General features: G+C 51.9%; 6 protein-coding genes and 2 long non-coding RNA genes across 16 annotated transcripts in view; 4 read left to right on the forward strand and 4 right to left on the reverse strand.

The window, feature by feature from the left end:
- Positions 1 to 12,657: 12,657 nt before the first annotated feature.
- Positions 12,658 to 14,313, reverse strand: LOC139826659 (uncharacterized). Its single transcript, XR_011736792.1, has 3 exons — positions 14,196 to 14,313; positions 13,559 to 13,643; positions 12,658 to 12,771 (listed from the first exon to the last, which is right to left on the reverse strand). It is a non-coding gene; the product is annotated as an uncharacterized lncRNA (long non-coding RNA).
- Positions 14,314 to 22,110: 7,797 nt separating this feature from the next.
- On the forward strand, positions 22,111 to 80,297 carry LOC139826612 (ribosome maturation protein SBDS-like). Of its 8 annotated transcripts, none has more exons than XM_071802951.1 (6): positions 22,111 to 24,770; positions 25,326 to 25,490; positions 28,398 to 28,557; positions 28,954 to 29,050; positions 29,700 to 29,868; positions 31,974 to 33,438. In XM_071802951.1, the coding sequence occupies exons 3-5, from the start codon at positions 28,399 to 28,401 to the stop codon at positions 29,825 to 29,827; spliced, it is 384 nt and encodes a 127-aa protein (XP_071659052.1). In that variant the 5' UTR covers positions 22,111 to 24,770; positions 25,326 to 25,490; position 28,398; the 3' UTR covers positions 29,828 to 29,868; positions 31,974 to 33,438. The 8 variants fall into 8 exon arrangements, 7 of the variants coding, with proteins under 7 accessions (XP_071659052.1, XP_071659053.1, XP_071659054.1 ...); XM_071802952.1 differs by having other exon boundaries at positions 32,175 to 33,438; XM_071802953.1 differs by having other exon boundaries at positions 33,273 to 33,438.
- On the forward strand, positions 32,234 to 37,035 carry LOC139826658 (coiled-coil domain-containing protein 81-like). The gene is made up of 5 exons (XM_071803006.1): positions 32,234 to 32,348; positions 34,877 to 35,101; positions 35,659 to 35,915; positions 36,320 to 36,405; positions 36,870 to 37,035. Exons 1-5 carry the CDS (start codon positions 32,234 to 32,236, stop codon positions 37,021 to 37,023), a joined length of 837 nt encoding a protein of 278 aa, XP_071659107.1. The 3' UTR covers positions 37,024 to 37,035.
- LOC139826617 (uncharacterized) lies at positions 37,213 to 41,071 on the forward strand. Its single transcript, XM_071802969.1, has 5 exons — positions 37,213 to 37,496; positions 38,233 to 38,353; positions 38,816 to 39,025; positions 39,348 to 39,554; positions 41,003 to 41,071. Exons 1-5 carry the CDS (start codon positions 37,213 to 37,215, stop codon positions 41,069 to 41,071), a joined length of 891 nt encoding a protein of 296 aa, XP_071659070.1.
- On the reverse strand, positions 52,489 to 64,050 carry LOC139826613 (F-box/WD repeat-containing protein 10-like). Its single transcript, XM_071802955.1, has 12 exons — positions 63,805 to 64,050; positions 63,586 to 63,713; positions 62,499 to 62,615; positions 61,863 to 61,990; positions 60,757 to 60,957; positions 59,686 to 59,807; positions 59,191 to 59,339; positions 58,121 to 58,263; positions 57,265 to 57,423; positions 56,092 to 56,285; positions 54,473 to 54,664; positions 52,489 to 53,500 (listed from the first exon to the last, which is right to left on the reverse strand). The coding sequence occupies exons 1-12, from the start codon at positions 63,947 to 63,949 to the stop codon at positions 52,641 to 52,643; spliced, it is 2,538 nt and encodes an 845-aa protein (XP_071659056.1). The 5' UTR covers positions 63,950 to 64,050; the 3' UTR covers positions 52,489 to 52,640.
- Positions 80,298 to 89,775: 9,478 nt separating the features above from the next.
- On the reverse strand, positions 89,776 to 101,800 carry LOC139826640 (uncharacterized). 2 transcript variants are annotated; one of them, XR_011736785.1, is made up of 3 exons: positions 101,683 to 101,800; positions 101,046 to 101,130; positions 89,776 to 90,943 (listed from the first exon to the last, which is right to left on the reverse strand). It is a non-coding gene; the product is annotated as an uncharacterized lncRNA (long non-coding RNA). The 2 variants fall into 2 exon arrangements; XR_011736786.1 differs by lacking the exon at positions 89,776 to 90,943 and adding an exon at positions 100,031 to 100,267.
- Positions 101,801 to 119,162: 17,362 nt separating this feature from the next.
- LOC139826620 (coiled-coil domain-containing protein 81-like) lies at positions 119,163 to 122,850 on the forward strand. The gene is made up of 5 exons (XM_071802972.1): positions 119,163 to 119,370; positions 120,041 to 120,102; positions 120,602 to 120,758; positions 121,621 to 121,877; positions 122,839 to 122,850. Exons 1-5 carry the CDS (start codon positions 119,307 to 119,309, stop codon positions 122,848 to 122,850), a joined length of 552 nt encoding a protein of 183 aa, XP_071659073.1. The 5' UTR covers positions 119,163 to 119,306.
- Positions 122,851 to 137,137: 14,287 nt separating this feature from the next.
- Positions 137,138 to 139,913, reverse strand: part of LOC139826657 (S-adenosyl-L-methionine-dependent tRNA 4-demethylwyosine synthase TYW1-like) — a 3,130-nt gene continuing 354 nt past the window's right edge. Inside the window, exons 2-4 of the mRNA XM_071803005.1 lie at positions 139,509 to 139,593; positions 138,527 to 138,721; positions 137,138 to 137,372 (exon numbers count right to left, since the gene is read on the reverse strand). Of these exons, the coding sequence (XP_071659106.1) occupies positions 137,313 to 137,372; positions 138,527 to 138,721; positions 139,509 to 139,593 (340 nt within the window). The 3' untranslated portion in view covers positions 137,138 to 137,312. The remainder of the gene's footprint in view (positions 137,373 to 138,526; positions 138,722 to 139,508; positions 139,594 to 139,913) is intronic.

Consider the following 139,913-nt stretch of genomic DNA (forward strand, 5'->3'; position numbering starts at 1 on the left):
GGGCGGTGGGGCGTGAGCCGGTGGTGGTGGGTACGGGGAGCCAAACCCTGAGCCACGGGGCTGCACAGGACGCCCCGGGATTTCTGCAGCCACGGGAACGGGCTGGGTTAGACCCCACAGCAGGGGCCAAAGCAGGTGTGGGGCTGAGTGTGGGAAGAGGCAGGACGGTCCCAGCTGCAGAGTCAGGGAGACTTTGTCCTTGCTGTTGCAGGAGCCTTTCCCCACGGACAGACCGGGCCCTGCGGGAGGTGGTGACCTGCATCCTGGGGCAGGTGGCCCGCAAGAGAAGAGGGGAGAGGGATGAGCAGCTGGATCTGCAGGATAAGCTCCAGTGGTAAATCTCTCCGGCCACGGGCAGTGCTTCCTCTCCCGCAGTCCCTTCCTCCTGCTCCCCGCAGCCCCGCGGGAGAGAGCCGCTTCTCCTGGCACCGGCCTCTCGGCAGAGCCGCTCCTGCGGCCGCGGCTGGCGCCCAGCTGGGAGCCCGGCTGGAGCGCTCTCCTGTGCTCACACCACCTCTTCCCGCTGTGTGTCTGCAGCGAGCTGGCAGTGCTGCGGTGGGAACGGTCGGGGAAAGAGGCAGGCAGCAGCCAACACCTGCGGGAAGCTGCACCCCAAGCTGCACCCCCTGCCAAGGCGGGGAAGAGGAGGGCAGGACCGGTACGTCCCCAAGGCTTGATGTGGTGGCGTTTGTAATGGCGACGGCGCAACGGTGCGGCCAGGCTGGTCTGGGACAGCAAGCAGCCGGGTTGCTTTCAGCCCCGCGCTCCCTTGGCTCAGGGGTCGTTGCAGAAAGGCTCTGCAGTCAGGACCGTGAGCAAAGCAGGGCTGATGGAGAGGCTGAAAAGAAGGGGCAGGAGGGAGGGGGAGCGCTGAAATCCCCCCAGCCCTTGCCAGGGACACTAACACTGCCTGCTGCTGCATTGCCGTGGTCCTGCAGGCGCAGCCCCGCGTGTGCACGGAGGAGGAAACACGCAAGCTCTGGGAGTCCTTGTGCAGCAAGATAGAGCAGAAGCGCAGCAGTGGCACCGCCAAAGGCCTGGAAAAAAGAGCCAGAGCAATGGGAGGCCCAGGTACCGCAGGCAGTGAAAAACAACTGGGGAAAGAGCATTCCCAGTTGAGTGTTTGCCTTTTGGAGTGCTCGCCTCTGAAAAAGGGGGTGTGGGCCAGCTTCAGGCCAGAGCTGGGCAAAGAGGGTGTTTTCCTGACAGCCCTGGGGGCACGGAGAGCAGCAGGGTGGGACTGCATCCCAGGGACCTGGACCTGCTCTCTCCAGACAGCAGCAGATCCCACCACATGTGTCCTGACCAGACTTGTTGCTCTGCACCTCTCTGTGCATACAAGACTACAGAGCTTTGTATTCAACTCCTCAGTTCTGGAGAACAGATCTACTCCACGTCGGCCAGTGCCAGGAGACCGTCTCAGGCGCTGAGGCTCGCGAGAGACACGTCCAGCAAGAGCCTCCTCCGGCGTGACGAGCGCCAGTGCCGGCCAGCCAGGCTGCTGACACCAGCTCTCCCTTCTGTTCAGTAAAGCCCCACCTGCAAACCGCTGGGTCTGACACTGTGGGTGTTTCCTTGGTGGCTGTGGAAGCTGCGCTGGGCAGTGGCGCAGGGAAAGGCCACTGCAGGGAAGAGGGCTGGAGCCTCAGCCTCAGCCCTGCTCCAAGGGCAGCCCTCCCCAAGGCTCTGCTGTACCGGCTCGGCTGCGGCCCTGCTCTTTGTGCCCCTGCACCCCGCGTCCCTGGCACGGAGCCTGCCGCAGCTGCACATCCCGGACAGGAGCGGGAGGAGAAGGAGGAGGAGGAGGAAGAGGAGGAGGAGGAAGAGCCTGGGCACCCTGGGGAGCCGAGCTGCAGGGGAAAGCATCCGGGGGCTCGCCCAGCCAGGGCACTGCGGGGCGCCCAGAGCTGTGCAGGAACCACCGTGTGCCACAGGGACAATGGCACCCCAGGCAGGAGCCGTGCCTGGGGAGAGGAAAGCCATGGCGGGCAGCTGGACTCTGCCAAAGCTCTGCTGGGGCTCCCGACCCTTTTGTTCCACAGCCCCTGGCAGGAAAGGCAGGCTGGAGCCGAGGTGGGATGGGGACACCTCCGAAAGCTCCTCTGCGGAGCCCTGGGTTGGCATAAAGCGTGTCACAGGGGCCTGAGAGCGGCTGTGTGGCAGGAGGGAAGGAAGTTCGAAACTGCTGGCTGTTGGGCACCCTCACCCTGCCCGTGCTCTGTGGGGACTCCACGCAGCGGGTGTCAGCGATGCTGGCAGAGCCCAGGCAGGCTTAACCGCGCTACGAGAGATCGGGCCCATTTCTCAGACCTCTGTGGGATATTTTTTCCTGAAAAGCCCTGATTTTTGGGCATCCTGACTTTGCCTCCATAGCAGTAATTCCTACTGCCATTTACACTCTAAACAGCTGTGCCTTTCTCATGGCACCACGCGTGAGGTTGGCCAACGGTCAACAAGAATGGCTTGCCTCTTCTTAGGTGAATCTAAGCAGCTAAGGAATATATGGATATATATATGTATATATGAAGACTTATGTAGATAGGTGCCATGCAAACACCTGCCCCTGAGTTACCTACCTGCTTCCCCTCCTGCTCTAGTAGGCAGAAACGGGATTTCTTCCATATGATGCCAGTGACTTCAGACACCCACTTTGCTTTATCTTGACGTGCCGCACACAGGATCACCTTTCTTTGCACTGGAAGAGAGTCTGGATCACTGAGAGACAGAAACCTGCAGTCGTTGCTACTCTGTAAATCAGGTCTTTTGCAGTCTTCAAGATGGATATAAAATGTAGCGAGAAGTCACTTGCAGAAATCATAGTCCTGTTTCTCCTGTAGTGTTCCTGCGCTTGCCCAAGGCGGGGGCTGGAGAAAGCGTAGGACAAGCTGAGGCACCATATGGAAGTACAAGAAAGTACAACTTTCACCCTTTGGCAAACAAGATTTGAGCAAATCAGATTGCAGTCTGGGTAATTCAGTGAGAAGGGAAACTGTGCGTGAATTTGGGGGTGGGAGGGGCTGTTTCTGTGAATAAAATGTCACACAGATGTGTTTGACATTCAAGAAGTTAACAGCAATCACTATCCTAAAAAATATAAACACCCCTTCCTTCCCCAAAGCGTTAGAGGCCTTCAGACAATACACACAGACTCACGGAGATTCCTAGATCCAAATCAGTTCACATTCCAGCAACTTTTAAATACAACCTCATACAATATCAAGTTCCCATCCATCATAGCATTTCGGGTTTGTTTTGGTTTTGGTTTTGTGGGGGGTTTTTGTGGATTTTTTTCCCCCCCCAATCGGAATCAGAGCTTAACAATTTAAATTCTTTCCTGGTCTAAAAATTATTAGATAACAATAAGAGTAAATTAACTTAGAGTACCATACTTCATCCCATTTTTTCCAAAGTTCTGCAGAACAACATTAATTGCAATACAGCACTAAAACCCAGAATTCCACATTTAAGCCACATTCGAGTACAGTATCGTTTCAAGTTTCTTTTATCAGAATATTTCCCCAAAAGTTACTCTAATGCGTAAGGATGCATCCTAAGGGGGAGCAAGGTGGTATTTTAGCAGCGGAACCGGTTCCCATTTCGTAATTATCTCCCCAAACAAAATTCTTTTGGTACGAAATACATATATATATATATATATATATGCCAACTAAAATACTGAGCTCAGATATGACAACTAAGTACCAAGTTCAAATATGCAGTTGGATCACAGTTACTTATTCAAGACAATATCTCCATTTTAGCACTGCACCTCAAAATTATTTTAGCATTGATCTCAAAATTATTTGATAACAATAAGAGTAATATTTCCTTTTGGGGTCTTCTGGCTTCTCACTGGGTCTTTTCACTGATATCACGTGTGCCTTTGTTTAGTTCAGCTGTAGACACTGTTTATGGTCCATAGCCTTCCGGGTACTGTTTGTGTGAATAAATCCTTTTCTTCTCAGCAAAGTGCCAAACAGGCCCCGTTCTGCAGACGTCTGTGATGCCTCCACGTTAGCCTTGCATTGTTATTTTTTTCCCCAGTCAGTTCCGTTCTTCCCAGCAAAGTGTGAACCAGACCTTATCTTGCAAGTCTTCAGTGTAGTTTGTAGGTGCTTTTGGTAAATATGAGCAGAACTTTACAGCTCCAGATTTTAGCAAAGATTAGTTACAAAGTTTTCTTTTACAGCAAAGATTTTAGCTTCCTAAGTAACATGAAGCAGCAAGTATATTAAAAATCATGCAACCTTATACTTCCAGATAATTCGTTATTTCTAGTATGCATTTGCTTAAGCTAAACGATTGCTATGAAACATAAATTGGGCTCATCCACTGAGCTGTGAGCAGTAAAACCATGGCCATACGGCTGGTTATTCAGCAGAGCGAGCTCAAAGTAGGCTCATCCAGGCTGTCATATTTATAAAATAAAGTTGTTGGCTCATAGTCAAATTGCAGACAGTGGGAAAGGTCTGCACAAGACCCCCTGCACCCACAACCCATTGGTGTTCAGCTGCTGTTCTGCTTCCCTGTGGGTCTCCTGGAAGGAGCTCTTGGCCTGGCTGCAGCCCAGGCCTTTCCCTCCTCTGGAGTCTGAACCAAACTGCCGCTGGGCTGGCTGGAGGGGGTCAAGTGCATCCACCACACCTGGGAACCTGTATCGTTCCTCCTCGTGCACCACAGCTGCCCCGGTCCCTTCCCTGGAGCCAGCCCCAGGATGGACTCCATCCACCCCAGCAGCCTGATCACCACGTGGTCCTCTTGGGAGTCACAGAATCAGAGTGGTTGGGCTGCAGGAGCTCTGCAGATCCCCAGCCCAGCCCTGCTCACACAGGGTCACAGAGCAGATCACACAGGTGGGTCCAGGCGGCTTTGGATGTCTCAGAGAAGGAGACTCCACACCCGCTCTGGGCAGCCTGGGCCAGGCTCTGGCACCTCCCAGCAAACAAGTTTCTGCTCATGTTCACATGGAGCCTCCTGTGTCACGGTTGAGACGGACAAATGGCATAGACCAAGTTCTCTGAGGATAAAAGCAGCAGATGCCATTTATTGCCACAAGTGCATTTTTATACAGTTTTACCAATTCAAGTGTCTCTTCACTATTGGTTACAAGTTACAGCAGTAACATCTCTTTGGCTATTTTTGCTGTCATCAATGTTACTCTTTTACTCCCTTCTCCCTCCCGGGTACATCCTTAACATCTCCGGATACTCCATCACTCCCATCTTTCTCATGGGTAGGCCTTCATATCTTCAAGGCTAATTTTTGTTCCCATGCCCTCCGTCGGGGAATCCACAGACCCATCATAGTCCCACATAACTGTGCACAATATTCCTGCCCTTCCAAAAATAAGCAAAAAATCTCACTCAAAACCCCCCACACCAGAAAGATTTTTATTAGAGAAGTCTCACGATCGTAAGCCCGTATTTTATTAGAGACTTGTCCCAGCTGCCCGCAGAATATTTCATTTTTAGTAGAGATGCAGTGCATCCCCCTCCCTACTCCCCTGGGTATTATTTTTATCAGCTTTTGCTTTATCCCCTCCTATAATGGTTGCTCTGTTCCTTGAGCAATGCTTAGTGCTGTGGAGTCTTGGAAGAAACTTTGAGGGAAAATGCAGCACAGGTATAAAGTATCATTGACTCCAGTGATGTAGTGATTGACGTGGATACCTGCTGGGGACCAAGAAGGTGGGGAGATGCTGGTGGTGGTGACCACGAAAGGAGAAGAAGAACAATGAACATGAAAACTCAAGAAATGAGACTTCCCTGAACCACAGGTGAGATCCCAGAGGAGGAGAGTTGAAGGGCAAAGGAGTTCAGGACAACTGGCAGTTTTTCAAACCCTATTCAGTGCAAACGGTGCCAATAATAAAGCGAAGATCGCAAGCGTAACAAGAAACCAATCTGGCAGAATCACAGGCTCTTCTGCACCCTTGTGATCCTCCAGCTGAAAATAAAAGGAAAAGCACAAGAAGACAGGGTCATAATCAGAAAGGTCAAGGCAGAAAATCAGATAAAACTAACAAAGGACATCCAAAAGGGCTAACAAGGAAGAGCCCAGACAGGAGTAGGGAGAGGACAGGTCAGAGATATTTAATCTAAATGCAATGTTTTCACTTGGATGGTTAAACCCACACACATACACACCCGGCTGAGCCGCTCACCAGGGTCCGCACCCATCTCACCCCACCGACCACCTTCACATTTCCTCCTAGAAAAGCCTCAGGTTGTTACAGTGCTGGCAGAGCAGCACAGAAAGGCACCAAGACTTCATTTTTACCATTCACAGGGGCATGAATTAGGTGTATTCTCTCATGTCCTGTCCCTCACCCCATCTAGAGGGTTATTTCAAGAGCTCCTGGAAGACAGGCAGGCCCAAAGGTCAAGAAACCAGCAAATAATCTAATCGGAAGGAAACAAGGAAGCTTGGGTCACAATGTATTAATTCTGGAAACAAAAAATAAGCAGATTGAAACACTGGGAGAAGAGATTATTAACTCAGCAGAACAAGGACTGGTGGCTGGAGATGGACAGAGACTCTGAACTTTCAGGCTCAGGTCCTGAGTTTCACAAACCTGCAGTGTCCACTCCTTTAATATCATAAAATTTATATTTCCCTGAAGAATTTAGGCCCTTGAGTCAAGTTACTTAATGAGAAGAAACTTTTGTTTTAATCTATGTTTTCAGTTTCTTCTTAATTTTTTTTTAAAAGACCTCTTTAATTAGCCCTCCTGTTACTCATCTCTTCATTTTGCAGGGCTTACTGTGATTGCTGGCTTTTGGCCACACACTTATTCAGCTCATCCGAACAGAACTTCAGCTGTTGCCTGTAAGTTAGAGCTGAACATCCAAGTACAGGTATAAACACCAGAAAGTTACAGAAGAAGAAATATGAACCAATTTCTTTACAGGATATCTCACTCTGTCTGGTTTGCCGCCTCCTCAGACGCAAAAATAATAAACCCTATTAATTTAAGTCTTATTTAGCTGTTCCATCTCTCTGCAATAATTGATTGGGCTTTAGACACTCAGCCAGAAAACACAATCAAATCAGGTTTGCCTGGTGACTGCGCCATAGCAGTGCCAGAAACCCCCAGTCCCCACACTTGCTCTAATTGATTAAAACATTTGGTCACTCGCACATTTCTATATAGACAATTAAGCTAAAGAGACACTACAAACGCAGCAAGACCAGCTGAGAGCAATAATGGATCTTTTCAGTCTATTTTTCTAGGGAGAATTACGACTTAGCGATGTTGCAGTAACTAAAGCGGGTTTTGTCTCCCCTTTGCTCCCGATGCAGCAGCCTCAGGAGCTCAACGCTGCACAATCGCTGCCTTGCAGGGAACCACACCAACGAATTATCTGCTTTTCCTGCCCTCCAAAAAAGCTGCCACGTGCTAAATCTGCATCTGTTTGGCATCTATCAGGGCTGTAGCACTTCCAGGAATGAGGGGGAAGGGCTCCAGTGCAGAGTCAAGCCACATTTTTTACAAATACCCCCAATTTTCTGAGTCTGTTTGGATGCTGGCTCCGCACGTGCCGGCTGGCACGGGGCCAAAATGTGTCAGTCACAACCAGGCAAACACAACGATACCCAGTTCCCAGGAAAGTGGCTGAACTGCAGCATTTCTTGCCAAAGTGATGCACAGAGAACAAACAGGCTCCTCGGACTCTTCCTCAGAGATCTTGGGGGAGCTGCAGCGGTCGGAAACATTGGCAGAATCTACAAGTGTCAAAAGCCTAAAAGAAGAGGTCCAGAAAAAGAAAAAGAATTGCAGCCGCCTTATCTGCAACTTTGTGCACATGAGACAAGAACGGTGAGGCATGACATTTGTATTAAAAACATTTTGCCAACAGTAGATCCAGACTATCACTTCATACGTCTCCAATGGCACAGGTGGTACCTGCTAATAGAAGGTAACGTTTATCCTACCCAGTCACTGGTCCCTGCAGTTCTACATTCAGTCTTGCGTGACTAAGAATCTGCAAACGTGGTTTAAAGCAGAAAGCGTACAGCTAGTCCTGGCTGGAGGATTAGTAAGCTGTGCTGACATGCAACCAGTAGAGAGGAGCGTGGGTATGGAATTCCTGTCTCCCTGCACCAAATCAAATGACCAGCACAGCTCACAGCCACACAGAGGCTGTAACACCCCAGCCACAGGGTCTAAAAAAGAAAAAACAAGCAGAGAAAGCTTCAGTTCTGCTTTACATCAAGCTTAAGGTGTGCATGATGTGAGACTTGAGATGAGTGTCAAAATTAACCTTTAAGTCTTCCTCCTCAGTAGAGATCTGAGAAGACAGGCAGCTGCAGTGCATATGGAAAATCCAGCAGCTGAAAACCCATTTCACCTGCAGCAGGTCAATAGTCATAGAATCATTTTGGTTGGAAAAGCCCCTCAAGATCAGGGAGTCCAACCATAACCCACGCCTGGCACTGCCCCATGTCCCTGAGAACCTCATTTAAACACCTTTTAAACCCCTCCAGGGATGGTGACTCCAGCACTGCCCTGGGCAGCCTGCTCCAATGCCCCACAGCCCTTTGGGGAAGAAATTGTTCCCCACATCCAACCTCAGCCTCCCCGGTGCAACTTGAGGCCGTTTCCTCTGCTCCTGGCGCTTGTTCCTGGGGAGCAGAGCCCGACCCCCCTGGCTCCAAGCTCCTTTCAGGCAGTTCAGAGATCAGAAGGTCTCCCCTCAGCTCCTGTTCTCCAGCTGAACCCCCAGGTCCCTCGTGAAGTGGTTTGGGATGGAAGGGACCTTAAAAATCACCTAGTGTCCACCCCCCAGCCATGGGCAGGGACACCTTCCACTGGACCAGGTTGCTGAGCATCCCAACATGGCAAAAAGTCCAGAAGAAAACCCAAAGACACCTTCCGGCACAGATCTCTACACCACCAAAAACTCATTGCAAGAAAAGGCTTGGAAAGCATACACAAAAAGGCATAATTACAAAGGAATGAAGTAGAGCAGTGGTTGAAAAATGCCCAGAAGTCACAAGAAAGACTCAGCCATCCTCCTCCAAAAATGCAGCCACCATGAGCTCGGTTATAGCCCATCTGATGTCACATTGTGCTTCACAAACTCCTCAACGACCTCCAGAGGGCTTTTCTTCTGAGGAGAGAAATACACAGCTGGCAAATCAGTGTGGGTCTACCAAGCAACCTCCACAAAAGCCCTGGGGTTGGAAGCAATGATTGTCTGTTAAAGCTGAAACATTTCGGTGCAGAAAAGGGAGCTTCACAGCAGGAGATCTTTACAGGGGGAAAAAACGTCCCAGTTTCCTGCTGTTTTACAGGAGTGTGCCGGAGCTGAAGGTCAGACACAGCGGCAAATCCATCACCACCGACTTCAGGAGCATTGGCTGGAACACAATTGCTGCACTTGAGCCACCACCCAAAAGAATGTTCTGACTAAAGCGAGAAAATGTCACTGTTGGTGAAAGGAACCTGTTCAAATTATTTCAGCTTTTTATACCAGAATAGAAGTGGAATCCGGGCAGCGGAATTTTTCAGTTTGCCCAAGTGCGACAGGAGAAAACTCCAGTTTCATTCCTAGGGCTGCTCAGTCTTTGAGAAACCCTTGAAAGGCCACCAAGAGCTATTCTTTAGGCTTCCTCTTTCCCTTAAAAGAAAAGAAAGCGCTGTTGAAAAGTATAAAAGGCTTGAGATTTGTGGAAGGGTTTGCTTCCGTGAACTGAAAGCAGGAGTGAGAACATGAGAGGGGATATTACAGGGCTCTACTTGACACGCAAAAATACTGCAGTCGCAAAATGGATGGAAAGCTTGGTCTTTCCGTGATGCTGCTTCAGATCCTTCTCGTCATACAGGAAACTAAGAACACCTTGGACATTTTTAACACGTAGTAAAAGCCTGCTAAGGTCAGTGAAAAACGCAGCTGCTTCAGCAGGCAAGCCAAGCCGAACCTGGTGTCAAGAAAACGGGACTGGCAGAGTTCAGGGCTGGGAATGCCAGGAGCTGTAAGAAATACCAACCTCACCAGCTGAGCAGAAAAGAGCTAACAAATTGTTAGGATCTGGCTTTTTGCCTAAACCCAGATGCCCATTTTAATCCAAGAGCCCCTTCTGCTTTGCAGCAGGGGACAACAGGAATAACAAAAATTTCCAATACATAAGCGCATAATTTCTTGTCAAACTAAGCCTATGATGGGGTGTCGAACATTTTCACCGGAGGCCACAGCAGCCCCGCAGTTGCATTCAAAGGGCCGAATGTAATTTGAGGATTTGGCCCACAGGGCTTGTGTTTGTTATGTGCATCGTGCTCCTGTATCGCCGACTCTGTCTCGTAACACAAAAGACATACTGGCTTTTCCTCCCTGAAACACAAACACGTATTTGCTTTCCCATCTATCAATAAATCGCCTTCCTTCCGCATCAATCTTCCTCTTACTGGACATTTTGGGATTCAAATTGCTCCACCAAAGACGGTAAGATGTGTCACCTAAGTAAAAGATCTAGATGATACTTTCACCTCCATCAACTAGTACTGAAGAAAAACCAAAATCCTGGACCTTTCACAATAAGCCCCGTGGTAAGTCAGAACGCTTGCTGAGCCTGTCGCAAAACATCTGCCATGAAGATCTCACATTGGTGACCTCCACTAGTGGCAACCACGGCAAACCGTGTCTTATGGAAGTGAGGCCATGGGTATCGACCACACGGCAGCTCATCCCATTTCAATCCCTCCCCCAAATCTACCTGCAAGTTCTTGAGAGCTCCTCTCACCCAGGTGAGATGGAGAAGAGACATCCGTCCCTCAGCCCAAGTAGATTCACTAATTCCTACATTGGCTTCGCCATCCCAGGCTGCTCCCTTCAATTCTTGAATTAGATTCTGGAGGAACTGTTACTCTTTTAGCAACTAATTTGAATGAAAAAAACCTATTGCTATAATAAAAGCATTCTGAAACTAATAGACACTGGCAGATCATCTTCTCAGGCCATTTTGTCCATTAACAGCAGCTGTGTCACGCACCTGTGCTGTTAGATTGCCCACAGAAGAATTCAGAAGACCTATGAAGATGTCACATATTTCCTTATTTGGAGAACAGAATCTACAATGATTATTGAAGTGTATCACCACTATCCATATAAAATAAATGAGAGATACTCCATAGATAGTGTGAGGACATCACTATCATCTGTATCACACTTGACTGATGAGTTCTCTGCCCTTACCTGAAGTTTGAGGCCAAACTTTTGCCAAGAGATTTTAGATTTAAAACCCATCACCATCCGCCAGAACAATCCTAAGAAAACAGAACTAACCAGCCACCTCCAAAAACCATCTTCCAACTGCTCTTGGACACTGCACCCAAGAAAAAGACCAGCAAGACAAAATCCCCTCAAAGGGTCCCCACGGGGAGGTTGGGAAGACACAAGAGCGCACGCAGTTCACGTTTGGGCTGCAAAGCAAGCAGAAAAGAAAAATCCAAATAAAACCACAGGATGGGACTCGAGAACAGGTTGTGTCACAGAAGAACCAGTTTCCCGGTCCCAGCTCCCCTGCCAGGGCCAGAGCAACGGGACCCTGGGCTTTCCCCTCACACCCATCTACTCTCCCCACGAAAGGACATCTGGGTTCCTCCAGCGCCCACCACAGCCCAGCCTCATATCCAGCTATCGCTCCCAATAAATCATTTGGCAAATCAAGGAGCGGTTAAAACTAACGATGGTGAACAACCCACCAGAGCACAGGTCTGTGCTGACTTTACAGCAGCAGGGAAGTCTAAAAGACAATCAATATTTTTGCACCCATAAAATAAGAGGACACTGAAGGAATATCTGTGGAGTCACACTGGGGGTTTGTTTGGGGTTTTTGCTGCTCTTGTTTTTAGTTTGGGTTTTTTTTTTGGTTGTTTTGTTTGTTTGGGCCCATTTTGGTTTTGGTTGAGTGCCTTTTTTTCCCCCAGTCATCTTTCCTATGAGAACAGCAGCTTGAGCCTCCCTCTAAGGCTGAAGAAAGATTTAAATGTACTTCCTGGGAAAAAGAAAACCACACAAAAAACCCACCACCCAAACTTTGAGCCCAGCAGGAACTGTTTCAAGCAGCTACAAGCAACTGCAGAAACAAATAAGAACGTGTTAGGCTGTACCTACTAATCACCACAGGAGACACTAATATGAAAAGTGCTTCTATCTGCATTTTAGTTCCTGACACCTACCTGAACAGATTAAATTACTAAAGCGTTCACACAGCAAAATGGAAGCACTGCAAATAGAACCCAGCCAAATACCTGAACCATCAGCCTCTCTCCAGCTCTGTGTTGCTTGCAGGCACTTAGTTTGTGCTGTATTTGTATTTTTATGCAAGACTGAACACTGATGGAAAGGGAATCAGCATTTTCTCAGGCTGCAAGATTGGCTAACAACCTCCTTTCCCATTTCAAGGGGCAGCACACTTGCTTCAAAACTGCACTGCCTGTGCCCTAAACCCAGTCCACACAAAGGCTGCAAATCTCACACAAGCTACCAGTTATCATTCAGTTTTGGAGCATTTTGGGAAGCTCAGCCTTTCAGCGGAGCAGCAACTTCAGAAAGGTGCAGAGCAGATACTTACAGTGTTGTAATGATCGACATAAACCGCATTTCCCAAGCCAAACACAGCGTATCTCAGGCCTTTCAGATACGTTTTGCCAAAGCGAAAGTCACGCGCTGCCTCTTCTAACCCCTTGCAGAACCACGCTGCACTCTCGGTTGGCTGCCCGTCAGTGTACGTAGCTACCAAGAACACACAAACGTTCCTGCCGGTTGTCTAATAATATCAAGAGAATAGAAGAGATCGGTGCATTTCTCAGAACGCTTCCCATTAGTAAGACAACTGGAACACATGGGGAGTTGGAAGAAGTTAAAAGATGAGGTTTTTTCTAAGTGGGATTTTGGTGTGGGATGCTGCAGGTGATAACCCCAACAGTGGCGAACGGCCATCCCCCCTGCAGAGACGCCTTAAATTAGCCAGGAGAGATCAAACTGTCTGTCTGCTGCTTCACAGAGGTGGTACAAGAGAACAGAACATCTCCCTTCCCCACCCCAATCAACAGCTTCTTGAGCAGACTCTTGCAGCAATCAAGTTTCTCACTGATTCAAAAAAACAACTATCAATATTCACAGAAGAAAAATGCCTCAAGGATTACTCCATCTAAATATGACCAGCAAGGAGTTTTTAGCTTATGAGCCTGTGAAGGCTGCAAATTGTCACCATCTGCTTGTTCTGGCTTTGAACCCTTCCCTGGGGATACAGAGACAGAACAGAGGGACCTGGTGCAACCGCTCTCACTGAACTCACACCTGAGTTACAGAACCAGCTCATACCAAGTCACTGTCACCATCAAAATACTCTAGGCAATCCTCTCCTAGGAATATTCAAAATTTAGGTGTTTTCTGCTGAGGGTTGATGGGCTACACTTATACAGAAGGGAAGCGACTTTTAACACACAGCATTGGGAATTTCCAGAATAATAGGAGAGAAATACAAGGGGAAAAGAGCCTTCGCAACACAAGGAAAAGCTTTTCTTTATTAGTCATATTTATAAGGTACTTACCTCCTCTGGATCATAATCTCCCATGCTGATGACTTCCACAGGCAAACAAAGTGAAATAACGGCTTCAGCCAGACCTCTGGCAAACCTCCAAAAAAAAAAAAAAAATAGGAATTTATCAATTGCTTCAACCCAAGCATGGTAGCGACCAAACAACCCCCACACGCCCAGTCACAAGACACCTCCCACAACAGAAAGAACAAAGACATCCGAGAACTGGACACTGGACCTAGAATTCCTCATGTTAAGAAAAAAAAAAATCAAGTATATTGGCTGCAAGAAGAGAGTGACATGAATTTTAATGACTAATGATTTCACATTTACACACACCATTTTTTTCAAAAGCACCTAAACCAGTACTTGTCTCTGAGAAGACCCGCTCGCAACTACGGGTACGGCAAGAGTAAACTTTAAACTTCATCATCAATGTCTCTACTGCATGCGCCATTTAAAGCAAGTAGAAAAAAATGTTATTTTTACATAATTTTACGTTATCTTTCATGTTGGGCAATGACTTCTCATGAGCTAATGAACTTTCTGATGTTTACACTGTGCAATACTTCTAAGGCAAGCAACAGACTTGAGTCTCAATATTTCAAATTACTTCATGTAGGTGGGGAAAAAAAAAAGTAACTGATACCTTTGCTGTGCCAGTCTGAGACCCATAGAAAATCTTTACTTTGCCTCCAGGGTGGCTGATCCATTTACGAGTTTGTCTTCTATTCCTTCAGAAGAAGCTGGATTCCCATTGGATTTTTCACCCTAAGAAACAAGCACCACTTCTCATTCAATCCCTTTTCAAAGTGATGTTAACCCCATTCTCCCAAAACCACTTAAAACACCTATCCTGTGAACAGACTCTCAGCACTAATTAAATGAGGCTATCAAAGCATTTTAGCTTCTCACACCCAGAGAAAGACACAACCACGTCTCTGAACTAGGCCACGCTCCAATAAACTCAGGTCACACGCAGCCGGATCCAGCTGAACGCAGGAACCTCCCAACTCGCGCAGCAGAACTTTGCTCACCTGCGCAAGGAGCTTTTACCATCCTGAACAGCCTAATCCCACTCCCGTCCTAAAACCAGCCCAACCTCATCAGTAACATCAATGGAAAGAGGAACCCGAGAACTCCAGCACAAGTAGAGTGATTGATTTGCAGTGACAGAGCAACCCAGGCTGACACGATCTCTCAGTAACGACGGGAGAAGCGTTCAGCAGAGAGCTGCTCCAACATCAGAGCAACGAGGGCACCGAGTCACCCACAAACATGAGACCGTCCAGGCTGCGGATTATAACCCTCAGGTGCACTGAACTGTAAGGAACGTTCAAGGAAGAAACGTTGTTTTCACAAAACTGGGGAGCTGGCACCTGACCCCAGCGAGGGAAGGGACCGAGACACATCAGACTGTGAATCCTGAATGTAAAACAAAATCTCTTCAAACTAATCCCAGAATGCAAACTGACACCTGTATTTACAAGTTAATCTAGAGGGAAGGACGGCCAAAGAGCCAGGAACCCATTTTTAAATAGATCAATAAGGGAAAGGGTGTTGTTCGGATTAGATGAATGAAATACGTAAACTGAGGCAGGTGTCGGGTGCTCTGTAAACCCTGAAGAACCGACCAGTGGGCAACAGGGGAGGGAAATTGCACCCAGGGTTTGGGGGGATATAAACGGGGGCTTTTTGCCCTATTATGCGTGCCTGCCTTTAGGGAGAACACCCGGTCTTGCAAAATCATTAACAAAATGTGCTTTGCTGAGAGATCCTGCCTGGGCCTGTTCTATTGGCAAGGTGATCGTTTCCTACACGACCACACCTGGGCTCCGCAGTGACCCACGGGGGGGCCCACAGTGGGGCAGCACGTGTCACTGCACCAGTGGGGACCGTCACCCGGCAGCCACTCGCCTCCACACGCAGATTTCGGGGCCTTCTTGGACAAAAGCACTTCCATCTTCCCTTGCCTTCTTTCTGGTTTTGGTGGTGAGGAACTGAACGATGATCCAAATGCTGATCCCAATGATACAGGGAATTGACCTTCTCCCCTGGAGAAGTTGTAGAAACTGAGGGCAACAGAAAGTAGAAATTTGGAAAGGTTGTTAGATGAAGCTTGGAGAGTATTCAGTAACAGGGACAAGGAAGATTCTTGAAAGGATAAGTAAGTATGGAACTGAAGAGGTTGGAAGGCTTTGAAAGCCTTTAGAGACAGGTCAGTATATATGTTGGGAAAATGAACGTTGGGGAAGGTACAGAGGAAGTAGGCAGAGAGAGAAACAGACAGTAGCAAGTTTTGAAAAAGACTGATGGGAACCTGGAATGAACAGAAACAAGTGGAATTTTTGGTGGATTGACAACAAGTAACAATTACATAGTAGGTAAAGGGAGTCACTGGCCAAAGTGAACGGGCGTATTTTTGTGAACCTTTGAAATACAAATTGGGTAAACAAGTAGGTATTGATAAATTTCTATATATGTCCAATTCCTTCCAACCTTTCTGGGAGAAGGAATTTGGCCAGTAATAGAGAAATTAATACAAGTCAGGTTATAAACAGAATAATAAAGGACCTCTACCCAGTGGCAGCAAACACCTTTCTGACTGTATTAACTCTAATTTGATTTGGCTTACTGTTTTAGATTTGAAAGATGCCTTTTTGCCTCTCTCTCCGTGAAGCCAGCCAGACAATATTTATGTAAAACCCAGCTCACCTGGATGGTGTTGCCACAAGGATTTAAAAACAGCCCAACAGTACTAGGAAATCAGCTCGCTAAAGATCTTGAATCTTGGGAAGCCCCATCTGATGAAGGACAGATGCAACAATATGTGGATGATCGCTACCAGGACACAGAAGACATGCATAACCTGAACTGTAAGCTTATTGAACTTTGGGGGCTCCAAGGATACCAGGTATCACAGAAGACAGCCCAGATGATACAGCAACTCATGAGTAACTCATTTGGGCTATGAAATCAGCGTAGGGCAGAGGACCCTGGGCCAGGCTCGAAAGGAGGCCGTATGCCAAACATCAAAGCCTCAAACTGTAAAAGAATTACGGACCCTTCTTGGGCATGACAGAGTGGTGCCGGTTGTGGATTTATAATTATGGATTGTTTGTCAAGCCACTGTATGTGGCAGCAGCCACAGATCAGGAACACCTGCAATGGAATAAAGGAGCTACACGAGCCTTTGAAGAACTTGGTAAGGCTTTGACAGCGCCTGCTCTAGGACTCCCAGGTGTGAGTAAACCATTTTTTCTATTCTCTCACGAGAAGCAGGGAATAGCCTTGGGTACACTGGCACAGGATCTTGGCCCGTACCGACGAGCAGCGGCCTATTTCTCCAGACAATCAGATGCAACTGCAAAAGGGTGGCCGGGATGCCCGCGGGCAGTTGCTGCAGCGGTACTGAACATACAGGAGGCCCGGAAATTTACCACGGGTCAGAAAATGGTTGTGCTGGTATCCCACACGGTGCCTACAGTTCTAAATGAAAAAGGGGGACGTTGGCTTTCCCCACAAAGATTTCTCAAATATCAAGCTAAATCATCCTCACTAACACTGTCAAGCCAGCTTCTTTCCTCAGTGACAACACTGGAAAAACAGTTCATCATAATTGCCTGGAAACCATTGAAACAACATAATCCAGCCAAGCAGATCTAAAGGACATAGGATTATGGAGAACACTGAGAACTGCCTTACGGACGAAAGCAGCAATATCCTGAACGGTGAAAGGCACGCTGGTTATGCTATAACTACTAGCCATGAAGTGATGGAATCTGGGCCTCTGTCTGAAAGTACTTCAGCACAAAAGGCTGAAGTATATACTATATATACTATATATATATATATATATAATGTAGTATATACTACATAATCGCCCTTACTTGTGCTCTGGAACTAGCCGAAGGTAAAACTGTGAACGTTTATATGGACTCTAAGTATGCTTTCAGGGTCGTGCACGGAACAATTTGGAAAGAAGAAGGACTCTTGAACTCTCAAGGCACACATATCAAACGTGCAGGAGAAATATCGGCAGCTCAACTTCCTAAGAAGGTGGCAATCATGCATATCCAGGCGCACCAGAAAGCGAGCTCGGAATTGGAAAAAAGGAAATGAGCTGGTGGACAGGGAGGCAAAACTGGTGCCTAAGCAAAAGGTAAAAGTGTAAAGTGCCCTAGTCCCCGACGGGCAGGTTATTTTAGAAGGTAAGCCAGAATATACTAAGGAAGACCAGAAACTTAGTATAGATTTAGAGGAATCATATCATGAGGAAGGGTGGGCTCACGCCCCACAAGAGAAAACTTATTGTTACCTCCTATTTAGTTTGCCCTTTAGTAGCAGAAACATTATACGAACATTTGATCAAAAATAGTAACTACAAATTGGTATACTACTGTAAGACAGGTGACACAGCAACGCGCTCTTTGCCTCCAGACTAATCCTAAGAATATACCTAAGCTAGAAATGGGTCAAATTGGGAAAGGAAACGGACCTGGGCAATAATGGTAAATTGATTTTTCGGAACTCCCAAGAAAAGGGGGGTGCTGATATTGGTTGGTACTAACTGATACCTTTTCAGGTTGGCCAGAAGCACTCCCTACCAGAACAGCAAAAGCTCGGGAGGTAACTAAAACATGAGCACAAGAAACAATACCAAGGCTTGGTGTTCCAGCTGATATATCCTCTGATAAAGGGCCACATTTTAAATCAAAAATTGTACAGCAAATCAGTCAGCACTTGAGAATAGACTGGCAACTACATACACCTTATCATTCTTCCTCCAGTGGCCAGGTAGAAAGAAAAAAAAAAAGATGAAGTGAGTCATCTAATTGAACAACAAATTGTAAATCTGGGGCAGGAGGCAAATTTGGCTTGGTCTCAATCTTCACCTTTGTCCCTCTTGCATATGAACAAGGACAAGGGCAAAGAAGGGTTAAATCCTTTTGAAATCCTGGATGGGAGACCCTATAGTGTACAGAAGGGGATGTCTGCACAAGAAGGGGATGAAATTATGACTTTTTATATGGTTATATTGCGTAAACAACTTAACAAAATTGGGAAGAGTGTTTGCAACTTGGAGTAGGGGTCTGGATGGGCCAGTACATAACATCCAATTGGGCGATTATGTGTCTGTGAAGTCTCTTGCAGAAAAGGACTTTGGAATCACAACAGGAAGCCCATTTCAAGTCCTCCTGGCATCCTTCACTGCTACCAAGATTAAAGAACGGAATGCCCGAATCCATCATTCTAGAGTGAAGAAAGTCTGCAAAGCACCACGAAGGGTAACCCAGGCGCAACCTGGAAAATGCCGTTTCTTACGGTCACAACCCTAGCACACGGATGGGACGAAAATTGCCATGAGCAAGATCTGAATAAAACCATGGGGGAACGCTTTAAATTGGTGCTTTGGAATCAAAACCATCAGAGTGTATATATTACATTGCCCACTTCCGCAGAAGAAAGCTTTACATTTGTAGTAATTAACCAAAACCTTTCTGAAATTCTATCAAAGAAATTAGGTTATGTCCACCCTGACATGTTTTGGTCCTTCTGGACCTTCTGGGTAACCTTTTGGTCCCTTTGGTCCTTCTGGGTGACCAACCCAAACGGCACTTCCTACCTCAGCAAGAAGAAACCCGAAAGAGAAGACAAATGCTACAGCTGCAGTGAGCGGGGTCACCACGCCAAAGAACGCAAGCTCCCGTCGCAGCCCAGAAGATGCCATTCCTGCCGGAGCACCAGCCACATGGCTGTCAGCTGCCCCCAAAGAGCTCAGCAGCGCAGAAGACAAACACCAGGAGCCTGACTTTTGCATTAACATTAAAAATCTGTTGAAGGATAGAGATGGGTTTTCTCAGGTAGAAGTAGCCTTCTTACCTGCGGCCAGAGAAAACATAGACAATCATCACATTAGTAAAAGAATTTACTAACCTCTTAGCAAAGGGGGGAATGATACAGGGAACTGACAATTAACTAATTAACACTTGACACTTAAGGAACTAACCCTACCCCACATCACTAAAGACACTTAGAGAGCTAACCCTTTAACCCACATCACTATTGCCTAGCCTTGCTTAACTCTGTGTAACTTATTGTACAAAAAACAGGACTTCACTGACGCCTTGCAAAGATCACAATCCTCGGGTGCATCCTTGGGTGAACTAGATTACAGAAACTTGGACACAGTTTTAACCAACTCAGCAGTCTGAGACCCAACCAACTCATCACACTGGACCAAAGGTGATCGGGTACAGAGAAGAGGACCCGGGGTCACGATCACTGCGCAGCTGCAACCAGGAGGAGCCGGAGACTCTGGAAATGGTCTCCTGAACTCATTGCAATAAGAACCGCCTTCTCGGGGACAGGTTATGAATATGTACAGGTGTTCCTAAAACTTCCGTGAATATGTAACGCTTTACTGCATTTAACCAAGCTCACAGCTACTGTAATTTTACACACGTATTAGGTGAAATGATTCCCCGTGTGTCCGGCATCGTACCTAAATACATACCTTCCTTATAACCTCAAGGGTTGTAAGGTCATTCCACGCCTCACCAACAGCAACAACAGAATCAACGTAAAGTCTGTGCAGCCATAAGGACACCAGGGAAGTATAGAAGAAGTTCCACGTATCCATTGAGACATCTAGATCTGGAATAAATAACAGATTTAGCAAAAGCAGATTCCTACAGGATGAATTCAGTGTAAGCACACAAGAAAAATAATCATACAGGTTCTGTTCTAAGGAAAGGCAGAAAATACTTTTGTGCTGTGCAAGTGCCTGAAAGTAAAGAGTCCTTGCAAAACGTTCGCTGGCCTTAGTTTTGCGCGGACCTGACACAGGCAGATCTCTGGAGCTAAAAAGCTCCATGTCAGGGGAGAAATCACTGCCACAGAGGCTGCTGCCGAACACAGCCCTTGCTTGTGTACATGAGACACCACACTGGTTACAACAACAGCTTCGACCCAGACTTTCAAGGCCAGACTAAAACCTGGAAACCTTCAAAATACTTTTTCAGAATTCTATCATGTGGGTGACGGTTGGTTCAGAACAACCCACACTGTTCTGAACCAACTTAAAAATTCAGGGTACATAACGCTGCAGCCAGGAGTGCACCTGTGCAGTCACCGACACTACCTAGCTCAAAAAAAAAAAAAAAAGCATTTAAGAGTTTAAATAAGGTTTGTTTGCAACACTGATGGACTGAGGAACGCAGATGACACCCTCCTGCTGTTATCCACAGTCCTCTTGGATCTTGTTTCTGCAGACGTGAGACGAGCTCAGAAACCGAGCATTTCCAAGAGGCTGGAAGCTTTGCTAACTTATTTTTCCCCTGGGCTGTTACTAATGCTAAAAAAGCTTCTTTCCCCCTCACCCCTCCACAATTAATACTGAACCCCAAAAAAGAAAAGAGCCGAGGGGCTCCCAGGCCCGTTCAGCAGCTCATCCTGTGCCTCCAGCATGACTGGTTTATGTGGGCAGCCCACAGGGGTGGGTTTTACCCCTCCAGGGGGCTCCAGAAACCTGCAGCAGCCCAAGTACCCCACACCCTGTGCCCACCCCAGCACGCGCCATCCTGCACCCCCAGCCCATCCCTCCCGTGTTCACCCACCCCTCTAACCCCCCATACAAACCCCTCACACTGACCCCCACATCCCACACCCCAGTAACTGCCTCAGAACCACCCCCCCCAGTTATTACCCCTTCACATACCCCCAGATATCACCCCCCCCCCCCCACACACACACATTTTCCCGCCCCGTGGTTATTACCCTTCCCCCCTCACACACACACACTCCCAGTTATTACCCCCCCACACACACACTCTCCCCACCTCAACATCATTACACCCCCAGTTATCACCCCCCACCCTACAGCTATCACCCACCCCCCCATGGCTATTATTCACACACACAGTTATTGCCCCCTCCATAGTTATTACCCACACCCACCCCTCACAGCCCCCCCAGTTATTACCCCCACACACTTCTCCCCTCCCCACAATTATTGCCCCCAAGGGTTATTACTCTTCCCTCCCTCACACCCCCCGCCCCCCAGCCCAGTTATTACCTTCACGCACAGTTATTACCCCACACACACCCCCCCGGGGTTATCACTCACACACACACAGTCATCACCAACACCGTTATTGTCCCTCTCACAGTTACTACCCCTCGCATCCCCCCAGTTATTACCCCCACATGCACAACTATTACCCCCACACACACCCATGCACTCCCCCCTCAGGGTTATTGCTTCGCCCCGTTATTACCCCCACACACCCTACGGTTCCCACTCACACCTCCCCAAGTCATTACCCCCGACCCCGCCGCTATCAACCCCCCACACCCACCCTCCTCTCATGGTCATTACTCCGCCCCGTTATTACCACTGGCCCTCAGAGTTATTTAGCCCAAACCCTACGGTCACCCCCCACAGTCCTCACAGGTTCACGTCCCTCACGGTTATTCCTCCCCCCATACACCGCAAGCTCCCCAGACCCCCGCCCCTTCCGGCCACCGTTTCCCTCCGGACGGTTCTTGCTGGCGCTCCTGGGGGCGGCGGCCACCAATGGGAAGGCAGCGTGAGGCGGCCCCTCGGCCGTGGCGCAGCGGCGGCCGCCGCCGTGTCCGTCTTCACCCCCACCAACCAGAGGGAAAGCGCCGGGAGGCGCTTCGGGATCGCCTGTTACCGCAACAAGGCCATGGGATGGCGCAGCGGAGCGTGAGTGCCGGCCCGGGGCCTGCCCGAGGGCGGGAGGGAGGCGTGTGGGGCGCAGGCCCGTGTGGGGCGCAGGCCCGTGTGGGGCCCGGCTGGGGGGGGCTTGTGTGGACCTCCCTTGGACACTCTGAAGAGCAGAGGGGCCCTGCAGAGGGACCGGGACAAATTGCAGAGCTGGGCAATCACCAAGCACATGAAGTTCAACAAAAGCAAGTGCCGGATCCTGCACCTGAGCCAACCCCGGCTGTACAGGCAGACTGGGGGACGAGCTGCTGGAGAGCAGCTCCATGGAGAGGGATCGGGGGTTCTGGTGGACGGCAAGTTGAACGTGAGCCACCGGTGTCCCTGGAGCCAAGAGGGCCCCGTGTCCTGGTGCACCCAGCACAGCACGGCCAGGCGGGCAGGGGGGGATTGTCCCGCTCTACTCTGCGCTGGGGCGGCCTCACCTGGAGCATCCACTGTGTGCAAGGCTGGGGACACAGGAGAAAAGGAGACAAAGCTACTGCAGCGTGTCCAGAGGAGGCTGCTAAGCTGGTGAAGGTTTGGAGGGGAAGCCGGCTGAGCAGCAGCTGAAGTCCCTGGGTTTGTTCAGCTGGAGCAGAGCAGACTGAGGGCAGAGCTCATGGGCTGCAGGTTCCTCAGCAGGAGCAGGAGGGGCAGGGCTGAGCTCTTCTCTGTGACAGTGACAGAGCCCGGGGAATGGCAGAAGATGTGCCAGGGAGGGTCAGTGGGACATGAGGAAAAGGTTCTTCACCCAGAGGTGCTGGACACTGAACAGGCTCCCAGGGAGGTGTCACGGCCCCAAGCCTGGCAGTGTTCAAGGAGAGACTGGACAATGTCCTCAGGCACACGAGGTGACCTGTGGGGTGTCCTGTGCAGGGACGGGAGTTGGACTCCGTGATCCTGGTGGCATTGGGGGAGCTGGGAAGGCCCCTTTCAAGCCAAACTATTCTGTGATCCATGTAGGTGCCTTCCAAGTCAGCACATTCTGTGATTCTATGACCCAGTTTTGTGGGGCAGCCCCGTGTGGGCACCCAGCTGTGGCAGGGGAGAGGCCCAGGTGGGGCCTGGCTGTGGAGCTGGGGAGCTTTTGTGGTACGCGGCTCTCCAGCCCAGGAAGGTGGTGGGATCTGTGTGAATCCGGGTACGCGGAGCGCCCTTGGGCACAGGGCAGTGCCCTGCGCTTTCCTGGGGAGTTACATCTCAGGAGTAGAAGTTTCCAGGCTCGTTGGCAGCACAGGTTGTTCCTCCTTGCTAAAAACTCATGTTCTTTTTTATATTGTTGACTTCACAAATTTTCTAACCGTGCCCTAATCTCTAGGGAGAAAGATTTTGATGAGGTCCTGCAGACACACAGAGTGTTTGTCAACATTTTCAAAGGCCAGGTGGCAAAGAAAGATGATCTTGTTAAAGCATTTGTGACGGATGACCAAACAGAAATCTGTAAGATGGTAGGTTTCAACCACTTCGCGGTTAGCAGCTTTATAAAAGCTTGGAGAAGACTTTCCCCTCCAGGGCTGGTGACTCCAGCACTGCCCTGGGCAGCCTGTTCCAATGCCCCACAGCCCTTTGGGGAAGAAATTGTTCCAAGATCCAACCTCAGCCTCCCCTGGGGCAACTTGAGGCCGTTTCCTCTGCTCCTGGCGCTTGTTCCTGGGGAGCAGAGCCCGACCCCCCCTGGCTCCAAGCTCCTTTCAGGCAGTTCAGAGATCAGAAGGTCTCCCCTCAGCTCCTGTTCTCCAGCTGAACCCCCCAGGTCCCTCAGCTGCTCCCATCACACTTGTGCTCCAAGTCTTGAATATTTTATATGTATTTAGCTGAAAAGAGTTCTGAATACTCTGTAGAATATACAGCTTTTATACACTGATGTCTGTGGACACAGAAAAAAAAAAGAATTACCAGTGCTGAAGAGTTTCTCACCTAAGGTATATTTTTAAGGATGCAGGGGATGCAAAGGGGACAGTTGCTCACTTGGGGAAGTCCAATGAAATGTTAAGAACAGATCTAATTTCTTAGTCCTTCTTGGTAGGATATGAACTGTGGGCTTGTTGTGAATTCAAGGAAATCTGCGCATCTTTTTTTGTAGTTTTTCTGTGGTGAGTTTTTTCTTTGAAATCTCTCCGTGCTGTCTGTCATAATGACGTACATTATTAATACTGTTATTTTTTTATCCACTTCACATCTGACCAAACCATTCAAGCAATTGTTAAATTTAACAGAGTTACTAGATTTTTCACTCTGTAGTCAAACCCATGACATTTATTAACTGGGTTTTTTTAGTTATTTACTGTCCAGATTTTAACAGAAGGAGAGCTGCAGGTATCGGACAAAGAACGGCACACGCAGCTGGAGTAGATGTTTAGAGACATCGCGACCATTGTCGCTGACAAATGCGTGAATCCCAAAACAAAGAGGCCGTACACAGTGATCGTCATAGAAAGAGCCGTGAAGGACATTCACTACTCCGTCAAACCAAACAAGAGCACGAAGCAGCAGGTCTGTTTTCTTGCAAAATCGGTTTCAGGTCAGAGGTGGTGGCTTCAAGTGTAATTTCTCTGTTTGCAGCCACAGAGGGATCAGCAAAGCCCTGGGGGCTGAATTCTGCAGAGTGATTCTTCATCCAGCCGGTGGTTGAATGCTGGATGAAAACAGCTGCTGAAACTCGTGCAGTTTGTTTTCTAACAATTCAGGGAAGGGAGAAAGAAAGAAAGAAACTAATTAAAGCAGCAACAGTGATACGCCTGGAACAGAAAGAAAAGTTTTGTCCTTTAGTTTGATTGAGGTAATAGATCGGGCCTTGCATCTGAGCCACATGTTGGTTTGCAGTATAAGTGCTATTTAAGATTTCAGAGGGGTTTTTTAAGCGTTGGAGGGATCACGAATAACAAGAACTCTGCCTTTCCTTGTTAATCTACCAAAGCATTGTTCGAGCAAACTCCCTGCAGCGCTGACAAAAGTGTCAGAAGCTGATGCGAAGGATTTGAGGTTTTGGTCTGTGTGATGGTTTTCAAGCAGGTGTGTAAATGCTCTTTGTTTTTAACACCTTTGTAGGCACTGGAAGTGATCAGACAGTTAAAGGAGACCATGCAGATCAAACGTGCTCACATGAGGCTGCGATTTATTCTTCCAGCAAGGGAGGGGAAGAAACTGAAAGAGAAGCTCAAGGTGCTGATTAAAGTGATTGAGAATGAAGATTTCCACCAACAGTTAGAAATTGTAAGCGATAAATCCTGGCAACTGTGTGGGAGTGTTATTTTTCTCTGCTAAAGTGGCTGAAGCATTTCAAAGGGTTTCCCCAGCTGTGCTTGGCAGAGAGCTAAAGCCAGATGCCTTTCTCTGATGTCTGCATCACCCAAGACACTTCACATTTGGTTTTCCACCAAGCTGAGTGGTGCAGTCGAGGCACTGGAGGGAAGGGGTGACATCCAGAGGGACCTGGACAGGCTGGGGGGTCCATGTGAATCTTGTGAAATTCATCCAGGCCAAGTGCGAGGTCCTGCACCTGGGTCAGGGCAATACCCAGTACCAGCACAGACTGGGCGAGGGAGGGAGGGTCAGACGGATGGGCAGCAACCCTGTGGAGAAGGGCTGGTGGGTAACAAAAGGGCCATAAGCTGGCAGTGTGCTCTTGCAGCCCAGAAAGCCAAGTGTGTCCTGGGCCACATCACCAGCAGGTGGAGGGAGGGGATGCTTCCCCCTCTGCTCTGCTCTCCTGGGGCCCCCCAGAGAACTGAGTCCAGCTCTGGGGTCCCCAGCGCAAGACAGACATGGACCCCAGGGGGTCTGTCCCTCTGTCACCAGTGCTGCCTCAGGCCCTCCAGCATTTTAGAACGATGCTAAAACCCAACCTGTGGCTGGCAATGCCAACGCAGGCGATGTGATGGTGAGTTTTGACCCACACATATATTAACCCTCCTAAAACCAACATGGAAATGGCAGATGTTTGTGCCTCCTTGTGTGGAAGCAGCTCTGTCTGCCTCGTCCCACATCCCACCCTTGCAGCTCCAGGACAGACCCCACACTGGTGGCCCTGCCTGCATCTCCCGTCCCAGAACAGCCAAAGGAGCTGCTTGTTTTGGCCTCCAGCTGGCTGATTTAGCCTGGTTCCCTTTCTCCATGAGCGATAAAACCTGATGCTGAGGCTCCAGTGTCAGTCCCAGCCTGTGCCTATCCTTCGTTGTGTGTCATTTCATGTGATTTTGATCACATCCTTGAAAACAAAAACAAACCTCCAACGCACTCAACCTCAGCCCTCCCAGGGCAGAGATATTTCCGCGTGGTGAACGCTCCCGTGCAAATTCTCCCATGTCCTATTTTAGGTTTCTCACCGGCAGCGGCTGCAGACAACTGCGCTGGAGCTCCTGTCAAGCCTTTGGCAGTGGTTGTTGTGGAAGGAATAAGGGTCTCTCAGGGCAGAAGAGGAAATCTCTCCTTTCCTTCCCTGGGCTGTGTCACCCCCCCACCTGCCACCTAATGAAACCCCAATGGCATCAGCCCTTTCCCTCCCCTGCATTTCTTAATTTATTCCTTACATTATTAATTTTCCTATATTGGAGGGCACCGTGCAACCTTTCTTTTTCCAGTGTTTGGGAATGTGTGTGCTCCCCTGCGCACTGGTGGCGTCACCATCATTGGAGGGGTTGGACAGATGCAGAGATGAGGTTCTCAGGGACATGGGTTAGTGCTAGGGGTGGGTTATGGTTGGATTCCATGATCCTGAGGGTCTCTTCCAGCCAAAATAATTCAATGATTTTATGACCTCCATCTTGGGGACGCCCCGACATGGGCTCTACTGCCCCATGGCCCCCATGGGGTGGGGACAGTGCCCTACTGTGCCCCATGCAGCTCCCCTGCCCAGTGCAGGCAGGCTGTCCCAGGCAGGGCTGTCCTGTGTGGCTCAGGGGTCACTTTGGCAGAGGGATGCTCCTGAGCCTGCCACTGCCTTCCTGGTTGGTTGTATTTTGGTGTTTTCTTACTCTAGAAACCCAGGCATTGCCTCTGGTGTCTTCCCACTCGCTCCTGTACCTTTTTGCCACTTGTCACATCCATTTCCACGGCCTCCTCTCCCGGGCCAGGCTAAGACAGCGGCAGTCAGTCCGATTGCACCCAGTGTTGTCTCCCGGGCAGGAGCTCGCTGGTGGGGTGACGTCTTCTCCTCGCCTCACAGACATGGTGAGGAGTTGGGATGCGGTGTCTGAACACATTCAGGGAATGCTCATGATAAAGCAGTGGGCCTTTATCTTCTGCTCACAACTTAACAGTTTCAGGAGACCTGAAATTCCTGTGTTGCTGCGTGTCGTTGCTCTTCCCCTCCTTTCAAGGCAGCTAAAGCATCTCAGTGTTCCCTTGCATCTGGCAAACAGGCCACAGACCGGATTCTCCAAAAACTGAGATGGAAAAATGGAGTCCAGCTTTGTCAGAGAGAAGTCTTCAACACGTTTTGTGGCTTCTCTGTTGGCCAGAGTGCAAAGACCAGACCAAGACCCTGAAACAACTGGCACCAGGGGAGGTTTTAGGTGGGATATAGGGGACAATTTCTTCCTGAAAAGGGCTGTCGGGCATTGGAACAGGCTGCCCATGGCAGTGGTGGAGTCACCATCCCTGTATGTCCCTTGGGACAGCCATGTCATAGAATCACAGACTCATTTTGGTTGGGAAAGACCCTCAAGATCATTGAGTCCAACCGTTAACCCAGCCCTGGCACTGCCCCATGTCCCTGAGAACCTCATCTCCGTCTGTCCAACCCTCCAGGGATGGTGACCCCACCACTGCCCTGGGCAGCCTGTTCCAATGCCTGACAGCCCTTTGGGGAAGAAATTGTTCCCCAGATCCAACCTCAACTTCCCCCGGCGCAACTTGAGGCCATTTCTGTTTGTCTTATCGCTTGTTACGCTTAGGGTGGTGAGAGCCTGGCCCAGGTTGGCCAGAGAGGTGGTGGATGCCCCGTCCCTGGAGACATCCCAGGCCAGGCTGGACGGGGCTCTGAGCAACCTCAGCTGGTGACGATGTCCCTACTCAGGGCAGGGGGTGTGGTGGGTTGCAACTTGGGCAGCTTTTGCAACGGATTTGTGGTGTCTCTGCACCCCTGTGCAGTTGTATGGATGTGACTGTGCTTGGCTGCAGGATGCTGGAGGAGGAGCTGAGGGCAAAACTGCAGTCCGAAGAGGCCCGGCGAGACCGGTCGCGAGCCCAGCTGCTGAAGAACGAGGAGCTTCTCCTTGAATTTGAAAACAGAATCGACCGCCTCCTATTCCATCTGCACGGCATCACCGTGCCTGGCCAGGTATTCACCCAGCGCTGGGTGGCGCAGTGACACAGCGCGGTGACACTTGACGCAGCCACCATCACCCCAGGTGGCTCATTTTGCCCACCAAGGTGGTTCTCTCCGTCTCCAGAATGACTCTCTCCTGTCCCGGGGGGTGGAGGAGAAGCTCCAGTACCTGGGCCAGAAGCTGCAGTACCTGGCACAGCGGGCGGCCCACCTGCCCCCTGAGTGCAAGATCCTGGATAAGAGCAACGAGATACGTGGGATGTCCATCCCTGCTGGGGTCTTCGGGGACCCGCAGCAGGCTCCTCCTGATGGCCCATCCCAAGTGTCCCCCAGGGGGACATCAAGGGCATCCCTTGGGTTGTAACACCCACCTCCCCTTCAACAATTAACCCAGGGTGTCTTTCACAGATTTTTGTGAAGGCCAGGGATTTTCTGGAGAAAAAAATGTCGAGTGATCCTCAGAACGTGGTGGTTTCCTTTGAGGAGAGAGACAGCAGCGATGACGGTAGGAGAGCTTAGCGGGGACGTGTCCCACGGCGACTGTCCCTGCCCCTGCCTGTTGGGATTTGTGACCATCCTCGCCTGTCTCTCCCTGTCCCAGCAGAGCCCAGCCCATGAGTTCTCTCCAGACCTTGGGGCTGTCTCCAAGGCTTTGAGCATGGGTGGTGCTTTTAGGTGGGGATGTGGGAGCATGAAGGCAGCTGGCGGGGTGGTGAGCATCGAACCACAGAAGGAACAAGAAAAGATGCTGTGGGGCAAGGAGGGAGAGCCTTGTCTTCGAAATCACCTGGTTGTGAAGAACAACCAGTGCTGGGGTCTGTCTGTGGCCTCTTCCCATTGGATACTCTTGGAGGAGCCACTGAGTTTCTGAGCTTGCCACCTGTTTTGAATGAAGCTGGAGCTGCGTCCAGCACCACGTGGCTCCAGACCTTTCTGGGAAGCCCCAGCAGCTGGGGATGGACCACAGCAGCGGCACTGCCAGGCCCTGCAGGTCAGCCTGGGATGCTGGGCAGGAAGAGCCAGGGCTTGGCAGGAAAGCTCCCTGTGATGTCACCAGCCCTCCAAAACGTGCTGGCTCTCCCTGGTGACATGGGCACAGCAGAAGTGGCCCTGCAGACCCTCCCCAGCCCGTTTCTCTCTGTTCCCTCCTCCAGAATCCTCTAAATCTGATGACGAAGATGACGAGCACGTCCCCACCTGGGAAGACATCAAGAGGGAGGGGCAGCTGCTGATCCAAAGCAAGAAGAAAGCCAGCGTGTCACGGAATGCACCCCGAGATTAGTTTAAGGGACAAGAGGGTCCAAAACAACTTTTATTAAACCGGTGAGAAACAGGGTTTTAGCACTCCAAAAGTGACTTAAATATAGGTTCGGGTATCAGTTGAGGAAAATTATGAAGGGGCAGCAACTAGTACAACAGGAGGTCCACAGTGTGCATGCACGTGGCTTCACCCAAAACAATGCCGGAACCGCCCCTGAGGCCCAGAGGAGTACACGCTTGCCTGAACACGGTGCGGGATTATTCTTAAAGGGATATAGGTACTCGTAGTGAGTACGGAAAGTGTACGCTCGCGATTCCGCGAGGGTAAATTTATAATACACTCGCAATCCTGCGAGGGTTAATTTACTTACACGTGCAAATGTGCACGGAATACTACACGTGCTTATATGGAAGCACGGGAGGAAAATACACTCGCGATTATGCGAGGAAATAATTTTATACGTGTGCAAATGTGCACAGAAGGTTACTCATGCATATGTGCACGGAAAGTATAAATACACTCGCGATTATGCGAGCAAATAATTTTATACGTGCTTATATTAAGCACGGGAAGTTACAGGTGCAAATGTGCACGGAAAGTATAAATATACTCGCAATCCTGCGAGCCGTTTTACTCACACCCGTGGCGGCAAGGCAAGCGGAGTCTCCATCCCGGGGAGGAGGGCTCTCGGCGGCAGCATCTCGCTCGTGCTCCGAGAGACCCGCGACAATGGGCGGAGTCTCGACGAGAGTCCCGTTTTTTATAGGCTGATCAGACCTGACTCTAGGCATTCTAGAAGCTTCTCTGCACCCCCACACCGGTTGTGGGGTGCCCCTGAAGCCTCCAAACATCCCCCACACTGGCCGCGGGCACCCAGCGGCTCACTGGCGCCTCGGCACTCCCGTCTCCTAATGACCCTGAGCCCTTCTCTCTGTCAGCCTCTTCCGAATGTTCTGCAGGGTACGCTAAATTAGGCTTTTACACATATCTGTGGAACAGTTTTTTTTCTACAAAGACTACATACAGGTTGCATTGTTTAATGGCAGCATGTACTAATATTATATGCTCAGGTTTCACAGCCACTGATAACATATCCATTTAGACCAGTTTGATTAACAAATATATCGTTAAGTCTATTACAGTCTCTAACCCCAGGAAAAATACACCCACATGTTTAGTGAGAAATTATATTACGGATATACGCTTGCCTGAATCTGGCAAGGAATTATTCAAGAAAATCCACGGGTTTATAATGAGGAAAACACCCGCCCAAGCGGCGAGGAATTATTTAATACACTCGCTGATCTGGTGAGGAAATAGCTCAGTTCTACCTAGTAAGTTATCGCTCACCCCAGCGAGGCGACGAGGCTGACCCAATCCCGGGAGGCTACTTTAGGTGGCGATCCTGCCTAAGGGGAGGCTTCAGGCAGACAGACCCGCAGCTCCGAGAAGACCACAAACGGCCATTCAACGGGACCCCGTTTATATCCGTGTCAGATCTGACTGTGGGCGGTCTAGAAGCTTCACGGCTTCTCTGCACACCCCTACTGTGGCTATGTGCGCCCCCTCCTCCCTACTAATGACCCTGGCCTCGGTCTCACAATAAGAACCATTAGCTTGCCCCATTGCAGGAGAGGGGGGTGGTGCTGGAGAAGGGGATGTGGGGGGTGCACACATGCAGCTGCCACATCAGTTCTCAGCGGAGGCGGGGCAGGGGGTAGGGGGAGAGTGTACTGCCACACTCCTCATGTACACCTGGATCCTCTCTGGACCCGTCTCCAAGACCCTCCCTGGGTTTCCGTGCCCCCTGCTCTGCTCCAAGTTCCTCCGCGGCCACCCAGACCCCTCTGCCCCTTCCTCTGCTGCCCGTGCAGCAGAGCTGCCTGCGAGCTCGGGCAGAATGTGCCCCTCATATCTCTCATGGATGGGACCCTGCCCCACAGTCTCAGAGCGTAGAGAGCCTGGAAAGAGGCTTTGCTTTCAGCCGCTCTGGGTCGCCCATGGCATGGCTGGGCTGGGACAAGCACCAGCCGCCTCCTTCCGCAGGGGAGCTGGAGTTGGTCACATCGTTGTGCAGGTTTTGGCAGTTGTTCTCCTTGCTGATGTTCTTCAGATGACCTGAATCCCAGAGCACAAAATCTTTCCCATTGATATTTCTCCCAAACAGGCACGGGTGTCAGAGCCAGCGAGCTCCAGAGTGAGAGCTGTGCTGTCCCCGTGCTGTCCTTTGTCCCTGTGTGAGCAGTGAAAGCCTGGCAACTGTGTGGGGGTGTTATTTTTCTCCGCTAAAGTGGCCGAAGCATTTCAAGGGGTTTCCTCAGAATTCTTTCCCAGGGCAGTCAGGGTGACTGAGAGCTTCTGTAAACAGTGAGACTGCTGCCAGCAGATCGAGGGAGGTCATCGTTCCCCCATCCTCAGCACTGGTGAATGAAGCCACTCCTGAAGCACTGCGGCCAGTTCTGGGCTACCCTGTACAAGAGAGACATTGACACACTAGAGAGAGTTCACCAGACGGTCACAACGAAGATGAAGGGCCTGGAGCGTCTGTCCAACGGGGACGGGCTGGGAGAGCTGGGGCTGCTCAGCCTGGAGAAGAGAAGGCTCCCGGGGGATCTCATCAATGTGCATCAATACCTGAAGGGAAGGTGCCAAGAGGATGGAGCCAGGCTCTTTCCAGAGGCGCCCAGTGACAGGACCAGAGGCAATGAGCACAAACTGCAACACAGGAGGTTCCCTCAGAGCATCAGGACACAGTTTGTTATTACTGCCTGGGTGACTGAGCCCTGGCAGAGGTTGCCCAGGGAGGTTGGGGAGTCGTCAGCTCTGGAGATACTCAAGAGCCGTCTGGACATGGTCCTGGGCAACCAGCTCCGGGAGTCCCTGACTGAGCAGGGGGCTGGACCAGACAACCTCCAGAGGCCCCTGCCAACCTCAACCATTCTGCGACTCTGTTATCTGTGAGTGCAGACATCATCAAGTAGTGTTTGTCCCCTCTGCTGCTCAGCTTAGAAATCTCTGGAAACCTCTAAAGGGAGCTGCAGCGGGACCCGTGTGGGAGCAGGTCCGGTGCTGCCGGAGCCAGTGGGAGACGGTTGCAGCCAGCTCCAAAGCCGGTGTGAGCAGCCATCGCCTGCCAAAGCTGCGCCAGGCAGGGCAGCCGCGCTCCCCGCTGCAGACACGTTGGGTGAGAGAGGCAGGAAGAAGCGGGGAAGGGTGGAAGGAAGCCCATTGGCGCTTGCAGCCCTGTGTCCCCATGTGGGGACATGGCAGGGGCGGCCTGGGGAAACCCCTCCCGCTCAGGAGACAGTGGGGTGGGGGCAGCTCCCAGAAACCCCTGCCCACTGCAGAGCCCCTGGCAGGGCCTGGGGGGCAGGTGTGTGCAGCCCCTCTGTGACACGGTCCGAGGTCACAGTGGGACAGCCAGACGTCACAGTGGTGACAGCCCCCCTTTCCCTGTCGTGACCAGCATCTGCCCCACTCACCCCGGTGAGGCCGAGTCGACTCCAAGTGCTGAGAGCTGCTCTCGCCACCGCTCTGCTCTGGAGTAGCTGCTCTGCAGTGAGGAGGAGAAGGCGGAGAGAGGGAGCACGACAGCACCAAGGAGTGTGAAAGGTGGAGAAGGAGAAGGAGAAGGAGGAGGAGGAGGAGAAGGAGAAGGAGGAGGAGAAGGAGAAGGAGGAGGAGGAGGAGAAGAGAAAAAGAAGGAGGAGGAGGAGGAGAAGAGAAAAAGAAGGAGGAGCAGAAGGAGAAGGAGGAGGAGAAGGGGGAGGACAAGGAGAAGCAGTAAAGCCATTGTCCAGCCACTTGCTGCAGTTGTTGACTTGAAGCAGCAGTGGAACTAAGATGGCAAGACAGCTCTTCTTGCAGCCTCACCTGAGCCCAACTATTGAGAAGCTGGAGCGTTATGGTAAGGCCTTCAGGCCCAATTTCACATGTGTGTCTGGGTCAAGGACATCTCTGAAATCAGGATGGAAACCCGAGGACTGTGGGGGGTGGTTGCTGAGGAGTGGTGACTGCAAGGAGGGACCTGCTTGACCATCCCAAAGGGCTGAGGGGCTGATGTGGCAGCCAGGGCTCCTGGTTCCCTTCCTGACGTGGCCCCTGCCTTCCTGGGGCAGCCCAGGCAGAAACCCCTGACCCCAAAGGGCTGCCCTTGCCTGGCGCTGGGCATTGCCCACGCTGAGCTCATGTCTGAATGGAAGAGCTGAAGGTGCTCGTGGGCCACGTGGGCTCTGTGTGTTCAGAGATGTGACCCGGCAAAACTGGCCCCTGCTGGGGAGACACCAGGGCCTGCCCTGAGCCTCCGAGAGCCGCGTGGAGCACAGCCCCGTGCCCCCGCAGGCATGGCAAAGCACTGCCGGCTTCCCGTGGGAGTGGGTCACACCCTGGAGAGCTGCACCTGCAAGGAAAGGAGCCCCTTGGAGGCAGCATGAGGTGTCCTTTGGTTCTTGCCGGGCTGGAGAGAGACCACCTGAAATGCCTGAGTGAAAGATGCATCGCTCCTTGGACAGGAGTGGGCCGAATGGTCTTGAGCTTGCTGCCTCAGAGCATGACAGGTCTTTCCCTTGTTTTTCCAGAGTTCGCTAAGATTTGGGCCAGCATATCGTATCACCTCAGCCTGCAGCTGGCTCTCCACCAGGTGGGCCTTACCTCCTTCTCCCCTCACACCCTGATGAACGCTGATCAAGTCCTGACAGCCCTTTGCCATGGGGTGCAGCTGTTCTTCCCCTGCGTTGAAAGCAGGAGCAACGCCCCAGCACGACACTGCAATGCACACAGTGACATGGACACCTTCTCTGTCCATTCAGATGTACAAGAAGTTCCCCCCGTCAGAGTTGCATGTGAAAACCTGGAAGCCTGGGACACATCTGGATTTATTCCAAGCGTGGGAACCCCCTGCCTTCTATCTGATTGAGCCAGAGGGTGTTTGTCAGCTTTCCCTCACCTATTTGGTTCTTCGTAGCTGAAGGGGGGTGAGAGGGAAAAGCGCAGCCCCTGTTTGTGTTCTCCCAAGGAGCCCATCTTGCTCCTTTGTGCCTCAGGCCAGGGCAGGGCACTAAACGCCATCAGCCTCCTCTGACAAGTCACCCGTCTGCCCCTCCAAGACTTCTTCCCATCCGCCATCTCCTCTGTTCCAGGCTGTCCGCATTCCCGGAATCGGGACTTTTGCGGTTGTCAGAAAGCGAGTAGCCCTCAGCGAGCAGGATCTGGTGATTGTGGAGAGACCCGTGTTTCGACCTGAAAAGGCTGTTGTGCAGGACCATGAGCTCCGCTATGGTTGCAAAGACTTCCCTGGTAAGCAGCGTGAAAGCGGCGCTGGCCCTTGAGCAGGGTGGGGAGGGGTGCTCTGCTCCCCAGAGGTGACTGAGGGGAGTACCAACCACCCACCGCGGTCCTGCCAAGAGCTTCACTCGACAAAACCAGCCGGCTGTGAAAGGACCCTGCCTAGCTGTTTGTTTTAAAGAATCACCAGAGGACAATACAGCTAAGAGCGCACTCTCTTTGTCCTGCTTCAACAACAGGTTCCCTCACAGCTTCCTTGGTGTGGTGTCTTCTGGTTCCGTGATGCTTCAACTCTTGCTCCCCCTTTCCGCTGCACTAGACCTCCTCCAGGCAAATGCCTAAGACTCTTTGTTTCCCTTTCTGTATCAGAGAAGCCACAGCTGTCTGCTCCGCACCTCACTGTCCACTTTAAGAGGAAGGGACAAGCCGAGCGTCTCCTCAGAGGCGCTGGCCCAGCCAGACAGCCCAGTACCAAAGTGTTGCCCGAGGGCCTGGAGGCTGCAGACCTTTGATTGTAGCCTGCCCAGCAGGTCTGCAAGCTCATGTGTTCCTCTTCTCTTGTCTTTCAGGCCATCAAGATTTCGAACAACTGCCGTATGCTGAGATAGCCTCAGAGAACGCTGTCTCTGAGGGCACCGTGCAGCTCTACATGGAAAGGACCACGCACCTTTTCCATGCCTGCGTAGAGAACGGGCAGAACGTTGCCATCATCTGGAGGGACGTGGGCATGCTGATTGTCCAGGGAAAAGACATGAAAATGAGATTTTACTTACACTTTTTGGAAAGGCTGAATGGCACTGGCAAGATGCTGCAAGCTCTTCTCGAGGTAGGATTTTCACTTTCCCAGCCCCACTCCTGCTGCTTCTGAAATGCTTTCTGGGGGCTGCTTTCCCCTGGCCGACCATGCCTTGTTCAGTCACCTGGGCTCCTGGAGCTCTAGAGCACAGCAGGCTCTCTGCAGAGCACCTCCCTGGCATGCAATGGCCTGGCTTTGCAAGAGCCACCCCCAGAGGAGCTGCACTTTGCGAGAAAAGGCCGGCGGTGATGGCGGGGAGCGCTGCGTGCCCCACTCTGGGGGCCGGGAGCAGAGGCACAGGCAGAGCAAGGCTTGCTGAGCCCAGAGCCCTTGGGCGGCTCTGGCTCTTTGCTGGCGCTGGGCTGAGGCGGAGCGAGCAGCCGGCCCTTCCCAGTGTCCGCTCCTCCCGTCATCCGTCTCTGTTCTCGTTGCAGATGCCGGAGATGAGGGACTCAGTCATCTCACGCCATGACACCGCTGCTTCCCAGACCTCTTCTGGACGTGTTATCGTCCTGCCATGGTATGTTTGACTTCACTTGGAGGAACGTGGGACAGTGGCACGGCTTATGCATCTGTCCTACTGTGGAGCTAGAGATGCATTTAGGCAACATTTCCCACTACGTTTCTCCTGCTCCTTTTCTTTCCTCTGTGGGAGAGACTGCTCTTAGGTCCGGAAACGTTAATCTGCAAGGCTCTACAAGGAACTTGGAGGGCAAGATCAGAATTCGAAAGGGTGTTAGAAAATCAGAGCACTAGATAACATTCTGCTCTCCATGTGCACTATGAGCAGAATCATTTCCCCAGAAGCAGCAAGGGGGTTTTGTGGGAGGACGGCCATTCTCACGGGAAGGATGGAAAAACACGGGCACAGGCTGACGGGGCCTCTCCAGGCACTGGAGCTTCTACTGCGTCCCTCCGGGTTGGGCTGCCTTGGTAAACAACGTGGTGTCCTTTCTTCAGCCTGCTGCCTTCTTCCTCTTCCAGGTACCAACTTGAGACCGTGCCGAAAATGCCAGCGCTGATAGACCTGAAAGGATGTGTGAAGGGAAAAGGTGATGGCCTGTGGTGTGAACCTGCCCCAGCAGCAAATCTGTGTGCACGGGACCAATGCAGAAACCCCAGAGCCGGATTCCCTTGAGATAAATGATTCCCCTCCCCAGAATGACTCCTGGACAGCACGAGTATCTCCCATGGAACCCCCCGTTTCAGCACACGGATGAGAGAAAGCCATGCAAACAGTCTTCCCCAGGGAATAACGGTGCACTGTAGGCATGGGGCGTTGGATGTTAAAACAGTGTCAGAAAAGGCCTAAGACCTCCCAGGAAACATGGCTTTCCCCCAAAGGGATGAAAAGGACCACCTTCCCCAGTGTTACCACAGCCCTGAGCAGACCCGCACGTCACTCTCCTTGGAACTGGCACACAAGTGGCACCCGGTTCCCAGAACAACACCGAGATGCTGTTCTGAAGAACCGTCTCCTTTCCCCTTTCTAGAGGATGCTGCCGAGAAGCGCCTCCTCCGTCGAGCAAGGCTTCCTCCAAATCGGTTACCTGCCCTGACTGTGAAGCCGGAGCAGGGTCAGAAAGCTGAGGGGAGTGAGCCTCGCGCCAGGTGAGACACTCACATAAATGGGTGAGCGTGACCCCCTGCTCCGGCCTCTGTGGGAGCGAGACGTTTCTCCTGGAAACACCCCAAGTGCGCTTTTCCCACGTCCCACTAACTCATGGTTTCTTGCTCATGGCAGTGTCTTGTAGCTTCTTGGCAGACTCTGCTGGCACCACTATTTCTTTCTTCCCTTCCGATGTGCAGATCTCTTGAGTAGCCAAGTGCAAAGGCTCGTTCCAGGAGCAGAAGGTCATTTTGGCTTTCCCTTCAGGTTGAAATGAGCCTGGCCTTTCTGTTTGCTGAGAACAGAGTTCTGCAGTTAGTTACTGCAGAGGATTGCCCTGAGCAACCAGGAGCCTCTTCTACGCTGACGCCTGTCTTACGGAGAGCCCAGTGGCAGGATGGCCCTTCTCGTGGGGTCATGTCCTCCCCCCTTTGACACTGTGTCCCCAGTGCCCAACCTGCCCATACAGGGCATAGCGCTGTCTCCGGGCACAGGACCCTGTTCCTCTGGTTGCTCCAGCAAGAGAGGGCCGAGACCTGGGCATCCTGGGTTGCAGGGGGGGCTGTTGGGCCCATCCGAGGCTGACAGCTTGGGGTCTTCTCTGTGTCTGGGGACTTGATCACAAGGATGTGAGCAGAGCACGTTCTGCTGCAGAAGCAGGTGCGCCACCTGGAAGCACAGGATGCAGAACCAGCTCCTCCTGCGCTCCTGCCAACACGCCCTGTTGTGTCTTTGCAGGCAGCTACCGGTCATCCAGAGGAGCTGCTTGAAGGAAAAGGAGGAGAAAGGAAAGCTACCGCCTCTGGTTGCACCCAGAGAAGTGGACTTCATAGCCAGAGCCATTGAGAGGAGAGAAAAGGTACCCGACACCGGATGCTGCCGGAGCACATCCTACTGGACTGTAGAGCAGCGTTGCTCCACACGTGCCAGTGCTCACAAGATTCTTCACTGGGTGTTCACGGGACCACTGACCAGTTGCTTTGGTGTTTGCTTGAAGGGAGGCAGGTCACTGTCAGTTGAGAATATACTTGTCACTTCCAGTAGCCTGGAAACACCCCCAGAGCCCTCACTTGAGGCCGTTTCTGTCAGCCAGGTGACTGCAGGGCTTGTCTGGGCTCGCCAGCTGCCGGCTGGTTTGTAGCCCGGTGGTGGCTTATCTCCCTGGTCATTCCAGACGGGCTCCTCGGTGGAGCCTGCGGGAACCTGGGAGCAAACCAGCGTGGACAGCAAGGCAGAAGAGAAGGGAGGGAGGGAGGAAAACAGCTCAGCCGTGGCAGGACAGACTAATGCTGCCTGCTATTGCATTTCATTCGGCCTCCAGAATAAACGGGAGAAGAAGAAAGAGGAGCAGCTTCCAAAGCATATCCGGAAATTCCTGGAAGGAGAGGAAAAGAAGGAAAAAGAGGCGGCGGTACGGGAAGAAAGTAAACGGCAGTCAGCCAGAGCAATGAAAGCAAAGTCCAAGGCAGAAAAGGAGAGACCCGGTGTGAAAGGAAAGGGAGAAAATCCAAAGGAGATGCAGAGGAGCCAGGTACTTGGGATTCCTGCAGAAAAAGAGCACTTTCTCCCGTGGGGCGGCTGAGACTGCAAAGTACCCTGGCACCCAAGCCGTCATAGCAGCCTTGCTGCAGCAGAACCGGGCGGGTGATGCTGCCCTTCCTGAGCAAGAAGGGGGACGCAAAGTTGCAGTGAAACCCTGGTGACACTCAGAGGTCACCCCAGGGCCTGCTGAGCTCCTTCTCCCAGCTCTCCCCGTCCCGTGTGGTCCAGCCAGAAGTGTTCTGGGGTCTGCGTGCTGGGAAGCAGCACCCTCCGGGTGCAGGGCTGTTGTATGAGAGTCTCCTCCTGTGCAGGAATCCAGCTCCCCCGAGTGCTCCTCAGACAGCTCCTCGAGCAGCGTGGAGTCAGACGAGTCCAGCTGTGACCTGCTGGAGATTAGGACGATTATGGAGGACTGGGAAGAGGCCGGAGAAGAGCCCCCCACAGTCCCTGAGGACAACAGCATCCCCCCAAAGCGGTACGAGTGTGCCCGCTCCAGCCGAGCCCTGGGGCCGTGGGGCGTGAGCCGGTGGTGGTGGGTACAGGGAGCCAACCCCCGAGCCACGGGGCTGCACAGGGCGCCCGGGGATTTCTGCAGCCGTGGGAGCGGGCTGGGTTAGACCCCACGGCAGGGGCCAGAGCAGGGGCTTGAAACCCCTCCTGCCTCCGGGGGGTTGTGGGGCAGAATGGGGCCACATAGCTGTGGGGCTGAGTGTGGGAAGAGGCAGGACGGTCCCAGCTGCAGAGTCAGGGAGACTTTGTCCTTGCTGTTGCAGGAGCCTTTCCCCACGGACAGACCGGGCCCTGCGGGAGGTGGTGACCTGCATCCTGGGGCAGGTGGCCCGCAAGAGAAGAGGGGAGAGGGATGAGCAGCTGGATCTGCAGGACAAGCTCCAGTGGTAAATCTCTCCGGACACGGGCAGCGCTTCCTCTCCCGCAGTCCCTTCCTCCTGCTCCCCGCAGCCCCGCGGGAGAGAGCCGCTTCTCCTGGCACCGGCCTCTCGGCAGAGCCGCTCCTGCGGCCGCGGCTGGCGCCCAGCTGGGAGCCCGGCTGGAGCGCTCTCCTGTGCTCACACCACCTCTTCCCGCTGTGTGTCTGCAGCGAGCTGGCAGTGCTGCGGTGGGAACGGTCGGGGAAAGAGGCAGGCAGCAGCCAACACCTGCGGGAAGCTGCACCCCAAGCTGCACCCCCTGCCAAGGCGGGGAAGAGGAGGGCAGGACCGGTACGTCCCCAAGGCTTGATGTGGTGGCGTTTGTAATGGCGACGGCGCAACGGTGCGGCCAGGCTGGTCTGGGACAGCAAGCAGCCGGGTTGCTTTCAGCCCCGCGCTCCCTTGGCTCAGGGGTTGTTGCAGAAAGGCTCTGCAGTCAGGACCGTGAGCAAAGCAGGGCTGATGGAGAGGCTGAAAAGAAGGGGCAGGAGGGAGGGGGGGCGCTGAAATCCCCCCAGCCCTTGCCAGGGACACTAACACTGCCTGCTGCTGCATTGCCGTGGTCCTGCAGGCGCAGCCCCGCGTGTGCACGGAGGAGGAAACACGCAAGCTCTGGGAGTCCTTGTGCAGCAAGATAGAGCAGAAGCGCAGCAGTGGCACCGCCAAAGGCCTGGAAAAAAGAGCCAGAGCAATGGGAGGCCCAGGTACCGCAGGCAGTGAAAAACAATTGGGGAAAGAGCATTCCCAGTTGAGTGTTTGCCTTTTGGAGTGCTCGCCTCTGAAAAAGGGGGTGTGGGCCAGCTTCAGGCCAGAGCTGGGCAAAGAGGGTGTTTTCCTGACAGCCCTGGGGGCACGGAGAGCAGCAGGGTGGGACTGCATCCCAGGGACCTGGACCTGCTCTCTCCAGACAGAAGCAGGTCCCACCACATGTGTCCTGACCAGACTTGTTGCTCTGCACCTCTCTGTGCATACAAGACTACAGAGCTTTGTATTCAACTCCTCAGTTCTGGAGAACAGATCTACTCCACGTCGGCCAGTGCCAGGAGACCGTCTCAGGCACTGAGGCTCGCGGGAGAGACATCCAGCAAGAGCCTCCTCCGGCGTGACGAGCGCCAGTGCCGGCCAGCCAGGCTGCTGACACCAGCTCTCCCTTCTGTTCAGTAAAGACCCACCTGCAAACCGCTGGGTCTGACAGCTGCTGATCCAAAGCCAGAAAAAAGCCATCAAAAAGTAGCAGTTGCTCCACAAGAGCTTTGGACGCCCCAGACCACCCCTTGTTCTTTGGGTGCCCCCGCTACCCCATGTGTTTTGGATGGCCCAGACCATCCATTTGACTGTGTATTCCCCTGCCACCCCTTGTACTCTTTCTCCAGTGGGTTTAATAAAGCAGATCTTTTTTGGTTCCTCCCAAACCTGTGGTCAAGCTGCAATGGGGGCCTGGTGAGGTGTGTCCTGGCCCTGAGCAGGCACCACTGCTCAAAACTTGGCAACGCTGGCTTCCTGCTGGATGGGGCTTCGTTTCCCTCTTAGCCCTCAACGGTTCTGCACGTGAGTAGCTGGGGGTTGTGACCGAAATACGTCTTTAACGGTAAAATTGGCTTTGCTTATGGGCCTTCTTGAATACCAGAACTGGACAAGGAAACCATCATGGGTCATCTAATGCCATCTCCTGTGAACGTGCAGTTATCCTCAGTGTCTTTTTTGAGTCCTTTGGATCAGACTGGCTTTGAACATCATGAGGCATTTGGTTCATTTTAATGGAAAACAGCACCTCCTGGTGTGCAGGAGCTGCCAGTTTTCCTCCCCGCACCTCCAAGTCCACTGTCAAATTCCAAAACCCTGGGGCCCCGTCACCTCCTGGGGCTCCCGGCTCAGGAGCGGTGGTGCTGGCCCAGCCGCCGGTGCCCGCGGGGGGCTGGTGGCCATGACAGGCTGGTGGGGTAGGCCTTAGCCCCAGGCCCAGCCGAGCCCAAGCCCACTGTTCAGGCCCAGGGGCCCCGGGTCAGGGTCTTTGTGTGTGGATGACAGCGGGGGGTGTCTCCCCACAGGCCCTGGGGCCTTGTCACCCTTGTCACAGTGCAGGGCTTTACACAGACATGCTGCAGGGCTGGACACAGACGCGCTGCAGGGCTGGACACAGACACGCTGCAGGGCTGGACACAGACACGCTGCAGGGCTTCACACAGACACGCTGCAGGGCTGAACACAGACACGCCGCAGGGCTGGACGCAGACACGCCGCAGGGCTGGACGCAGACGCGCCGCAGGGCTGGACGCAGACGCGCCGCAGGGCTGGACACAGACGCGCCGCAGGGCTGCACGCAGACGCGCCGCAGGGCTGGACACAGACACGCTGCAGGGCTGGACACAGACGCGCTGCAGGGCTGCACGCAGACGCGCTGCAGGGCTGGACGCAGATACGCCACGGGGCTGGACACAGATACGCCGTGGGGCTGCATACAGAGATGCTGCAGGGCTGCGTGCAGACACGCTGCAGGGATGCACACGGACACGGTGCAGGGCTGCAGGCAGACACACTGTAGGGCTGCATGCAGACACGCTGCACGGTTGCACACAGACACTCTGCAGGGCTGGACACAGACGCGCTGCAGGGCTGAACACAGGGTTCAGGGCTGGACGCAGAAACACTGCAGGGCTGCACGCAGACACGCTGCAGGGCTGGAGACAGACAGTCTGCAGGGCTGGACTAAGAGTACAGGGCTTTACACAGACAGGCTGCAAGGCTGGACATTCATGCTGCAGGGCTGCACGCAGACTGGGTGCAGGGCTTGACACAGACACACCACACGGCACAGGCAGACACGCCGCAGGGATGCAGAAAGACAGGTTGCAGGGCTGGAGGCAGACACACCACAGGGCTGGAGACAGACACGCTGCAGGACACCACGCGGACAGGTTGCAGGGCTGGACACAGACACGCCACAGGGCTGCACGCAGACACGCTGCAGGGATGCACACAGACACGCCGCAGGGATGCACACAGACACGCCGCAGGGCTGCAGGCAGACACGCTGCAGGGATGCACACAGACACGCCGCAGGGCTGCACGCAGACACGCTGCAGGGCTCAATGCAGACAGGCCACAGGGCTGGATACAGATGCTGCAGGGCGATACGCAGACATGCTGCACAGCTGCACGCAGTCACTCTGCAGGGCTGGACGCAGACAGTGTGCGGGGCTGCAGGCAGACACGCTGCAAGGCTGCAGGCAGACACGCCGCAGGGTGGCACACAGACACCCCGCAGGGCTGGAGGCAGACACGCCACAGGGCTGGAGGCAGATGCTGCAGGGCTGCACGCAGACACGCCTCAAAGCTGCACGCAGACACTCTGCAGGGCTGGACACAGACAGGGTACATGGCTGGATGCAGATGCACTGCAGGGCTGTACGCAGAAACGCCGCAGGGCTGGAGAGAGACACACTGCAGGGCTGCACGCAGACACTCTGCAGGGCTGTAGGCAGACACGCTGCAGGGCTGTGTGCAGACGCGGTGCAGCGCTGGACGCAGACACAGTACAGGGCTGGACGCAGAAACCCCACAGAGCTGGAGACAGACACGCTGCAGGGCTGTACGCAGAGACGCTGCAGAGCTGGAGAAAGAAACGCCGCAGGGCTGCAGGCAGACACGCCGCAGGGATTGATAGAGACACGCTGCAGGGCTGCACGCAGATACACTGCGTTGCCCCATGCAGATAAGCTGCAGGGCTGCACGCAGACACGCTGCAGGGCTGGACGTAGACACGCCGCAGGGCTAGACTCAAACACAGTGCAGGGCTTTACACAGACAGGGTGCAGGGCTGGACACAGACACGCTGCAGGTCTGGAGACAGACACGTTGCAAGGCTCCAGACGGACTGGTTGCAGGGCTGGACACAGAGACACCACAGGACTGCACGCAGACAGGCTGCAGGCCTGGATGCAGACACGCTGCAGGGCTCTAAACAGACACGTTGCAGGGCTGCAGGCAGACATGCTGCAGGACACCACGCAGACACACAGCATGGCTGCTGCCAGACACGCAGCAGGGCTGCAGGCAGACACGCTGCACGGTTGCAAACAGACATGTTGCAGGGCTGCAGGCAGACACGCTGCACGGTTGCAAACAGACATGTTGCAGGGCTCCACGCAGACACGCTGCATGGCTATACACAGACACGCTGCATGGCTATACACAGACACGCTGCAGGGCTGGACGCAGACACGCCGCAGGGTTGCAGGCAGACACGCCGCAGGGCTCCACACAGACACACTGCAAGGCTCCACGCAGATACATTCGAGCACTCCACGCAGGCACGCTGCAGGGCTGCAGGCAGACACGCTGCAGGGCTGCAAACACATATGCTGCAGGGCTTCAGGCAGACACAATCCATGGCTGCAGGCAGACACGGTGCAAGGCTGGACACAGACACGCCGCAGGGCTGCAGGCACACATGCTGCAGGGCTGCACGCAGACACGCTGCAGGATGACATGCTGCAGGTCTGCACAGAGACACACTGCAGGGCTCCATGCAGACACGCTGCAGGGCTCCACACAGACATGTTGCAGGGCTGCAGGCAGACACACCACGGGGCTGCACGCAGACACGCCGCAGGGCTGGACCCAGACGCGCTGCAGGGCTGGACTAGATGCACTACAGGAGTGTACGCAGAAAAGCCACAGGGCTGGAGGCAGAAACGCTACAGGGCTGCACGCAGACGCACTGCAGGGCTGGACTCAGACACGCTGCAGGGCTGCAGGCACACACGCCACAGGGCTCAATGCAGACACGCCACAGGGCTGGATACAGATGCTGCAGGGCTATATGCAGACACGCTGCAGGGCTACAGGCAGATACACTGCAGGGCTGGAGACAGACACACTGCAGGGCTGGAGACAGACACACTGCAGGGCTGCAAGCAGACACACCGCAGGGCTGGACTGAGACACAGTGCAGGGCTTGACACACACAGGCTGCAGAGCTGGACACAGACACGCTGCAGGGTTGCGGGCAGACATGCTGCAGGGCTCAACACAGACACGCTGCAAAGCTCCACGCAGATACACTGGAAAGCTCCACGCAGACACGCCTCAGGGCTTCACGCGGACAAACTGCAAGGCTCCACGCAGATACACTGGAGGGCTCCATGCAGACACGCTGCAGGGCTCCACGCAGACACGCCATGCCCGACTACTCTCCCTAGCCCCCTCGCAAATCCTGCTGTGAACCAGCAGGCCCCAGTACAGCCCAGCACCGCTGTGCCTGCCCAGGGGGTGGCAGCCAGTGGGGGGTGCCCAAGAGTGGGTGCTGGCAGTTTGGGGGAGCACCCACCCGGCCCCAGCGCAGGGCAGCGTGTTGGGGTGATCCTGGGTCCCCACACCATGACACCCAGCAACAGCCACTACGTGTGTGTCACAGGGCTGTGCTTGTCCCCCTGTCCCCTGCAGGGCTGGACACAGACACACACACACAGACACACACACACACAGACACACAGACACACACACAGACACACACACACACACAGACACACAGACACACACACACACACACACAGACACACACACACACACACACACAGACACACACACAGACACACACACACACAGACACACACACAGACACACAGACACACACACAGACACACACACACAGACACACACACAGACACACAGACACACACACAGACACACACACAGACACACACACAGACACACACACAGACACACACACACACACAGACACACACACAGACACACACACAGACACACAGACACACAGACACAGACACACAGACACAGACACACAGACACAGACACACACACAGACACACACACAGACACACACACAGACACACACACAGACACACACACAGACACACACAGACACACACACAGACACACACACAGACACACACACAGACACACACACACACACACAGACACACACACACACACACACACACACACACACACACACACACACACACACACACACACACACACACACACACACACACATCCCCAGGCACCTCAAAGTCCCCACCACCCTCTCCCACGGGCATCCCCACCCTGATGCTTTCATCACCCTCAGCATCCTCACCTGTATCCCCCTGCTCCTGGACACCAATTTAAGCCCAGCAGCCCCAGTGCTGGGATGTGTTGTGCTCAGTCCTGTTCTCTGTGCCCACTGTGGGGGTTTCTTGCTTTACCTGCCCCCACTCAGGTGTTTTATTTCCCCCAATGGGTGCTGGATGTGTGGTGAGACCTGCTGCTGCCATGGTTCCCCCTTTGCTGTCTGGGGTGGGGGTGATGGGACCACCTGCAGCCCCAGCTTGTTTGCTGTGCTGAGCACCCCCCAGATAGGAAGCCTGTGTGTTGGGGGGGTGATGACTGGCAAACCAGCCTTCCCCCCACCCACCACGGGGACACCCATTCTGCCCCCCTCTCTGTGCACTGTAGGTTCTCCCCATCCCTCTTCCCCTCTGCATCCTCTCTCCAGTTCCTCTGATCCCAAATATCACAGCTCCTGTGCTTCCCCCTGCTGGTACTCACACCCCCCACCCCCCAGATTCTTTCCTGGTTCTCCCCCATTCCTCTTTACCCCTCCAAATCCCCTCCAGCTCCGTTGCCCTCTGCAGGACTTTGCTCCTGTCCCCTGCTCAATCACCGCTATCCCCACCGAGCACCTTCAGCTCGGCTCTGGTCCCCTGCATGCTCACTCCCACCCTGTGTGACACTCCCTGCACCCTCCCATCCCTTTCCCCCTCCCCATGTACACCTGGATCCTCTCTGGACCCATCTCCAAGACCCTCCCTGGGTTTCTGTGCCCCCTGCTCTGCTCCAAGCTCCTCTGGGGCCACCCAGAACCCTCTGTCCCTTCCTCTACTGCCCGTGAGCTTGAGCAGGATGTTCCCCCCATGTACCCCCTGGATGGGACCCTGCCCCACAGTCTCACAGCGAAGAGAGCCTGGAAAGAGGCTTTGCTCTCAGCCGCTCTGGGTCGCCCATGGCATGGCTGGGCTGGGACAAGCACCAGCCGCCTCCTTCCCCAGGGGAGCTGGAGTTGGTCACATCGTTGTGCAGGTTTTGGCAGTCGTTCTCCTTGCTGGTGTTCTTCAGATGACCTGAATCCCAGAGCACAAAATCTTTCCCATTGATATTTGTCCCAAACAGGCACGGGTGTCAGAGCCAGCGAGCTCCGGAGTGAGAGCTGTGCTGTCCCCGTGCTGTCCTTTGTCCCTGCGTGAGCAGTGAAAGCCTGGCAACTGTGTGGGGGTGTTATTTTTCTCCGCTGAAGTGGCTGAAGCATTTCAAGGGGTTTCCCCAGATGTGCTTGGCAGAGAGCTAAAGCCAGGTGTGTTTCCCTGGTCTCTGCATCTCCCAAGACACTCCCAAGACAGTTTTGGTTTTCCACCAAACCGAATGGTGCAGCTGATGCGCTGGAGGGAAGGGGTGACATCCAGAGGGACCTGGACAGGCTGGGGGGTCCATGTGAACCTCATGAAATTCAACCAGGCCAAGTGCGAGGTCCTGCACCTGGGTCAGGGCAATACCCAGTACCAGCACAGACTAGGGGAGGGAGGAAGAGGTGGATGGATGGATGGATGGATGGATGGATGGATGGATGGATGGATGGATGGATAGCAACCCTGTGGAGAAGGTTCTCAGCTGGTTCTCAGCTCTCCTGTGGGCCTGGAGCCCCCAGAGCCCCTCTTGTGTGGGCAAGGATGGAGCTGTGTTTCTCCATGCCTTGAGCCTGCGGTGGTCCCTGGTGCAGAAACCCCCCTGAGGCCACGGGCCAGCTCCTGCACCCTGCATGAGCACTGTGGGCTGAGTTCTCGTGCTGTCCCCTGGTTAGGACATCCCCAGCAAGATCCTGGCACAGGAGTCATCCTTGGAGGCCCTGGAGAAGTACATCAAGGAGCAGGAAGAGCTGCAGGAGGAGCTGGAGAAAAAACTGAGGGATCTGGAGCTGAAGAAGGCTTTGCTCCTGTTTCACCAGGCCCCCAACAAAACCAGGTGCTGCTGGCCTCGGGACAGCCGTGTCATAGAATCACAGACTCGCTTTGGTTGGAAAAGACTCTCAAGATCATTGAGTCCAACCATCAACCCACCCCTGACACTGCCCCATGTCCCTGACAACCTCATGTCCGTCTGTCCAACCCTCCAGGGATGGTGACTCCAGCACTGCCCTGGGCAGCCTGTTCCAATGCCCCACAGCCCTTTGGGGAAGAAACTGTGCCCCAGATCCAACCTCAACGTCCCTTGGCGCAACTTGAGGCCATTTCTGTTTGTCCTATCACTTGTTACGATTCGGGTGGTGAGAGCCTGGCCCATGTTGGCCAGAGAGGTGGATGAACCATCCCTGGAGACATCCCAGGCCAGGCTGGATGGGGCTCTGAGCAACCTGAGCTGGTGAAGATGTCCCTACTCATGGCAGGGGGGGGTGGGTTGCAACCTGAGCAGCTTTTGCAACGGATTTGTGGTGTCTCTGCACCCCTGTGCAGTTGTATGGATGTGGCTGTGGTTGGCTGCAGGATGCTGGAGGAGGAGCTGAGGGCGAAACTGCAGGAGCAAGAGGCCGGGCGGGACCGGTCGCGAGCCCAGATGCTGAAGAACGAGGAGCTCCTCTTTGAGATTGAGAACAGAATCGACCACCTCCTCTTCCATCTGCACGGCATCACCGTGCCTGGCCAGGTAGCCCCCCAGCGCTGGGTGGCGCAGTGACACAGCGCGGTGACACTTGGTGCAGCCACCGTCACCCCAGGTGGCTCATTTTGCCCACCAAGGTTGTTCTCTCCGTCTCCAGGATGACTCTCTCCTGTCCCGGGGGGTGGAGGGGAAGCTCCAGTACCTGGCCCAGAAGTGGCAGTACCTGGAGCAGCGGGCGGCCCACCTGCCCCCTGAGTGCAAGATCCTGGACGAGAGCAGCGAGGTACGTGGGGTGTCCATCCCTGCTGGGGTCTTCGGGGACCCGCGCCAGGAGGCTCCTCCTGATGGCCCGTCCCAAGTGAGGAGAATGGCGGTGGCCCCATGGAGCAGCTCAGCTCCAGGTGGCAGTGGGCACTGCAGGGTGCTGTTCCCAGGGGATCATCAAGGGCATCCCTCGGGTTGTAACACCCACCTCCCCTTCAACAATTAACCCAGGGTGTCTTTCACAGATTTTCGTGAAGGCCAGGGATTTTCTGGAGAAGAAAATGTCAAGCGATCCTCGGAACGTGATGGTTTCCTTTGAGGAGAGAGACAGCAGCGATGACGGTAGGAGAGCTTAGCGGGGACGTGTCCCACGGCGACTGGAGTCAGCTGATCGGAGCCAGCGCAGCGAGAGCCAGAGCCGGCGAGGTTCAGTCGACTACGAGGTTTAGCCGAGATTAGAAAGCCCAGAGGGAAACGTACAGGGACAGCGCGACTCCCGGCGGTCCCGATCCCCCCGAAGCCCCGGTAGCCATTGCGAGAGAGCGGCTGACGTGGCGGGGGGCGTTCCCACGGTGACGGCGACCACACCTCCTCCCCTTGCCTTGAAAAAACCTTTGGGAGGGCACCGACTAGCCGCTGACCACCAGGTGCAGAGAGGAGCAACTAGCGAGCGCAGCGGGTGTGGCAGCTGGCGCAGCGGGTGTGGCAGCTGGCGCAGCGGGGTGCAGAGAGCACTTGTTGTTTGTCATTCCCACCGACTTATTGCCAGCGTCCCAGACCGCTGATGACCATGGTCGCCTCCAGAAGGAGAGAGCATGTCTCAAAAAGACTGTGGCAACGCAGACTGAAGTTCTGTCCCAAACGGTGGCTGTTCAGGTCTCCGGCTGCAAGGAGTGCCAGAGCCTGCTGCTGCCGGAGGAGGGAGGCCAGCACTCTGCTTGTGTGAGGTGTGAGCAGGTGCAAGATCTGCTCGACATGGTTGTGAAGCTTAAGGAGGAGGTTGAGACGCTGAGGTCCATCAGGGAGTGCGAAAGGGACATCGACTGGTGGAGTAACACCCTTACGTGCCGGTCGGAAAGGCCCCAGGGAGGTACCCCCGAAAAGGAGATGGACCTCCTGCCCTCCCGGACAGAGGCGGAGGTCCTGAGACAGCCCCACCCTTGTCGCTGTCGGGCAGAGGTAAATGACCTAAAAGAAGATGAGGGTTGGAAGCTTATTCCAGTTCGGCATCACAGGCAGCCCCCCTCCCTGCCTGATTTGCCTCCCCAGGTGCCCCTCCGTAATAGGTTTGAGGCCCTGGATCTTGAAGAAGAGGTAGGTGAGGAGGTGGTGCCAAACCTGCCTACAAGATCACATAGGAAGAGGCGGTTGACTACACAACTGAAGACTACCTCTGATAAGAAAGATAGAAGGGTGATTGTAATAGGAAATTCCGTTCTGAAAGGAACAGAGGGCCCAATATGCAGGGTTGACCCTCATCTTAGGGAAGTCTGTAGTCTACCTGGAGCCCGGATCAAGGACATTGCTAGAGAGCTCCCCAGACTGGTGCACCCGACAGACTACTACCCACTGCTGGTCTTCCAGACAGATGGGGAGGAAGTTGCTTCCCGTAGTCTGAGGGGAATGAAGAATGACTTCAAGGTCTTGGGAAGGATGGTGAAAGATTCAGGGGCTCAAGTGATCTTCTCTTCACTCCTTCCCTCTTCAAGTGACGATGTGGGGTGGAATGGGAAAATTCAATCTCTAAATGGTTGGCTCCAAGACTGGTGCTACAGGCAGGGCTTTGGTTTTTTTGATAATGGCTGGTTTTATAAGACTCCAGTCCGGACAGTGTTATGCAGGAAAGGCTTATCTCGCAGAGGCAAAAGGATGCTGGGGCAGGAATTAGCTGGGCTCATTTGGAGAGCTTTAAACTAGGCTCGAAGGGGGATGGGGTTGTAGTTGGGCTTGCCCCAGTGGGGCAGCATTCTAAAACAGATGAGGACCGGGTGGCCTCCTGTGCCCCTAGGGAGAAATTGGTGTGCTCTGCTCGCTCCCTGAAATGCCTGTACACCAATGCGCGCAGCATGGGGAATAAGCAGGAGGAGTTAGAATCCTATGTTCGGTCGGGAGATTATGATCTGGTGGCAATTACAGAAACGTGGTGGGACAGTTCACATGACTGGAATGTGGTCATGGATGGCTACGCCCTTTTCAGGGGTTTGAATGATGCAGAGATGAGGTTCTCAGGACATGTGGCAGTGCCAGGGGTGGGTTATGGTTGGACTCAATCTTGAAATGATTCTATCATTATTGAATCAGGGTTATATTACCTGCACTTTATGGATGACACAAGTACAACACAAGTGGCACCTGTTTACAGCAGAACTCCACCAAAACTCTCTTGCCAGCTCTCCGGTTTCATCTCCGTGTGTGTGGTCGCATCATGCCCTGCACACACCAGTGTCCCTCTGTCACCTCTGCTCACCCACGGACTGGGTGCACGGAAAGGTCAATTGAATTCAGAAATTAATTGCAAAGATAGTAAAACAAGCTCCTTATAGTTACCTTCATAAGTGATTTCACATACCATGTATGACATCTTCCCATATGTTAACTCCCTTCCAAGGCATCTCAGATGCCCAGGTCCCAGCTTTGTATTGTGTGCTGAGCTACAGCCGAGGGCAGGACTGGCTCCAGCGCTGCCTTTTCGCTCATTTCTTGCTGTTTCTGTTGGCTGCAGCATCTTAGAAGCGCCCGAGCATCCACACCCGCGGGGAGATGCTGATTTGTTGGCTCCAAATACGAAGACAACACTAATCCTTCTCACTTCAGCACAACTAAAAAGTCATCAGTCTTTCTGTGATGTTTTTCCACCAGTCTCCCTTGATTAGATTTTTCCCCAGGGGCTGTGCCAAAGGCTGTGCTGGGATTGAGCCCGATTGCTTTTCAGAAAGTTCCATCCTGTGGCCAAGTGTAAAATCCTTGCTGCTTCCTGTTCTAAAACTAAAGTCAGCAAAGCCACCTCAGACACCATAATCCCTGTAGCACACCACGGATGTGCTGCAGTGAGGCAAATACCCAACCTCTCAGCCTTGCTCATCCCCAGATCTACAACAGTCCTGCTCCCACACCTTCACGGTTCTACATGGACCCTTAGTTTTAATTACCTGTTCATTTTTTTCTTTGAGGGACAACTATCATTATTTTTCACTGTGAGGCCTGACTTAATCACAGGGTTTGGAAGTTGAAGATGACACTAAAATAAATGAAGCAAAAATCACCACCACTCTACTGTAAGGAGAGTTTCCCAGAGTGAAACTGCTGCTTACAGCACCCCCTCATCCACATCGTTATAACAAACATGTCAGACAAAATCAGAGCCAGGACTGCCCTGTGTGCTACACCACTAGTTACCGGCCTCCACGTAGACTTTGCGACACTGATCACCACCCCCTAGGCTCAGTCCACACTTCTTCAGCTTATAAACTCTAATCAATCCACACAATCTCCAATAAGATTTATTATTATCATTGAGACACCTTGGAGACACATGTCGAGCTTTATTAGTGTCTGTATTACCAGCAGGGCTAGCAGGATAAATCCAGGACAGGACTCAGTCCACTCACTGCCTTGAGAAACAGCTGAATATACCAACAATATCTCTTCAGAAAAAAACATACAGGGGAGACGTCTTTTATACTTAGAAACTACAGGGGTCGTGGCAGCTGGACGCCAGAACCCTCAGATAACGGTTGGTTGTTGGACTGAGGGATCAGCTCAGATAAATGTATTAAAGCCCAGCTCAGGAGCGGGTATCTTCCCCTCCCCAGTGAAAGAGTCCACCGGCAGGCCTTTCGCTTTCCGTAGCCAGGCTCTCCTGCGCGCTCGCTCCCGTTCTTCCGTGAGCTGCTGCTCTGCCTTACACTGAGCTGCAATAGCTGCCTCGTACCGCTCCTTCCATTTTTCCGTCAGAAGCCTGAACCCACCGTTGGGCTGGGAAGGGTCTGCAGCACTCGTGCAAAAAGAGATTTTTCTCCTGGAAACCACTTTGTTTTCCGTTTGTGCAATGGGCACATGCGTTGGTTTGGTCCTCTCAGCAGCAGCTGTAACGGGATCAACAACCTGAACCCCATCTCCAGGGGGAGGAATGACTTCACCAGGAGCTTTCTTTTCCTTCAGCAACCCAGAGCAAGTCTTGAGCCGCACAACAGAGGGAGCAGGGATGGAGGACTTCACAGTGGGGCCATGCAAAGAGTTTTTCAGCTTGAGCTGCAGCATTTTGGTTTCAAAGGGCACAGAGATTATCCTTGGGGTCAGAGAATCACTGTGCAATTTCGCACGTTGGAGCTGGGCTGCCTGATCGTTTTTGCGTTGCAGGGAGGGTTTGTGTATTTGTACCTTTTCAGGGTGGTGTTGCTCACTTTCCCAGGCTTCCTTGACTTCTGCGTGGCGATGAACGGGGTACCGATGAACGGCGGCTGCCTTGCGGGCGTTCTGCAGCGTGCTGAGTGTTAAGAGGAACTTGTCAAAGGACATGGGACTACTTTCACCTCTTCTCTTTCCAAATTGCCAAGTGGATTCTGCCTTGTCAAGATGTGCAGGCACATTGATAGAAGTGCCATGTTCGAGTCTGCTACCTGTTCCCAAAAATACAACACAGCAGGAGTCAAAAATAATTTTTCTGATCATCATTGGCAGGTTGTGCGATTATGGCCTTGACTAAGAACTGGACGGGGATTGTGTAAAATGCTCAGCCCCACGGACTTTGCCATAGTGATACGTTTGTCACTTTGTTCTGCCATGTCATTCCCATGTCAGTGCTTTGCAACAACAATTCTCCTTTTCCAGTCTGGCCAGCTGGAACTTCTGCCCCCTGGGAATATATTTCAGAGAACATTAAGTTCAGTGCAGAAAGGCAGAGCACAGCAAAGCAAACTAACGAAAGTTACTGCTTGTTCCTCATTTACGGAATTTAGAACTGATTAATCTGCACATACACATGACCCCGCTTCTTAGTTACAAACATGGGAATGTGGGGTTAGAGATTTTTTGATGGGCACAGCTCTCTGAAGTTCTCTTTCAGAGCCTGCCTTCAACTTCAAGGGCCCAAAACATTCTGAATGTAAGACTTTAGAAAAATTAACTTGGGACAAATGCCGTATGGTCACAGGCCACATTTGCGGTCTCAGTGGTCTCTCATTCTCATGTCTCAGGCTGCCGTGTCACTGTTGGCTGAGACAATTCACATGTAATTTTTTTAAACAATTTTCTGAGTTGCTGCTATTGATTAAATACCAGCTCCTCAAATTTTGTGCATGGTTCTGCTACACCTGTTAAAGAAATAAAACACAGAACAAGGATATAACGAAGCCCCCTAGACAGCAGAGAAGTAGAGCCGTACAGCTAGAGCTGAGCACTTGTCCTGTGTCTTCAACGCACAGCAGGTTCTGTAACCATCACAGGCTCTGCCAGTGATGCGTGTGAGCACTGCAAACCTTCCATCCAGAGCAGGCCTGGCTTCCGGAGATCCTCGTGTTTCATTCTTTAGTTTATCTGAGGTGCACTCGTTTGAGGAATCGCTGTCCTGCCTACCCGCCAAGGGTCCTCACCAGGAATATCTGCCGGGAATCCTCTAGAACGTGCTCTCGCCAGTTTTCCCGAGGTGAGGGCGCAGGGTTGTGTGGTGTCAGGACCACACAGTTTATTGCGCTGCTCTGCCTGAACGTGAGAACTCTGCTTCATCTTGAGCAAATGCGGGTGCTGCTGGCAAGCTGCTGATGTCATCAGTTTCTTGCCGAGAGCTAGAAAACAACACAAAAGTAATCTCAACTTCACTGGTGTCCAACCTTTAAAATTTAAATAAAACGTTCATAACCGTCGGGCTTTAAGTCTTTGGTTACTGTTTCGCCTCTTATCACAGCTTCTGAAGGTCTAGGGATTAGAAACAATCCAAACACGTTTGTTTAGCAGAAAACTTCACAGCATTCAAAGATGACAGCAAATGTAGATCTTTTAAAATATGAAGTATGTACACACAGCCCGTACTTTTTTGCCACTAGAATTACAATACACTGCACTCCTATTTGTTTCCTGTTTCTACAAACTGTGCGTCCCTTACCAAGTAGAGCCACATCAGTGAGGTCAACACCTGGTGGCCTTAAAAGCATGAAAACTTTCTCAGTTTCCCTGCAATACACAGTTTGACTGTGGAGCTGGAAGATCTGTGATACGTCCTGCATTAAATAACTGCTGATTAAAAAAAAATCACTGTGTTACGATTTAAAAGGTGCCTGCTCATGTCCAATTGCATTTCCCACGGATGGCAGATCTCAAACGCAGGTGTCCTGTGGCTTTCTGGAGTATTTTCTAATAAATAAGAACTGAACCAGCAGCCTGTTTCCCTGCACACCAGCTGTAATAATGTGAATAATACTGATTTCTCTGTTACTGAGCTGGAAAAACGACAGCGCCTGTCTGTACGGGGATATAGCGGAAGATTTGGCGAGGAGCTTAGTTAAATGTAAATACGCTCAAGTGACTTGCACCTGTCTGTAAAAAAGCACACACATCACACTCATTGTTTTACTGACCTTGTGTGCTTGACGAGCAGAACCTCTGTGTTAGATACCATAGGCCTGTGAGGAACTCCAGGCACCTCATCACTATGGCTGAGATTCCTGCTCTGTTGTGAGAAAGAGCAGGAGGCTGCACCTGCCTGAAGCCTTGAAACACAGGTGAGCTCAGCAGCTCAGAGCTCCCAGCAGGGCTGAACTGACCAGCGCCTGCGTCCCTGCCGGTGTCACCTCTGCTGGGAGCTCCCGTGAGGCTTCGGAGATCCCCCGGTAGAGAGGGAACTAAAATGAAGCTCGCTCTTTGCAGCACACCCGTGCCCTCTGGCTCTTCTTGCGACGCCTGCGGATGTGCACACACTGTCTGGACAAATGTCTCGAATTTATACCAAACCTTTCTAAAAAGGCACAAAAGTTTTACAAAAGCCTACAAGTGACGGAACCATTGAAACCAACAGCACACCTCCCAGACTGCGCTTTTGAAAAGCAGAGAGTCTGTATATTGATTAAGACGAAGGCAGCCATATACTTGCAATTATTTCAAATTCATTTTAGGAAACGCCAGCGTGTTGCAGAGGCCGTTTGTAATATTTTGAGGTGTTCCCCAGCCTTTCAGTGGCCGGCAGCGGACCCAGGTTGAGAACGTGAGCTGTCAGCACCTTCTGGTTCCAGAGCCAGGCGGCGCATCCGGTCGTGGTACAGCCTTCGCCAGCAGGGAACCGCGGTTCTGCTCCAAGTCGCCTGCTGCTGGTTGGTCTTCCCCGCCACCTCTCGGGCAGCATCCAAGGTGTAGTCCCAGCTGACGTCCTCAAACTGGAACACCAGCACTAGGGCTGGAGAATTTATCACCATCCTGAAGGAGGGAAGGAAAAGCTGTGAAAGCACCAATACCATTAACCCAGGGCTTAGTGCCTGCAGGCACTTCAACAGCTCTGAGATGACCTGCACTTGTTTAAGGGAGCAGGAACAATTAACCCCATCGGTGGTGCTGCACATTGTAACCCAACCTCTGTGTGAGCTCTGTGGGGCTCTTTTCATTCAGCTCTATAATAAATTTAGTTGCAAGATGATTAGGATGAAAACTTGCAGCAGTAGAGTGAGCTAGATCAGTGCAATGCCAAAAGAAACTGGAGACACCATATTATTAGGGACGTTCAATGTAAATTGGAGGGGTGGAGCGGGCCTGGCTGGGATGGAGTTTTCATAGCAGCCCATATTTTGCTGTGGTTCAGAGCTGTGACCAAAACACCAGCATTTTAGCCATTGCTTATGCAGAAGCTGGGAACCACCTTCACTTCAGAGGTGCAGATGTGAGGACACCTGGGAGAACTTTCCACTGTTGGCTTTTACAAAGAGGCAGTAAGGCAGGGAACAGGTAGAGGCTTTGTCAGGCCTTGGCTCGAGTCCCCAACCTGCTAAGAAATTTGGGTGCTCAATTCAACTTTACAGTTGGTCCATAGAATCTTTCAAGCTGGAAAAAACCATTAAGATCATGAAGTCGACCATAAACTCGGCACTGCCGAGTCCACCGCTGAGCCACAACCTGAGGTGCCACATCTTTAAAATACCTTCGGGGATGGGGACTCCACCGCTTGCCCGGGCAGCCAGTTCCTCTGTGTGTCTTAAGTTGGATAGAAATGGGAAATTGTCAATTGCTGGATGGAGTAAGCAAATCTATTTTTAGCCACTGCTAACAAAACCAAGTTATTAAAGCAGTCAACAAGCAGTAGAGCCTTTTAAAGCTTATTTGTGAGAAGGAAAAATGCTTAATTCCTTAAATTACCAAGTTATCTACCTAGTTTAGTTCAGAGACGACAGCTGCCCTCACCAACCTGTTTTCTGACACGTGGACAGAAGAGATGGGGCCCCCGCTGGTTTCGGCCGTCAGCACTTTCAGGCAGGTCCCAGTCAGGTAGTTAAATATACGGATGTTCCCGTCAGCGCAGCCGCTGATGACTCGGAGATAGAGGAGCTGCAGAGACACGACTTCCCTGGAAACACAACACGGCAGCGCTGGGACATCCATCGTGCTTTCCCGAGGAGACGCGATCAGCTCCCTCTTTTGTCCTGGAGGAGATGCAGAGCTCTGCCTCCATCAACAGCCTGAATAAAGAAGCTCATGGAGATATTTCAAAGGCCTGGTAGCGAAGTCCTTCATAATCCCTCCCTGCCCAAACCAACCAACCCAGCGCATCCTCAGAGCAGCCACTGTGGCTGTGGCCATCTGCCGTGTTTTAAATTGCATTTTTATGTCTAGGAAAGTAAAAGAAAATAGTATGATGGTACAGTTCTAATGAGTATTAGAAAATAACATAGTACACAGTTGGCAGGGTTCAGCATATAACTTGGCCACCTCTGACATAGACCATGTCTTCTCTTGACCAGGTAGCATGACACCCTCTTGCATACAGGTTATGATCCTTGAATTATTAGACTATGCCCTGCCATCCCTGTTCATGAACGAGTGGTTGCAATATGTGCATTTGAGGTTGTTATAGGTCTTAACTGACAAACACTGGTTATGATCACATAGTGCCTGACACTTTTAAAGATGAAGATCGTTGAATGTGGGGATATTTCAGATACTAAGCTTGATAATTAAGGCATTCTGTGTTTCTATAAGGAAGATGTGTTCTTTACAGACTTAGTAGATTGCTGAATACAACTCGAAACGCATCCGATTCCTACTTTGGGTGGTGGAAAGCTACGAGGCATCTGCTCAGCTTTCCCAACATGCTCCATCCCAGGGCGCTCCCATCGGTGCTGCCTGTGACAAGGTGCCACTGGTCAAAGGACAAGCACTTCACTGGGCCTTGGTGCTCCTCTAATGTCTGCAAAATAAAAGAAATAGGTGTAACCCTCAGTAATCTAGGTGTAAATACGCCAAGGTATCTCATGGCATTCACAATACCAGCCTCACGTACTATGTTGTAGTTTTATCAGGTGTTATTCTAATGTACCAATATACTCTGTGGATAACTGTTAGTTTTACAGTCACCAGAAATATTTCAGGCTTGCTGCTGATAATGAGCTGCTGGTGTGGAATTAACATTAATTTTCCATCTTTATTTATGTGCTCAATAGATGCCACCACACCAAGGCCTTGATCATCCATTGAATACTCACCCAGGAGAGAAGAGACCCAATGGCCCTGACTGTAATGAAAGGGACAATCGCAAATGTAGCTCAGCTGGAGCTGGGAAATCCTGCATCTGAGATTGCTCTCAATTTGCAGCTAGATTGCTCTCAATTTGCAGATAGCAAGAGCTTCACTCCTCTCAGATGTGGACTAACACTGATTCTGGACACCTCCTAAGGTAATTAGCAGTCTCCAGCCTCAACCTTTAAAATGGAGAGCAGCCATCCAGCTACTTCAGCTGCATCAACTGTTACCAGTTGTGAAGGTTTCATATTTTAGGCTGACAGGTGAGACCCAACCCCAAGAGCTGTTGGTCAGACCCCAACCTCTTCCCAGGGTCTGAATGTTCCTGCAGGAGCGGGGGTGAACGTTTCTACAGGAATGATGGGGTCAGGCACAGCAAATCAAACCCTGCATTAAAATTGACAGTTGTTTGCAAACAAGTTTTGTATCATTTGCTTACAAATAAATCTGTGGTTTCTTTTACCAGTTTAGGCTGCCTTTGGTTTGGGGCTTTTTTTTTTTTTAGGACATCTTTGGCAAGAACCAAAGGCTGTGATAAACTAGCACAGATTTTTAAACATTTAGCACAAAACGATCCACCTAAGAAGAAACTCACTTTGATCAGAGCGCCCGTATCCGCAGCCCAGACTCTGACCAGCCCTCGCTCGCACCCGCTGACAACGCGGGCACCGTCGGTTCTGACCACCCAGACAGCGCTGCTGTGCTGCAGGGTCTGGAGACATCGCCCACTCCTCAGATTCCACACTGTTGGGAGCAAGGGGGAGAAAGGTCACAAATTAATAGTAAAGAAACCTCTGGCAAAGCTGCAAGCTGATACCATTTTCCCCGAGAGCTGGTGTGGCCTTATAGCCACAAAACCTTTAAAAGTGAATAAAAGCAGAAGTAACAAGAATTTATGCAGTGACACAGAGACCTTGCATGTGCACGTGGCCACAGCTTCGGCTGCTCTGGAATCAAAATGAGACGCTAAACTCCACCCTCCAGTTGATGCCCTTGCTCTATTCAGACGCTGCCCGTGTCACCCGTCACACCTCCAGCACTCTGCCCATCTCGCTGCTCCCGGCCTTTGTCTGGAAGCTCCTGGTCTCACCTTTTACCATCCCATCCCTGGCTCCCGACACGAGCTGCTCTTCGTGTAAATCCAAGCAGGTGACTGTCCCATAGTGACCATTGAAGACTTTCACACAAGCACCACTGTAGATATTCCAGCACCTACAAAGGACCAACCAAAACAGGAATACAACGATTAACTTGATTGATGGCTTATTCATTTAATTATTTCCTACTTAACAGGCCCAGCGTTTGTCCTCTACAGATTAGGCTAAAGCCAGGAGTCATTCCACTAAGGTGTCAGAGTATTTGGAATGATCAAGTCAGGATTAGTATTAATTTTTTACCAATATAATTTGTTCTACCTGCAGACTAGCTGGAAACACATGTCTAGATTCCACCTTAGGCACAGCTACCTCCAATTAACCTTAAAATGTAGAGCTTTGCAGATAAAATTGTTTCTTTAGTGGCTGGTGTCAGTGTGATTCCTGTTGGCCTCGGAGAACACCAGCACCTGTTCAAACAAACATTTTGGAGCAGGGAAGAGCAGGGGGGTCAGAGCCTGAGTCACTGTAAACTCTTTCCCTTTTTAAGTGCTGCCTTTCATGAATTTCTGGTATTGCTGTGCCAGAGCCAGACAACCTGCTGTTCAGCTTTTACCCCTCCTTGTGATACTCTTGAGATGTAGAGATAAATAAGACGGAAGAGCTGAGCATCTCCTTGTCTGAGGGGGCAGTGTCTGCAAAGGAGCAGCTGTGCAGCGGGTACCAGGCTGTTAAACCTGCTCAGCCAAACTGTCACAGATAGACCCAGCCTTGCTGAACTCAGTGCTGACCTTAGCAAGGCCAGAATCTCACAGCAAGTGCCTATGGGAAACATCTGGTGTTTTGAGGCACTTTAGGAAGACCTGTGCGTCACCAGGCGAAACTGGAAAAGAGAAGCTGTCCTGTGTGAGTGGGGGTTGTTTCCTTATCTACTGTCCTTTCCTCGTTACTATAGCGAAAGTGAGGGAAGGAAGATTCCGAAGATGGGCTGGAAGGACTAAAGATGAATGTTTTCCTGGATATTCCAAGAGGCTGGTATCCCGTGGCACGGTCCCTGTGCTGCTCACCTGATGCTGAGATCAAAGCCTGTGCTGAAGACGAAGCCTTTGTTCTCATCGAGGAGCAGAGCTTTGCTCCCAGCACTACCAGAGAGCAGAGGCGGCACTTCTTTCGTCCCCGGCATGCCAAGGAACCGCACTTTTCGGTTTGCAGAGCCAACGGCTACCAGGTCACCACCACTGTAGTGGATTATTCTGCTCTGGTCTGATCTGGATAAGAAACAGCGACTGAGATGAGCTTTAGCCGGGTGACAAGGTACAACATGTCTAAGGTTGTGACAGGGATTTCTCTGACGCTTAATGGTCTTCACTGAGCAACCTGACACACAACACACTTAAATGGGTGAATCCTTTGCAGGGCACCACAGCCAAGGTCCCTAATTCTGCATATTCAAGATTGTATCTGGAGAATAAGCTCAATAGGTGCTGGAGCGAGTTGGGAGAAGGGAACAGAGCTGGTGAGGGGCTGGAGCACAAGGGTGATGGGAGCAGCTGAGGGACCTGGGGGGTTCAGCTGGAGAACAGGAGCTGAGGGGAGACCTTCTGATCTCTGAACTGCCTGAAAGGAGCTTGGAGCCAGGGGGGTCGGGCTCTGCTCCCCAGGAACAAGCGCCAGGAGCAGAGGAAACGGCCTCAAGTTGCACCAGGGGAGGTTGAGGTTGGATGTGGGGAACAATTCCTTCCCCAAAGGGCTGTGGGGCATTGGAACAGGCTGCCCAGGGCAGTGCTGGAGTCACCATCCCTGGAGGGCTGGACAGAGGGAGATGAGGTTCTCAGGGACATGGGGCAGTGCTAGGGGTGGGTTAATGTTTGGACTCCGTGATCCTGAGGGTCTCTTCCAATCAAAACAATTCTGTAATTCTAAAACAGGGAGAGTGCTCTGCATCCTTTGTGATACACTGGGGATCACCAACCCTTAAGTCTTTAAAAATTCCCCTGCTATCTTTATTAAAAACTGGATTTGACACTGAGGATTTTTCAACACTGATGCTGAGGGACTCTCCCCTCCAGCCACACATTCCCACAGAAGGACCGCAGGGAACAGAACGGGTTTGCAGAAGCTGCTGTTGGGCCCTACAGGGTTAGTGCAGAGAGCAGCCAGGCAATCTACTCACTGGTCCATGAGGACACGAACACTGTAGGAGCCACAGAAGACATTTCTCTCTTCTAGTTGGATTGTGTCGGTTTTCAGATCACGATAGGCTTCCTGCAGATTGTCTTTCTCCTCCCGTCTTTTTCCTCTCTGTCCAAAGAGAAATAGGGAAAAGTAGCTCATGGAGGGAGGAATGTAGCATTATTCCACAGTATTACACATAAAGGCTTGGTCCCTACTATAGTGATGAGACCAGAGACAGAATGTGTTGGTAAGGAACACCCAGAGTGCAGGAGCTTCCTGCTTGGTGCAGAAACAAGGGTTGTTCCTTGGCAAAAATGCAAGGCCTGACACCTGCACCCTTGATTTCTGGGGAAAGTGCTGTGCCCTTGGGATGCTGCCCGGCCCTGCTCGCAGCCCTGGCCCCAAGGCTACGCCTGCGAGATGCATTAGGACAAGGCAGGATTTAGGGATGCAGGCTCCTGCTCGTGACAGAAGGTGCTGAGCAAGCTCTGGTCCTTAGGAGTTGCTCACGATGGTACAAACCAGAAGAACAAAGCAACTCCAAATTCACTGTCACATCTTCCAAGATGTGTCCTCCTTCTTCCTCAAATGCTGAAATGCGGGATCCATGGAAGGCAAACACCTTCCAACATACCTGCGGTTTACTTTCACAGTCATGGCCTTCAATGACATCCCCCTCTTCGTTTAACACTGGAACTGCCACATCGACTCTTTTGGCATAGGTTGGAACTGCTCTTCTGGGGCACAACCCCTGGAATGAACCGGCAGAGGCACCACAGTCACCGCAGAGCCCGAGCACACAGAGGACGCTGCTCACGGGTGGTGCTCCAGCATCTCCATGGGACGCTGAAGCCACACGCAAATCTGAACTGCACACACTGGTTTACTGTTCCTTAAGAGACCTGACTTGCATTTACCACCTTGTTGCTATATGACTTAACTTCTTGTGAAAAATCATTGCTCTTTCTTTTTTCCTCCAAAATCCAGTCTTGAGCTTCTAAGAACCTCCAAGACTTTTCCATTTCAACAGAAAAAAGTTTGAAAGTGCATCTCATCTCTGGTGAGCGCTCACTTGGTTCAGAATCCAAACCCACTGAGATGAGAGGCTCTCGAAACATCTTCAGCAATACTTAAGTTTCATTTGTAATGCGCAAAACCTTACACGAAGCAGCCTTTAAATGCTGGCCCAGAGCTGAGATTTCAATGCTCTCTTCACAAATCAAAGCACACAAAGATCTCCTACTTTCTCTCTTTGGGGATTTACCTTTACACTTAGCTTGGTCTATGGCAAGTCTGTCCTAAGCATGACAGGCATTTCCTAGCAGTTCTGCTTTACTGTGTCCCAACCGCCAGCTGTGACTTCTCACAAAGTAATCTCATCTTTCCATCTTCCTTGGTGGAGCAAATAAAGCTCAGGGAGCTGTCACCAGCTCCTGGAAATACAGGATTTGCATTCCTGACCAAACCCTGTTTTCTTTGTTACAAGAGTGTTTCGATCCATTTTTAGAGTCGCAGGCTCTCTGAAGGTCAGTAAAGGCTCTTGCGTTGTGCTTACTGGTGACAGTATGAACATCTAACCTGGCTTAACTCTGCAGATGGAAGAACAGGACAAAGGTGGGAGGTGGCCTCTAGTAAAAGCATTTCCATCTAAGGGTTTGGGCAGTAGCAGAAAAACCCTCTTTTTAAAGCACATCATAATGGCAGAAGCCCAGGCATCATACCTGCAAATATAGGATCCCCTCCTGGACTATTTTATGACATGCACGTTCCTTCTTGACTTCTTTGGCCAGATAAGCCCAGAATTTATTCACAGATGCACATGCTTTGAGGGATTTTCGATCCAAAAGTCCTGAGGAATTAAAAGGACAGAATGGTCCACACTCAAGGCCATCCAAGGCCCTTGGGGGAAACCACCCTTGGAAAAATGAGGGCAGCTTTACCAAAGATGTACAGGGACAGGTGAGGTGGCAGGCAGCTAATTAAGTTCTTGGACCCAAAGACATTAGAGGGTGACTGGTGGGCGGCAGGACCCACAGCCTCATCTCGACCAGTTAAGGGGCACAGCAGGCGAGTTCTCCTCTGCATCAGGACCCTCCCGGGGGAGGCACTCGGTGCTGTGGGGCCAGCAGCTCACTGCTGGTGGGTGACCACCTAGGAAACAGAGGAAATGACAGTTTTGTAAGCACTTGAGCTTCAGTGGCTATTAATGGTGCTGTTGTTAGCAGCGCACCGCAAGAGCTGGCTGATTTTCCTTAAACCCTTCACTATTGTACTGTTGAAAGGAAAACACTGGACACTCAGTGTCTTGCAGGACAATTCAAGCCAGCAAGGCTGGGGGGCAGAGGTGTGTGGGATGACAACTCTTCCCACTCCCCTTTGTCCCGAGGAGCAGGCGGGGGCTCCCGAACAGCCCGGAATCCCAGTTCTAGTCTGCAAACAAAAGCTCCCTCCCCAGAGGAGGGAGGGCTGTGTGCTGCTCCTCCCCACCGCCGGCCCTGCAGGGAAGGGCTCTGCTGACAGCCACCCAGGCTGCTGACAGGCGACATCTTCCTGCCTGGGCACAGTTGCTTGCAGTTTGTGTTAAATTCAGCCACTTTAAGTCTCAGCTGGGAGAAATCAAGAGGATTTTCGCAGCTCAGGGGAATCCAGCACAAGCCCCAGCAAAGCAGCATTTGCTTTTCCTACACCCTTAGCCCTCAAAAACACTACAGGGAAAACCAGCACGGCATCCGCACCCAGAACACCGAACCGCGCCGGCCTGGTTGCCCTCGGTGCGAGGTTTCGGTCCCCTCCAAGCAGCACATGAAGCACCAAGCGGTGCCCCCAGGCCCAGGTTCAGACAAACCCCTTTGTCCCCGGGTCCCACCGGCGCCCACCGGCCCCGGGCCCGCTCACCCGCCCCGATGCCCTCGCCGCGTCCCGTTGCCAGGAGGCAACCGCTGAACGGAAACCTCCGAGCGCCGCCCGTGTTCTGCCGACAGCCGCGCCCGCCCGCCAGCGCCCGGCGTTCCGTGCCGAGCACGGGAACCCGCGGCGGGGCAGGGGGCACAGAGCCCCCGGAGCACAAGGCAGCTGGAAAGTGAAGCAGAGGGGCTGTAAAAAGACCTCAGGGAAGCGGGAGAGAAGAGAGGGGTAAAACAGCCAAACACCACACACACTCCAAAACAACAACCAACAAACCACACTTCCTTAGCCATCTAATGATGCAAAAATGCATGTAGATTAAGATTAAAGACCTGTTCATCTATCATTTGGGAGAAGGTAGGGGGATTAATTAGATTACTAGAAAAAACCTTTTGAAAAGAAGATCAAGTTCTGCAGAACAGCCTGCAAAGGCCAGGATGAACTCGTACCTCCCCAGGGACTCCCCTCAGCCTTGCAGGGACAGGCCCAGATGCATCAGGACAGCAGTGGCACGTATCTGGGCCATGCTCTGTTCACAGCAAGTTCGGGGTTGTCGCTGTGCCTGTTAGGCAGGAGTGGAAACGATGGTGCTGGATGGGAGCACAACAGTCTCTGCCCTGCGGAGATCTCAGCGCTGTGCAAAGCACTCGAGGCACCATCCCATGCACATCCCCATGGTCACATTCGCCGTGCAGGATTTTAACACGGCCCTCAGGCTGAGCAAGCAGAAAAATGCAATGCTCCAGCCTCAGCTATTTCTCCAGCGCTGGGTTGTTTTCCTGCCCCAAAGAGCTACTTACAACAAATCCACCCCTTTTCACCAGTACCAAGCACTGCTACGGGGTCTCTCTGGGTGCTTGCTCAACTAGATCAAAGCTTGGAGCTCTGCCCAGATCACGAACCCCTCCAGAAATGCGTTTTACTCCCTATGCACAAAAACGCTTCTCTTACCTACCTTCCTGCATATCTAATGGTATCTCATAAATAATATTTTCTAGCAAAACAGTCCATTTGGGATTACAGCACCCAGACACTGCTGTCCCAGGTGAGAGAAGCTCTCAGACCCCAGACCTCCAGGAGGGCTCTGGAGGGAGCAGCCACCTCTCCCTGGGCCAGATTCCATTCTGTCCCCTTCTTCATGTTCACAAGAAGGTGCAAGCACCCTGATAGGGCAGCTCCTACTAAAACCAGCCCTGAGACCCTCATACAACCGCCCATGGCCTCCTGGCTTTCACAGAGACCCCCAGCCCCAGCGCTGAGATGTCACTCTCCACACCAAACCCGAGCCCTGCCGGGGGGACCAGGAGCACATCCCACCCTGCCAGCTCTGTTCAGAAAACCCAGAGTTACCTTCCCAGCTGCACATGGCTTCCTACCTGAGGGGGGCTCAGCAGAGCAAACGAACTAGGGCTGCGGGTGGTCCCAGCACCCCCCCCCCAGGGCAGCAAAGGAGAACCATGGCAGCAGCAGATCCCACAACACATCCAGCACCCATCGGGGGGGAGGGCAGGTAAAGTAAGAAACCCCCACAGTGGGCACAGAGAACAGGGCTGAGCACAACACATGCCAGCACTGGGGCTGCTGGGCTTAAATTGGTGTCCAGGAGCAGGGGGGTGCAGGTGAGGATGCTGAGGGTGATGAAGGCATCAGGGTGGGGATGCCCGTGGGAGAGGGTGTTGGGGCTCTGAGGTGCCTGGGGATGTGTGTGTGTGTCCAGCACTGCAGGGGACAGGGGGACAAGCACAGCCCTGTGACACACACGTAGTGGCTGCTGCTGGGTGTCGTGGTGTGGGACCCAGGATCACCCCAACACGCTGCCCTGCGCTGGGGCCAGGTGGGTGCTCCCCCAAACTGCCAGCACCCACCCCTGGGCACCCCCCTCACTGGCTGCCACCCCTGGGCAGGCACAGCGGTGCTGGGCTGTACTGGGACCTGCTGGTTCACAGCAGGATTTGGGGGGGGGCTCAGGAAGAGTAGTCGGGCACCCCACCCTGTGCTGAGCTGGATCCATCCACCAGCAGCATGTGGAGGACATTGGGGTGCAGGGGGGCTGGGAAGAGACTTGCAAGGTGAAGGGGCAGGATATAGGGGCATGGGACAGGGTAGTGGGGTGCAGGGAGAAATAACAGGGTGCAGATGGATGACGCCCACTGGAGGGCAGGTAGAAACACAGTCCATGGATCCCAGCACCACCCCGCCAGCTCCTGGTGAAGCCAAACTGGGGTAACTGGGCATTGATGCTCATGGTGAGCGCCCACGGTGTATCCCAGCAGGGCTCACCCCATCATGGAGGGGCACAAGGATGTTGGGGGGCAACTCATGAAGAGCAATTGCATCCCCAGCCCAGGATCCCTGCTCTGCTCCCCCAGTTCCCAACACGATCCCCACACCAGCGGGACCCCAGGGCAGTGCATGGGGGGACCCTCACCCTTGGCTGCTGCCCCAGCCCCCAGGCGGGGTCCCACAGGGCTCTCCCACCCCCCTCCAAGCTGGGTGCCCCCGTGGGTGCAGCAGAAACGCCTCCAATATCCATTTTAAGCCTTTTTTTCCAGGAAATAGGAGCCAGGAGCCGCTGAGCGGTCACTGTCAGCCCCTGCCCGCACGGAAGCCACTCGGGGTTGCAGACAAGCCAGGTCAGCCGTGTTCATTGAGAATGGTTGTGGAGGGATTAAAAATATTTCCACTAGCTCTGTAAGAATGTATAAACCTATACTCTGCTTCTCCCTGAATAAATGCCTCTCTGACCGTCATGCAAAGGGAGGTACTTCTGTAAGAAAATAGCAACGTTAAAAAAAGGAAAGCGCTAATACATCCTGCAGGGTCCTGCCATGTCAGGGGGGTCCCTGCCCGCGGGGGCCAAGGGACCCTCTGGCTGGCACGGGGACATGGGTGACGCACATGGACGCTGGCCCAGCACCCTGCAGCACCCACCCCCAGTACAGCCCCCGTCAGCAGAGCCCTTGGTGTGCAAACCCCTAGCCCAGGGGTGAACCCCCCGGGGACCATGGCTCAGGTGGCCCTGCTAGGGAGGGGACACGTCCCCACGCTAGGGAGCTCCCAGTGATCCCATTGCTCCCAGTTCTGCCTCCACCCTGCAGCTTTGCTGTCCCATCATCTCTCCCTGTACCCAGGGACACCCCTGCGGGGGACACGGCACCAGTGTTCTGCAGGGCAGCAACACTGATGGGGACATCCTGGGGGGACACAGGGACACAAAATAGTACATTGTGGGAATGCCATACAGATGAGGACATCCCTGGGGGACATGGGGACACACAGTGCTGCTGTGTCAGGGCGCAGTGGGGACATCCTGGGGACACACAGGGACAGCACAGGCAAGCGAGTGACAGCAGAGGCTGACACACCAGCGAGGGACGATGCTGTCACCGCAGGCCGGGCAGCGCCGCGGGCACGTGATGGTTGTTATTGCTTTGCAGGGCCAGCGTTCCGGGGGCCAGGCTGGGGAGCCAACCTCTGATTTGGGCTTCAAGGGGCTTTCTCCAGGGACTGTCCCCCTGTGCCAGCCAAGGCCTGGGGGGGAGCAACTCTGTCACCCAACAGCAGGGCAGATGGAGGGGCTGGGATCGCTCGCCCACTTAAGCCAGGGCCAAGCTGAGCGTAACAGCGGAAAGCAGGCAGCCCGAGGTGACACGGGGACAAGGGACACGACTGGCGAGCAGATTGGCCAGTGGCCCTGCCCCGAGCGGCAGGGGGCACAGAGAAAGCCAAAGCTTGGGGGACAGAGCTGTCCCCAGCCCGCCGGGGGTGGCTGGGGCAGCATCTGGCCGAGACAAGGGACCCCCGGGCTGGGTGGCCTGTCCCCTCGCTGTCCCCGCGGGCTGGGCGCTGGCCGGTTGGCTAAGGCGATACCGCAGCAGCGTAGGGTGGCGGGTGCGGTGTTGGTACCGGGGCAGGATGGAGCGCGATGTAAACATTTCTGATCTGGGGCGGTGGCAAGGAGCAGGAGGAGGAGGAGGGGGCTAGTGCGAGTCCTTCATCTGCTTCTGGATCTTCTGCAGCATCTCCTGCATCCGCCGCAGCTGGAGGGGAGCAGAGCAGGGAGCGTGGCGGGGGCTGGCACCCCCCAGCCCCCTTGCAAACCATAGTGGGGTTGAGCATCCCAAGCAAATTGGGATCCTCGAGTGCTGTGGGTTGGGGAGGGAACCTCTGACACCCCTCCAGCACCCCCCACCATGGCTGGCAGCTGCTGGGGTCTGCGGGAAGGGTGATCCCTTGCTGTGGTCGCCGTTTGCTCTGCCCGCTCCGTGATCTTACTCACGATCTTTTGTATTATCACAAAACGCACATTTTGAGTCAACGGATTCTCATGATTTAACAGTCTGTGAACTTACTGTGCCATATAACAGACAAAGACCTATTAAACGGTACTATGCTTAAACAGATACCTACAAAGGAAACAGGTTAATAAGGAAAGCATCTTGCGGAGTTCAGCAAGTTTACTGTGACCTGTGTGTTATCAGTTAACTCTCTCAGCTTGTTGAAGTTCAGACCGTTCCGCCTGTAAAACTGTCTGAAATGATTTAATGATCTCTTGTAGAGATGATTTTTGTCCTGCTCTTCTCGCCTTAAAAACAACATTAATTGCAACAAAGTGTTATACTTCAAGATTCTATTCTCCGGCCACTTTTCCCAATCATTTAACTTACACAGCAGCCACCATTAATTACAATATTTCACAAGATCTTCCTTCCTCCTATTTCCAAGTGCTTTCCTATGTTTAAAAACACCTCCGAATACCGATTTCTTAGGAACACGAACGAAAACAGTCGTTCCCGACCCCATCTCGTAAGTAAAGACCATGGAAGAGGGAGGCGGGGGAAGCACAGGGCTGCTGGCAGCGCGAGTGGGAAAAGTGGGGAGAAAGTCTTACGGTGCACTTATAGCACAAAGGAACAATTCTAACAACAACCAGTAAAACAATGAACTCGCATTCCTGACAAGCTGCTTGATTTTCAGCAGGGCAATACACAGAAGCATGTAATATGTACTGTAAAACCCGCAGATAACACGTTGATAGCAAACATTAGCATTCTCTGCTGCTAATTTCAACACCAGCGCTTAGTTAACTTCTAAGTTTTCAACTTGCTTATTGAAGATGGCCGATAAATTGCATGTAATTCTCATTGGGACCCTGATAATAGTTATAAACGATTTGGCTCCTTTGTTGGTTTCAGACACCTCTACTACAGCTTGATATGCAAAGTCTGTTGACTGCCTCAGGATTTCAGAACTAATCGCTCCTGTAATTGTGGTGTGCCAATCAGTGTCTGTCCCAGGAGTTGTGGGATACCCACCCCTTTCAACGAGTCCCCATCGTTCCGTCCTAAATGATCCATAGCTGTTATACTGCATAGGTCTAATTTTGCTTGAGTCTTTCATGGTTTTTATCTGATCTCGGGGCAACACATACAAGAACTCTTCTTCCTGTTAACTTTTGAAGAAAATGCTGCAAAGCCCCGTCCTCATCCGAGTCATCAGATAACGCGGACTCGGACGGTGCTGCAGAATCGTTAGGAACAGGGGGTTCGGAACAGTGCACGTTCTCGCCAATACTTTCTAGCATCATAACTATTCGTATAACCTGAGTCCCCAGGCGCACCCCCTTTCCCGTCACGATCAGCGTGACCGCATTGCCGACTGCTGGATTCACTCGCTCTCAGCTGATCTGATCTGTCACACAGTTCTGTTGCTCAGTTCTTATGCAGCGACTCCTTCTGCTCTCTCGTGGAAGTTGGAGGGTTAAAAGGCGGTAAAAGCAGATACAAATTGGCAAAATTGTTTGCGACTTTAGCATTCTCAGCTTTCTCATGTTCTTTGGGCAAGTTGTCTGACTCCAGTCCTCTGGACTTGCTGTTCTCACCAGGGTTGGGCAATGGTACAGGAGCCCACCCGCTCGGCATTTTTCCTCCCCCCGCCCCGGACTGCTGAGCTGTCGGGGGTGCCGAAAGCACAGCAGGGGATGGAGTAGGGAGAGTATCAAAGACACGAACCGGGCGAACTTCACAGCGACTTTCAGGATACTTATCAGGCTGCAACGCTGCAAAAATTCCCGCAGCAGCAGACCGTTTAGCCTTAAGATCTTTTAAGGTGCTAATTATAAGCTTCCATGTAGTTGCTAATGATTTAGCTTCTTTACCTCCATTGCTGACTTTATCCCATAACTTCTGCCCTGTGTCGTCCCAAAGCTCAAGTTTGACTCACTAATGCTCATAACAGTCTTTTCAGGTTTTAGTTGCTTCACTGTAGTAATTATCAGTTTCCAGGCGGTTACAACGCCGAGAATATGTTTTTCACTGCGACTAATTGCCTTCCACAACACCGTTCCCACTTTTTCTCAAGTCTCTATTTGAAAAGCTCCTAAGAGATCAGCAGGAAACCCATTGCCTCTGCACCAAATTAGCAGTCTTTTGAGGTTACTCTCCTCATACTTCACCCCTCTCTTAGAGAGAATATGCGAGAGGAGCCGCAGTATTTCTTCTTCTTCTTTAAAAATATTCTGCCCCGTCTCCTCCAGCCCCCAGCTGCCCACCTCTTTAGGTGTCCGTTGCAAGGATATCGGATCCTTTATCCCTCCTCTGTCGCTTCTGTAGCGATCAATCAGGAGTCACGCAGCCCGCAGACCGCGCCCCGGCCACGGTCCAGCCGAGCCGTTCCAGCTGGGGCTCGCTCCCCGCAGCGACCGTCCCCCTGCCGTAAATTCTCCTTATGGATCACGTCGGGGTCACCACTTGCGAGGGCGAAAACTCATGGACTCCACACAATTCAATACGAATTCAAGCGAAGCCATTTATTAGAGAAACAAGCCTCTTTATGTATGCAGTTATTTCCTGATCACGCGTCCACGCTCCAGGCGTTCACGGGCCGATTGGATATTGTCCGTGTTCACGAGCTGTCCACGGGCCCGAGTCTCACTGCTGATAGCCCTGTTGATTTACATCCCCCACCACGGCTGGCAGCTGCTGGGATGCTGCGGGAAGGGAGCTTCATTTGATCTATCAACACATTAATGTACATGCTTGCAGTTGTTGTCATAGTTGTCCTTCAGCAGGAATGTGTGGTAAGCATCCAAATAAAGATCATATTGGCGGCTGGTTTGCGTGTGCGGGTTTGAAGAACTCCCTGCGCAAGCGTGTCCTGACTAATGAAGTGGAATTTGGGAAGGAGGATGTCCAGGGAGTGACAGACTCCTCCTGGCACTTGGAGCAAGCTGGCAGCTCCCGGGCGAGCGCTGCTGTGTTGTGTGTCCGTGTGCGCGTGTTTTGGCTGCAGTGGTCCCGTTTCTGGTGGGGTTCGGAGGGCTCTCCCGCCTGGGCTGGTTGCGGCTGCCGCAGCCGCGGTGCCGGGCAGCAGAGCTGGGCTGTGCTCGCTGTCCTGCCTGTGGCTGCCGCAGGGCGCTCAGGAATTGCTCCTGAATGAGTCCGCCGCGTGCAGCTGTGGAGAGGAAGGGGCTGTGAGCGGCCGTGTGGCCGTTGGAGCTGCCGCGGCAACGGTTCCGCAGGCAACGGGCACCCGGTTCCACAGGCGGTGCCGGCGGCGGCTCCGGCAGGCGGTGGAGCGGCCATGGCTGCGGCGGGGCGGGGGGACCGGGGCGCGACTGCCACCGTGCGGGGCCAGAAGACGCGGCTGAGCCGGCGCGCCCGGGAGCTGCGCGCCGCCACCGCCGTGCAAGGTGCTGCCCCTTGGGCTTGGCGGGGACGGGCTGGGGCTCTCGCTCCCCGCGTTGTCCCGCACCAACGGAGCCTTCGTGTCCCCCAGAGCAAGGGAGGCAGTTTTTCACGCAGTCCTGCGAGAAAAAGCTCCGTGGGAACAGGGAGCGGCTCCCCCGCCTGTGTGAGGCCGTGCAGGAGGATGCCCAGGCTCTGGCCATGGCCCGGAAGGTAGCGGGAGCTCCCATCTGCCGCGTCCCCCTGCCCGGTGCTGGCCCTGCAGAGCCACCTGCTCCGCCAGCCCTCTCCGGGAGCAGACAGCAGTAGGACGTGACCGTCCCCATGCTGACGGGGACGTTCTCTCTGCCCGCAGCACAAGCCCGTCCTGGCCCCCGAGGTCCTCAGGGCGCACAACTTGCCCCCCGATCTGGCCGGGCTGACGGTGGAGGTAACGGGCTCTGGTGGGCACGGGCTGGTGCGGGGGCTGGGGCTCAAAGGACACTGGGAACAGGGTGCACCGTGGAGGGACCCGGTGCCGGCACAAGGACAAGCCCACAGGGCTGGTGTGGTGAGACACGGGGTGTTCACCTGTGTCCCACGGGTCCCTTTCCACCGCAGGACGCATCCGTGCAGGTCCTCCTTTAGCTCCCGGAGCAGATCCCTTGCCCCAGCAGAGCTCCTGGCCCTTCCAGCCTGCCTCTCCTGGGCTGTCTGACGCAGAGTCCCCCAGCCCTGAGGTGTTGATGTCACCTCTGCCTTAGCCCACCCACCCCCCAGAGCAAAGCTCTCCCAGTCCCCATCCTTCCAAGGGAGTGACAGTGTCCTGGAGCAACGTCCCAGCGTCCCCGGCTCTACGGTGGGGGGAGTTTCCCAGGCAGGACCCCCTTCTCCCGCGGGTGCCCAGCAAGCGCTGCCTCCGGCTTGGTGACCTCTGGCTTGCCCATCCAGGAGGCCCGGGAGAAGCTCCGGGCCACAATCTACAAACAGGCGAACACGCTCAACATGCTGGACTACCAGCTGAGGCAGCGCTGCCAGACCCGGGACAAGCTGCAGCAGCAGCTGCTGCGGCTGCAGGACGAGGAGTCGGATGAGACCAAGAAGCAAAAGCGGGTACCCAGGACCCCTCTTCCTGGGGTGGCTGCACCCATGGGAGGCTTGAACCCAAGCCCTGCAGCCCCTGCGTAGGTGCTGGGTTCAGCAGGTGGTGTCAGCCCATGTGTCCCCGCCATCTCTGCCCCAGATGATTCGCCAGCTGGAGAAGGACCTTGACAAGATGCGCGCCAAACTCCGCGCTGCAGAGAAAGTGGGCACCGTGTACGAGCGGGTGTATGATGCCCTGCAGAAGGTGAGCTCCTCCTCAGCGGGCCATCGTCCCACCCGCTCCCCCTGCAAAGGCAGCGAGGTGTCCCAGGGACTGTGCTGGAGGGACATCCTCCTGGCTCAGCGAGGTTCTTCTGCTCCCCTCCATGAAGCGGTGAGAGCCTGGCCCAGGTTGCCCAGAGAGGTGGTGGAGGAACCATCCCTGGAGACATCCCAGGCCAGGCTGGACGGGGCTCTGAGCAACCTGAGCTGGTGAAGACGTCCCCGCTCATGGCAGGGGTGGCACTGGGGGAGCTGGGAAGGTCCCTTCAACCCCAGCTATTCTAGGATTCTGTGATTCCATCCATTGTCACAGTGTGGGGACCCCCAGGGCTCAGTGGGGTGACACGCTGTGGTTCCCTGTGTCCCAGGAGGTGAGCCAGCTGACTAGGGAGGCGGTGCGCATGTGGAGGCAGTCCGAGCTGGACGACATGGAGCTGAAGGACATGGAGGCCAGGGCCGAGGAGGCCCGCAAAGCTGCTGAGATAGCCCAGGTGAGATCAGCCAGGGCACTCTGGGGCCCACTGCCACCCTCCAGAGCCCACAGACAGCACCGTGCACCCAGGCTGGTGGATCTTCCTGCAATGAAGAACAAAAGAGACTAAGCTGGGCTGGCCCACGGCACCTAGATCCTCTGGAGCTACTCTCACGTCTCATTCTTGGGCCAGGATGCCCTGGGGCTGGGGACAACGTGCCCAAAGCAACAGCCATGGTGAAAGCAGCACTCTCCACCCTCCAGCCCTCCCTGCCCTCCATCCTGCCCACTTTCCTACCCAGCCCATTTACACGGGGGGGTCATTTATGACACTGGCCATCTCAGAAGCTCAGCTGGCTCACAGAGGTCCATCCTCAGAACAAGAAAGCCCTTGAGGTCCTGGAGCAAGTTGAGAGAAGGGAACAGAGCTGGGGAAAAGGCTGTAGCACAAGTGTGATGGGAGCGGCTGAGGGACCTGGGGGGTTCAGCTGGAGAACAGGAGCTGAGGGGAGACCTTCTGATCTCTGAACTGCCTGAAAGGAGCTTGGAGCCAGGGGGGTCGGGCTCTGCTCCCCAGGAACAAGCGCCAGGAGCAGAGGAAACGGCCTCAAATTGCACCAGGGGAGGTTGAGGTTGGATGTGGGGAACAATTTCTTCCCCAAAGGGCTGTGGGGCATTGGAACAGGCTCCCCGGGGCAGTGCTGGAGTCACCATCCCTGGAGGGCTGGACAGAGGGAGATGAGGTTCTCAGGGACATGAGGCAGTGCCAGGGATGGGTTGACGGTCGGACTCGATGATCTTGAGGGGCTCTTCCAACCCAAATGATTCCATGATTCTGTGGTCCCAGCTTCTGCAGCCACTTCTCTCTTCTCCGATACCCTCCAGGAGGAGCTGGCCAAGAGGGAAGCCGAGTTCCTTGCGGAGCGCTCCCTGGACACCCAGAAGGTTCCCATGGAGAGGCTGTGGCTGAGGGAACTGAGCGAAAAGAAAGTGCCAGCGGTGAGCTGAGGGGAAAGCAGCAGCACCGAGCCCCATGGGTGGGGGTGGCAGGGCCAGCTCCCCAGGGTGCCAGCAGCTCGGGGGGTGACCATGAACGTCCTTACAGGCAGCCAAGTCCGAGTCCAGTGTGGACGTCTCGACCCAGCAGGACCCACTGGTGGCTGAGTGCTTGGCGGGGTGCAGTGGGGTGGGACGCGGGGGCAGCTCCGGGCATCCCTCTCTGCCGCTTTTCTCCCGCCTCAGCCCCCGAACTGGAGGCCGACGAGTCCGAGAGAGACCGCGAGGCCGGGATAAGCGAGACGATGGAGGCGGCCAAGGCTGCAGTACAGTGCTCCCGCCTCTGGGTAACGGAAGAAGCCATCTCCCCAAAAACCTGAGGCTGCTCGTAGCCACAGGGAGCCGAGACCTCTCTGCTCGCTTTGTTTTCTTGAGGGGTTCTCAGCTCTCCTGTGGGCCTGGAGCCCCCAGAGCCCCTCTTGTGTGGGCAAGGATGGAGCTGTGTTTCTCCATGCCTTGAGCCTGCGGTGGTCCCTGGTGCAGAAACCCCCCTGAGGCCACGGGCCAGCTCCTGCACCCTGCATGAGCACTGTGGGCTGAGTTCTCGTGCTGTCCCCTGGTTAGGACATCCCCAGCAAGATCCTGGCACAGGAGTCATCCTTGGAGGCCCTGGAGAAGTACATCAAGGAGCAGGAAGAGCTGCAGGAGGAGCTGGAGAAAAAACTGAGGGATCTGGAGCTGAAGAAGGCTTTGCTCATGTTTCACCAGGCCCCCAACAAAACCAGGTGCTGCTGGCCTCGGGACAGCCGTGTCATAGAATCACAGACTCGCTTTGGGAATCCTGGGATATGTTTTCTCCAGTACCCTAATGTACCCAACAGGCATTGTAGGTCCGCTTTGCTGTTTGGGGTGTGTCCCTTGTCTATAGTAGCCAGAACATCATCAGGCACTGCTATGGCTCCTCCTATCCACCAAGCCCCTAGGAATTTAACTTCCTGGCTGGGACCCTGGCACTTGGACGGTGGAATATCTAATCCGTTCTGTGTTAATAAATTCCAAAGAGTTTCTGCTACTTGCCCCACCTGTTCCTTATTGTTTCCACCCACTAAGATGTCATCTATATATTGATATATGCAAATGCCTGAGAGTACCTGTACAGTGTCCATGGGTGCAGCAAGGGCATTGTGGGCAATAGTAGGAGAGTGTTTGTACCCCTGAGGAAGCCGATTAAAAGTGTATTGCTTCCCTTCCCAGGTAAAAGCAAATTGTGGCTTGTCTTCTTCCCTTAGGGGAATCATGAAGAACATATCTTTAACATCTAAAGCAGCCATCCATGGGTGGGCTGCTGCTTGTATTACAGTCACCACTGAGGCTATGTTTGGGACGGCAGCTGTTAGTGGTGCAGTGTTACTATTCAGTTTTCGATAATCAATAGTTAGGCGCCATCGCCCATCAGGCTTGCGAACGGGCCAAACTGGAGAATTATAGGGAGAATGGGTGCGGCTAATTATTTGTCTTTTTTCAAGATCATTAATAACCTCCGTAATGCCCCGTTTTGCTGCATTTGGCAGGGGGTACTGTGGAGTACAGGTTATTGTAGATGTGGGTAGAGCAGGAGCAAGTTGCAAAATCCTAACGTCAGTAGTTCTTTCGAACTGCAAGGGTGCAGAGGTAAGTGGCAATATTCTAATACGGGCTACCTCCGCTCTGTGGCTTCCAAAGCTCCAAATCTCCCCATTAGGTAAGCACCACCGTCTACCTGCCAAAATATCAAATCCCAATATGTTTGCCTTATAAGGACTCAGGGCAACTTCCACAGCTGTTGTCCGTTTTTCCCCAGGTAGCAAAAGGTGGGTTCGAGCTAAAGGACATCTCTCTGCTACACCTGTTACCCCTACTATATTGATGGCTTTCCTTGATGGTTTAATCCCAAGTTTGTCAGCTTGCCGCCTGTTCAAAACACTGATTTGTGCGCCTGTGTCAATTAGAAATTTCACACTTATTCGCCTTGGACCAACGGGGATATGTATGTATGGTTCTTTATCACTGGACCATTGGCAAGAAAATACAAAGCGGGTGGGGCGGTCCTGCTTCCCATCCGCTTCTACTAGTTTTTTGGCTCCCTTTGTGAGGATACGAAAGGGTTAACGTTTCGCTTGTCCTCAGGGAGGGGGACGGTTACCGGTGCCTCCTCTTTGTTCTCCGATCTTCCCTCTAAGTATTCCACCAGCTCCTGCAGGTGCTCGGTGGAAAGCTTATATAGCAGTGTTCGGGGCACACCCAGAGCAGCCGCGCGGCGCCAGAGGCTGCTCTGCTGCAAGCTGCTGCTCTGATCTGACCGGCAGCCAAAACGCTCCGGTTTCTGGACGGGGGGGGCGGCCTCTGAAGAGGCTCGGCTCGGCTCGTCTTCCGGACCGTCCGGCTTCTGCACGGGCCGCCGCTCGGGTCTACCCACCCCATCTCGCGCCCATGTGTAACCACATTGTGTAAGATTTCCGCCCAGGTTAATACATGTTCAGGAGGACTTCGGGGATTTTGCTTATTACGATCAACAGCCCCCTGAATTTTCTCCTTAAGGGACTGGACATATATTTTTAAGGCATCCGGTAATCCTTTAATAAGCAGCCGAAGGTGGACCGGATCCACCGGCGCCGCCACAGGGGGGGACTGCCGGCCCTTTTCATACATTGCTTGTATACAAGCCGCCTTTTGAACTCCCTCAGCAAGATCTGATAAGCCTTTTACAACAACTGCAGCTGGCTCCCCACGTTCCCTGGGATCTATACCGCCAGCCCAGTAAGCTACACGAGATGTGATGGCGTGATTACCATCCGGACCATCACTTAAAAATACCCCTGGGCCCCAGAAGCCTGTGGCCTCGTCCTTACTCAATAATATCCTATCACCGCCGGTAAGTGAAACGCGCCAAAGATATTCAGTCTCTGTCTCGCCCGGCTTGCGTGAGAATCTAGTTTGTAAATCTCCTAGCTCCAGTCCTGAATATGGCGTGCTATGGGTAGCCGTGCGTGGATTTTTGCCTCGTCCATCCGTATGTGTTTCAGTTCTAATAAGAGGACGCACGTCCTTTGTTTCTACCCCCCCTTCATCAACAATGTTTTCAGAATCAGTATCTTTGTCGAGAAACGGGGGGGCCGAGGGGCACACCTGAACTGGGGAGACGCTAGAGGAAGTTCTCATATTAATTAACAAAAACTCAAGTTTTTGTTCCAAAAAAACAAGTTTCTGTTCTAACAAGCCAAATCTCTGTTCTAACAAATCCGACCGTATGCTTTGCCGAGAAAAGTCCTGTATCAGAGAGTCAAACTTTTCACTTTGTCGCGAAAGGTCCTGCCTAAAAAAGTCAGACTGCTCACTTTGCCGCGAAAGGTCCTGCTTTAAAGAGTCAAACTTTTCGCTTTGCCGCGAAAGGTTTTGCTTTAAAGAATCAAGCTGTTCACTTTGCCGCGAAAGGTTTTCCTCCATTCGCTGCTTAATTTTACACAAATCCTGTGCTACCTTTAAGCAAACACCCAAACTGAAACACACCGCGATCCACATTACGGCAAGACCCCAGGTTACTGCAGAGACATTAAACAACCCTCTAAATAATTCCTCCATATCTGATACCCCGCTCGCTGCGCCAAAATTGTCACGGAGGCACCCCGAGGCTGATTTAAGGGACAACAGGGTCCAAAACAACTTTTATTAAACCAGTGAGAAACAGGGTTTTAACACTGCAAAAGTGACTTAAATATAGGTTGGGGTATCAGTTGAGGAAAATTATTAAGGGGTAACAACTAGTACAACAGGCGGTCCACAGAGTACATACACGTGGCTTCACCCAAAACTATGCTGGAACCACCCTCGAGTCCCAGAGGAGTACACACTTGCCTGAATCCGGTTTCTGGATTATTCTTAAAGAGACAAAGGCAAAGCGTACGCTCGCGATTCCGCGAGTGTAAATTTATAATACACCCGCAATTGTGCGAGTGTTTTACTCACACCCGTGGCGGCAAGGCAAGCGGGGTCTCCATCCCGGGGAGGCGGGGTCTCAGCAGCAGGATCTTGCTCGTAGCTCCGAGAGACCGGCAACAATTGGCTCAGTCTCGACGAGAGTCCCGTTTTTATTGGCTGATCAGACCTGACTGTAGGCATTCTAGAAGCTTCTCTGCACCCCCACACCGTGTGTGGGGCGCCCCTGAAGCCTCCAAACACCCCCCACACTGGTCACAGGCGCCCAGCGGCTCACTGGCGCCTCGGCACTCCCTTCTCCTAATGGCCCTGGCCAGGGTGCTCTGGGCCAAACAAAAGAAGCCGTCAGCCTCAAGTAGCAGAGAGAGGGAGATGTGCCTACTCCCTCCATATTGAAGGAGGTGGGGGGAGAGAGGGGGGGTTTGCATTCTGCCACATCGGGACAGCCGTGTTGTAGAATCACAGACTCGCTTTGGTTGGAAAAGACTCTCAAGATCATTGAGTCCAACCATCAACCCACCCCTGACACTGCCCCATGTCCCTGACAACCTCATGTCCGTCTGTCCAACCCTCCAGGGATGGTGACCCCACCACTGCCCTGGGCAGCCTGTTCCAATGCCCCACAGCCCTTTGGGGAAGAAACTGTGCCCCAGATCCAACCTCAACGTCCCTTGGCGCAACTTGAGGCCATTTGTGTTTGTCCTATCACTTGTTACGATTCGGGTGGTGAGAGCCTGTCCCATGTTGGCCAGAGAGGCGGTGGATGAACCATCCCTGGAGACATCCCAGGCCAGGCTGGATGGGGCTCTGAGCAACCTGAGCTGGTGAAGATGTCCCTACTCATGGCAGGGGGGGGTGGGTTGCAACCTGAGCAGCTTTTGCAACGGATTTGTGGTGTCTCTGCACCCCTGTGCAGTTGTATGCATGTGGCTGTGGTTGGCTGCAGGATGCTGGAGGAGGAGCTGAGGGCAAAACTGCAGGAGCAAGAGGCCCGGCGGGACCGGTCGCGAGCCCAGATGCTGAAGAACGAGGAGCTCCTCTTTGAGATTGAGAACAGAATCGACCACCTCCTCTTCCGTGTGCGCGGCATCACTGTGCCCGGCCAGGTAGCCCCCCAGCGCTGGGTGGCGCAGTGACACAGCGCGGTGACACTTGGTGCAGCCACCGTCACCCCAGGTGGCTCATGTTGCCCACCAAGGTGGTTCTCTCCGTCTCCAGGATGACTCTCTCCTGTCCCGGGGGCTGGAGGGGAAGCTCCAGTACCTGGGCCAGAAGCTGCAGTACCTGGAGCAGCGGGCGGCCCACCTGCCCCCTGAGTGCAAGATCCTGGATAAGAGCAGTGAGGTACGTGGGGTGTCCATCCCTGCTGGGGTCTTCGGGGACCCGCGCCAGGAGGCTCCTCCTGATGGCCCGTCCCAAGTGAGGAGAATGGCGGTGGCCCCATGGAGCAGCTCAGCTCCAGGTGGCACTGGGCACTGCAGGGTGCTGTTCCCAGGGGATCATCAAGGGCATCCCTTGGGTTGTAACACCCACCTCCCCTTCAACAATTAACCCAGGGTGTCTTTCACAGACTTTTGTGAAGGCCAGGGATTTTCTGGAGAAAAAAATGTCAAGCGATCCTCGGAACGTGATGGTTTCCTTTGAGGAGAGAGACAGCAGCGATGACGGTAGGAGAGCTTAGCGGGGACGTGTCCCACGGCGACTGTCCCTGCCCCTGCCTGTTGGGATTTGTGACCATCCTCGCCTGTCTCTCCCTGTCCCAGCAGAGCCCAGCCCATGAGTTCTCTCCAGACCTTGGGGCTGTCTCCAAGGCTTTGAGCATGGGTGGTGCTTTTAGGTGGGGATGTGGGAGCATGAAGGCAGCTGGCGGGGTGGCGAGCATCGAACCACAGAAGGAACAAGAAAAGATGCTGTGGGGCAAGGAGGGAGAGCCTTGTCTTCGAAATCACCTGGTTGTGAAGAACAACCAGTGCTGGGGTCTGTCTGTGGCCTTTTCCCATTGGATGCTCTTGGAGGAGCCACTGAGTTTCTGAGCTTGCCACCTGTTTTGAATGAAGCTGGAGCTGCGTCCAGCACCGCGTGGCTCCAGACCTTTCTGGGAAGCCCCAGCAGCTGGGGATGGGCCACAGCAGCGGCACTGCCAGGCCCTGCAGGTCAGCCTGGGATGCTGGGCAGGAAGAGCCAGGGCTTGGCAGGAAAGCTCACTGTGATGTCACCAGCCCTCCAAAACGTGCTGGCTCTCCCTGGTGACATGGGCACAGCAGAAGTGGCCCTGCAGACCCTCCCCAGCCCATTTCTCTCTGTTCGCTCCTCCAGAATCCTCTGAATCCTCTGAAGAGAAGGAGGACGAAGATGGCGAGCACGTCCCTACCCGGGAAGACATCAAGAGGGAGGGGCAGCTGCTGATCCAAAGCCAGAAAAAAGCCATCAAAAAGTAGCAGCTGCTCCACGAGAGCTTTGGATGCCCCAGACCACCCCTTGTTCTTTGGATACCCCCACTACCCCTGTGTTTTGGATGGCCCAGACCATCCACTTGACCCTGTATTCCCCCGCCACCCCTTGTACCCTTTCTCCAACAGGTTTAATAAAGCAGATCTTTTTCGTTCCTCCCAAACCTGTGGTCAAGCTGCAATGGGGGGTCCTAGGTCACTTCTGTCACCCAGGACGCATGGGGGTCAAACCCTGAGGAGCACTCACCTGGGTTTGGAGGCAGCCCCATCGCCCTGGCCCTCACCCAGCTGTTCTCCTCGCAGAGCTGGGGATGGGCTGGGACGGGGGCGGCGTTCCTGGCCAGAGGAAAGCCGGGGGCAGGCTGGCTTTTCCCCCACTTGATCCTGTGGAGCCAGCAACTTCCTGGGACCTCTGTCCCCCAGACGGCTCTGGCTGCACCAGTGGGCCGCTGTGTGTCCACAAACATCTGCCAAAGCCTCAGGTAACCGAGAAACCCACTTCTCACCAGTGACATCACTGAATCCAAGATCCAGAGTCTGTTGGTCAACAGCTGGGAATGTCCCAGTTCCAGGTATTCTGACAGCCTGAAGGTCATAGAGAAGAAAATCATAGAATCCCAGAAACAGACTCACAGAACAGTTTGGCTTGGAAGGGACCTTCAGAGCTCATCCAGTCCAACCTCTGCCATGAGCAGGGACATCTTCACCCAGATCAGGTTGCAGCTGGTAGAAATGATGACCTTTCAGAGCGTGCTGGTGGTACTTTGTCCCTTGTGCCCTGCCCGGATGTGCAGAGGAGACAGAAGGGACCCTGGGAAGCTTTGGGGAAGACCCTCCATATGCTGAGGTGGTGTGTCTCCTTCCTCTTCAGCCTCTAAAAGGCATTTGGTAAAGAGCAGAGTTGGAACTGGGGGTTCCCATCTTTTGAGATAAACTGTAAAACCTCATTAATCATTTTGGTTGGAAAAGACCCTCCAGATCATGGAGCCCAACCATAACCCACCCCTGGCACTGCCCCATATCTCTGAGAACCTCATCTCCGTCTGTCCAACCCTCCAGGGATGGTGACTCCAGCGCTGCCCTGGGCAGCCTGTTCCAATGCCCCACAGCCCTTTGGGGAAGGAATTGTTCCCTAATCCCATCTAAAGCCTCCCCTGGTGCCGGTTGTTTCAGGCTCTTGGTCTGGTCTTTGCACTCGGGCCAACAGAGAAGCCACAAAACGTGTTGAAGACTTCTCTCTGGTAAAGCTGGACTCCGTTTTTCCATCTCAGTTTTTGGAGAATCTGCTCTGTGGCCTGTTTGCCAGATGCAAGGGAACACTGAGATGCTTTAGCTGCCTTGAAAGGAGGGAAGAGCAACGACACGCAGCAACATAGGAATTTCAGGTCTACTGAAACCATTAAGTTGTGAGCAGAAGATACAAAGGCCAATTGCTTTATCATGAGCATTCACTGAATGTGCTCAGACACAGCATCCCAACTCCTCACCACGTCTGCGAGGAGAAGACGTCACCGCACCAGCGAGCTCCTGCCCGGAGTGCGGCGATTAGGAACCACGCACACCAGGACGCAGACAGAAATTCACGCAGAGGCAGAGGTCTTGTTCAGGACGGAGCGCAGCGCCTGGCCAAGCCGAGAGCTGCCCCAGGCCTAGGCTGCCTTCTTTATTCACCATTGACAATTTACAGGATTTACAGGTACAGGCCTGGACTAAGATGTTTACAAAAAGCTGCTTTTCCACTAATGGTTGTTAAGAACACACTAAACTCGTGCGATGTTTATCTCACTTGTTTAACCACTCATTCACAGACCAAGGCCAAGGACATTCGCACATCCCATGCACTTGGGGGCGGTTATCCGGCCCAAGATACCATTCTCACAAGTCTGGGCTATAACTTTTTACAATTACAAGAAACGTACACAAAGTAATCTGTCCAAGGCCCTTTATATGTTATTATGTTAGTATTATGTCTTTGACCGTCCAAATGGTCACGTTAGTATTGATCTTCCTTTATCATCCAGATGGTTGGGACCACACATCTTGCTCTCCCATATTTTACTTTCCAACATTTTCCCCTTTTTTGTTTTAAAATCAGGTTCTCAATGAGCGCAGTAAGGACCCTGGCTTTGTTCTTCTTTGCATTCTGTATCATTGTCCAGGTGATTTGAAGGACTACAAGAAAAACATCACACAAGCATATCCAAATCCCTCAAAAACCCATATACGCAGACTGAGAGCTGAAAATGAAGTTTTAGGGTCTAATCACTTTATGCTATGAGATAATGTTAGCCATTTTGTCTTACAGTCCTAACTCTTACAAACTGTGTAATTATTTGCAGAGTACTGGCTAAATCCTAAATCAGGCCTTGCACATTAGCAAAGACTGTTATTTGACTTGATATCACTCATAAACACTAGAATTCAAGTTCAACAGTATTACACATATTTAGCACTCTGATAAGAGAAAATACAGGTTCAAATAGCAGCTAAGGAGATTATTTAAATACGATATCATAAGAACAATGAGGATCCACAACGTGCATGCAGTCACTCACAAGAAACAAAACTGGAGGCCTTTTGCTTCAGGGTACTCACAAGAAACAGTCGCTCACTCCAATAAAGAAGTGAGGTGTCATTAATCCCAGGAAGTTTCCTTAGACGCTGTTCCTGTCCAAGGAAAGGACTCCAGTTCACAGACCCGCAGCTCCGAGAAGACCACTCAAAAAGGGTCTTTGGCAGGAACCCCATTTCACTGTTTGGCCAGATGTGGCTGTGGGCATTACAACATAGTCCAGAAGCTTCTCAGCGAGTCTGGGCACCTCCTTTGTAAAGGACCCTGTCAACTGACCGAGGATCCCACCCCTCCTGACCCATCAGTTGGTAGAGGTGAAGTTTATTGACAACACCTTGATACCATTCTAGGTGTATGTATGTGGGGACAGGCACAGTGGGGCACAGAAGGTGCTAAAGAGCCGTCAACCTCCTCACTGAAAGCTCCAGATTTCAGGGGAATGTGTAACTGCCTCACAATCCAGCCTGCGACCACAGTCATCTGGCAAACTACTTTGGAGTGGTGGTGCAGTCAGCTCTTGCCTCCAAAGTCAAAAGGGGGCATTCTGTTGGTGAGTTTGCATGCCCGCTGTGGATCATCATACCTTATGTGTCATTTTCTTGTTGCAAATCAACCTACAACAAAATAATACAAATTACAACAATTACAGTTATTAACAAATATTGGAGAAAGCTGCTTAGCCATACTAATAAGGAAAATAAATGCGTTGAAAGTGTTTTCGCCAGTTAGTCCCCAGTCCAAATCATGTAAATCTGAATCATTCTGATATGCCAGTGCCTCTTCCTTTGATCTCTTCTATTTCTTTGTTGCCCTCTGCCGCAGGGACAGATGCTGGATCTCTGGCGTTAGGTCCTGCATCGTGTTTGTCCAGCTCGTAGAAAGGTTTAACGTATTTCACAGGAAGCCACTTTGGTCCTGTTGGAAGAAGAACACAAGCAGAGCCCTTTCCCAGGCGATTAACTACAGGCCCTTGCCACTGACTGTTGTGCAGGGGATCCGGTTATAAAACCTTTGGTCTCTGAGACAGTGAATCTGGAACACGGCAGTGTTTTTCCACTGCTGCGATAGAGGAGGGAGGCACAGTACGATTCAAAAAATGTAAAGCATATATTGCATTGTCTGATTGTTCTTGAGGCATCATATTTGCCCTTTTTTGTTTTAATAACATCTGTTTCAGTGTGGAATGTGCTCGTTCAGTGATAGCCTGTCCAGCGGGAGAATGTGGAATACCTGTGACATGCGAAACACCCCACTGCTATAAAAATTATTGCATGGATCTAGCAGTGTATCCAGGACTGTTGTCAGTTTTAATCTGTTGTGGCACTCCCAGCACAGCAAACAGCGGGTCCAGTGGGGCTGAACATCTCGGCTTTTCTCACTTGTATGTGCAGATGCACAAAACGTACCTGGAAAAGTATCTATAGAAACATGTACATATTTCAAACGGCCAAAAGATGAAACACGTGTAACCTCAGAGTGCCAAACGCCATTAGCTGAGAGTCCGCGAGGGTTAACTCCAAGGGAGGGCGAGCTTGTAATCAGACCTTGACATTCCGGGCAAGAGCGCACTATGTCGAGACCAAACACCTTTTTGAAGGCAGCAGCATTCTGATGGAAGAAAGCGTGTGAAGCCCTGGCAGACTGGAGGCGACTGTAGCTACAGTATAAGAATCTGGAACCGCATTGCCTTCAGTTGTGGGACCGGGTAAAGTCGTATGAGAGCGTATGTGAGCAACAAACAGTGGGTGTGTGCGAAGCTGTAATGCAGTTTGCAATGATACAAACATATCAAAAAGCTGCTGTTGCGAGATTTAAGAAAAGCGGAGGGGATGCGCTGTAGGACCTTGACTACGTACTCAGAACCACAAACCAAATTTAGAGGTTCCTCCCTAAAAAGCTCTAAGGCATGCAAAACTGCACCAAGTTCCACTAATTGGGTTGAGCCTTCAACAGTTTTAACAGAATGATGCCAATCGTTATCTTCACGCCAGACCACTACAGCTCTATGAGACTGCCCTGAAACATCAACAAAAACTGTGCGAGCATTTGGGATAGGACCGAATACAAGTACGGCCTGTGGTCTGGTATCGAAGACACGCAGATTTTGAAGCAATTTACGTTTACATGCCAAAAGCTGTGCTGTTAAGAAAATCAGCTAGCGCCATTTGCAAAGACAGAGATTGTGAATAAAAAAATCAAAATCTGCTTTCACAAAAGGTACGTGTATGACAGATGGATCACGGCCTGCTAAAGCCTGAATCGGTTCTCTGCCTTTTTCGATCAGAGTAACAATCAATTCTAGGGGCTCAGGAATAGTTTCACGAAAAGAATTAGGCAAAATATCCGTTCCAAGTATATCAGTCTGTTTGCATTCTCACCATACGGTCCCGCAGTAGCCACAGGTTGTTTCTATGTTGTAGCTCTGAACAGACAAATCCGCAAGTCCAATCGAATGCAGTCAGCCTGTTAGGTTGTCATAAATTTATTCATCAAAGTTTCTAACTCCATTTTGGCTGTCATATTTATTGGATATTGTTTTCCCTTACCGGATCGAAGTCCTGTTTCAGATCTATCAGTGTAGTGTTTGCTTTACCGATACTTTGGTTGCCCATACCAGCGGAAATACAGCATCCAAAATTCCCTTGGAGGTTTCTCACTTGCACCAGCAGATCTGCACCATCCAAGCAGCTTCTTGTGGGACATGCAACGGAACAGAATTCTCAGAAAACGTTATTTGAGCTCACAATTTACTTAACAAATCTTGACCCAAGAGAGGGCTGTCCTGGTCCCTCTGGATGCCACCCCTTCCCTCCAGCGCATCGATGGCACCACTCGGCTTGGTGGAAAAGCAAAACTGAAGTGTCTTGGGTAATGCAGAGACCAGAGAAAAGTGTTTGGCTTTAGCTCTCTGCCAAGAACACCTGGGGAACCCTTTGAAATGCTTCAGCCACTTTAGCGGAGAAAAATAACACCCCCACACATTCGCCAGGCTTTCACTGCTCACGCAGGGACAAAGGACAGCGCGGGGACAGCACAGCTCTCACTCTGGAGCTCGCTGGCTCTGACACCCGTGCCTGTTTGGGACAAATATCAATGGGAAAGATTTTGTGCTCTGGGATTCAGGTCATCTGAAGAACACCAGCAAGGAGAACGACTGCCAAAACCTGCACAACGATGTGACCAGCTCCAGCTCCCCTGGGGAAGGAGGCGGCTGGTGCTTGTCCCAGCCCAGCCATGCCATGGGCGACCCAGAGCGGCTGAGAGCAAAGCCTCTTTCCAGGCTCTCTACGCTGTGAGACCGTGGGGCAGGGTCCCATCCAGGGGGGACATGGGGGCACATCCTGCCCGAGCTCTAGCAGGCCACTCTGCTGCACGGGGAGCAGAGGAAGGGACAGAGGCACCTGGGTGGGCAGGTACCCACCCAGCGCTGGGTGGCGCAGTGACACAGCGCGGTGACACTTGGTGCAGCCACCATCACCCCAGGTGGCTCATTTTGCCCACCAAGGTGGCTCTGCCTCCAGGATGATTCTCCCCTGTCCCGGGGGGTGGAGGAGGAGCTCCAGTGCTTGGGCCAGAAGCTGCAATACCTGGAGCAGTACCAGGGGGCAGCCCACCTGCCCCCTGAGTGCAAGATCCTCGATGAGAGCAGCGAGGTACGTGGGGTGTCCATCCCCGCTGGGGTCTTCGGGGACCCGCACCAGGAGGCTCCTCCTGATGGCCCGTCCCAAGTGAGGAGAATGGTGGTGGCCCCATGTCGAGCGATCCTCGGAACGTGATGGTTTCCTTTGAGGAGAGAGACAGCAGCGATGACGGTAGGAGAGCTTAGCGGGGACGTGTCCCACGGCGACTGTCCCTGCCCCTGCCTGTTGGGATTTCTGACCATCCTCGCCTGTCTCTCCCTGTCCCAGCAGAGCCCAGCCCATGAGTTCTCTCCAGACCTTGGGGCTGTCTCCAAGGCTTTGAGCATGGGTGGTGCTTTTAGGTGGGGATGTGGGAGCATGAAGGCAGCTGGCGGGGTGGCGAGCATCGGACCACAGAAGGAACAAGAAAAGATGCTGTGGGGCAAGGAGGGAGAGCCTTGTCTTCAAAATCACCTGGTTGTGAAGAACAACCAGTGCTGGGGTCTGTCTGTGGCCTCTTCCTATTGGATGCTCTTGGAGGAGCCACTGAGTTTCTGAGCTTGCCACCTGTTTTGAATGAAGCTGGAGCTGCGTCCAGCACCGCGTGGCTCCAGACCTTTCTGGGAAGCCCCAGCAGCTGGGGATGGGCCACAGCAGCGGCACTGCCAGGCCCTGCAGGTCAGCCTGGGATGCTGGGCAGGAAGAGCCAGGGCTTGGCAGGAAAGCTCCCTGTGATGCCACCAGCCCTCCAAAACGTGCTGGCTCCCCCTGGTGACACCGGCACAGCGGAGGTGTTAACTCTTTGTTTCTCCTTATCTCTTTGAGTTTTTCTAGTTTCTTTCTTATATCTCCCCAGGACTTTGTTACAAACTGGGGGGGTCCACTCCTTAAGTCCATTTATCCTTCGCTTTTTCCTTGGATGAACTTCTCTTCATCCCAGAATTCTAGCATGATCCCCCCCAAGAGACTGTTGGGGAGTCCAAAATTCTAACATGACCCCCTCTACCCCCGCAAAGGGACTGTCAGGGGGGCACCTGCAGCAGGTCGCTCCCCTTCGACCTCTTGTGGGGATCAAACCCATGAAACCTGGCTCACAACGTGGGGCTCAAACCCATGACACAGAGAGTTCTTCACTCGCTTTGTCCCTTCAGTGGCCAAGCCCCTCGCAGGGTGTTGGAACCCCACTTAGAAGGACTCCGCGCTCGCTTTGCAACCAGGCTGCGTCTCAGCCAACAGCAGTCACAGTCACACTGCCCGACCCGGCGGTACTTACAGTCCATTCTTCCCATCAGGACCTACCCGACCCAGCAGTACTTACAGTCCACTTTTCCCGTCGGGACCTTCGTGCACTCTGGATTACGGGTAAACTGCAGTATTCAGGGGGAGCGAGCTCCATTCTTTCCCTTCCGCTTTAATTTTGAATAATGTTGGTAGCTCTCCGCACAGCCGAGTCCAAGGGCCACTATTGAAGTGGGGCGCCTCCCTTGAACCTGAGGTAACACAGAGCTATCCAAGGTTATCATGTTGAGGTCGCCAATTGAAACAAATAACTTAGGCTTTTTCTATGGATAAACAACGTTTTATCCAATTCCTTAATTGTATTCCTTAAACACGTGTTCATTAGAGCAGAAGCAAAACAGCGCTGGGTGAGTGGGGGATTCGCTCCGGCCAACACGCGCACCTTTTAACAATAAGAAGTGTGCTTAAATACAGTAAAGTGTTACATATTCGTAATGACCCCAGGAACGCCTCTACAGATTGATAAGCTTTCACGCTTCTTATTAAAATAAGTCTCAGATAACCATTTCCACAGTCTCCTCCTTGACCCCTCCCTGTTACGCCTGCGCAGTGCCATGAAGATTGGGGAGCCCCGGAGTCAAAGATGGGTCCTCATGGAGCGATGATCAATGCTCGTTTTATTGCAATTCTGATTCTGTTCTACAGGGTTAGTCCAGGGTAGACGCGACATATGACACATCATAACTAGCTACAAAGTAATGTTCACGCGGTACAGCAATAGCACATCTTTGTTCTACAAGACAGCATACCTTTGTTCTATAACCTCTTTTCGTGTTTTACTTCTTAATAAGTTTCTTTCTATTGATTACCCAAGGACAAATCCTTGCCGTCCGACACGTACGCTGGGTTGTGCAAGTGGGACTGGAAAAGTACTGAGTGCCCTGTTTCTTCAAGCATATTCTCTACAGTGTCACTTGGTGATTTTGAGGAGGGGTCTTTGGATGAAGGCTCCTTCAGCTTCGTCACAGTGAACCTTTTACCTGTGGCTCATTATGCTGAATTGGCTGGAACCCAAGCTGCCAAGTCGACCGAAATCAGAATGGCGCCCCCTTTTTGCTGTAAATCTTGGCTATCTCTTCTCCTCAAGGTTACAGCTGGTGCTGTGAAACTTCTTCTCTCGGCATTCAATGAGGTTCTGTTTATTTCCTTAACTGGTTACATACAGCTCTAAACTAGATATTCATTATGTGGCTTAAAGTGCTAGTTCGTTAGTAGGCCCTTGGAATGTGGTTGGGTAACCCTTAAAATGTTAGTTCCCTGTATCAATATAACTTCATAAACAAGTTTCATAACTTTTTGCATAGAACTTAACCACCTTTTCCTTTTTCCAGGTTCAGAGCCTGTGCCTCATTTGGTTATATCTGTAAACACTGAACATCTCCTCAGCAGGAATCACAGCTGCATTTCTCACAATCATGGGCAGCTCTGGTGCCCTTCACGCCAGAACCTGGGCCACATGTGGCAGCGATGGGGGGGCTGTAAGACCCTAAAGCCCATGGCAAGCACAGCTGAAGCTGCACGGCTGCCCTGGGCAGCTCTTGCTGCTCCCTGGGTGCTCCCCCACGGGATGCCCCCTCCCTCTGGGCTCCACGCTGCTATCGTGCTGCCCTCAGACCTGTGAGAAGATGAGCAAGTTTAAGGAGGCGCATTCCAGCCTGGCAGAGGACATGCGTGCAATGCAGGAGGCGCATTCCAGCCTGGTGGAGGACATCCGGGAGATCCAGGAGATGCTTGGCCTGGTGAGGACAGGGCTTCCCTCCAGGATCTGTGGGAGGAGATGAGCAAGTTTAAGGAGGTGCAGTCCGGCCCGGCAGAGGACATGCGGGCCATGCAGAAGGCGCGTTCTGGCATGGCAGAGGACATCCAGGAGATGAAGGAGACGGCTTGGCCTGGTGAATGTCCTCTGGTGCCCCGGGAGGGAGCTGGGCCCTCGTCCCCTCCCCACTTCTCTCCCTGTCAGCCTGTGCCCCTGCCCCACGGCCATCGGTGTCACCAGCATGAAGGGCAGCAGGAGGGAAGAGTGGGAAGGGTGTCCCAAGAGTTGCTAAGGCACTTTTGAACTAGAGAGCCATCCAAACAGAACCATGGGCAGGGAAGGAGGGGAGATAAAGCTCTGCCCGTGCAATTCAGCCGCAGCACAGCCCTGGCCAGCGTCCCCCTGCCTCGTGCCCTGCTTCATTTGGGGTCCCAGGCCAGGGCGTTGGGAGCGGGGGCTCCCCTGAGAATCGCACTGGAAGAATTTTCTAGGTATTATTTCTAGGGTGGGGGGGAGCACACACTGCTGGGGAGGGCACTGGGCCTTGAGAGCCTCTAGATGGTCTTTTCTCCCCTCATTTTTTTAAAAATATATATCTAAAGCATAAAAATCCAGAGAGAAGGAGCAGCAGCACAGAGGTGGGCGCTGGGTGGGGGGGTTTCTTAATGCTCCCTCCCACCTGCATCGCTGCAGTGGGGCGGGAGAGCGAAGGGGAGACAAATAACAAAGCAATCAATGGCTGGAGGCAGCTGTCGGCACCCGGATCATGGCTATGGGGGCACCCTGGATTGGGGGCACACAGCCACTGGGGCCCCTGCCTCTGCATGTCCCAGACCCCTGATGAAGCCCCCAAAGTGCTCCCCTCCTCCGGCTCCTGAAATCAGCACGGCTTCTTGCACAGACCCCCGGGGCCCCCTCATCCGTCCTCCCTCCCTTGACACCCCCAGGGCCCAGGGGGATTTTACAAGGTGATGTCCCTCCTGTCACTGCCACTGCCACTCATGGCCCTTCCCAGGGGAGGGGGGAGCTGGGGGGGTTTTAGTCTTCAAATCAATCTTGCTTATAAAAAGAAAACAAAAAAACAACCAAGACAGGTTGAAGGTTCATTATTAATGCAAAAATAAGAAAAATAATTTAAAGAAACCCCCACTTTTTAAACCCCAGGTCCCCCACGCTCCGTACACAGCACAGGGACTGATCCACTCCCCAGCTCATGCGGTTCTGACTGGGCAGGCCGGGCTCCATTGATGGATCCTCTGGTGTTCACCAACCGGGTACAACTGCTCAAGGGAAACCCCATTGTTCAAGGTTCCACCACCCACTGTCCTTCATGTGTATTTTACAGCTCCATTTCCCAGAGGCTGGTGCCCGGCAGGGGCTGTGATCCACCCACGCAGTGCCACGCTCTGCCCCACGTGTCGGAGCTTGTTTCAGAAATGAGTCCCACTGTGAGACTCAGTTCTCTCTGGGTGCTGTGTCAGCACAGCCTTGCTGTCCACGGCCCAGGACAGTGCTCTGGGCAGTGGCATCGGGCACTGGGCATCTTTCAGCCATCCAGTGGTTACTTCCACCATTGTCAGCACGTGGTGTTTACCTTGGCAGGTTTGTGGGAGTGTGATCCAGTCAATCTGCCAGGCCTGCTCAGATGTGTATCGAAGCCACCACCCTCCATCCCACAGCAGCTTTAACCGTTTGTCTCGTTTAATTGCAGGGGTTGAACTCAGACAGGCCGTTCGTGCAGGTGACAAAGCGTGCAGAATTTAGGGATGCGAAGTTACAGAACGTGGAGGACGCAGCTTCTGCCGCGTTTGATTTTTAGTGGTGAAGCGACGTTTCGTCCAAGTGGTCGTGCTGCCTGTCACAACGTGCACATACGATGATCGGAGAATCCACACGGAACAGTAGAGCACAGGCATAATTCTTCAGAAGTGAACGTCTCAAAACCCCCCACACCAGAAAGATTTTTATTAGAGAAGTCTCACGATCGTAAGCCCGTATTTTATTAGAGACTTGTCCCAGCTGCCCCCAGAATATTTCATTTTTAGTAGAGATGCAGTGCATCCCCCTCCCCACTCCCCTGGGTATTATTTTTATCAGCTTTTGCTTTATCCCCTCCTATAATGGTTGCTCTGTTCCTTGAGCAATGCTTAGTGCTGTGGAGTCTTGGAAGAAACTTTGAGGGAAAATGCAGCACAGGTATAAAGTATCATTGACTCCAGTGATGTAGTGATTGACGTGGATACCTGCTGGGGACCAAGAAGGTGGGGAGATGCTGGTGGTGGTGGCCACGAAAGGAGAAGAAGAACAATGAACATGAAAACTCAAGAAATGAGACTTCCCTGAACCACAGGTGAGATCCCAGAGGAGGAGAGTTGAAGGGCAAAGGAGTTCAGGACAACTGGCAGTTTTTCAAACCCTATTCAGTGCAAACGGTGCCAATAATAAAGCGAAGATCGCAAGCGTAACAAGAAACCAATCTGGCAGAATCACAGGCTCTTCTGCACCCTTGTGATCCTCCAGCTGAAAATAAAAGGAAAAGCACAAGAAGACAGGGTCATAATCAGAAAGGTCAAGGCAGAAAATCAGATAAAACTAACAAAGGACATCCAAAAGGGCTAACAAGGAAGAGCCCAGACAGGAGTAGGGAGAGGACAGGTCAGAGATATTTAATCTAAATGCAATGTTTTCACTTGGATGGTTAAACCCACACACATACACACCCGGCTGAGCCGCTCACCAGGGTCCGCACCCATCTCACCCCACCGACCACCTTCACATTTCCTCCTAGAAAAGCCTCAGGTTGTTACAGTGCTGGCAGAGCAGCACAGAAAGGCACCAAGACTTCATTTTTACCATTCACAGGGGCATGAATTAGGTGTATTCTCTCATGTCCTGTCCCTCACCCCATCTAGAGGGTTATTTCAAGAGCTCCTGGAAGACAGGCAGGCCCAAAGGTCAAGAAACCAGCAAATAATCTAATCGGAAGGAAACAAGGAAGCTTGGGTCACAATGTATTAATTCTGGAAACAAAAAATAAGCAGATTGAAACACTGGGAGAAGAGATTATTAACTCAGCAGAACAAGGACTGGTGGCTGGAGATGGACAGAGACTCTGAACTTTCAGGCTCAGGTCCTGAGTTTCACAAACCTGCAGTGTCCACTCCTTTAATATCATAAAATTTATATTTCCCTGAAGAATTTAGGCCCTTGAGTCAAGTTACTTAATGAGAAGAAACTTTTGTTTTAATCTATGTTTTCAGTTTCTTCTTAATTTTTTTTTAAAAGACCTCTTTAATTAGCCCTCCTGTTACTCATCTCTTCATTTTGCAGGGCTTACTGTGATTGCTGGCTTTTGGCCACACACTTATTCAGCTCATCCGAACAGAACTTCAGCTGTTGCCTGTAAGTTAGAGCTGAACATCCAAGTACAGGTATAAACACCAGAAAGTTACAGAAGAAGAAATATGAACCAATTTCTTTACAGGATATCTCACTCTGTCTGGTTTGCCGCCTCCTCAGGCGCAAAAATAATAAACCCTATTAATTTAAGTCTTATTTAGCTGTTCCATCTCTCTGCAATAATTGATTGGGCTTTAGACACTCAGCCAGAAAACACAATCAAATCAGGTTTGCCTGGTGACTGCGCCATAGCAGTGCCAGAAACCCCCAGTCCCCACACTTGCTCTAATTGATTAAAACATTTGGTCACTCGCACATTTCTATACAGACAATTAAGCTAAAGAGACACTACAAACGCAGCAAGACCAGCTGAGAGCAATAATGGATCTTTTCAGTCTATTTTTCTAGGGAGAATTAGGACTTAGCGATGTTGCAGTAACTAAAGCGGGTTTTGTCTCCCCTTTGCTCCCGATGCAGCAGCCTCAGGAGCTCAACGCTGCACAATCGCTGCCTTGCAGGGAACCACACCAACGAATTATCTGCTTTTCCTGCCCTCCAAAAAAGCTGCCACGTGCTAAATCTGCATCTGTTTGGCATCTATCAGGGCTGTAGCACTTCCAGGAATGAGGGGGAAGGGCTCCAGTGCAGAGTCAAGCCACATTTTTTACAAATACCCCCAATTTTCTGAGTCTGTTTGGATGCTGGCTCCGCACGTGCCGGCTGGCACGGGGCCAAAATGTGTCAGTCACAACCAGGCAAACACAACGATACCCAGTTCCCAGGAAAGTGGCTGAACTGCAGCATTTCTTGCCAAAGTGATGCACAGAGAACAAACAGGCTCCTCGGACTCTTCCTCAGAGATCTTGGGGGAGCTGCAGCGGTCGGAAACATTGGCAGAATCTACAAGTGTCAAAAGCCTAAAAGAAGAGATCCAGAAAAAGAAAAAGAATTGCAGCCGCCTTATCTGCAACTTTGTGCACACGAGACAAGAACGGTGAGGCATGACATTTGTATTAAAAACATTTTGCCAACAGTAGATCCAGACTATCACTTCATACGTCTCCAATGGCACAGGTGGTACCTGCTAATAGAAGGTAACGTTTATCCTACCCAGTCACTGGTCCCTGCAGTTCTACATTCAGTCTTGCGTGACTAAGAATCTGCAAACGTGGTTTAAAGCAGAAAGCGTACAGCTAGTCCTGGCTGGAGGATTAGTAAGCTGTGCTGACATGCAACCAGTAGACAGGAGCGTGGGTATGGAATTCCTGTCTCCCTGCACCAAATCAAATGACCAGCACAGCTCACAGCCACACAGAGGCTGTAACACCCCAACCACAGGGTCTAAAAAAGAAACAACAAGCAGAGAAAGCTTCAGTTCTGCTTTACATCAAGCTTAAGGTGTGCATGATGTGAGACTTGAGATGAGTGTCAAAATTAACCTTTAAGTCTTCCTCCTCAGTAGAGATCTGAGAAGACAGGCAGCTGCAGTGCATATGGAAAATCCAGCAGCTGAAAACCCATTTCACCTGCAGCAGGTCAATAGTCATAGAATCATTTTGGTTGGAAAAGCCCCTCAAGATCAGGGAGTCCAACCATAACCCACGCCTGGCACTGCCCCATGTCCCTGAGAACCTCATTTAAACACCTTTTAAACCCCTCCAGGGCTGGTGACTCCAGCACTGCCCTGGGCAGCCTGCTCCAATGCCCCACAGCCCTTTGGGGAAGAAATTGTTCCCCACATCCAACCTCAGCCTCCCCGGTGCAACTTGAGGCCGTTTCCTCTGCTCCTGGCGCTTGTTCCTGGGGAGCAGAGCCCGACCCCCCTGCCTCCAAGCTCCTTTCAGGCAGTTCAGAGATCAGAAGGTCTCCCCTCAGCTCCTGTTCTCCAGCTGAACCCCCCCAGGTGCCTCGTGAAGTGGTTTGGGATGGAAGGGACCTTAAAAATCACCTAGTGTCCACCCCCCAGCCATGGGCAGGGACACCTTCCACTGGACCAGGTTGCTGAGCATCCCAACATGGCAAAAAGTCCAGAAGAAAACCCAAAGACACCTTCCGGCACAGATCTCTACACCACCAAAAACTCATTGCAAGAAAAGGCTTGGAAAGCATACACAGAAAGGCATAATTACAAAGGAATGAAGTAGAGCAGTGGTTGAAAAATGCCCAGAAGTCACAAGAAAGACTCAGCCATCCTCCTCCAAAAATGCAGCCACCATGAGCTCGGTTATAGCCCATCTGATGTCACATTGTGCTTCACAAACTCCTCAACGACCTCCAGAGGGCTTTTCTTCTGAGGAGGGAAATACACAGCTGGCAAATCAGTGTGGGTCTACCAAGCAACCTCCACAAAAGCCCTGGGGTTGGAAGCAATGATTGTCTGTTAAAGCTGAAACATTTCGGTGCAGAAAAGGGAGCTTCACAGCAGGAGATCTTTACAGGGGGAAAAAACGTCCCAGTTTCCCGCTGTTTTACAGGAGTGTGCCGGAGCTGAAGGTCAGACACAGCGGCAAATCCATCACCACCGACTTCAGGAGCATTGGCTGGAACACAATTGCTGCACTTGAGCCACCACCCAAAAGAATGTTCTGACTAAAGCGAGAAAATGTCACTGTTGGTGAAAGGAACCTGTTCAAATTATTTCAGCGTTTTATACCAGAATAGAAGTGGAATCCGGGCAGCGGAATTTTTCAGTTTGCCCAAGTGCGACAGGAGAAAACTCCAGTTTCATTCCTAGGGCTGCTCAGTCTTTGAGAAACCCTTGAAAGGCCACCAAGAGCTATTCTTTAGGCTTCCTCTTTCCCTTAAAAGAAAAGAAAGCGCTGTTGAAAAGTATAAAAGGCTTGAGATTTGTGGAAGGGTTTGCTTCCGTGAACTGAAAGCAGGAGTGAGAACATGACAGGGGATATTACAGGGCTCTACTTGACACGCAAAAATACTGCAGTCGCAAAATGGATGGAAAGCTTGGTCTTTCCGTGATGCTGCTTCAGATCCTTCTCGTCATACAGGAAACTAAGAACACCTTGGACATTTTTAACACGTAGTAAAAGCCTGCTAAGGTCAGTGAAAAATGCAGCTGCTTCAGCAGGCAAGCCAAGCCGAACCTGGTGTCAAGAAAACGGGACTGGCAGAGTTCAGGGCTGGGAATGCCAGGAGCTGTAAGAAATACCAACCTCAACAGCTGAGCAGAAAAGAGCTAACAAATTGTTAGGATCTGGCTTTTTGCCTAAACCCAGATGCCCATTTTAATCCAAGAGCCCCTTCTGCTTTGCAGCAGGGGACAACAGGAATAACAAAAATTTCCAATACATAAGCGCATAATTTCTTGTCAAACTAAGCCTATGATGGGGTGTCGAACATTTTCACCGGAGGCCACAGCAGCCCCGCAGTTGCATTCAAATTGAGGATTTGGCCCACAGGGCTTGTGTTTGTTATGTGCATCGTGCTCCTGTATCGCCGACTCTGTCTCGTAACACAAAAGACATACTGGCTTTTCCTCCCTGAAACACAAACATGTATTTGCTTTCCCATCTATCAATAAATCGCCTTCCTTCCACATCAATCTTCCTCTTACTGGACATTCTGGGATTCAAATTGCTCCACCAAAGACGGTAAGATGTGTCACCTAAGTAAAAGATCTAGATGATACTTTCACCTCCATCAGCTAGTACTGAAGAAAAACCAAAATCCTGGACCTTTCACAATAAGCCCCGTGGTAAGTCAGAACGCTTGCTGAGCCTGTCGCAAAACATCTGCCATGAAGATCTCACATTGGTGACCTCCACTAGTGGCAACCACGGCAAACCGTGTCTTACGGAAGTGAGGCCATGGGTATCGACCACACGGCAGCTCATCCCATTTCAATCCCTCCCCCAAATCTACCTGCAAGTTCTTGAGAGCTCCTCTCACCCAGGTGAGATGGAGAAGAGACATCCGTCCCTCAGCCCAAGTAGATTCACTAATTCCTACATTGGCTTCGCCATCCCAGGCTGCTCCCTTGAATTCTTGAATTAGATTCTGGAGGAACTGTTACTCTTTTAGCAACTAATTTGAATGAAAAATACCTATTGCTATAATAAAAGCATTCTGAAACTAATAGACACTGGCAGATCATCTTCTCAGGCCATTTTGTCCATTAACAGCAGCTGTGTCACGCACCTGTGCTGTTAGATTGCCCACAGAAGAATTCGGAAGACCTATGAAGATGTCACATATTTCCTTATTTGCAGAACAGAATCTACAATGATTATTGAAGTGTATCACCACTATCCATATAAAATAAATGAGAGATACTCCATAGATAGTGTGAGGACATCACTATCATCTGTATCACACTTGACTGATGAGTTCTCTGCCCTTACCTGAAGTTTGAGGCCAAACTTTTGCCAAGAGATTTTAGATTTAAAACCCATCACCATCCGCCAGAACAATCCTAAGAAAACAGAACTAACCAGCCACCTCCAAAAACCATCTTCCAACTGCTCTTGGACACTGCACCCAAGAAAAAGACCAGCAAGACAAAATCCCCTCAAAGGGTCCCCACGGGGAGGTTGGGAAGACACAAGAGCGCACGCAGTTCACGTTTGGGCTGCAAAGCAAGCAGAAAAGAAAAATCCAAATAAAACCACAGGATGGGACTCGAGAACAGGTTGTGTCACAGAAGAACCAGTTTCCCGGTCCCAGCTCCCCTGCCAGGGCCAGAGCAACGGGACCCTGGGCTTTCCCCTCACACCCATCTACTCTCCCCACGAAAGGACATCTGGGTTCCTCCAGCGCCCACCACAGCCCAGCCTCATATCCAGCTATCGCTCCCAATAAATCATTTGGCAAATCAAGGAGCGGTTAAAACTAACGATGGTGAACAACCCACCAGAGCACAGGTCTGTGCTGACTTTACAGCAGCAGGGAAGTCTAAAAGACAATCAATATTTTTGTACCCATAAAATAAGAGGACACTGAAGGAATATCTGTGGAGTCACACTGGGGGTTTGTTTGGGGTTTTTGCTGCTCTTGGTTTTAGTTTGGTTTTTTTTTTTGGTTGTTTTGTTTGTTTGGGCCCATTTTGGTTTTGGTTGAGTGCCTTTTTTTCCCCCAGTCATCTTTCCTATGAGAACAGCAGCTTGAGCCTCCCTCTAAGGCTGAAGAAAGATTTAAATGTACTTCCTGGGAAAAAGAAAACCACACAAAAAACCCACCACCCAAACTTTGAGCCCAGCAGGAACTGTTTCAAGCAGCTACAAGCAACTGCAGAAACAAATAAGAACGTGTTAGGCTGTACCTACTAATCACCACAGGAGACACTAATATGAAAAGTGCTTCTATCTGCATTTTAGTTCCTGACACCTACCTGAACAGATTAAATTACTAAAGCGTTCACACAGCAAAATGGAAGCACTGCAAATAGAACCCAGCCAAATACCTGAACCATCAGCCTCTCTCCAGCTCTGTGTTGCTTGCAGGCACTTAGTTTGTGCTGTATTTGTATTTTTATGCAAGACTGAACACTGATGGAAAGGGAATCAGCATTTTCTCAGGCTGCAAGATTGGCTAACAACCTCCTTTCCCATTTCAAGGGGCAGCACACTTGCTTCAAAACTGCACTGCCTGTGCCCTAAACCCAGTCCACACAAAGGCTGCAAATCTCACACAAGCTACCAGTTATCATTCAGTTTTGGAGCATTTTGGGAAGCTCAGCCTTTCAGCGGAGCAGAAACTTCAGAAAGGTGCAGAGCAGATACTTAGAGTGTTGTAATGATCGACATAAACCGCATTTCCCAAGCCAAACACAGCGTATCTCAGGCCTTTCAGATACGTTTTCCCAAAGCGAAAGTCACGCGCTGCCTCTTCTAACCCCTTGCAGAACCACGCTGCACTCTCGGTTGGCTGCCCGTCAGTGTACGTAGCTACCAAGAACACACAAACGTTCCTGCCGGTTGTCTAATAATATCAAGAGAATAGAAGAGATCGGTGCATTTCTCAGAACGCTTCCCATTAGTAAGACAACTGGAACACATGGGGAGTTGGAAGAAGTTAAAAGATGAGGTTTTTTCTAAGTGGGATTTTGGTGTGGGATGCTGCAGGTGATAACCCCAACAGTGGCGAACGGCCATCCCCCCTGCAGAGACGCCTTAAATTAGCCAGGAGAGATCAAACTGTCTGTCTGCTGCTTCACAGAGGTGGTACAAGAGAACAGAACATCTCCCTTCCCCACCCCAATCGACAGCTTCTTGAGCAGACTCTTGCAGCAATCAAGTTTCTCACTGATTCAAAAAAACAACTATCAATATTCACAGAAGAAAAATGCCTCCTCCATCTAAATATGACCAGCAAGGAGTTTTTAGCTTATGAGCCTGTGAAGGCTGCAAATTGTCACCATCTGCTTGTTCTGGCTTTGAACCCTTCCCTGGGGATACAGAGACAGAACAGAGGGACCTGGTGCAACCGCTCTCACTGAACTCACACCTGAGTTACAGAACCAGCTCATACCAAGTCACTGTCACCATCAAAATACTCTAGGCAATCCTCTCCTAGGAATATTCAAAATTTAGGTGTTTTCTGCTGAGGGTTGATGGGCTACACTTATACAGAAGGGAAGCGATTTTTAACACACAGCATGGGAATTTCCAGAATAATAGGAGAGAAATACAAGGGGAAAAGAGCCTTCGCAACACAAGGAAAAGCTTTTCTTTATTAGTCATATTTATAAGGTACTTACCTCCTCTGGATCATAATCTCCCATGCTGATGACTTCCACAGGCAAACAAAGTGAAATAACGGCTTCAGCCAGACCTCTGGCAAACCTCCAAAAAAAAAAAAAAATAGGAATTTATCAATTGCTTCAACCCAAGCGTGGTAGCGACCAAACAACCCCCCACACGCCCAGTCACAAGACACCTCCCACAACAGAAAGAACAAAGACATCCGAGAACTGGACACTGGACCTAGAATTCCTCATGTTAAGAAAAAAAAAAATCAAGTATATTGGCTGCAAGAAGAGAGTGACATGAATTTTAATGACTAATGATTTCACATTTACACACACCATTTTTTTCAAAAGCACCTAAACCAGTACTTGTCTCTGAGAAGACCCGCTCGCAACTACGGGTACGGCAAGAGTAAACTTTAAACTTCATCATCAATGTCTCTACTGCATGCGCCATTTAAAGCAAGTAGAAAAAAATGTTATTTTTACATAATTTTACGTTATCTTTCATGTTGGGCAATGACTTCTCATGAGCTAATGAACTTTCCGATGTTTACACTGTGCAATACTTCTAAGGCAAGCAACAGACTTGAGTCTCAATATTTCAAATTACTTCATGTAGGTGGGGAAAAAAAAAAGTAACTGATACCTTTGCTGTGCCAGTCTGAGACCCATAGAAAATCTTTACTTTGCCTCCAGGGTGGCTGATCCATTTACGAGTTTGTCTTCTATTCCTTCAGAAGAAGCTGGATTCCCATTGGATTTTTCACCCTAAGAAACAAGCACCACTTCTCATTCAATCCCTTTTCAAAGTGATGTTAACCCCATTCTCCCAAAACCACTTAAAACACCTATCCTGTGAACAGACTCTCAGCACTAATTAAATGAGGCTATCAAAGCATTTTAGCTTCTCACACCCAGAGAAAGACACAACCACGTCTCTGAACTAGGCCACGCTCCAATAAACTCAGGTCACACGCAGCCGGATCCAGCTGAACGCAGGAACCTCCCAACTCGCGCAGCAGAACTTTGCTCACCTGCGCAAGGAGCTTTTACCATCCTGAACAGCCTAATCCCACTCCCGTCCTAAAACCAGCCCAACCTCATCAGTAACATCAATGGAAAGAGGAACCCGAGAACTCCAGCACAAGTAGAGTGATTGATTTGCAGTGACAGAGCAACCCAGGCTGACACGATCTCTCAGTAACGACGGGAGAAGCGTTCAGCAGAGAGCTGCTCCAACATCAGAGCAACGAGGGCACCGAGTCACCCACAAACATGAGACCGTCCAGGCTGCGGATTATAACCCTCAGGTGCACTGAACTGTAAGGAACGTTCAAGGAAGAAACGTTGTTTTCACAAAACTGGGGAGCTGGCACCTGACCCCAGCGAGGGAAGGGACCGAGACACATCAGACTGTGAATCCTGAATGTAAAACAAAATCTCTTCAAACTAATCCCAGAATGCAAACTGACACCTGTATTTACAAGTTAATCTAGAGGGAAGGACGGCCAAAGAGCCAGGAACCCATTTTTAAATAGATCAATAAGGGAAAGGGTGTTGTTCGGATTAGATGAATGAAATACGTAAACTGAGGCAGGTGTCGGGTGCTCTGTAAACCCTGAAGAACCGACCAGTGGGCAACAGGGGAGGGAAATTGCACCCAGGGTTTGGGGGGATATAAACGGGGGCTTTTTGCCCTATTATGCGTGCCTGCCTTTAGGGAGAACACCCGGTCTTGCAAAATCATTAACAAAATGTGCTTTGCTGAGAGATCCTGCCTGGGCCTGTTCTATTGGCAAGGTGATCGTTTCCTACACGACCACACCTGGGCTCCGCAGTGACCCACGGGGGGGCCCACAGTGGGGCAGCACGTGTCACTGCACCAGTGGGGACCGTCACCCGGCAGCCACTCGCCTCCACACGCAGATTTCGGGGCCTTCTTGGACAAAAGCACTTCCATCTTCCCTTGCCTTCTTTCTGGTTTTGGTGGTGAGGAACTGAACGATGATCCAAATGCTGATCCCAATGATACAGGGAATTGACCTTCTCCCCTGGAGAAGTTGTAGAAACTGAGGGCAACAGAAAGTAGAAATTTGGAAAGGTTGTTAGATGAAGCTTGGAGAGTATTCAGTAACAGGGACAAGGAAGATTCTTGAAAGGATAAGTAAGTATGGAACTGAAGAGGTTGGAAGGCTTTGAAAGCCTTTAGAGAGAAGTCAGTATATATGTTGGGAAAATGAACGTTGGGGAAGGTACAGAGGAAGTAGGCAGAGAGAGAAACAGACAGTAGCAAGTTTTGAAAAAGACTGATGGGAACCTGGAATGAACAGAAACAAGTGGAATTTTTGGTGGATTGACAACAAGTAACAATTACATAGTAGGTAAAGGGAGTCACTGGCCAAAGTGAACGGGCATATTTTTGTGAACCTTTGAAATACAAATTGGGTAAACAAGTAGGTATTGATAAATTTCTATATATGTCCAATTCCTTCCAACCTTTTTGGGAGAAGGAATTTGGCCAGTAATAGAGAAATTAATACAAGTCAGGTTATAAACAGAATAATAAAGGACCTCTACCCAGTGGTAGCAAACACCTTTCTGACTGTATTAACTCTAATTTGATTTGGCTTACTGTTTTAGATTTGAAAGATGCCTTTTTGCCTCTCTCTCCGTGAAGCCAGCCAGACAATATTTATGTAAAACCCAGCTCACCTGGATGGTGTTGCCACAAGGATTTAAAAACAGCCCAACAGTACTAGGAAATCAGCTCGCTAAAGATCTTGAATCTTGGGAAGCCCCATCTGATGAAGGACAGATGCAACAATATGTGGATGATCGCTACCAGGACACAGAAGACATGCATAACCTGAACTGTAAGCTTATTGAACTTTGGGGGCTCCAAGGATACCAGGTATCACAGAAGACAGCCCAGATGATACAGCAACTCATGAGTAACTCATTTGGGCTATGAAATCAGCGTAGGGCAGAGGACCCTGGGCCAGGCTCGAAAGGAGGCCGTATGCCAAACATCAAAGCCTCAAACTGTAAAAGAATTACGGACCCTTCTTGGGCATGACAGAGTGGTGCCGGTTGTGGATTTATAATTATGGATTGTTTGTCAAGCCACTGTATGTGCCAGCAGCCACAGATCAGGAACACCTGCAATGGAATAAAGGAGCTACACGAGCCTTTGAAGAACTTGGTAAGGCTTTGACAGCGCCTGCTCTAGGACTCCCAGGTGTGAGTAAACCATTTTTTCTATTCTCTCACGAGAAGCAGGGAATAGCCTTGGGTACACTGGCACAGGATCTTGGCCCGTACCGACGAGCAGCGGCCTATTTCTCCAGACAATTAGATGCAACTGCAAAAGGGTGGCCGGGATGCCCGCGGGCAGTTGCTGCAGCGGTACTGAACATACAGGAGGCCCGGAAATTTACCAGGGGTCAGAAAATGGTTGTGCTGGTATCCCACACGGTGCCTACAGTTCTAAAAGAAAAAGGGGGACGTTGGCTTTCCCCACAAAGATTTCTCAAATATCAAGCTAAATCATCCTCACTAACACTGTCAAGCCAGCTTCTTTCCTCAGTGACAACATTGGAAAACCAGTTCATCATAATTGCCTGGAAACCATTGAAACAACATAATCCAGCCAAGCAGATCTAAAGGACATAGGATTATGGAGAACACTGAGAACTGCCTTACGGACGAAAGCAGCAATATCCTGAACGGTGAAAGGCACGCTGGTTATGCTATAACTACTAGCCATGAAGTGATGGAATCTGGACCTCTGTCTGAAAGTACTTCAGCACAAAAGGCAGAAATAATCGCCCTTACCTGTGCTCTGGAACTAGCCGAAGGTAAAACTGTGAACGTTTATATGGACTCTAAGTATGCTTTCAGGGTCGTGCACGGAACAATTTGGAAAGAAGAAGGACTCTTGAACTCTCAAGGCACACATATCAAACGTGCAGGAGAAATATCGGCAGCTCAACTTCCTAAGAAGGTGGCAATCATGCATATCCAGGCGCACCAGAAAGCGAGCTCGGAATTGGAAAAAAGGAAATGAGCTGGTGGACAGGGAGGCAAAACTGGTGCCTAAGCAAAAGGTAAAAGTGGAAAGTGCCCTAGTCCCCGACGGGCAGGTTATTTCAGAAGGTAAGCCAGAATATACTAAGGAAGACCAGAAACTTAGTATAGATTTAGAGGAATCATATCATGAGGAAGGGTGGGCTCACGCCCCACAAGAGAAAACTTATTGTTACCTCCTATTTAGTTTGCCCTTTAGTAGCAGAAACATTATACGAACATTTGATCAAAAATAGTAACTACAAATTGGTACACTACTGTAAGACAGGTGACACAGCAACGCGCTCTTTGCCTCCAGACTAATCCTAAGAATATACCTAAGCTAGAAATGGGTCAAATTGGGAAAGGAAACGGACCTGGGCAATAATGGTAAATTGATTTTTCGGAACTCCCAAGAAAAGGGGGGTGCTGATATTGGTTGGTACTAACTGATACCTTTTCAGGTTGGCCAGAAGCACTCCCTACCAGAACAGCAAAAGCTCGGGAGGTAACTAAAACATGAGCACAAGAAACAATACCAAGGCTTGGTGTTCCAGCTGATATATCCTCTGATAAAGGGCCACATTTTAAATCAAAAATTGTACAGCAAATCAGTCAGCACTTGAGAATAGACTGGCAACTACATACACCTTATCATTCTTCCTCCAGTGGCCAGGTAGAAAGAAAAAAAAAAAGATGAAGTGAGTCATCTAATTGAACAACAAATTGTAAATCTGGGGCAGGAGGCAAATTTGGCTTGGTCTCAATCTTCACCTTTGTCCCTCTTGCATATGAACAAGGCCAAGGGCAAAGAAGGGTTAAATCCTTTTGAAATCCTGGATGGGAGACCCTATAGTGTACAGAAGGGGATGTCTGCACAAGAAGGGGATGAAATTATGACTTTTTATATGGTTATATTGCGTAAACAACTTAACAAAATTGGGAAGAGTGTTTGGAACTTGGAGTAGGGGTCTGGATGGGCCAGTACATAACATCCAATTGGGCGATTATGTGTCTGTGAAGTCTCTTGCAGAAAAGGACTTTGGAATCACAACAGGAAGCCCATTTCAAGTCCTCCTGGCATCCTTCACTGCTACCAAGATTAAAGAACGGAATGCCCGAATCCATCATTCTAGAGTGAAGAAAGTCTGCAAAGCACCACGAAGGGTAACCCAGGCGCAACCTGGAAAATGCCGTTTCTTACGGTCATAACCCTAGCACACGGATGGGACGAAAATTGCCATGAGCAAGATCTGAATAAAACCATGGGGGAACGCTTTAAATTGGTGCTTTGGAATCAAAACCATCAGAGTGTATATATTACATTGCCCACTTCCGCAGAAGAAAGCTTTACATTTGTAGTAATTAACCAAAACCTTTCTGAAATTCTATCAAAGAAATTAGGTTATGTCCACCCTGACATGTTTTGGTCCTTCTGGACCTTCTGGGTAACCTTTTGGTCCCTTTGGTCCTTCTGGGTGACCAACCCAAACGGCACTTCCTACCTCAGCAAGAAGAAACCCGAAAGAGAAGACAAATGCTACAGCTGCAGTGAGCGGGGTCACCACGCCAAAGAACGCAAGCTCCCGTCGCAGCCCAGAAGATGCCATTCCTGCCGGAGCACCAGCCACATGGCTGTCAGCTGCCCCCAAAGAGCTCAGCAGCGCAGAAGACAAACACCAGGAGCCTGACTTTTGCATTAACATTAAAAATCTGTTGAAGGATAGAGATGGGTTTTCTCAGGTAGAAGTAGCCTTCTTACCTGCGGCCAGAGAAAACATAGACAATCATCACATTAGTAAAAGAATTTACTAACCTCTTAGCAAAGGGGGGAATGATACAGGGAACTGACAATTAACTAATTAACACTTGACACTTAAGGAACTAACCCTACCCCACATCACTAAAGACACTTAGAGAGCTAACCCTTTAACCCACATCACTATTGCCTAGCCTTGCTTAACTCTGTGTAACTTATTGTACGAAAAACAGGACTTCACTGACGCCTTGCAAAGATCACAATCCTCGGGTGCATCCTTGGGTGAACTAGATTACAGAAACTTGGACACAGTTTTAACCAACTCAGCAGTCTGAGACCCAACCAACTCATCACACTGGACCAAAGGTGATCGGGTACAGAGAAGAGGACCCGGGGTCACGATCACTGCGCAGCTGCAACCAGGAGGAGCCGGAGACTCTGGAAATGGTCTCCTGAACTCATTGCAATAAGAACCGCCTTCTCGGGGACAGGTTATGAATATGTACAGGTGTTCCTAAAACTTCCGTGAATATGTAACGCTTTACTGCATTTAACCAAGCTCACAGCTACTGTAATTTTACACACGTATTAGGTGAAATGATTCCCCGTGTGTCCGGCATCGTACCTAAATACATACCTTCCTTATAACCTCAAGGGTTGTAAGGTCATTCCACGCCTCACCAACAGCAACAACAGAATCAACGTAAAGTCTGTGCAGCCATAAGGACACCAGGGAAGTATAGAAGAAGTTCCACGTATCCATTGAGACATCTAGATCTGGAATAAATAACAGATTTAGCGAAAGCAGATTCCTACAGGATGAATTCAGTGTAAGCACACAAGAAAAATAATCATACAGGTTCTGTTCTAAGGAAAGGCAGAAAATACTTTTGTGCTGTGCAAGTGCCTGAAAGTAAAGAGTCCTTGCAAAACGTTCGCTGGCCTTAGTTTTGCGCGGACCTGACACAGGCAGATCTCTGGAGCTAAAAAGCTCCATGTCAGGGGAGAAATCACTGCCACAGAGGCTGCTGCCGAACACAGCCCTTGCTTGTGTACATGAGACACCACACTGGTTACAACAACAGCTTCGACCCAGACTTTCAAGGCCAGACTAAAACCTGGAAACCTTCAAAGTACTTTTTCAGAATTCTATCATGTGGGTGACGGTTGGTTCAGAACAACCCACACTGTTCTGAACCAACTTAAAAATTCAGGGTACATAACGCTGCAGCCAGGAGTGCACCTGTGCAGTCACCGACACTACCTAGCTCAGAAAAAAAAAAAGCATTTAAGAGTTTAAATAAGGTTTGTTTGCAACACTGATGGACTGAGGAACGCAGATGACAGCCTCCTGCTGTTATCCACAGTCCTCTTGGATCTTGTTTCTGCAGACGTGAGACGAGCTCAGAAACCGAGCATTTCCAAGAGGCTGGAAGCTTTGCTAACTTATTTTTCCCCTGGGCTGTTACTAATGCTAAAAAAGCTTCTTTCCCCCTCACCCCTCCACAATTAATACTGAACCCCAAAAAAGAAAAGAGCCGAGGGGCTCCCAGGCCCGTTCAGCAGCTCATCCTGTGCCTCCAGCACGACTGGTTTATGTGGGCAGCCCACAGGGGTGGGTTTTACCCCTCCAGGGGGCTCCAGAAACCTGCAGCAGCCCAAGTACCCCACACCCTGTGCCCACCCCAGCACGCGCCATCCTGCACCCCCAGCCCATCCCTCCCGTGTTCACCCACCCCTCTAACCCCCCATACAAACCCCTCACACTGACCCCCACATCCCACACCCCAGTAACTGCCTCAGAACCACCCCCCCCAGTTATTACCCCTTCACATACCCCCAGATATCACCCCCCCACACACACACACACACATTTTCCCGCCCCGTGGTTATTACCCTTCCCCCCTCACACACACACACTCCCAGTTATTACCCCCACACACACACACTCTCCCCACCTCAACATCATTACACCCCCAGTTATCACCCCCCACCCTACAGCTATCACCCACCCCCCCATGGCTATTATTCACACACACAGTTATTGCCCCCTCCATAGTTATTACCCACACCCACCCCTCACAGCCCCCCCAGTTATTACCCCCACACACTTCTCCCCTCCCCACAATTATTGCCCCCAAGGGTTATTACTCTTCCCTCCCTCACACCCCCCGCCCCCCCAGCCCAGTTATTACCTTCACACACAGTTATTACCCCACACACACCCCTCCGGGGTTATCACTCACCCCGCCGCTATCAACCCCCCACACCCACCCTCCTCTCATGGTCATTACTCCGCCCCTCACACACACCCCTTCCCCCGCCCCGTTATTACCACTGGCCCTCAGAGTTATTTAGCCCAAACCCTACGGTCACCCCCCACAGTCCTCACAGGTTCACGCCCCTCACGGTTATTCCTCCCCCCATACACCGCAAGCTCCCCAGACCCCCGCCCCTTCCGGCCACCGTTTCCCGCCGGACGGTTCTTGCTGGCGCTCCTGGGGGCGGCGGCCACCAATGGGAAGGCAGCGTGAGGCGGCCCCTCGGCCGTGGCGCAGCGGCGGCCGCCGCCGGGTCCGTCTTCACCCCCACCAACCAGGGGGAAAGCGCCGGGAAGCGCTTCGGGATCGCCTGTTACCGCAACAAGGCCATGGGATGGCGCAGCGGAGCGTGAGTGCCGGCCCGGGGCCTGCCCGAGGGCGGGAGGGAGGCCGGCCGGCCGACCCGTGTGGGGCGCAGGCCCGTGTGGGGCGCAGGCCCGTGTGGGGCGCAGGCCCGTGTGGGGCGCAGGCCCGTGTGGGGCCCGGCTGGGGGGGGCTTGTGTGGACCTCCCTTGGACACTGTGAAGAGCAGAGGGGCCCTGCAGAGGGACCGGGACAAATTGCAGAGCTGGGCAATCACCAAGCACATGAAGTTCAACAAGAGCAAGTGCCGGATCCTGCACCTGAGCCAACCCCGGCTGTACAGACAGACTGGGGGACAAGGTGCTGGAGAGCAGCTCCATGGAGAGGGATCGGGGGTTCTGGTGGACGGCAAGTTGAACGTGAGCCACCGGTGTCCCTGGAGCCAAGAGGGCCCCGTGTCCTGGTGCACCCAGCACAGCACGGCCAGGCGGGCAGGGGGTGATTGTCCCGCTCTACTCTGCGCTGGGGCGGCCTCACCTGGAGCATCCACTGTGTGCAAGGCTGGGGACAAAGGAGACAAAGCTACTGCAGCGTGTCCAGAGGAGGCTGCGAAGCTGGTGAAGGTTTGGAGGGGAAGCCGGATGAGCAGCGGCTGAAGTCCCTGGGTTTGTTCAGCTGGAGCAGAGCAGACTGAGGGCAGAGCTCATGGGCTGCAGGTTCCTCAGCAGGAGCAGGAGGGGCAGGGCTGAGCTCTTCTCTGTGACAGTGACAGAGCCCAGGGAATGGCAGAAGATGTGCCAGGGAGGGTCAGTGGGACATGAGGAAAAGGTTCTTCACCCAGACGTGCTGGACACTGAACAGGCTCCCAGGGATGTGTCACGGCCCCAAGCCTGGCAGTGTTCAAGGAGAGACTGGACAATGTCCTCAGGCACACGAGGTGACCTGTGGGGTTTCCTGTGCAGGGACGGGAGTTGGACTCCGTGATCCTGGTGGCACTGGGGGAGCTGGGAAGGCCCCTTTCAAGCCAAACTATTCTGTGATCCGTGTAGGTGCCTTCCAAGTCAGCACATTCTGTGATTCTATGACCCAGTTTTGTGGGGCAGCCCCGTGTGGGCACCCAGCTGTGGCAGGGGAGAGGCCCAGGTGGGGCCTGGCTGTGGAGCCGGGGAGCTTTTGTGGTACGCGGCTCTCCAGCCCAGGAAGGTGGTGGGATCTGTGTGAATCCGGGTACGCGGAGCGCCCTTGGGCACAGGGCAGTGCCCTGCGCTTTCCTGGGGAGTTACATCTCAGGAGTAGAAGTTTCCAGGCTCGTTGGCAGCACAGGTTGTTCCTCCTTGCTAAAAACTCATGTTCTTTTTTATATTGTTGACTTCACAAATTTTCTAACCGTGCCCTAATCTCTAGGGAGAAAGATTTTGATGAGGTCCTGCAGACACACAGAGTGTTTGTCAACATTTTCAAAGGCCAGGTGGCAAAGAAAGATGATCTTGTTAAAGCATTTGTGACGGATGACCAAACAGAAATCTGTAAGATGGTAGGTTTCAACCACTTCGCGGTTAGCAGCTTTATAAAAGCTTGGAGAAGACTTTCCCCTCCAGGGCTGGTGACTCCAGCACTGCCCTGGGCAGCCTGTTCCAATGCCCCACAGCCCTTTGGGGAAGAAATTGTTCCAAGATCCAACCTCAGCCTCCCCTGGGGCAACTTGAGGCCGTTTCCTCTGCTCCTGGCACTTGTTCCTGGGGAGCAGAGCCCGACCCCCCCTGGCTCCAAGCTCCTTTCAGGCAGTTCAGAGATCAGAAGGTCTCCCCTCAGCTCCTGTTCTCCAGCTGAACCCCCCCAGGTCCCTCAGCTGCTCCCATCACACTTGTGCTCCAAGTCTTGAATATTTTATATGTATTTAGCTGAAAAGAGTTCTGAATACTCTGTAGAATATACAGCTTTTATACACTGATGTCTGTGGACACAGAAAAAAAAAGAATTACCAGTGCTGAAGAGTTTCTCACCTAAGGTATATTTTTAAGGCTGCAGGGGATGCAAAGGGGACAGTTGCTCACTTGGGGAAGTCCAATGAAATGTTAAGAACAGATCTAATTTCTTAGTCCTTCTTGGTAGGATATGAACTGTGGGCTTGTTGTGAATTCAAGGAAATCTGTGCATCTTTTTTTGTAGTTTTTCTGTGGTGAGTTTTTTCTTTGAAATCTCTCCGTGCTGTCTGTCATAATGACGTACATTATTAATACTGTTATTTTTTTATCCACTTCACATCTGACCAAACCATTCAAGCAATTGTTAAATTTAACAGAGTTACTAGATTTTTCACTCTGTAGTCAAACCCATGACATTTATTAACTGGGTTTTTTTAGTTATTTACTGTCCAGATTTTAACAGAAGGAGAGCTGCAGGTATCGGACAAAGAACGGCACACGCAGCTGGAGTAGATGTTTAGAGACATCGCGACCATTGTCGCTGACAAATGCGTGAATCCCAAAACAAAGAGGCCGTACACAGTGATCGTCATAGAAAGAGCCGTGAAGGACATTCACTACTCCGTCAAACCAAACTAGAGCACGAAGCAGCAGGTCTGTTTTCTTGCAAAATCGGTTTCAGGTCAGAGGTGGTGGCTTCAAGTGTAATTTCTCTGTTTGCAGCCACAGAGGGATCAGCAAAGCCCTGGGGGCTGAATTCTGCAGAGTGATTCTTCATCCAGCCGGTGGTTGAATGCTGGATGCAAACAGCTGCTGAAACTCGTGCAGTTTGTTTTCTAACAATTCAGGGAAGGGAGAAAGAAAGAAAGAAACTAATTAAAGCAGCAACAGTGATACGCCTGGAACAGAAAGAAAAGTTTTGTCCTTTAGTTTGATTGAGGTAATAAATCGGGCCTTGCATCTGAGCCACATGTTGGTTTGTAGTATAAGTGCTATTTAAGATTTCAGACGGGTTTTTTAAGCGTTGGAGGGATCACGAATAACAAGAACTCTGCCTTTCCTTGTTAATCTACCAAAGCAGCGTTCGAGCAAACTCCCTGCAGCGCTGACAAAAGTGTCAGAAGCTGATGCGAAGGATTTGAGGTTTTGGTCTGTGTGATGGTTTTCAAGCAGGTGTGTAAATGCTCTTTGTTTTTAACACCTTTGTAGGCACTGGAAGTGATCAGACCGTTAAAGGAGACCATGCAAATCAAACGTGCTCACATGAGGCTGCGATTTATTCTTCCAGCAAGGGAGGGGAAGAAACTGAAAGAGAAGCTCAAGGTGCTGATTAAAGTGATTGAGAATGAAGATTTCCACCAACAGTTAGAAATTGTAAGCGATAAAGCCTGGCAACTGTGTGGGGGTGTTATTTTTCTCTGCTAAAGTGGCTGAAGCATTTCAAAGGGTTTCCCCAGCTGTGCTTGGCAGAGAGCTAAAGCCAGATGCCTTTCTCTGATGTCTGCATCACCCAAGACACTTCACTTTTGGTTTTCCACCAAGCTGAGTGGTGCAGTCGATGCACTGGAGGGAAGGGGTGACATCCAGAGGGACCTGGACAGGCTGGGGGGTCCATGTGAATCTTGTGAAATTCATCCAGGCCAAGTGCGAGGTCCTGCACCTGGGTCAGGGCAATACCCAGTACCAGCACAGACTGGGGGAGGGAGGGAGGGTCAGACGGATGGGCAGCAACCCTGTGGAGAAGGGCTGGTGGGTAACAAAAGGGCCATAAGCTGGCAGTGTGCTCTTGCAGCCCAGAAAGCCAAGTGTGTCCTGGGCCACATCACCAGCAGGTGGAGGGAGGGGATGCTTCCCCCTCTGCTCTGCTCTCCTGGGGCCCCCCAGAGAACTGAGTCCAGCTCTGGGGTCCCCAGCGCAAGACAGACATGGACCCCAGGGGGTCTGTCCCTCTGTCACCAGTGCTGCCTCAGGCCCTCCAGCATTTTAGAACGATGCTAAAACCCAACCTGTGGCTGGCAATGCCAACGCAGGCGATGTGATGGTGAGTTTTGACCCACACATATATTAACCCTCCTAAAACCAACATGGAAATGGCAGATGTTTGTGCCTCCTTGTGTGGAAGCAGCTCTGGCTGCCTCGTCCCACATCCCACCCTTGCAGCTCCAGGACAGACCCCACACTGGTGGCCCTGCCTGCATCTCCCGTCCCAGAACAGCCAAAGGAGCTGCTTGTTTTGGCCTCCAGCTGGCTGATTTAGCCTGGTTCCCTTTCTCCATGAGCGATAAAACCCGGTGCTGAGGCTCCGGTGTCAGTCCCAGCCTGTGCCTATCCTTCGTTGTGTGTCATTTCATGTGATTTTGATCACATCCTTGAAAACAAAAACAAACCTCCAACGCACTCAACCTCAGCCCTCCCAGGGCAGAGATATTTCCGCGTGGTGAACGCTCCCGTGCAAATTCTCCCGTGTCCTATTTTAGGTTTCTCACCGGCAGCGGCTGCAGACAACTGCGCTGGAGCTCCTGTCAAGCCTTTGGCAGTGGTTGTTGTGGAAGGAATAAGGGTCTCTCAGGGCAGAAGAGGAAATCTCTCCTTTCCTTCCCTGGGCTGTGTCACCCCCCCCCACCTGCCACCTAATGAAACCCCAATGGCATCAGCCCTTTCCCTCCCCTGCATTTCTTAATTTATTCCTTACATTATTAATTTTCCTATATTGGAGGGCACCGTGCAACCTTTCTTTTTCCAGTGTTTGGGAATGTGTGTGCTCCCCTGCGCACTGGTGGCGTCACCATCATTGGAGGGGTTGGACAGATGCAGAGATGAGGTTCTCAGGGACATGGGTTAGTGCTAGGGGTGGGTTATGGTTGGATTCCATGATCTTGAGGGTCTCTTCCAGCCAAAATAATTCAATGATTTTATGACCTCCATCTTGGGGACGCCCCGACATGGGCTCTACTGCCCCATGGCCCCCATGGGGTGGGGACAGTGCCCTACTGTGCCCCATGCAGCTCCCCTGCCCAGTGCAGGCAGGCTGTCCCAGGCAGGGCTGTCCTGTGTGGCCCAGGGGTCACTTTGGCAGAGGGATGCTCCTGACCCTGCCACTGCCTTCCTGGTTGGTTGTATTTTGGTGTTTTCTTACTCTAGAAACCCAGGCATTGCCTCTGGTGTCTTCCCACTCGCTCCTGTACCTTTTTGCCACTTGTCACATCCATTTCCACGGGCGCCTCTCCCGGGCCAGGCTAAGACAGCGGCAGTCAGTCCGATTGCACCCAGTGTTGTCTCCCGGGCAGGAGCTCGCTGGTGGGGTGACGTCTTCTCCTCGCCTCACAGACATGGTGAGGAGTTGGGATGCGGTGTCTGAACACATTCAGGGAATGCTCATGATAAAGCAGTTGGCCTTTATCTTCTGCTCACAACTTAACAGTTTCAGGAGACCTGAAATTCCTGTGTTGCTGCATGTCGTTGCTCTTCCCCTCCTTTCAAGGCAGCTAAAGCATCTCAGTGTTCCCTTGCGTCTGGCAAACAGGCCACAGACCGGATTCTCCAAAAACTGAGATGGAAAAATGGAGTCCAGCTTTGTCAGAGAGAAGTCTTCAACACGTTTTGTGGCTTCTCTGTTGGCCAGAGTGCAAAGACCAGACCAAGACCCTGAAACAACTGGCACCAGGGGAGGTTTTAGGTGGGATATAGGGGACAATTTCTTCCTGAAAAGGGCTGTCGGGCATTGGAACAGGCTGCCCATGGCAGTGGTGGAGTCACCATCCCTGTGTGTCCCTTGGGACAGCCATGTCATAGAATCACAGACTCATTTTGGTTGGGAAAGACCCTCAAGATCATTGAGTCCAACCGTTAACCCAGCCCTGGCACTAACCCACGTCCCTGAGAACCTCATCTCCGTCTGTCCAACCCTCCAGGGATGGTGACCCCACCACTGCCCTGGGCAGCCTGTTCCAATGCCTGACAGCCGTTTGGGGAAGAAATTGTTCCCCAGATCCAACCTCAACTTCCCCCGGCGCAACTTGAGGCCATTTCTGTTTGTCTTATCGCTTGTTACGCTTAGGGTGGTGAGAGCCTGGCCCAGGTTGGCCAGAGAGGTGGTGGATGCCCCGTCCCTGGAGACATCCCAGGCCAGGCTGGACGGGGCTCTGAGCAACCTCAGCTGGTGACGATGTCCCTACTCATGGCAGGGGGTGTGGTGGGTTGCAACTTGGGCAGCTTTTGCAACGGATTTGTGGTGTCTCTGCACCCCTGTGCAGTTGTATGGATGTGACTGTGCTTGGCTGCAGGATGCTGGAGGAGGAGCTGAGGGCAAAACGGCAGTCCGAAGAGGCCCGGCGAGACCGGTCGCGAGCCCAGCTGCTGAAGAACGAGGAGCTTCTCCTTGAATTTGAAAACAGAATCGACCGCCTCCTCTTCCATCTGCATGGCATCACCGTGCCTGGCCAGGTATTCACCCCAAGTGGCTCATTTTGCCCACCAAGGTGGTTCTCTCCGTCTCCAGGATGACTCTCTCCTGTCCCGGGGGGTGGAGGAGAAGCTCCAGTACCTGGGCCAGAAGCTGCAGTACCTGGCACAGCGGGCGGCCCACCTGCCCCCTGAGTGCAAGATCCTGGATAAGAGCAACGAGATACGTGGGATGTCCATCCCTGCTGGGGTCTTCGGGGACCCGCAGCAGGCTCCTCCTGATGGCCCATCCCAAGTGTCCCCCAGGGGGACATCAAGGGCATCCCTTGGGTTGTAACACCCACCTCCCCTTCAGCAATTAACCCAGAGTGTCTTTCACAGATTTTTGTGAAGGCCAGGGATTTTCTGGAGAAAAAAATGTCGAGTGATCCTCAGAACGTGGTGGTTTCCTTTGAGGAGAGAGACAGCAGCGATGACGGTAGGAGAGCTTAGCGGGGACGTGTCCCACGGCGACTGTCCCTGCCCCTGCCTGTTGGGATTTGTGACCATCCTCGCCTGTCTCTCCCTGTCCCAGCAGAGCCCAGCCCATGAGTTCTCTCCAGACCTTGGGGCTGTCTCCAAGGCTTTGAGCATGGGTGGTGCTTTTAGGTGGGGATGTGGGAGCATGAAGGCAGCTGGCGGGGTGGTGAGCATCGAACCACAGAAGGAACAAGAAAAGATGCTGTGGGGCAAGGAGGGAGAGCCTTGTCTTCGAAATCACCTGGTTGTGAAGAACAACCAGTGCTGGGGTCTGTCTGTGGCCTCTTCCCATTGGATACTCTTGGAGGAGCCACTGAGTTTCTGAGCTTGCCACCTGTTTTGAATGAAGCTGGAGCTGCATCCAGCACCGCGTGGCTCCAGACCTTTCTGGGAAGCCCCAGCAGCTGGGGATGGGCCACAGCAGCGGCACTGCCAGGCCCTGCAGGTCAGCCTGGGATGCTGGGCAGGAAGAGCCAGGGCTTGGCAGGAAAGCTCCCTGTGATGTCACCAGCCCTCCAAAACGTGCTGGCTCTCCCTGGTGACATGGGCACAGCAGAAGTGGCCCTGCAGACCCTCCCCAGCCCGTTTCTCTCTGTTCCCTCCTCCAGAATCCTCTAAATCTGATGACGAAGATGACGAGCACGTCCCCACCCGGGAAGACATCAAGAGGGAGGGGCAGCTGCTGATCCAAAGCAAGAAGAAAGCCAGCGTGTCACGGAATGCACCCCGAGATTAGTTTAAGGGACAAGAGGGTCCAAAACAACTTTTATTAAACCGGTGAGAAACAGGGTTTTAGAACTCCAAAAGTGACTTAAATATAGGTTCGGGTATCAGTTGAGGAAAATTATGAAGGGGCAGCAACTAGTACAACAGGAGGTCCACAGTGTGCATGCACGTGGCTTCACCCAAAACAATGCCGGAACCGCCCCTGAGGCCCAGAGGAGTACACGCTTGCCTGAACACGGTGCGGGATTATTCTTAAAGGGATATAGGTACTCGTAGTGAGTACGGAAAGTGTACGCTCGCGATTCCGCGAGGGTAAATTTATAATACACTCGCAATCCTGCGAGGGTTAATTTACTTACACGTGCAAATGTGCACGGAATACTACACGTGCTTATATGGAAGCACGGGAGGAAAATACACTCGCGATTATGCGAGGAAATAATTTTATACGTGTGCCAATGTGCACAGAAGGTTACTCGTGCATATGTGCACGGAAAGTATAAATACACTCGCGCTTATGCGAGCAAATAATTTTATACATGCTTATATTAAGCACGGGAAGTTACAGGTGCAAATGTGCACGGAAAGTATAAATATACTCGCAATCCTGCGAGCCGTTTTACTCACACCCGTGGCGGCAAGGCAAGCGGAGTCTCCATCCCGGGGAGGAGGGCTCTCGGCGGCAGCATCTCGCTCGTGCTCCGAGAGACCCGCGACAATGGGCGGAGTCTCGACGAGAGTCCCGTTTTTTATAGGCTGATCAGACCTGACTCTAGGCATTCTAGAAGCTTCTCTGCACCCCCACACCGGTTGTGGGGTGCCCCTGAAGCCTCCAAACATCCCCCACACTGGCCGCGGGCACCCAGCGGCTCACTGGCGCCTCGGCACTCCCGTCTCCTAATGACCCTGAGCCCTTCTCTCTGTCAGCCTCTTCCCGAATGTTCTGCAGGGTACGCTAAATTAGGCTTTTACACATATCTGTGGAACAGTTTTTTTCTACAAAGACTACATACAGGTTGCATTGTTTAATGGCAGCATGTACTAATATTATATGCTCAGGTTTCACAGCCACTGATAACATATCCATTTAGACCAGTTTGATTAACAAATATATCGTTAAGTCTATTACAGTCTCTAACCCCAGGAAAAATACACCCACGTGTTTAGTGAGAAATTATATTACGGATATACGCTTGCCTGAATCTGGCAAGGAATTATTCAAGAAAATCCACGGGTTTATAATGAGGAAAACACCTGCCCAAGCGGCGAGGAATTGTTTAATACACTCGCTGATCTGGTGAGGAAATAGCTCAGTTCTACCTAGTAAGTTATCGCTCACCCCAGCGAGGCGACGAGGCTGACCCAATCCCGGGAGGCTACTTTAGGTGGCGATCCTGCCTAAGGGGAGGCTTCAGGCAGACAGACCCGCAGCTCCGAGAAGACCACAAACGGCCATTCAACGGGACCCCGTTTATATCCGTGTCAGATCTGACTGTGGGCGGTCTAGAAGCTTCACGTCTTCTCTGCACGCCCCTACTGTGGCAGGGCAGCCGCGCTCCCCGCTGCAGACACGTTGGGTGAGAGAGGCAGGAAGAAGCGGGGAAGGGTAGAAGGAAGCCCATCGGCGCTTGCAGCCCTGTGTCCCCATGTGGGGACATGGCAGGGGCGGCCTGGGGAAACCCCTCCCACTCAGGAGACAGTGGGGTGGGGGCAGCTCCCAGAAACCCCTGCCCACTGCAGAGCCCCTGGCAGGGCCTGGGGGGCAGGTGTGTGCAGCCCCTCTGTGACACGGTCCGAGGTCACAGTGGGACAGCCAGACGTCACAGTGGTGACAGTCCCCCTTTCCCTGTCGTGACCAGCATCTGCCCCACTCACCCCGGTGAGGCCGAGTCGACTCCAAGTGCTGAGAGCTGCTCTCGCCACCGCTCTGCTCTGGAGTAGCTGCTCTGCAGTGAGGAGGAGAAGGTGGAGAGAGGGAGCACGACAGCACCAAGGAGTGTGAAAGGTGGAGAAGGAGAAGGAGGAGGAGGAGGAGAAGGAGAAGGAGGAGGAGGAGGAGAAGGAGAAGGAGGAGGAGGAGGAGAAGAGAAAAAGAAGGAGGAGGAGGAAGAGGAGAAGAGAAAAAGAAGGAGGAGAAGGAGGAGAAGAAGGAGAAGAAGGAGGAGGACAAGGAGGAGGACAAGGAGAAGCAGTAAAGCCATTGTCCAGCCACTTGCTGCTGTTGTTGACTTGAAGCAGCAGTGGAACTAAGATGGCAAGACAGCTCTTCTTGCAGCCTCACCTGAGCCCAACTATTGAGAAGCTCGAGCGTTATGGTAAGGCCTTCAGGCCCAATTTCACATGTGTGTCTGGGTCAAGGACATCTCTGAAATCAGGATGGAAACCCGAGGACTGTGGGGGGTGGTTGCTCAGGAGTGGTGACTGCAAGGAGGGACCTGCTTGACCATCCCAAAGGGCTGAGGGGCTGATGTGGCAGCCAGGGCTCCTGGTTCCCTTCCTGACGTGGCCCCTGCCTTCCTGGGGCAGCCCAGGCAGAAACCCCTGACCCCAAAGGGCTGCCCTTGCCTGGCGCTGGGCATTACCCACGCTGAGCTCATGTCTGAATGGAAGAGCTGAAGGTGCTCGTGGGCCACGTGGGCTCTGTGTGTTCAGAGATGTGACCCGGCAAAACTGGCCCCTGCTGGGGAGACACCAGGGCCTGCCCTGAGCCTCCGAGAGCCGCGTGGAGCACAGCCCCGTGCCCCCGCGGGCATGGCAAAGCACTGCCGGCTTCCCGTGGGAGTGGGTCACACCCTGGAGAGCTGCACCTGCAAGGAAAGGAGCCCCTTGGAGGCAGCATGAGGTGTCCTTTGGTTCTTGCCGGGCTGGAGAGAGACCACCTGAAATGCCTGAGTGAAAGATGCATCGCTCCTTGGACAGGAGTGGGCCGAATGGTCTTGAGCTTGCTGCCTCAGAGCATGACAGGTCTTTCCCTTGTTTTTCCAGAGTTCGCTAAGATTTGGGCCAGCACATCGTATCACCTCAGCCTGCAGCTGGCTCTCCACCAGGTGGGCCTTACCTCCTTCTCCCCTCACACCCTGATGAACGCTGATCAAGTCCTGACAGCCCTTTGCCATGGGGTGCAGCTGTTCTTCCCCTGCGTTGAAAGCAGGAGCAACGCCCCAGCACGACACTGCAATGCACACAGTGACATGGACACCTTCTCTGTCCATTCAGATGTACAAGAAGGTCCCCCCGTCAGAGTTGCATGTGAAAACCTGGAAGCCTGGGACACATCTGGATTTATTCCAAGTGTGGGAACCCCCTGCCTTCTATCTGATTGAGCCAGAGGGTGTTTGTCAGCTTTCCCTCACCTATTTGGTTCTTCGTAGCTGAAGGGGGGTGAGAGGGAAAAGCGCAGCCCCTGTTTGTGTTCTCCCAAGGAGCCCATCTTGCTCCTTTGTGCCTCAGGCCAGGGCAGGGCACTAAACACCATCAGCCTCCTCTGACAAGTCACCCGTCTGCCCCTCCAAGACTTCTTCCCATCCGCCATCTCCTCTGTTCCAGGCTGTCCGCATTCCCGGAATCGGGACTTTTGCAGTTGTCAGAAAGCGAGTAGCCCTCAGCGAGCAGGATCTGGTGATCGTGGAGAGACCCGTGTTTCGACCTGACAAGGCTGTTGTGCAGGACTATGAGCTCCGCTATGGTTGCAAAGACTTCCCTGGTAAGCAGCGTGAAAGCGGCGCTGGCCCTTGAGCAGGGTGGGGAGGGGTGCTCTGCTCCCCAGAGGTGACTGAGGGGAGTACCAGCCACCCACCGCGGTCCTGCCAAGAGCTTCACTCGACAAAACCAGCCGGCTGTGAAAGGACCCTGCCTAGCTGTTTGTTTTAAAGAATCACCAGAGGACAATACAGCTAAGAGCGCACTCTCTTTGTCCTGCTTCAACAACAGGTTCCCTCACAGCTTCCTTGGTGTGGTGTCTTCTGGTTCTGTGATGCTTCAACTCTTGCTCCCCCTTTCCGCTGCACTAGACCTCCTCCAGGCAAATGCCAGGGCTCTTCCCAGCTCCCTCAGCCTCCTTGCACGGGGGAAAAGCAGGGGAAACCCAGGGGGGTAAGATGGTTCCTTCCAAAAGCCAGTGACGGCGACACCTGCGCCTTCTAGTCACTACTGCCTTTGGGGCAGCTGTTGTGGGACCCTGGGGAGCACCCAGAGCTTGGGGCTGTGTTTGGGGTGCGTTTCTCTCTAAAGACAAAGACAGCACCGAGTGTGGGCTGGCACCCTCCAGCTTGCCCTGGGACCTGGTGCCTATCTCCCCACTTTGTCCCTCAGTCACTCTTCTTCCCACCAAGTGCCTAAGACTCTTTGTTTCCCTTTCTGTATCAGAGAAGCCACAGCTGTCTGCTCCGCACCTCACTGTCCACTTTAAGAGGAAGGGACAAGCCGAGCGTCTCCTCAGAGGCGCTGGCCCAGCCAGGCAGCCCAGTACCAAAGTGTTGCCTGAGGGCCTGGAGGCTGCAGACCTTTGATTGTAGCCTGCCCAGCAGGTCTGCAAGCTCATGTGTTCCTCTTCTCTTGTCTTTCAGGCCATCAAGATTTCGAACAACTGCCGTATGCTGAGATAGCCTCAGAGAACGCTGTCTCTGAGGGCACCGTGCAGCTCTACATGGAAAGGACCACGCACCTTTTCCATGCCTACCTAGAGAACAGGAAGAACGTTGCCATCATCTGGAGGGACGTGGGCATGCTGATTGCCGAGGGAAAAGAGATAAAAAAGAGATTTTACTTACACTTTTTGGAAAGGCTGAATGGCACTGGCAAGATGCTGCAAGCTCTTCTCGAGGTAGGATTTTCACTTTCCCAGCCCCACTCCTGCTGCTTCTGAAATGCTTTCTGGGGGCTGCTTTCCCCTGGCCGACCATGCCTTGTTCAGTCACCTGGGCTCCTGGAGCTCTAGAGCACAGCAGGCTCTCTGCAGAGCACCTCCCTGGCGTGCAATGGCCTGGCTTTGCAAGAGCCACCCCCAGAGGAGCTGCACTTTGCGAGAAAAGGCCGGCGTTGATGGCGGGGAGCGCTGCGTGCCCCACTCTGGGGGCCGGGAGCAGAGGCACAGGCAGAGCAAGGCTTGCTGAGCCCAGAGCCCTTGGGCGGCTCTGGCTCTTTGCTGGCGCTGGGCTGAGGCGGAGCGAGCAGCCGGCCCTTCCCAGTGTCCGCTCCTCCCGTCATCCGTCTCTGTCCTCGTTGCAGATGCCGGAGATGAGGGACTCAGTCATCTCACGCCATGACACCGCTGCTTCCCAGACCTCCTCTGGACGTGTTATCGTCCTGCCATGGTATGTTTGACTTCACTTGGAGGAACGTGGGACAGTGGCACGGCTTATGCATCTGTCCTACTGTGGAGCTAGAGACGCATTTAGGCAACATTTCCCACTACGTTTCTCCTGCTCCTTTTCTTTCCTCTGTGGGAGAGACTGCTCTTAGGTCCGGAAACGTTAATCTGCAAGGCTCTACAGGAACTTGGAGGGCAAGATCAGAATTCAAAAGGGTGTTAGAAAATCAGAGCACTAGATAATATTCTGCTCTCCATGTGCACTGTGAGCAGGATCATTTCCCCAGAAGCAGCAAGGGGGTTTTGTGGGAGGACGGCCATTCTCACGGGAAGGATGGAAAAAAGCGGGCACAGGCTGACGGGGTCTCACCTAGCCCTCCCGGCACTGGAGTTTCTACTGCAGCCCTCCGGGTTGGGCTGCCTTGGGAAACAATGTGGTGTCCTTTCTTCAGCCTGGTACCTTCTTGCTCTTCAGGTGCCAACTTGAGACCGTGCCTAAGATGCCAACGCTGATAGACCTGACGGGACGTGTGCAGGGAAAAGGTGATGGCAGTGGAAAGAAAGGTCGGGGACCAGTGGGTTGCTGGCAGGGGGCTGCAGGGTTTCCTTCCACGGCACATGGAGGGGATCAGAACTGAGGTTACCCCAGGAGGCCTGGAAGAGGGAGAGGCTCCTCCTGTGACTCTCTGGACCCATCATGGTAATGCTCCGGTGCCCCATCATGGGACAAGGTCTCAGGACAGTCCTGCACCACAAAGGGCCTCTTGGACTGCTGAAGGACACCTTTCCAGTGGCCTCCACTCCCTGCTTGGGCTGCAAACAGTGCAAAGCTCTAAGCCTGCTTCTTTCCATCATGTGCTCAGATGTCTCAGAGGCAATGCCTGTGGTGTGAACCTGCTCCAGCAGCAAATGTGTGTACACAGGACCAATGCAGAAATCCCAGAGCTGGGTTCCCTTGAGCAAAATGATTCCCCTTCCCAGAATGACTCCCGGAGACCACCGGCTCTGCCAGGGAACCCCCTGTTTCAGCACAAGGATGAGAGAAAGCCATCCAGATAGTTTTCCCCAGGGAACCCCAGGGAATAATAGTGCACTGTAGGCACGAGGAGCTGGACCAGAAAAACAGTGTCAGAAAAGGCCTAAGACCTCCCAGGAAACATGGCTTTCCCCCAAAGGGATGAAAAGGACCACCTTCCCCAGTGTTACCACAGCCCTGAGCAGACCCGCACGTCACTCTCCTTGGAACTGGCACACAAGTGGCACCCGGTTCCCAGAACAACACCGAGATGCTGTTCTGAAGAACCGTCTCCTTTCCCCTTTCTAGAGGATGCTGCCGAGAAGCGCCTCCTCCGTCGAACCAGGCTTCCTCCAAATCGGTTACCTGCACTGACTGTGAAGCCGGAGCAGGGTCAGAAAGCTGAGGGGAGTGAGCCTCGCGCCAGGTGAGACACTCGCATAAATGGGTGAGCGTGACCCCCTGCTCCGGGCTCTGTGGGAGCGAGACGTTTCTCCTGGAAACACCCCAAGTGCGCTTTTCCCACGTCCCACTAACTCATGGTTTCTTGCTCATGGCAGTGTCTTGTAGCTTCTTGGCAGACTCTGCTGGCACCACTATTTCTTTCTTCCCTTCCGATGTGCAGAACTCTTGAGTAGCCAAGTGCAAAGGCTCGTTCCAGGAGCAGAAGGTCATTTTGGCTTTCCCTTCAGGTTGAAATGAGCCTGGCCTTTCTGTTTGCTGAGAACAGAGTTCTGCAGTTAGTTACTGCAGAGGATTGCCCTGAGCAACCAGGAGCCTCTTCTACGCTGACGCCTGTCTTACGGAGAGCCCAGTGGCAGGATGGCCCTTCTCGTGGGGTCGTGTCCTCCTCCCTTTGACACTGTGTCCCCAGCGCCCAACCTGCCCGTACAGGGCGTAGCGCTATCTCCGGGCACAGGACCCTGTTCCTCTGGTTGCTCCAGCAAGAGAGGGCCGAGACCTGGGCATCCTGAGTTGCAGGGGGGCTGTTGGGCCCATCCGAGGCTGACAGCTTGGGGTCTTCTCTGTGTCTGGGGACTTGATCACAAGGATGTGAGCAGAGCACGTTCTGCTGCAGAAGCAGGTGCGCCACCTGGAAGCACAGGATGCAGAACCAGCTCCTCCTGCGCTCCTGCCAACACGCCCTGTTGTGTCTTTGCAGGCAGCTACCGGTCATCCAGAGGAGCTGCTTGAAGGAAAAGGAGGAGAAAGGAAAGCTACCGCCTCTGCTTGCACCCAGAGAAGTGGACTTCATAGCCAGAGCCATTGAGAGGAGAGAAAAGGTACCCGACACCGGATGCTGCAGGAGCACATCCTACTGGACTGTAGAGCAGCGTTGCTCCACACGTGCCAGTGCTCACAAGATTCTTCACTGGGTGTTCACGGGACCACTGACCAGTTGCTTTGGTGTTTGCTTGAAGGGAGGCGGGTCACTGTCAGTTGAGAATATACTTGTCACTTCCAGTAGCCTGGAAACACCCCCAGAGCCCTCACTTGAGGCCGTTTCTGTCGGCCAGGTGACTGCAGGGCTTGTCTGGGCTCGCCAGCTGCCGGCTGGTTTGTAGCCCGGTGGTGGCTTATCTCCCTGGTCATTCCAGACGGGCTCCTCGGTGGAGCCTGCGGGAACCTGGGAGCAAACCAGCGTGGACAGCAAGGCAGAAGAGGAGGGAGGGAGGGAGGGAGGGAAGGAAGGAAGGAAGGAAGGAAGGAAGGGAGGAAGGAAGGAAGGAAGGAAGGGAGGGAGGAAGGAAGGAAGGAAGGAAGGGAGGGAGGAAGGGAGGAAGGAAGGAAGGGAGGGAGGAAGGGAGGAAGGAAGGAAGGGAGGGAGGAAGGAAGGAAAACAGCTCAGCCGTGGCAGGGAAGGCTAATGCTGCCTGCTATTGCATTTTGTTTGTCCCCCAGAATAAATGGGAGAAGAAGGAGGAGCAGCTTCCACCGTATATCCAGAAATACCTGGAAGAACAGGAAGAGAAGGAAACAGAGCTGGCAGAGGCCGAGGCAGAAGAGGAGATGCCCAATGTGGAAGGAAATGGAGAAAAGCCAAAGGAGATGCAGAGGAGCCAGGTACTTGGGATTCCTGCAGAAAAAGAGCACTTTCTCCCGTGGGGCGGCTGAGACTGCAAAGTACCCTGGTACCCAAGCCGTCATAGCAGCCTTGCTGCAGCAGAACCGGGCGGGTGATGCTGCCCTTCCTGAGCAAGAAGGGGGACACAGAGTTGCAGTGAAACCCTGGTGACACTCAGAGGTCACCCCAGGGCCTGCTGAGCTCCTTCTCCCGGCTCTCCCCGTCCCGTGTGGTCCATTCAGAAGTGTTCTGGGGTCTGCGTGCTGGGAAGCAGCACCCTCCGGGTGCAGGGCTGTTGTATGAGAGTCTCCTCCTGTGCAGGAATCCAGCTCCCCCGAGTGCTCCTCAGACAGCTCCTCGAGCAGCGTGGAGTCAGACGAGTCCAGCTGTGACCTGCTGGAGATGAACATGGAGGGCTGGGAAGAGGCCGGAGAAGAGCCCCCCAGCGTCCCTGAGGACAACAGCGTCCCCCAGAAGCGGTACGAGTGTGCCCGCTCCAGCCGAGCCCCGGGGGCGGTGGGGCGTGAGCCGGTGGTGGTGGGTACGGGGAGCCAAACCCTGAGCCACGGGGCTGCACAGGACGCCCCGGGATTTCTGCAGCCACGGGAACGGGCTGGGTTAGACCCCACGGCAGGGGCCAAAGCAGGTGTGGGGCTGAGTGTGGGAAGAGGCAGGACGGTCCCAGCTGCAGAGTCAGGGAGACTTTGTCCTTGCTGTTGCAGGAGCCTTTCCCCACGGACAGACCGGGCCCTGCGGGAGGTGGTGACCTGCATCCTGGGGCAGGTGGCCCGCAAGAGAAGAGGGGAGAGGGATGAGCAGCTGGATCTGCAGGACAAGCTCCAGTGGTAAATCTCTCCGGACACGGGCAGTGCTTCCTCTCCCGCAGTCCCTTCCTCCTGCTCCCCGCAGCCCCGCGGGAGAGAGCCGCTTCTCCTGGCACCGGCCTCTCGGCAGAGCCGCTCCTGCGGCCGCGGCTGGCGCCCAGCTGGGAGCCCGGCTGGAGCGCTCTCCTGTGCTCACACCACCTCTTCCCGCTGTGTGTCTGCAGCGAGCTGGCAGTGCTGCGGTGGGAACGGTCGGGGAAAGAGGCAGGCAGCAGCCAACACCTGCGGGAAGCTGCACCCCAAGCTGCACCCCCTGCCAAGGCGGGGAAGAGGAGGGCAGGACCGGTACGTCCCCAAGGCTTGATGTGGTGGCGTTTGTAATGGCGACGGCGCAACGGTGCGGCCAGGCTGGTCTGGGACAGCAAGCAGCCGGGTTGCTTTCAGCCCCGCGCTCCCTTGGCTCAGGGGTCGTTGCAGAAAGGCTCTGCAGTCAGGACCGTGAGCAAAGCAGGGCTGATGGAGAGGCTGAAAAGAAGGGGCAGGAGGGAGGGGGAGCGCTGAAATCCCCCCAGCCCTTGCCAGGGACACTAACACTGCCTGCTGCTGCATTGCCGTGGTCCTGCAGGCGCAGCCCCGCGTGTGCACGGAGGAGGAAACACGCAAGCTCTGGGAGTCCTTGTGCAGCAAGATAGAGCAGAAGCGCAGCAGTGGCACCGCCAAAGGCCTGGAAAAAAGAGCCAGAGCAATGGGAGGCCCAGGTACCGCAGGCAGTGAAAAACAACTGGGGAAAGAGCATTCCCAGTTGAGTGTTTGCCTTTTGGAGTGCTCGCCTCTGAAAAAGGGGGTGTGGGCCAGCTTCAGGCCAGAGCTGGGCAAAGAGGGTGTTTTCCTGACAGCCCTGGGGGCACGGAGAGCAGCAGGGTGGGACTGCATCCCAGGGACCTGGACCTGCTCTCTCCAGACAGCAGCAGATCCCACCACATGTGTCCTGACCAGACTTGTTGCTCTGCACCTCTCTGTGCATACAAGACTACAGAGCTTTGTATTCAACTCCTCAGTTCTGGAGAACAGATCTACTCCACGTCGGCCAGTGCCAGGAGACCGTCTCAGGCGCTGAGGCTCGCGAGAGACACGTCCAGCAAGAGCCTCCTCCGGCGTGACGAGCGCCAGTGCCGGCCAGCCAGGCTGCTGACACCAGCTCTCCCTTCTGTTCAGTAAAGCCCCACCTGCAAACCGCTGGGTCTGACACTGTGGGTGTTTCCTTGGTGGCTGTGGAAGCTGCGCTGGGCAGTGGCGCAGGGAAAGGCCACTGCAGGGAAGAGGGCTGGAGCCTCAGCCTCAGCCCTGCTCCAAGGGCAGCCCTCCCCAAGGCTCTGCTGTACCGGCTCGGCTGCGGCCCTGCTCTTTGTGCCCCTGCACCCCGCGTCCCTGGCACGGAGCCTGCCGCAGCTGCACATCCCGGACAGGAGCGGGAGGAGAAGGAGGAGGAGGAGGAAGAGGAGGAGGAGGAAGAGCCTGGGCACCCTGGGGAGCCGAGCTGCAGGGGAAAGCATCCGGGGGCTCACCCAGCCAGGGCACTGCGGGGCGCCCAGAGCTGTGCAGGAACCACCGTGTGCCACAGGGACAATGGCACCCCAGGCAGGAGCCGTGCCTGGGGAGAGGAAAGCCATGGCGGGCAGCTGGACTCTGCCAAAGCTCTGCTGGGGCTCCCGACCCTTTTGTTCCACAGCCCCTGGCAGGAAAGGCAGGCTGGAGCCGAGGTGGGATGGGGACACCTCCGAAAGCTCCTCTGCGGAGCCCTGGGTTGGCATAAAGCGTGTCACAGGGGCCTGAGAGCGGCTGTGTGGCAGGAGGGAAGGAAGTTCGAAACTGCTGGCTGTTGGGCACCCTCACCCTGCCCGTGCTCTGTGGGGACTCCACGCAGCGGGTGTCAGCGATGCTGGCAGAGCCCAGGCAGGCTTAACCGCGCTACGAGAGATCGGGCCCATTTGTCAGACCTCTGTGGGATATTTTTTCCTGAAAAGCCCTGATTTTTGGGCATCCTGACTTTGCCTCCATAGGAGTAATTCCTACTGCCATTTACACTCTAAACAGCTGTGCCTTTCTCATGGCACCACGCGTGAGGTTGGCCAACGGTCAACAAGAATGGCTTGCCTCTTCTTAGGTGAATCTAAGCAGCTAAGGAATATATGGATATATATATGTATATATGAAGACTTATGTAGATAGGTGCCATGCAAACACCTGCCCCTGAGTTACCTACCTGCTTCCCCTCCTGCTCTAGTAGGCAGAAACGGGATTTCTTCCCTATGATGCCAGTGACTTCAGACACCCACTTTGCTTTATCTTGACGTGCCGCACACAGGATCACCTTTCTTTGCACTGGAAGAGAGTCTGGATCACTGAGAGACAGAAACCTGCAGTTGTTGCTGCTCTGTAAATCAGGTCTTTTGCAGTCTTCAAGATGGATATAAAATGTAGCGAGAAGTCACTTGCAGAAATCATAGTCCTGTTTCTCCTGTAGTGTTCCTGCGCTTGCCCAAGGCGGGGGCTGGAGAAAGCGTAGGACAAGCTGAGGCACCATATGGAAGTACAAGAAAGTACAACTTTCACCCTTTGGCAAACAAGATTTGAGCAAATCAGATTGCAGTCTGGGTAATTCAGTGAGAAGGGAAACTGTGCGTGAATTTGGGGGTGGGAGGGGCTGTTTCTGTGAATAAAATGTCACACAGATGTGTTTGACATTCAAGAAGTTAACAGCAATCACTATCCTAAAAAATATAAACACCCCTTCCTTCCCCAAAGCGTTAGAGGCCTTCAGACAATACACACAGACTCACGGAGATTCCTAGATCCAAATCAGTTCACATTCCAGCAACTTTTAAATACAACCTCATACAATATCAAGTTCCCATCCATCATAGCATTTCGGGTTTGTTTTGGTTTTGGTTTTGTGGGGGGTTTTTGTGGATTTTTTTTCCCCCCCAATCGGAATCAGAGCTTAACAATTTAAATTCTTTCCTGGTCTAAAAATTATTAGATAACAATAAGAGTAAATTAACTTAGAGTACCATACTTCATCCCATTTTTTCCAAAGTTCTGCAGAACAACATTAATTGCAATACAGCACTAAAACCCAGAATTCCACATTTAAGCCACATTTGAGTACAGTATCGTTTCAAGTTTCTTTTATCAGAATATTTCCCCAAAAGTTACTCTAATGCGTAAGGATGCATCCTAAGGGGGAGCAAGGTGGTATTTTAGCAGCGGAACCGGTTCCCATTTCGTAATTATCTCCCCAAACAAAATTCTTTTGGTACGAAATACATATATATATATATATGCCAACTAAAATACTGAGCTCAGATATGACAACCAAGTACCAAGTTCAAATATGCAGTTGGATCACAGTTACTTATTCAAGACAATATCTCCATTTTAGCACTGCACCTCAAAATTATTTTAGCATTGATCTCAAAATTATTTGATAACAATAAGAGTAATATTTCCTTTTGGGGTCTTCTGGCTTCTCACTGGGTCTTTTCACTGATATCACGTGTGCCTTTGTTTAGTTCAGCTGTAGACACTGTTTATGGTCCATAGCCTTCCGGGTACTGTTTGTGTGAATAAATCCTTTTCTTCTCAGCAAAGTGCCAAACAGGCCCCGTTCTGCAGACGTCTGTGATGCCTCCACGTTAGCCTTGCATTGTTATTTTTTTCCCCAGTCAGTTCCGTTCTTCCCAGCAAAGTGTGAACCAGACCTTATCTTGCAAGTCTTCAGTGTAGTTTGTAGGTGCTTTTGGTAAATATGAGCAGAACTTTACAGCTCCAGATTTTAGCAAAGATTAGTTACAAAGTTTTCTTTTACAGCAAAGATTTTAGCTTCCTAAGTAACATGAAGCAGCAAGTATATTAAAAATCATGCAACCTTATACTTCCAGATAATTCGTTATTTCTAGTATGCATTTGCTTAAGCTAAACGATTGCTATGAAACATAAATTGGGCTCATCCACTGAGCTGTGAGCAGTAAAACCATGGCCATACGGCTGGTTATTCAGCAGAGCGAGCTCAAAGTAGGCTCATCCAGGCTGTCATATTTATAAAATAAAGTTGTTGGCTCATAGTCAAATTGCAGACAGTGGGAAAGGTCTGCACAAGACCCCCTGCACCCACAGCCCATTGGTGTTCAGCTGCTGTTCTGCTTCCCTGTGGGTCTCCTGGAAGGAGCTCTTGGCCTGGCTGCAGCCCAGGCCTTTCCCTCCTCTGGAGTCTGAACCAAACTGCCGCTGGGCTGGCTGGAGGGGGTCAAGTGCATCCACCACACCTGGGAACCTGTATCGTTCCTCCTCGTGCACCACAGCTGCCCCGGTCCCTTCCCTGGAGCCAGCCCCAGGATGGACTCCATCCACCCCAGCAGCCTGATCACCACGTGGTCCTCTTGGGAGTCACAGAATCAGAGTGGTTGGGCTGCAGGAGCTCTGCAGATCCCCAGCCCAGCCCTGCTCACACAGGGTCACAGAGCAGATCACACAGGTGGGTCCAGGCGGCTTTGGATGTCTCAGAGAAGGAGACTCCACACCCGCTCTGGGCAGCCTGGGCCAGGCTCTGGCACCTCCCAGCAAACAAGTTTCTGCTCATGTTCACATGGAGCCTCCTGTGTCACGGTTGAGACGGACAAATGGCATAGACCAAGTTCTCTGAGGATAAAAGCAGCAGATGCCATTTATTGCCACAAGTGCATTTTTATACAGTTTTACCAATTCAAGTGTCTCTTCACTATTGGTTACAAGTTACAGCAGTAACATCTCTTTGGCTATTTTTGCTGTCATCAATGTTACTCTTTTACTCCCTTCTCCCTCCCGGGTACATCCTTAACATCTCCGGATACTCCATCACTCCCATCTTTCTCATGGGTAGGCCTTCATATCTTCAAGGCTAATTTTTGTTCCCATGCCCTCCGTCAGGGAATCCACAGACCCACCATAGTCCCACATAACTGTGCACAATATTCCTGCCCTTCCAAAAATAAGCAAAAAATCTCACTCAAAACCCCCCACACCACAAAGATTTTTATTAGAGAAGTCTCACGATCGTAAGCCCGTATTTTATTAGAGACTTGTCCCAGCTGCCCGCAGAATATTTCATTTTTAGTAGAGATGCAGCGCATCCCCCTCCCCACTCCCCTGGGTATTATTTTTATCAGCTTTTGCTTTATCCCCTCCTATAATGGTTGCTCTGTTCCTTGAGCAATGCTTAGTGCTGTGGAGTCTTGGAAGAAACTTTGAGGGAAAATGCAGCACAGGTATAAAGTATCATTGACTCCAGTGATGTAGTGATTGACGTGGATACCTGCTGGGGACCAAGAAGGTGGGGAGATGCTGGTGGTGGTGACCACGAAAGGAGAAGAAGAACAATGAACATGAAAACTCAAGAAATGAGACCTCCCTGAACCACAGGTGAGATCCCAGAGGAGGAGAGTTGAAGGGCAAAGGAGTTCAGGACAACTGGCAGTTTTTCAAACCCTGTTCAGTGCAAACGGTGCCAATAATAAAGCGAAGATCGCAAGCGTAACAAGAAACCAATCTGGCAGAATCACAGGCTCTTCTGCACCCTTGTGATCCTCCAGCTGAAAATAAAAGGAAAAGCACAAGAAGACAGGGTCATAATCAGAAAGGTCAAGGCAGAAAATCAGATAAAACTAACAAAGGACATCCAAAAGGGCTAACAAGGAAGAGCCCAGACAGGAGTAGGGAGAGGACAGGTCAGAGATATTTAATCTAAATGCAATGTTTTCACTTGGATGGTTAAACCCACACACATACACACCCGGCTGAGCCGCTCACCAGGGTCCGCACCCATCTCACCCCACCGACCACCTTCACATTTCCTCCTAGAAAAGCCTCAGGTTGTTACAGTGCTGGCAGAGCAGCACAGAAAGGCACCAAGACTTCACTTTTACCATTCACAGGGGCATGAATTAGGTGTATTCTCTCATGTCCTGTCCCTCACCCCATCTAGAGGGTTATTTCAAGAGCTCCTGGAAGACAGGCAGGCCCAAAGGTCAAGAAACCAGCAAATAATCTAATCGGAAGGAAACAAGGAAGCTTGGGTCACAATGTATTAATTCTGGAAACAAAAAATAAGCAGATTGAAACACTGGGAGAAGAGATTATTAACTCAGCAGAACAAGGACTGGTGGCTGGAGATGGACAGAGACTCTGAACTTTCAGGCTCAGGTCCTGAGTTTCACAAACCTGCAGTGTCCACTCCTTTAATATCATAAAATTTATATTTCCCTGAAGAATTTAGGCCCTTGAGTCAAGTTACTTAATGAGAAGAAACTTTTGTTTTAATCTATGTTTTCAGTTTCTTCTTAATTTTTTTTTAAAAGACCTCTTTAATTAGCCCTCCTGTTACTCATCTCTTCATTTTGCAGGGCTTACTGTGATTGCTGGCTTTTGGCCACACACTTATTCAGCTCATCCGAACAGAACTTCAGCTGTTGCCTGTAAGTTAGAGCTGAACATCCAAGTACAGGTATAAACACCAGAAAGTTACAGAAGAAGAAATATGAACCAATTTCTTTACAGGATATCTCACTCTGTCTGGTTTGCCGCCTCCTCAGGCGCAAAAATAATAAACCCTATTAATTTAAGTCTTATTTAGCTGTTCCATCTCTCTGCAATAATTGATTGGGCTTTAGACACTCAGCCAGAAAACACAATCAAATCAGGTTTGCCTGGTGACTGCGCCATAGCAGTGCCAGAAACCCCCAGTCCCCACACTTGCTCTAATTGACTAAAACATTTGGTCACTCGCACATTTCTATATAGACAATTAAGCTAAAGAGACACTACAAACGCAGCAAGACCAGCTGAGAGCAATAATGGATCTTTTCAGTCTATTTTTCTAGGGAGAATTACGACTTAGCGATGTTGCAGTAACTAAAGCGGGTTTTGTCTCCCCTTTGCTCCCGATGCAGCAGCCTCAGGAGCTCAACGCTGCACAATCGCTGCCTTGCAGGGAACCACACCAACGAATTATCTGCTTTTCCTGCCCTCCAAAAAAGCTGCCACGTGCTAAATCTGCATCTGTTTGGCATCTATCAGGGCTGTAGCACTTCCAGGAATGAGGGGGAAGGGCTCCAGTGCAGAGTCAAGCCACATTTTTTACAAATACCCCCAATTTTCTGAGTCTGTTTGGATGCTGGCTCCGCATGTGCCGGCTGGCACGGGGCCAAAATGTGTCAGTCACAACCAGGCAAACACAACGATACCCAGTTCCCAGGAAAGTGGCTGAACTGCAGCATTTCTTGCCAAAGTGATGCACAGAGAACAAACAGGCTCCTCGGACTCTTCCTCAGAGATCTTGGGGGAGCTGCAGCGGTCGGAAACATTGGCAGAATCTACAAGTGTCAAAAGCCTAAAAGAAGAGATCCAGAAAAAGAAAAAGAATTGCAGCCGCCTTATCTGCAACTTTGTGCACACGAGACAAGAACGGTGAGGCATGACATTTGTATTAAAAACATTTTGCCAACAGTAGATCCAGACTATCACTTCATACGTCTCCAATGGCACAGGTGGTACCTGCTAATAGAAGGTAACGTTTATCCTACCCAGTCACTGGTCCCTGCAGTTCTACATTCAGTCTTGCGTGACTAAGAATCTGCAAACGTGGTTTAAAGCAGAAAGCGTACAGCTAGTCCTGGCTGGAGGATTAGTAAGCTGTGCTGACATGCAACCAGTAGAGAGGAGCGTGGGTATGGAATTCCTGTCTCCCTGCACCAAATCAAATGACCAGCACAGCTCACAGCCACACAGAGGCTGTAACACCCCAACCACAGGGTCTAAAAAAGAAACAACAAGCAGAGAAAGCTTCAGTTCTGCTTTACATCAAGCTTAAGGTGTGCATGATGTGAGACTTGAGATGAGTGTCAAAATTAACCTTTAAGTCTTCCTCCTCAGTAGAGATCTGAGAAGACAGGCAGCTGCAGTGCATATGGAAAATCCAGCAGCTGAAAACCCATTTCACCTGCAGCAGGTCAATAGTCATAGAATCATTTTGGTTGGAAAAGCCCCTCAAGATCAGGGAGTCCAACCATAACCCACGCCTGGCACTGCCCCATGTCCCTGAGAACCTCATTTAAACACCTTTTAAACCCCTCCAGGGATGGTGACTCCAGCACTGCCCTGGGCAGCCTGCTCCAATGCCCCACAGCCCTTTGGGGAAGAAATTGTTCCCCACATCCAACCTCAGCCTCCCCGGTGCAACTTGAGGCCGTTTCCTCTGCTCCTGGCGCTTGTTCCTGGGGAGCAGAGCCCGACCCCCCTGCCTCCAAGCTCCTTTCAGGCAGTTCAGAGATCAGAAGGTCTCCCCTCAGCTCCTGTTCTCCAGCTGAACCCCCCCAGGTCCCTCATGAAGTGGTTTGGGATGGAAGGGACCTTAAAAATCATCTAGTGTCCACCCCCCAGCCATGGGCAGGGACACCTTCCACTGGACCAGGTTGCTGAGCATCCCAACATGGCAAAAAGTCCAGAAGAAAACCCAAAGACACCTTCCGGCACAGATCTCTACACCACCAAAAACTCATTGCAAGAAAAGGCTTGGAAAGCATACACAAAAAGGCATAATTACAAAGGAATGAAGTAGAGCAGTGGTTGAAAAATGCCCAGAAGTCACAAGAAAGACTCAGCCATCCTCCTCCAAAAATGCAGCCACCATGAGCTCGGTTATAGCCCATCTGATGTCACATTGTGCTTCACAAACTCCTCAACGACCTCCAGAGGGCTTTTCTTCTGAGGAGGGAAATACACAGCTGGCAAATCAGTGTGGGTCTACCAAGCAACCTCCACAAAAGCCCTGGGGTTGGAAGCAATGATTGTCTGTTAAAGCTGAAACATTTCGGTGCAGAAAAGGGAGCTTCACAGCAGGAGATCTTTACAGGGGGAAAAAACGTCCCAGTTTCCCGCTGTTTTACAGGAGTGTGCCGGAGCCGAAGGTCAGACACAGCGGCAAATCCATCACCACCGACTTCAGGAGCATTGGCTGGAACACAATTGCTGCACTTGAGCCACCACCCAAAAGAATGTTCTGACTAAAGCGAGAAAATGTCACTGTTGGTGAAAGGAACCTGTTCAAATTATTTCAGCTTTTTATACCAGAATAGAAGTGGAATCCGGGCAGCGGAATTTTTCAGTTTGCCCAAGTGCGACAGGAGAAAACTCCAGTTTCATTCCTAGGGCTGCTCAGTCTTTGAGAAACCCTTGAAAGGCCACCAAGAGCTATTCTTTAGGCTTCCTCTTTCCCTTAAAAGAAAAGAAAGCGCTGTTGAAAAGTATAAAAGGCTTGAGATTTGTGGAAGGGTTTGCTTCCGTGAACTGAAAGCAGGAGTGAGAACATGACAGGGGATATTACAGGGCTCTACTTGACACGCAAAAATACTGCAGTCGCAAAATGGATGGAAAGCTTGGTCTTTCCGTGATGCTGCTTCAGATCCTTCTCGTCATACAGGAAACTAAGAACACCTTGGACATTTTTAACACGTAGTAAAAGCCTGCTAAGGTCAGTGAAAAATGCAGCTGCTTCAGCAGGCAAGCCAAGCCGAACCTGGTGTCAAGAAAACGGGACTGGCAGAGTTCAGGGCTGGGAATGCCAGGAGCTGTAAGAAATACCAACCTCAACAGCTGAGCAGAAAAGAGCTAACAAATTGTTAGGATCTGGCTTTTTGCCTAAACCCAGATGCCCATTTTAATCCAAGAGCCCCTTCTGCTTTGCAGCAGGGGACAACAGGAATAACAAAAATTTCCAATACATAAGCGCATAATTTCTTGTCAAACTAAGCCTATGATGGGGTGTCGAACATTTTCACCGGAGGCCACAGCAGCCCCGCAGTTGCATTCAAAGGGCCGAATGTAATTTGAGGATTTGGCCCACAGGGCTTGTGTTTGTTATGTGCATCGTGCTCCTTTATCGCCGACTCTGTCTCGTAACACAAAAGACATACTGGCTTTTCCTCCCTGAAACACAAACACGTATTTGCTTTCCCATCTATCAATAAATCGCCTTCCTTCCACATCAATCTTCCTCTTACTGGACATTCTGGGATTCAAATTGCTCCACCAAAGACGGTAAGATGTGTCACCTAAGTAAAAGATCTAGATGATACTTTCACCTCCATCAACTAGTACTGAAGAAAAACCAAAATCCTGGACCTTTCACAATAAGCCCCGTGGTAAGTCAGAACGCTTGCTGAGCCTGTCGCAAAACATCTGCCATGAAGATCTCACATTGGTGACCTCCACTAGTGGCAACCACGGCAAACCGTGTCTTATGGAAGTGAGGCCATGGGTATCGACCACACGGCAGCTCATCCCATTTCAATCCCTCCCCCAAATCTACCTGCAAGTTCTTGAGAGCTCCTCTCACCCAGGTGAGATGGAGAAGAGACATCCGTCCCTCAGCCCAAGTAGATTCACTAATTCCTACATTGGCTTCGCCATCCCAGGCTGCTCCCTTGAATTCTTGAATTAGATTCTGGAGGAACTGTTACTCTTTTAGCAACTAATTTGAATGAAAAAAACCTATTGCTATAATAAAAGCATTCTGAAACTAATAGACACTGGCAGATCATCTTCTCAGGCCATTTTGTCCATTAACAGCAGCTGTGTCACGCACCTGTGCTGTTAGATTGCCCACAGAAGAATTCGGAAGACCTATGAAGATGTCACATATTTCCTTATTTGCAGAACAGAATCTACAATGATTATTGAAGTGTATCACCACTATCCACATAAAATAAATGAGAGATACTCCATAGATAGTGTGAGGACATCACTATCATCTGTATCACACTTGACTGATGAGTTCTCTGCCCTTACCTGAAGTTTGAGGCCAAACTTTTGCCAAGAGATTTTAGATTTAAAACCCATCACCATCCGCCAGAACAATCCTAAGAAAACAGAACTAACCAGCCACCTCCAAAAACCATCTTCCAACTGCTCTTGGACACTGCACCCAAGAAAAAGACCAGCAAGACAAAATCCCCTCAAAGGGTCCCCACGGGGAGGTTGGGAAGACACAAGAGCGCACGCAGTTCACGTTTGGGCTGCAAAGCAAGCAGAAAAGAAAAATCCAAATAAAACCACAGGATGGGACTCGAGAACAGGTTGTGTCACAGAAGAACCAGTTTCCCGGTCCCAGCTCCCCTGCCAGGGCCAGAGCAACGGGACCCTGGGCTTTCCCCTCACACCCATCTACTCTCCCCACGAAAGGACATCTGGGTTCCTCCAGCGCCCACCACAGCCCAGCCTCATATCCAGCTATCGCTCCCAATAAATCATTTGGCAAATCAAGGAGCGGTTAAAACTAACGATGGTGAACAACCCACCAGAGCACAGGTCTGTGCTGACTTTACAGCAGCAGGGAAGTCTAAAAGACAATCAATATTTTTGTACCCATAAAATAAGAGGACACTGAAGGAATATCTGTGGAGTCACACTGGGGGTTTGTTCGGGGTTTTTGCTGCTCTTGTTTTTAGTTTGGGTTTTTTTTTTGGTTGTTTTGTTTGTTTGGGCCCATTTTGGTTTTGGTTGAGTGCCTTTTTTTCCCCCAGTCATCTTTCCTATGAGAACAGCAGCTTGAGCCTCCCTCTAAGGCTGAAGAAAGATTTAAATGTACTTCCTGGGAAAAAGAAAACCACACAAAAAACCCACCACCCAAACTTTGAGCCCAGCAGGAACTGTTTCAAGCAGCTACAAGCAACTGCAGAAACAAATAAGAACGTGTTAGGCTGTACCTACTAATCACCACAGGAGACACTAATATGAAAAGTGCTTCTATCTGCATTTTAGTTCCTGACACCTACCTGAACAGATTAAATTACTAAAGCGTTCACACAGCAAAATGGAAGCACTGCAAATAGAACCCAGCCAAATACCTGAACCATCAGCCTCTCTCCAGCTCTGTGTTGCTTGCAGGCACTTAGTTTGTGCTGTATTTGTATTTTTATGCAAGACTGAACACTGATGGAAAGGGAATCAGCATTTTCTCAGGCTGCAAGATTGGCTAACAACCTCCTTTCCCATTTCAAGGGGCAGCACACTTGCTTCAAAACTGCACTGCCTGTGCCCTAAACCCAGTCCACACAAAGGCTGCAAATCTCACACAAGCTACCAGTTATCATTCAGTTTTGGAGCATTTTGGGAAGCTCAGCCTTTCAGCGGAGCAGAAACTTCAGAAAGGTGCAGAGCAGATACTTACAGTGTTGTAATGATCGACATAAACCGCATTTCCCAAGCCAAACACAGCGTATCTCAGGCCTTTCAGATACGTTTTCCCAAAGCGAAAGTCACGCGCTGCCTCTTCTAACCCCTTGCAGAACCACGCTGCACTCTCGGTTGGCTGCCCGTCAGTGTACGTAGCTACCAAGAACACACAAACGTTCCTGCCGGTTGTCTAATAATATCAAGAGAATAGAAGAGATCGGTGCATTTCTCAGAACGCTTCCCATTAGTAAGACAACTGGAACACATGGGGAGTTGGAAGAAGTTAAAAGATGAGGTTTTTTCTAAGTGGGATTTTGGTGTGGGATGCTGCAGGTGATAACCCCAACAGTGGCGAACGGCCATCCCCCCTGCAGAGACGCCTTAAATTAGCCAGGAGAGATCAAACTGTCTGTCTGCTGCTTCACAGAGGTGGTACAAGAGAACAGAACATCTCCCTTCCCCACCCCAATCGACAGCTTCTTGAGCAGACTCTTGCAGCAATCAAGTTTCTCACTGATTCAAAAAAACAACTATCAATATTCACAGAAGAAAAATGCCTCAAGGATTACTCCATCTAAATATGACCAGCAAGGAGTTTTTAGCTTATGAGCCTGTGAAGGCTGCAAATTGTCACCATCTGCTTGTTCTGGCTTTGAACCCTTCCCTGGGGATACAGAGACAGAACAGAGGGACCTGGTGCAACCGCTCTCACTGAACTCACACCTGAGTTACAGAACCAGCTCATACCAAGTCACTGTCACCATCAAAATACTCTAGGCAATCCTCTCCTAGGAATATTCAAAATTTAGGTGTTTTCTGCTGAGGGTTGATGGGCTACACTTATACAGAAGGGAAGCGACTTTTAACACACAGCATTGGGAATTTCCAGAATAATAGGAGAGAAATACAAGGGGAAAAGAGCCTTCGCAACACAAGGAAAAGCTTTTCTTTATTAGTCATATTTATAAGGTACTTACCTCCTCTGGATCATAATCTCCCATGCTGATGACTTCCACAGGCAAACAAAGTGAAATAACGGCTTCAGCCAGACCTCTGGCAAACCTCCAAAAAAAAAAAAAAAAATAGGAATTTATCAATTGCTTCAACCCAAGCATGGTAGCGACCAAACAACCCCCACACGCCCAGTCACAAGACACCTCCCACAACAGAAAGAACAAAGACATCCGAGAACTGGACACTGGACCTAGAATTCCTCATGTTAAGAAAAAAAAAAATCAAGTATATTGGCTGCAAGAAGAGAGTGACATGAATTTTAATGACTAATGATTTCACATTTACACACACCATTTTTTTCAAAAGCACCTAAACCAGTACTTGTCTCTGAGAAGACCCGCTCGCAACTACGGGTACGGCAAGAGTAA

The sequence above is a fragment of the Patagioenas fasciata genome (genome assembly GCF_037038585.1).
Source record: "Patagioenas fasciata isolate bPatFas1 chromosome 19 unlocalized genomic scaffold, bPatFas1.hap1 SUPER_19_unloc_1, whole genome shotgun sequence".
Classification (NCBI taxonomy): Eukaryota; Metazoa; Chordata; class Aves; order Columbiformes; family Columbidae; genus Patagioenas; species Patagioenas fasciata.

Excerpts from the sequence above, each read along its gene's own strand:
- LOC139826612 (XM_071802950.1), top strand. The coding sequence starts at position 24,630 with ATGTTTAGAGACATCGCGACCATTGTCGCTGACAAATGCGTGAATCCC. Across the intron at positions 24,771-25,325 it reads ACAAGAGCACGAAGCAGCAG|GCACTGGAAGTGATCAGACA; the intron begins GTCTGTTTTCTT and ends ACACCTTTGTAG. Across the intron at positions 25,491-80,183 it reads TCCACCAACAGTTAGAAATT|GATGCTGGAGGAGGAGCTGA; the intron begins GTAAGCGATAAA and ends GGTTGGCTGCAG.
- LOC139826658 (XM_071803006.1), top strand. The coding sequence starts at position 32,234 with ATGAAGCCACTCCTGAAGCACTGCGGCCAGTTCTGGGCTACCCTGTAC. Across the intron at positions 35,102-35,658 it reads TGGTTGCAAAGACTTCCCTG|GCCATCAAGATTTCGAACAA; the intron begins GTAAGCAGCGTG and ends CTTGTCTTTCAG. Across the intron at positions 35,916-36,319 it reads TGCTGCAAGCTCTTCTCGAG|ATGCCGGAGATGAGGGACTC; the intron begins GTAGGATTTTCA and ends TTCTCGTTGCAG.
- LOC139826617 (XM_071802969.1), top strand. The coding sequence starts at position 37,213 with ATGGCTTTCCCCCAAAGGGATGAAAAGGACCACCTTCCCCAGTGTTAC. Across the intron at positions 38,354-38,815 it reads CCATTGAGAGGAGAGAAAAG|AATAAACGGGAGAAGAAGAA; the intron begins GTACCCGACACC and ends TTCGGCCTCCAG. Across the intron at positions 39,555-41,002 it reads GAGCCCTGGGGCCGTGGGGC|TGCCAGGAGACCGTCTCAGG; the intron begins GTGAGCCGGTGG and ends CACGTCGGCCAG.
- LOC139826613 (XM_071802955.1), bottom strand. The coding sequence starts at position 63,949 with ATGCAGAGGAGAACTCGCCTGCTGTGCCCCTTAACTGGTCGAGATGAG. Across the intron at positions 60,958-61,862 it reads GTTCGTGTCCTCATGGACCA|ATCAGACCAGAGCAGAATAA; the intron begins GTGAGTAGATTG and ends TTTCTTATCCAG. Across the intron at positions 56,286-57,264 it reads GTCCACGTGTCAGAAAACAG|GATGGTGATAAATTCTCCAG; the intron begins GTTGGTGAGGGC and ends TCCCTCCTTCAG.
- LOC139826620 (XM_071802972.1), top strand. The coding sequence starts at position 119,307 with ATGGCAAGACAGCTCTTCTTGCAGCCTCACCTGAGCCCAACTATTGAG. Across the intron at positions 119,371-120,040 it reads TGAGAAGCTCGAGCGTTATG|AGTTCGCTAAGATTTGGGCC; the intron begins GTAAGGCCTTCA and ends TTGTTTTTCCAG. Across the intron at positions 120,103-120,601 it reads TGCAGCTGGCTCTCCACCAG|GCTGTCCGCATTCCCGGAAT; the intron begins GTGGGCCTTACC and ends CCTCTGTTCCAG.